General features: G+C 34.7%; 3 protein-coding genes and 3 pseudogenes across 3 annotated transcripts; 4 read left to right on the forward strand and 2 right to left on the reverse strand.

Annotated features, from left to right (window-relative positions):
- Positions 1–904: 904 nt before the first annotated feature.
- LOC118029618 (WAT1-related protein At1g43650-like) lies at positions 905–4,619 on the reverse strand (annotated as a pseudogene).
- Positions 4,620–16,680: 12,061 nt separating this feature from the next.
- LOC118029617 (receptor-like protein 42) lies at positions 16,681–19,837 on the forward strand. Its single transcript, XM_073412906.1, has 2 exons — positions 16,681–19,555; positions 19,664–19,837. Exon 1 carries the CDS (start codon positions 16,733–16,735, stop codon positions 19,124–19,126), a length of 2,394 nt encoding a protein of 797 aa, XP_073269007.1. The 5' UTR covers positions 16,681–16,732; the 3' UTR covers positions 19,127–19,555; positions 19,664–19,837.
- Positions 19,838–35,464: 15,627 nt separating this feature from the next.
- LOC118029620 (receptor-like protein 9DC3) lies at positions 35,465–36,745 on the forward strand (annotated as a pseudogene).
- A 1,277-nt stretch (positions 36,746–38,022) lies between these two features.
- On the forward strand, positions 38,023–44,120 carry LOC118029616 (uncharacterized; annotated as a pseudogene).
- Positions 44,121–57,669: 13,549 nt separating this feature from the next.
- On the reverse strand, positions 57,670–59,984 carry LOC118029623 (receptor-like protein 32). The gene has a single exon (XM_035033521.2). It carries the CDS (start codon positions 59,647–59,649, stop codon positions 57,670–57,672), a length of 1,980 nt encoding a protein of 659 aa, XP_034889412.2. The 5' UTR covers positions 59,650–59,984.
- A 30,939-nt stretch (positions 59,985–90,923) lies between these two features.
- Positions 90,924–92,735, forward strand: LOC118029624 (receptor-like protein 9DC3). Its single transcript, XM_073412816.1, has 2 exons — positions 90,924–92,454; positions 92,563–92,735. Exon 1 carries the CDS (start codon positions 91,335–91,337, stop codon positions 92,430–92,432), a length of 1,098 nt encoding a protein of 365 aa, XP_073268917.1. The 5' UTR covers positions 90,924–91,334; the 3' UTR covers positions 92,433–92,454; positions 92,563–92,735.
- The last annotated feature ends 8,715 nt before the right edge of the window (positions 92,736–101,450 follow it).

Raw genomic sequence — 101,450 nt, forward strand, 5'->3', positions numbered from 1 at the left:
AATACTGAACATAGCAGCCATCAGCGTTCACATAGTATCATTTTCAAAAAAGGTGGACTCACATAAATGGAACTAATCATGTGCCATTAGTTTATGATATAGCAGAGACTCAAATCCACTCCATATGATGGATATTTTCATATATTCAGTTGACATTAGAAACTGAGTATTTGTTGCTTGGTAGCAGCCAACAAAGTATAGACAGCCTAGAAAACAAATGGCAAGTTTGAAGACACCAGGAAATATTATAATGCACTTTATATTCCATCATCTGGAGAATGTTGAAAGGCATGATGAAGACCAGTACATGAGGTTTTGATGATCTTCAAGTTTTTTTTTTTTTTTATTTATGAAAAAAGTCTTTTTTGTTTTGTTTTGGAAAACTAAACTTATTGTCTGAGATTAAGTTGTTCATGAAGGGACAAATTCAAAATCCAATACCCATATTATCATTCATGAACTTGAATTTCTAATAACTCAATTAACAAAACATACATAGAATCATAACTCTAAGATGAGAAAAAAATTCTTTCCAGAAGAATAGAATTCTTTCTACTAAGAAGTTAATTTATACATTAAAGTGGTGGTGAAACTATATTATATTATAATGATGGATTCATGAGCTCATGTAAATCGACTTGATCTAAGCTTTTTAGGAGTGCGAACATTGCCTTCCAAATAAAATCCACCGAGTTGTTTCTAAATTTGTAATCAAAGGATTTATTCTCAAATTGGGATTCCAAAGAAAAGGCAAAGATAGACGTTCTGTTCACTCTTCAAGGATTTACAATGCATCCTTAATAAAACCATTGAGTTGTTTCTAAACTTTTAATCAAAGGATTTATTCTCAAATTAATTTAGATCCTAACGAAATGCAGAGATCTATGTACATTGTGTTCATTCTTCAAGGATTTACAACATCCTTGACAGAACCAGATTCTTTGTCTTCATTAGTGGTAGTAAGAGGAGAAGCTGGCTTCACTGAATCCATTGGCTGAACCTTTGTAGATTCTAATGTCGAGGCAGCTTCTCCAGCTTCTATGTTCGACTTGGGCATGTTTTTCATCTCCTTGGTTTTTCCCAGCAAAAAGGAGTACAAACCGATTATTATCAAAACCATGCCCAGCAATCTGCAATCATAATAATTTCCATTTAATTAGCAATAAAATGTGAGGATGGATTTTGGAAACAATAAATTAATTGTTAAAAAAGAAAGAAAGGAAAGAACATACTGGCCAGCAGTGATTTCCGCACCAATTATGAGAGATTCCAAAACTGCCACAAAAATTAGTGTCAACGGGTTGAACATAGGAGGATAAGAAGGGCCTCTTCTAACAACAGCCCAACTAATCAAGCAAAATGTTGCAGCTGAGGCTAAGGATCCCTGCAAAGATTAAATCCCATGTGTTAACTTGTGAGAAACATCATTGACGATACATGTCCATATCCATAATTATAATATGACTGGTTCCTTGACAGATACGCTATCCCACCTGTAACTAGCTTAGAACTCTGTGATGGGTTAGTCTTGTAAAAATATTTATCGAGGAGAGACTTGATACCTTGAGATTATAAGTACTTTCCTAGTGGAACATCAGATATCATCTTCATAATTACTTATCTCCAAGAATTAATTTCTGGGTATAGACTTACTGAGTAGATGATGGTAAGTAGCTGCAGATTCCACTCTATCTTCCAAGCAGCGTTACTTCTATCAATACATAGACCTATTGCTGCTGATTGGATGGAAGCCAAGATACAAGTGATCATGGTTGTATGCTATTTGAATGGGAAAACCTTGAGCAATTTGGCCTATCAAAGACACAAGCAAGCAGCGCTCTGAATCACTTAGCCATTCAAAATGACTTGATCATGGCTGATTAAGGATAGATATTGAAAGTGCTAATAATACATTGGTACAAACCTGCAATATATACCATGAAGAATAAGACAAGCAACTGCCTATGAGCAAGATCGTACCACGAGTCTTATGAAGCACAGATGACTTGACTTGAACATGATGTTGAAGAGTTTTATGAATAAGGTGGAATGTTTCTCCCTTGTAAAGACAAGCTATCATAGCTCCTGAAACGCATAATATGGCTCCTGATATCTTGATTTTCCCCGCTCGAGTACCCAGTCCTAATTTCTCAAGTCTAACCACTTGGTTAGTTTTAATTTTCGGATTTATATAAAGCTATCAAAATGTATGATACATGTATTTGAATCTATGTAGTGAATTTGGGATTAAAATAAATCAAAGTACCTCAAGATGATGGAGAAAACAAAGGTTACTATAGGGACCAAGTTGAGGAAGTTGACAGCATATGTAGCTGAGGTATCTTTGAGACCGTAATAGAACAATCCCATAGCAAACAATATCCTGCGTCATATGCTTACATTTGTGTTATATATATCTTCTTACAACTTAGACACGTATGATGCATCTTCTTCCATTTGTATATATCAAGATTTGAATCGCCAATCTTGAGTCACAAGATACAATTTCAAAATTTTAATTAATTCATGAATTTGCTTGAAGTATAAAAAGTAATTGAATCGAGTCATTTGCATATTTTTTGTAGTTGTTTAATCACATTAAAAAGGGGCCAAATTTTAAATCAATTCTAATTCTTACAATACCTTTTAAGATGTGTTAAGAAAGGTTAAATAAATATTATTTTTATATGATTTTATACATCAAATACTACAAATAAAGGTTCAATAAACATTCATATATCACTAATTTTACTCACGATATCAGCATTCTTTTGAAAATAGCATTAAATAAAATACTTTGTTAACACTATATATTCTACCTAAGTCAAGACAACAAGACTAGGTTGTTTAGTCTGAAATGCATGCAATTAATTGTGATTCAATTGCAGTCATACGCATTTAAATGATGACTCCACAAATGGTAAAATAATTAACATTAATGAGGAAATAATAAATGTGATGCAATGTGAATTTTTTTCCCCGTAGTATAATTAAAGTAATATGCAAGAAATATAAGAAAAAATTTCAAGAAAAAAAATATTTTCTTAATTGTATAATAAAACACACAAATGCCAGTAAATGATATTGTTGTATGATATAAAAATCTCTTTTTTTTTTTCTGTGTTTAATTCCTTATTCTCTTGATAATTTGTTAAATCAATCGTTTTCCTTTTAAACGGGCTATGTTTTTCTCTTTTGAAATTTATTGATTAATTCAAATATGATTAGATTTAGTTCTATCCAGTCCAATAAGTGTGAATTTAAATTAATTTGAATGCGATATCATTCAAAACACAGCAAAAATGTTCATACTAGAAAGGAAAATTACTTACCCACACAAGGAATTAACAAAAAGCCAGAAAAAAACAGACCAGTTCATCTTACTTTTGATCATGCCTCTGCAACCACAGCAGTAATAAAAAGAAACTGAGAAAAACGGTGTCAAAGACAGAGACGAAATTGATTGATGACAAGATGACATACCTTTCAAAGTAGAAAGCAAAGGGAGCCATGCAAACGGCAGCAACTATATGCCTATAGGTCATAAGTGCAAGCACAAATGTTCCATTATTCAATATGATTTTGGAAAGCAATTGCATTCCTGTTGCCATCACTTGAACCATCAACATGCCCATCACTGCTTGTGATGAGACAATACATTTCTTTACCCTCCCTCCATCTATTCTCTAGCTCTGCCTCTGCCTCTCCTCTCTTTGTTAGATTTAGAGTAGAGAGGATTGGTTAAATCCCTTTTGTTTTTGTTTTAGATTCTATATATGTGGAACTGTTTTTATTTTTTTTGCATCAAATCCTTTTGAGATGGTGAAGGAAAAAAAGAAGGCTAAATAAAGGGCTTGATTAATTGCATTAGGGCATTATAAGGAAAGCTGGTGAAGAGGGCTGAGAAAACATGACATGTACAGGTGCCGGCGGAAGTCATAAAACTATCTGCCCGTGGAAGATGGTCACCGTGGCATCCACGCATGTTGGCTGGCCTTGTTTTTTGGCTAATTAAGCTAGGGAAAGTGTTTTAGTTTAACTAGCTTACCATCACTAATAAAATTATTATTTTTGTAAATCACACTAAACAAATGACGGCATCACACAGTAGTAGACCGAAAAATCGAGTGCTTCATGGTTCTTGCATTGTATATATAGCTAGGGAAAGTGTTTTAGTTTTACTAGGCTTCTATCATTAATAAAATTATTTTTTTTTTTCCATCATACTAAAAAAATGAAGGACATAGCTACCCATTAAAAAAAAAAAAAAATGAAGGAACTAGATATCGAATTGAAAAAATCTATATACAATAGGCAGATTCCTGAGTTGCTCTTTACCCCAGCAGCAGTGCCAACGCTGCTCCTTTCAAGTGAAGGTAATGAATTTTTAGGCTGCAAAATCAGCAACATCAAATTTGGAGACAAGCAAAGAAAAGCCAAGATGGTTGGTTACTTGTATCAGTATTGTTCTTCAATCTAACTGAAGAACACCAGCCACACAAGATCTTCATCGTTGACCTTTCCCTTCTCCGCAGCGTTGAATAACAGAGTATCAACTTCTCTTCTTTAAATACACTTCCAGATTGCTCCCACATCACAAATACAAACAATAGCCACATTGCTTTCCTTACTTCAAAAGCAATTGAAAAAGGTCACTTTGCTTCAAACAGCTTAGTGAGTTAACCTGCAGCAGTGATTGGGTCATAGATCCAAGAAATACTAAATGCCTTCATCTATTATTGCTTGCAGTCAAGTGAAGAGACCGAAGGATGCTTTCTGTTTGACGGATAGCAGCGGCAAGTTGTAGTAGAATAAAATAAAGATGGAGAATAAAGGGAGTAGGCCGATTTTTTCAATCATTCTCTACCAAAACAGAGGAGGATGACTGGAATGATGCATGGGAATCGACATTGCTGTAGGTGGATCTGATGGTTAAGAACAGAGCTTCATGGGAAACGGATGTGAATTTTTCTTCATCCACGGGGATGGAGAACGCTGAGACCAAGGCTTTTGTAGAGGAAATGATTGATAAGTGGATCGAGCGGCGGAAAATCCAGCCACAGCCACAAGGTGATAGAAATAAAAATGGAGGTGATTCACTTTATAGTTTGCAGATTATGGAAAAGGATTACAAATTGAAGAAGCAAAGAATTTATCGTGGATGATGGACCATGGAGATTGAGAAGCAGCAGGAGGAGGCTATGAATGCTATGTTGGAGAATTCTTCTCCTGATGAGAACGATTGAAGCAATAAAAATAGCATTATGAATGGAGGTGATTCATAATAAAAATGGAGGTGATTCACTTTATCATTATGAAGCAATAATGCTACCTTTCTTCTACATTAAAGAATCCAACAAAGCTCCCTAAAAGCTGTTTTGAATTTGTATGGACTAAGAATTCAGGTGCGTTTTGTTTGTGGTCAGTGTGATACAATGTTTTCTGCTAGCTTATTCAGGTAGTCTCATGATATAGGTCCTCTATGAAGTGTAAAAAATTAGAAGATAAATAACGAAGCAATGAATATACTATCCAGCCTAGTCATCATGTCTTTCGACTCTTTCCAGTTAAACTAGCAATTTTCTTTGACTACTTGCAGATAGCTAGCTTTATCAAGACTCGCATTGTAACGTTTTGAATTAATGAGTTGGAAAATACAATAAAGCTCTTGAAGGTTTAAAAGTTAGAATAAATGAATAAGGGGTATAGTGGTAATTCAACAAAACTTGATAAATATAAATAGAAAATAAGAAAAAGAAAAAGAAAAAGAAAAAAAAAGAGAGAGATCAGAAATTTAGAGAGCAAATCGGCAGGAGATAAAGGGAGGAAGAAGAAGAAGAAGAGAAAAGAGGGAAATTATAAGGGAAATAGAAAGGAGTTGAAGGAAATAAGTTTAAAGGTAAGATTATGTATAAATATGTGTTAATTAAGCTTTAATTTCGGTTTTAATAAATGTTAGGGTTATGAAGTTTGTGTTTTGGGTTTGATTGATGATTTAATTTGAATGTTATAGAGTTAATTGTTGTGGATATTTGATTATTTGGATGATTTTGAGAGATTGAATTGAAAGATGATGATTTTGAGTTATGGTTTTGTTTGAATGGTGAATTTGTGTTAGAAATTTGGAGAGAACAGTGGGGTTTCTGTTAAAATTCTGGGTTGGAGGTTGAAGATGAAGAAAATTCAATTTGGTCCCTCAATTTGCGAAAATTACATTTTAGTCCCCCAAACTTTGGAAAATTGAAAATTGGTCCCTGGAGCATATTCCGAGATTCTGAACAGAATAACATATGAATTATGGGCAGAATTACTGTATAGTTATGAAATTTTAAAACTTTCAATTTGGTCCTCCAATTTGACAAAAATTACCATTTGACCCTAAAAATTTGGTAAAATTCCAAAATGGTCCCTGGAGCATAATGAGATATTCTGGACAGAACTGAGGATTAATTATGGTCAGAATTTCAGTATATTCATGGATTTATGACAAATTTTAGTTTGGTCCTCCATTTGACAAAAAATACAATTTGACCCTAAAAATTTGGAAAAATTCCAGAATGGTCCTTGGAGCATAATTAGAGGTTCTGGACAGAAATGAGGATGAATTATGGACATAATTCCACTATAGTCATGAATTTATGATATGTTTAGTTTGGTCCTCCAATTAGACGAAAATTACAATTTGGCCCTAAAAATATGATAAATTCCAGATTAATCCCTAGCTGTAATATTAGCTTTTGCAGATTAGTTTGATGAATAATTAAGGGTTATTTAGTAAATTATTATCAAGTCTTATTATTTGTTTTATTATGGATTAGATTTAGAGAAAACTGTTAATTTTTAGGTTTTTAGGAAAATAACTAGTTTAATCTAAAAACATACAGGGTTACGGAATATACACTTAGATAAGTGCATTAAATAGGTTATATATTCTTTCGAGTCATTTTTGAATATGTCTCATTTGTATTCAGATAATCCTGATATTCTACCGACAGGACGTCAGTAGGATTTTCTTCGGTGTCTGCTTTTGGCTTCTGTTTGCTTTTGAGTCAGGTGAATGGATAATTTTCCATATGCATGAGAAATATTATAAATATTTGAGTTATTAATATGAATTGGATCATGCTTCTTGATAATATATATGTTGACTATAATCCTTGTTATGATAAAGCATGATCATTTGTTGAATCTGAATTCTTGATATGAACTAGTATATATTTTGAATTGACTTCTGAATTGATAGCTCCTCATTTGATTGATGTCATGAGTTGAGCCTTGAGATATGTATATGTTCGTTTGATTATGATTATGAACCTATGGTATGTCAGTCAGAATACCCATGCTAACAGGGTAGTGTTAGTCTTTGTGCACATCGTATCTGAACCCTAGTTGGTCGGGGGAGTCACCAACTTGTGTGGACTGATCATCCCACAGTACGGAGCCTCATGCTCATTGAATTTTGATTTTCTGACGAGTTCTACCATATGATATTCTTGTTATGGCCTATTTGAGAAACCTTTCTCTAAGAACCTAGAGCCATACTTGTATATATATTTCTCATTGCTGTATTACCTCGTGTGTGTATATTGAATGTTATCTACTCACTGAGTTGTTGAACTCACCCTCTCATTATTTATCCTTTTCAGGCTTATAACTTGATAGCATGTCACTTTTGTTAAACCTTCCGAACCTGCTTTTTGGTTGTAATTTGTACCTTCCTTTTATGTCAAGTTAGTGCTCCAAAACTATGAATTTATATGAAGTCTTGTATTAAGACAATCGAATTATGTTATAAAGTTAGTTTTGTTGTTACTGCTATGTTGAACTCTGATTGAGTTGTTTAAAGGATAAGTTTTGTATGTAAGTTTGGGTTCGCATAGGTATGAAACCTTGGAGGGGAACCTTGTCTATGTGCCGGTTATGGATCCGGGATTCGGGTCGTGACACGTATATTTAGATCAAATGCCAAGAAAGGGAAGGATATTGTTTCAAGAACACCCAGTCTATCTGATCCATCTACACAACCATTCTAGGAGGACAGGAAACCGATTTCCTATAGAGTTCCTGACTCTGCTGAACTTTCCTTTCATTGTTTCTGGCCATTGATGTTTCCCAAGGTATCGAACACAGGTCAAATAGCATTCCTATTTTTTTAAGAGCTCTTTCTCGAAATCCAGAGGTGGGATTAATCAGTTGAGGGAAATGCCTGCTTCTATGATTCACACCTCATCCATTAATGATCGTTTTCTTCTGATCTTGTGCTCCATGGAATCTAGTGCAACTTTTGAGCACTGTATGTGTTTTATTTTTTCCTTCACAAGTTCTCTTAACTTTAACCAGCTAATTTTTTCATTACCTAGACGAGATGTTTCTTCTATATAAAAAAACCACTGTGTTTCCATTGAGGAAGTGAGTTGTCGAAACTCTAGAAGTGGTGTTACAAGTAACTTGAAGGGAGTGGAAAACATTCCTGATTGCATTTCTCAAAATTTTTTGTTGTTGCCGGAATTTTCTTTTATTAATGAATTGTTTTTGTTGTTGCCGGAATTATGGCTCGGAGTGCCCAATGCTTGATAGAATATTAAGTCTAGATAACATATGTCTAGCTTGTTTTCAGGCTCAACGCCCTTCAGCATGGTTAAGAGTAAAGCCCAAGTGGACATGGGTTTAACAAGCTTCTAGACAGACATGGGTCTGGAGAGTTGTCAAACCTAATATCACGACCCGAATCCCGGATCCATGACCGGCATATAGGCAAGGTTCCATACCTATGCGAACCCAAACTTACATACAAACTTATCCTTCAAAACTCAATCAGAGTTGTTCAACGCAACAGTAACAACAAAACTAACTTTATAACATAATGTGATTGTCTTAATACAAGAGTTAATATAATTTCATAGTTTTGGAGCACTAAGTTGACATAAAAGGAAGGTACAAATTACAACCAAAAAGCAGGTTCGGAAGATTCAACAAAAGTGACCTGCTATAAAGCTATAAGCCTGAAAATGATAAATAATAAGGGGGTGAGTTCAACAACTCAGTGAGTAGATAATATTCAATACACACACACGAGGTAATAACAATGAGAATTATATACAATTATGGCTATAGGTTCTTATATGAAGGTTTCTCAAATAAGCCATAACAAGAAGATCAAATGGTAAAGCTCGTCAGAAAATCAAAATGCAATGAGCATGAGGCTCTGTACTGTGGGATGATGAGTCCACACAGGTTGGTGACTCCCCCGACCAACTAGGGTTCAGATACGATGTGCACAAAGACTAACACTACCCTGTTAGCATGGGTATTCTGACTGATATACCATAGGTTCATAATCGTAATCAAACAAACATATTCATATTTCAAAGCTCAACTCATGACATCAATCAAATGAGGAGCTATCAATTCAGAAGTCAATTCAAAATATATGTTGGTTCATATCAAGAATTTAGATTCAATAATTGATCATGCTTTATCATAACAAGGATAATAATCAACATATATATATATATATATATATATATATATATTATATATATATATATATTATCAAGAAGCATGATCCAATTTATATTAACAAAATCAAATATTTATAATTTTCTCATGCATATGGAACATTAACCACTCACCTGACTCAAAAGCAAATAGAAGCCAAAAGCAGACACCGAAGAAAATCCTACTGACGTCCTGCCGGTAGAATATCAGGATTATCTGAATATAAATGAGACATATTCAAGAACGACTCAAAAGAACAAATAACCTATTTAATACACTTAACTAAGTGTGTATTCCGTAATCCTATATGTTTTTGAACTAACTAGTCAATTCTCTTAAAAACCCAAAATCTAACGGTTTTCCCGATATCTAATCCATAATAAAAACAACTAATAAAACTTGATAATAATTCACTAAATAACCCTTAATTATTCATCAAACTAATCTGCAAAAGCTAATATTACAGCTAGGGACTAATCTGGAATTTATCATATTTTTTAGGGCCAAATTGTAACTTTTATCAAATGGAGGACCAAACTAAAATTTGTCATAAATTCATGAATATACTGAAATTATGACCTCAATTAATCCTCAATTCTGTCCAGGATGTATCATTATGCTCCAGGGACCATTCTGGAATTTTACCAAATTTTTAGGGTTAAATTGTAATTTTTGTTAAATTGGAGGACCAAATTGAAAGTGTTAAATTCTCTTATCTATACAGTAATTCTACCCATAATTCATATGTTATTCTATTCAGAATCTCGGAATATGCTCCAGGGACCAATTTGTAATTTTCCAAAGTTCGGGGACTAAACTGTAATTTCACAAATTGAGGGACCAAATTGAATTTTTGTCATCTTCAACCTCCATTCCAGAATTTTTAACAGGAACCCCACTGTTCTCTCCAAAATTTGTAACACAATTTCACCATTCAAACAAAAATCACAACTCAAAATCATCATCTTTCAATTCAATCTCTCAAAAATCTACCAAATAATCAATTACCCACAATAATCAACCCCCATCATTCAATTTAATTCATCAATTTAAACCAAAAGAAAAATTCTCAAAATCCTAACATTCATCAAAACTGAAATTAAAGCTTAATTAACATATTATACACATTAAACAACCTAAATCTTACCTTTAAACTTATTTCCTCCCAATCTCTTCCTTTTTCCTTAATTTTCCCTTCTTTTCTCTACTTCTTCTTCTTCCTCCCTTCTCTCTCATGGTTTGTTCTTTAAATTTTCAGATCCTTCTTTTTTTTCTTTTTTTTTTTATATATATCAACTATTTATCCAATTACTACTATACCTTTATTTATTTATACTCTCTCTTTAAGCCTCCAAGGGCTTTGTTGTAATATCCTATCTTATTAAATTCAAAACATTACACCTAATGTTCTTGGGCTCAGCTACACGATGAGCCCAAGCAAAAATAAATATGGCGATCTGCCAGACTTAACGTTCTTCGTTCAACTATGCACTGAACCCAAACAAACATGGATTTGGCAAGCTGCTAAACTCAATATCATTGAGTTAAGCTATGTGTTGAGCCTATATTAACATGGATCTTACAAGCTATGAGTTCCAACATCCTTAGATTCAACTACGTGCTTAGTCCAAATACACATAAGTTTGGTAAGCTTTCAAACCCAATATTCTTGGATTTAGGTACTCGATGAGCCCAAGTGGACGTGGGTCTAGCGAGCTGCTAGACCCAACACTCTCGAGTTCAGCTGCTTGTTGAGCCTCTGGCGAGTTGTCTGACCCCACACTCTTGGATTCACCTACTTGCAGAGCCCAAATGAATATGGATCTAGCAAGCTGCCAGATCCACCCCTCGTGGACTAGGCATTGTGCCAAGCCAAAGTGGGTTTGGGCATGACGATCATTATAGGCCCCATGTTAGGCTAAAAGGTTTCGTTTGTCCATTCTTTTGACTTTTAATATAAATTTTAAAGTTAAGGATATTCATCTTCCTATATCTCTAGATATATAAAAGTTTTCTAAAGGCCTATCATATTTTTATTGCCATTAATATTTTGTAATGGATATTTATCCCTCAATAATTTTGTGCAAGGGGTATTTGTTCATCACTTAATGTTTTGTAAGAAATATTTATCTTTTATTAATTAATGCTATAAGAAAGAAATGACTTTCCACCCCTTAACTCCATCAAAATAACAAGGTTCATGGGTTATAAATACTTTCTGAACCATACAGGTAAAGGTTTTATAATCTTTATTTTTTATTGTATACATATTTTTTTAATTATTTGTTTACATAATCTGATTGTTAAATTATTTTTTATTTAAAATAGATAAAGGAAAAATCAAAGTATATAAATTGAAAAATTGATAAGCAAGAAAAGTGTTTTTGTAAAAAAAATATTATTGAATTAAGCATGATCAAAATTTGTCAAATAACAATTTAATTACTTTTAATACTAAAAGGATTAGTTAATTTAAGAAAAATTAGCAACCCCTGAAACACTATTTAATTCAATTAGGAAATCAATATTGTCGTGTTTCTATTTTTAGAGCATGTTAATGCGGTAGAGGTTATTTTTTATAGTATTTTTTGTTTGAAAATATATTAAAAAAATATTTTGTATTTTGTATTTTATAAAACTTATTTTTGACAAGAAATCAATATTATCGTGTTCCTAGTATGTTTATATATCTGTTTAATATATTGATATCAGTTTTTACATATTATGCTCTTGTATAGTAATCAACTAAGGGAGCTCTCCTTGCGTGGAGATATTTGCAAATGAATAACTCAACCCTCTGAGAAAACAAGCTACAAAGGAAGTTCTAATTAGCAGATAGACTTGCTGCACATCACTCACTTGGACTTGATGTCGACAAAAATGTTAATTTCGGAAATTAATTAATATTTCCGTGTTTCCAACACTCAGTACATCTTTTTGCACGATATATAAGTGCAAAGTCATTAGTGCTTGGCGTAATTATTCCTTTAATTAGTCTAGCAACAACTACTTAGTGGGGGCACGATTTTGCACAATTTTGAGTCAACAAGGAAAGTTGATAGGAACCTCACCTTCCGTAAATAGTAATGGCTATTTTTTTGAGCATTTATAATTTTTATATAATTCATATAATAATTAACAACAATGCTAATTTCCAGCGCTCATACTCTTTTTTCCTGTTGTTGTCTTGGTGTCCTTTAAAGCATGTTTGGAAATGTAGTTATGATTATTATTTTTTTCACTCATAAATAATATTAAAATAATATTTTTTTATTTAAAAAAAAATTATAATTTTTGAAATTAATATTTCCGTATTTCCAATATTCTTGCATAGGCAACAATGGAAATATATTTGCAACTGATCAATAATTCAATCTGGAGTTCCATATTCAGAACCACTCACTGGGTTGCGAAGACTTGGAGGTCAAGGAGGAAATGAACAGACCAAGTGACGATTGATTTTCTCTTGTTGATGCTGAGAAAGAAAGATCTTTTAGGCGTCCACTAACTTGGAAATTAAAATTGCCGTGTTTCCAACATTCTTGCAGAGTCAACAAAGGGACCTAATTGTATGGAAATATTTGCAATTGAATAATTCAACCTGCAGTTCCATATTCATAACTACTTACTTGGAGGTCAAGGAGGAAAAGGACAGACCAGATGAAGATTGGTTTTCCCTTGTAGATGCTGGAAAAGAAAAATAATCATTTTAGTCGTAATGAGTCTTTTTTATTTTTATTTGACGGTTATTTGTTTTTTAGCACTATCAAGTTTCTTTCATTCTAAAATTTTAACCTGATTTTTATTCAATATTTTTTAAGGCTCCACACACAATTTTAGTATTTTCTGATAACCCGATCAAGAATTATGAATTTATATAATAAATAGTACTGTATAATAAATAAAAGAAGGAAAAACAAAAAATAATCTAGCATGATGGGGATACGGTTTTTGACTTTGACTCTCTTAACTAAAAAAAATTTAGATTTTAATTTAAAAAGTAGCTGATTTGATGGAGAAAAATATAATTTTTTACTAATTTAATTAAATATAAACTTATTTAATATTAATATAAAAAAATATTGATAAAATCTTGACCTGGACTATAACCCACCTAAGCCTTCAACTTGCCTCCTCCCCTGGCTGCTCTGTTTACCAATAATGGTTCAGTAATGTTATTCCTAAACATTCACTAAATAGTTTCTTTAATTTGCAAGATGAAATTCCTTTAAGTCTAACTTGTAAAATAATAGTCTTTTAAAGATCTACTATATTTTTATCACCATTAATATTTTATAACAAATATTTATCCCTCATTAATATTATGCAATAAATATTTGTTCCCCGTTTAATGTTGTCTAAGAGATATTTATTCTTTTATTATTGCTATAAAAAAGAAATGACTCTTTAGACTCTCTACTCCAACAAAATAACAAGGTTCAAAGGTTATAAATACTCCTTGAACCATCTAGGTAAATGGTTTATAATCTTCATTCTTTACTGCATACATATTTTTTTTAATTATTTGTTTACATAATCTCATAGTTAAATTATTATTTTTATTTAAAATAGAAAAAGGAAAAATAAAAAAATCAAAGCATATAAATTGAAAGGTTGATAAGAAAGAAAAGTGTTTTTTTAAAAGAATATTACTGAAATAAGCAGTGTTTTTCATTTTTATTTTTTAAGATTAATTTTTGACAAAAAATCAACATTCTTGCATTGCTAACATATTTTTACATTGTTTTAATACATTGATGTCAAGAACACAGTTAACGCTAGACGAGCTACAAAGGAAGTTCTAATTAGCACATAGATTTGCTGCATATCATTCACATAGACTTGATTTCAAGAAAAATGTTAATTTTGGAAATTAATTAATATTGCCGTGTTTCCAACACTCAGTGCTCCTGTTTAGTCACCAATCCTTGCGAGGAAATATTCGCAATTGAATAATTCAACCCTCAGTTACATATTCAGCACCACATGAAGATCAGAAAATATCTAAATATCCGAAGACTTTTCTGGACCGTTGCCTATTGCTTTCTGACCTTGATATAAAATTGACACTTCACGAGAGTCCCAAATTTACTGCAAGATCGGCTAGTACACTACAACAGCTAAGCACTGCACTCCTTCAGATTTTTCTTCGTACTAACACAAAAAACAAAACGAAGGTGGATGTTGCATGTGACCGCAGATTTATCCAGCAAAAATCTGTACCTATAGGGTTGCATTGTTGGCACACAAAAAGTAAGATCCATAAGACGAGCTGCAAAGGAAGAGCACAAACTGTATCTATTAGCATATATATATTCATTGCTATTTTCTAAACTATGAATGCTTCTTCTTCTTCTGGGAAACACATAAATTGCTTAACCCTTCAAGTACTCAGTCACCTGTTCTTGTTAATAATAGCAATAATAATCTATCAGTGCATGCGAAGGGGTGTCCAATTAGTATTAAGTTTATAAGCCAGCAAGGAATAATAGCGGGGTAGATCGATGTCCCCGAGAACAGCTGCCATCAGACGAGCTGCAAAGGAAGTTCTAATTAGAGCATGAACTATATCTGTTAGCTCAAATACTTGCGGCCAAAATGTCAATTTTGGAAATTAGAACTCCCGTGTTTCCAACGCTTACTCTTGTGTGGAAATATTTGCAAGTGAACCTTCAGTTCCATATATATTCAGCACCACATAAAGAGTGGACAATATCTATACATCCAAGTTCCGAAGAGTTGGAGGTCAAGGACAGAACAAATAAAGATTGGTTCTTCCTTGTTGATGCTGAAAGAGAAAGACCTTCGAGGACGAGTGGTAGAAGTCCCTTAATATGTTTTTGAAAATAAAAAAATATCCTTTGATGTTTTGTAGAATACAATTCATCTATAATTAAATCTGAATTGATATTGTAACAACTCATCAACCGAGATAAAATAACAATTTCATGTCAACTGAAAAACAAAATAATTAAATTTTTTTCCTTTTTCAATTCCTCCTTCCTTCACTTGATTCTTCCTTATATTAGTACTTTATAAGTTGGACTTTGTAAGTTTACAAGGTTATTCTTTTATTTTTCTTATTTGTTTTTAGATTTTTTTTTATGTTTTCCTCTTACTTTTGTCTCTTTCTCTCTTTCCTTTTCTTTTCTTTCTTTTCCTGTTCTGCTTCTGTCCGATTGTCAACATATAAAAAGAAAGGAAGCCTGATTTGTTTTTTTTTTTTTAATGACAAATAACCATTTTACCCTTAATTAGTCGTTTTACTTTTATTTGATGGTTTTTTTTTGTTAGCACTACCGAACTCTGTTCATTCTAAAATTTTAACTAGATTTTATTCAATATATTTTAAGATCTCTCGTAAACTTTCAGTTCAATCTGATAGTCGGATTGAAAATTACACCCAATAAAGTAAAACTGGTCAAATTATGATTTTTTATCGAATTTCTGAATTTCTTCAAAAATTATGAAATTTTAACCCAAGCTAAAGCATCATATTAGACGACTCCACGTAAATTTTTAGAATTTTTTAATACCTCAATCGAGAATTATAAATTTTTTTATATAAAACTAGTCAAATAATATTGATAAAATCTTCACCTGAGTTAGAATCTACCCGAGTCTTTACATGCCTCCGCAGTTATCTGTGAGCCCAAAGACTTGCTGCAAAAATGTCACTTTTGGAAATAAGTACGTACTAATAATAACAAAAAAAATTCAAGATAACAAAAAAAAACTAAAATGTATATAAAAAACGTGTTGACTGTAGACTGGATTGAAGTGGACATAAGAAGGTGAGGATGACTCTTTAACTCTGCATCCCCACTTGCTTAAGCTGTGAGTAAAACTACGATCGTAAATTATTAACAAGTTTTCTTCCTATATATTGAGGACGTTGTGGATTGAATTTCTTGGAAATTATATTTTAAATTATTTTTTATTTAAAATAGAAAGGGGAAAAATCAAAGTATATCAATTGAAGGAATGGAAAGATTTTTTTTAAAAACAAAATATTACTAATAATGTTTTGACTCAAGTCTCGCTCTTGTTTTATTCTTACTTTTTTATTATTATTATTAAATCCTGGAAAAAGGTATTATTCATATTATGTGACTTTGATTTCGTCAGTATACAATCTAGGACTGTAGCGTTTGTCTATAAATACTACTAATAATGCCTTTCTTTACTTCTCATCTTTCCCAGTTAGTTATACTTTAAATCCTGAAAGGCAGCCATGGGGTTTTCACTTTGCCTCTCTCAATCTCTCTCTTTCTTTCTGTTTCTCTTCCATTTCCACTCAACAATTTCATCTCCACTCTCCTCAAATTACACCTCTTCGTCTTCTCACTTGTGTGCTCATCACCAATCTCTTTCTCTCCTTCAATTCAAACAATCCTTTTCCATTTATAGTTCTGCTTCATCGGAGTACTATTGTCAATATCCTTTTCCAAAAACAGAGTTATGGAAAGAGGGCACAGACTGCTGCTTGTGGGATGGAGTCACTTGTGACCTGAAAACCGGGCATGTCACTGGACTGGACCTCTCCTGCAGCATGCTTTACGGCACCCTCCGTCCCAATAATTCTCTCTTCTCTCTCCATAATCTTCAGCAGCTCGACCTCTCTTTCAATGATTTCAACACCTCCCATATTTCTTCTCGATTTGGCCACTTCTCCAGTCTAACACATCTTAACCTAAGTGGTTCAGATCTTGCAGGCCAAGTTCCATTAGAAGTCTCTCACCTCTCTAAATTGGTTTCACTTGATCTCTCTAGCAACTACGGTCTAAGTTTAGAACCAATTTGTTTTGACAAGCTTGTTCGAAACCTAACCAAGCTTAGAGAACTCTATCTGAGTTGGGTAAACATGTCACTAGTTGTTCCTGATTCCTTGATGAATCTGTCTTCTTCTCTATCATCACTCAAACTCAAAGACTGTAGATTGCAAGGAAAATTCCCATCCTCAATGGGAAGATTTAAGAACCTCCGGTACTTGGATCTTGGAGGGAACAGTCTTACTGGTTCAATTCCATATGATTTTGAGCAGCTCACTGAGTTGGTATCACTTTGTCTCTCAGAAAATTTCTATCTAAGTCTAGAGCCAATTTCTTTTGACAAGATTGTTCAAAACCTAACCAAGCTAAGAGAAGTCAATTTAGCTTTTGTAAATATGTCTTTGGTTGCATCTAATTCCTTGACGAATCTGTCCTCTTCTTTGTCATCTCTCTCCCTCAGTAACTGTGGATTGCAAGGGAAATTCCCGGGTAACATCTTTCTCCTACCAAACCTTGAATCACTCTATTTGTCATACAACAAAGGCCTCACTGGCTCTTTTCCTTCGTCCAATTTGAGTAATGTCCTCTCTCTGTTAGGTCTTTCTAATACAAGAATTTCAATTTATTTAGAAAACGACTTAATCAGTCATCTAAAGTCATTAAAATATATGTCTCTTAGTAATTGTAACATTATAAGGTCAGATCTAGCCCTGCTTGGTAATCTTACACAACTTACATATTTAGATCTCTCAAGTAATAATTTTATAGGTGAAATCCCATTGTCAATTAGAAATAATACCCTTTCAAATTTAAAATATCTATTATTATATGATAACTTGTTCAATGGAACAATACCATCCTTTTTGTTTGCTCTTCCTTCTTTAAAATCTCTTAACCTTCATAACAATAATCTCATAGGCAATATAAGTGAATTCCAACATGATTCATTGGTATACCTTGATTTGAGCAATAACTACTTGCATGGTACAATCCCAAGTTCAATTTTCAAACAAGAGAACTTGGAAGCCGTCATTCTTGTGTCCAATAGTAAATTGACTGGTGAGATTTCTTCTTCTATTTGCAAGCTAAGATTACTTGAGGTCTTGGACTTGTCTAACAACAACTTGAGTGGTTCTGTACCATTATGTTTGGGGAACTTCAGCAGCAAGCTCTCAGTATTGCATCTAGGTATGAACAATCTTCAGGGCACTATCCCTTCAACATTTTCAAAGGGTAATAGCTTGGAATATCTCGACCTCAATGGAAATGAATTAGAAGGGGAAATATCACCATCTATCATCAACTGCACAATGTTGGAAGTTCTTGATCTTGGCAACAATAAGATTGAGGATACATTTCCCTACTTTCTAGAAATGCTTCCAAAGCTCCAAATTCTTGTCCTAAAATCCAATAAACTCCAAGGTTTTGTGAAGGGTCCGATTGCATATAATTCCTTCTTTAAATTATGGATTTTTGACATCTCCAGCAATAATTTTAGTGGGTCGTTGCCAACAAGGTATTTTAATACTCTTGAAGCAATGATGACCTCAGATAAAAACATGATTTACCTTAACACGACAAATCACATTGTCTGTGTCCATTCCATAGAAATGACATGGAAAGGTGTAGAAATTGAGTTTCCGAAGATCCGAAGTACCATCAGAGTACTAGATTTGTCAAGTAACAGTTTTACCGGAGAGATTCCAAAGGTGATCGGGAAGCTTAAAGCACTACAACAACTCAACCTCTCTCATAATTTCCTTACAGGTCATATCCAATCATCATTGGGAAATTTGACCAATTTGGAATCATTAGACCTATCTTCAAATTTGCTTACAGGAAGGATTCCAATGTAGATGGCATATCTAACATTTCTTGAAATCCTAAACCTTTCACATAACCAGCTGGAGGGGCCCATACCAAGTGGAAAGCAATTCAACACCTTTGATGCAAGATCATTTGAAGGAAACTCGGGTTTATGTGGCTTTCAAGTACTAAAAGAATGCTACAGTGAGGAGGCACCATCATTGCTGCCATCAAGCTTTAATGAAGGAGATGATTCAACATTGTTTGGAGAAGGATTTGGATGGAAAGCTGTGACAATGGGGTATGGATGCGGGTTTGTGTTTGGAGTTGCAACGGGATACGTTGTGTTTAGAAAAAAAAGCCTTCATGGTTTCTTAGGATTGTTGAAGATAAATGGAATCTCAAGACCAGAAAAACAAAGAAGAATGCTGGCAGATATGGTGCTAGAAGAAACTAAATAATGCAATTGATATTTTCAAGTAAGTTTTGCAAGCATTTGAGTTTTCAAATTTTATGTTCACAATTTATGTTAGTCTATCTTTTCTCTACTCTTTCGTTTGATCAGTCTTACCTTTCTAATTTTGCAGTACAAACAAGATATCAAGTGGATTTGACATTGAAACAACAGTAGGGTGGCATATTCCCTTTACTTTTTTCTCTCTGTTTTTTTTTTAAGTTTCAAGGTTAATTGGGTGTTACTTTAATGAAAAAGAATCCATGTATGTAATAGGTCAAGCATGCAAAGTTATAAAGTTATGAACAGATTGCTTACAAACTTACGAGTGTGCAAGCAAATTTATAAGAATTAAAACAATTCTTATAAATTTTAAAGAACAAAATTTGATTGATCGATTTTGTTCTCACAACAACAACAATATTTACAAGCAAAATAGAGTAATTCTGATAACTTGTAAGTCATGAATGACTATTAAAAAGAGTAACAAACCCATCTCAAAAGGTACAAACAATGTTCCACAACTCTTACACAGATCCAAAATCATCAACAAAATCAGTCAACATTTTTTATTGACAAGTTTATATCTAAAGCAAAAGAAAGCAAGATAGGTATTAATACCACGTTAAGAGCTCTATGCTACAACAAATCTACAATTCTGAGTCGCCTAAAAACAACATATTCTACTTAGAACATTTCAGAATTGGAAAAAATTAAAATAATTTAAAATACAATTTCTCTTGGCCTCATATTAAGAAAAAAAAACAAATGAATATTTCAAGGGTCCTGATTATCCAACTGAAGATTCAAGATTTGAGATACTACGAGTTTATAGAGTCCATTACTTGTGGCTTGAACCTGATAGTCATCTAACTGCCTTGGCCACCTAGGTGAATGAGAGCTTGACCTAGTCTTAATTGGTGTGCCATGAACTCTCTGCAAGTCTGTCTAGCACAATGGCCTTGGATAGAGCACTGTTAGGATACGGGTATGCAAACTCGACAAGATAAAAGACAAGGGATATGATAAAATGAGAAATGAGACACAAGAATTTACGTGGTTCACCCAATTAGGCTACGTCCACAGACAAGTATAAAAGGATTTTACTAAGGCCATGTTTGTTTCCCGGAAAGTAGTTTCCGGGAAACCATTTTCCAAACTTTCCTGTGTTTGTTTGTCATTAGGAAAGTTGGTTAACGGAAAACACTTTCTAGTCAACCGGAAAACACTTTCTGGTCAACAGAAAACACTTTCCGGTCAACGGAAAATATTTCAGTCAAAGAAAAAGTTGGCTTGGTTTTCAAGAAAGTGTTTTCCCTTAGCTGTGTTTGTTTTTCGGAAAGTGATTTCCGGGAAATCACTTTCCAAACTTTCTTGTGTTTGTTTGCCATTAGAAAAGTTGGTCAACGAAAAACACTTTCTAGTAAAAGGAAAATTTGGCTTAGTTTTCAGGAAAGTGTTTTCCTGAAAATTTTGGGCGGAAAACACTTTTCGGAAGTTGTGAAAAATTTAGAAATGTCATTATTTGCTGATTATATCAAATTTGATCCTCAAACTTTTAATTGCTATATATATTTTTGTTTTGAATATTTATTTTTCAATTTCATCTCTTAAAATTTTATTTTTATATTAACTTTGGTCCTTATTTTTATAATTGTTATTTGCTTTTTTCTTATCATTTTTTTATTGAAATTTTTTATCTATCAAATTTGGTCCTTATTCTTTTATTGTTACTTATTTTATTTGAAATAATTTATGAAATGTTGATTATTATTATTTTAATTTCTTCATCTTTTTTTTTTTTAGATTTGATCTCTATTATTTTGATCATTATTTATTTTATTTGAGATAATTTATGAAATTATATTTTTTTTTCAATTTCATTCTCATTTAACTTTTTAATTTGTAAGATTTGTTCCTCATTATTTTAATAAACTTGAGAAAAATAAAATATTAATAAGTTATTTTCCAGCTCATTTTTCATGACATAACCAAACACTGGAAAGTGTTTTCCAACTTATTTTCCATTATACTACAAAACATCGGAAAATATTTTCTCGGAATTCATTTTCTCGGAATTCACTTTCCAAAAGAAAATTACTTTCTAGCAAACAAACGGGGCTTAGTAATGTGAGAATTACAACCTCTCTCAAATAATAGGAGAACAACTAAGAATCTCTCCATTACTAGGAGAAAACACATCACTTACTTTCTCACAAATACCTCACAACTTTGTGGGATTACTCTGTATTCACTCTCCTCTTCTTCTCTCTATCTTGGTGTGCATTTAAGGCTTGGATGCATTGCCTATTTATAGGCAAGAGTTAGGGGACAAAGACCAAAGGTCATGACACCAATTATACCATAAATTATGCTAACAACTCATCTCCACTCATACTCCATGAATTATACCAACAACTCATCTCCCACTTATTTTTGTCTAACAACTCATTTTCCACCAATTATGTGGATTTAATTAAATAAAATTAAGTGGCTTCACAAGCACAATAGGCAACAATTACCAAAACTTTTCCATGACACCCTCATGTATGCATGGGATTTCTATGCAAATATTACAAATCAATAAAAATACCTTGAAGAATTAGCTGAGAATATAACAAATCACAGATGAGAACTATATTGTTCAATATACTATAAAATAACTGATGGAAGCATGGAACAACACGATGATAAATATATACTTACACTAGATTTTTCCCTTTTGTTCTCCTCATCCAATAGGTCCCTAATAGGAAAATAAGCTGCTTTCTTTCAAGGTTCAGGAAGATCTGAACCAGTGGAGCCCTCACACAAAATTGCTATACAGTCAAAGTCAATTTTGCTTTTGATTTTCTCCCCTTTCAAAACAACCTTCAAGATCTCAGCCCTCTCTCTTTGATCAGGTATCCCAATTTCTAATTCGAGCTTCCAACGCCGCCATTTTATCTTGACCAATGCCATCAGATGACTTGGTCTTGTGAGACTCATTGGCAAATGGATCTATGACTACAGGGGCTGGTGCTGATGGCGTTGAGTGCACAAATGCTGGATTGTGTGGAGGTTCTTGACCATGTTCACTCATTGTTTCTTCGGGTTGAGCCATAGTAGGTCGATTGGAAGGACCTTCAACAGAGGCATTTCTAAGTGTATGCTCGAGTAAGCTAGTGAGGCGAGCCACACTTGCTTTCAGAGACTCTAACTCTTCTTGGAAATGGGCATCACGGTCAGCACGCTCTTCACCTTCCATGTTTCTTGCTCGGAGTCGAGTGTTGTAGACTCTTTGGGGACCTATATTTCAACCTGGCGCATGTATGTTATTTACAATGGATGGATGTATGTGTGTGGATGCAAATGTATGCACATTTGGTATGAATGGAAAAAACTCATGCAAAATGAATAACAAGAGAGTTCATGCTCTAAAGGAAGGTTCTAGGTCATTACATGATGGGTAGGCATTCTACCTGGTCTTGAAAAGGTCTATGAACTGCCCAGTGACCACCTCACATGAAGGCAGTGTAGGGGTTTACAAGGAATGGTTGGGGCACAATGTGACCGCCATTACCAAGTAAACACTCAGCTCATAGTTGGATGTTTCACGAATCTGAACCCCGACTGAAAGTCATGAGGCAGACCGCTACTCCCCACCTAACCTAGAATAGGGTTTATTCGCAAAATTAAAATGCATGCTAAAGCAGTAAAAATGCGAGCTAAAATTAAAGACCAATAAAAGGAAAACAATCAAACAATCAATGCTTAGTCCGACCACACATGGTTGTCCCCAGTGGAGTCGCCATTCTGTCGCACGTCGGAAAATCCCCCACGCGCGCGGCATCGGCTGGCGATTTTATGTCTCGTTGTTGTATTACTTGAATTGGTTCGTTAGGAATCGCCACCTAGTATTATGGTTACTAGGAAACCCTGGTGGACTGGTCATGGTCAGAGATTCACGGGTAAGGAACTGATTGTGGTTAGGGAAGGTGTTAGCACCCCTCACGCACCCTACCTAAGGTAAGCTGCTCTGTGGACTTGATGTGTTAGAGAAGTTTTAAAAATTTTGTCTTTTCATCGGATTTTAGAAATACAACTTTCGTACAAGTTTGTACTTCTACACCTTTGATCCGATCAAAATATTAAATCCTTCTTTATTCCTGCAATTTTATCATAAAAAAGAATTCACAAACAAAATACAAACATCACATTCATGCTTTGTGGGCTTGATGTAAATTTTAAAAATGAAATTTTTAGCCCAATTCTAAGACTTTGACAAATCCCTTATTAATTCCTAAAGTATATGAAAAAAAAAAACAGGTTCTTATATTTTCATGAAAAATACAACATGACTTTATCTATCCCTAGATATTTGTGCATGTAAAATTGTGCATGCAAAATTAAACACTTGCTTCTTTTTGTCCTTTTTTATTTTTAAAATTCATTAACATAAAATAAAATAAAAAAAGAACACCAGAACACACACACTCTTTTTTATTATTATTTGTTTTTTTTTTTTTTTTACATCACATTCACATATTACAAATAGCAAAAATTCAAAAAATACACAAACAAGGCCTTAACAGTTTCAAAATTACAGAAAAGACCCCCCCAAAACACAGAATTGCAGGAGAGCCTTCTGGGTCACTTTGACACGTGGCGGCGCGTTGACCTAACGCGCCACCGTCACTGGCGGTGGCGTGGGTTCACGCGCCGCAGCCAATGAAGACCAGCAACCTGGTGGATCGGGATCGTCTCCTTCTTCTCTTCCTGTCCGTACCGGCGGTGTATCTCCCAGTCACCTGCACAAGAAGCAAAAACACAAACACAACAAATGGCAGTCAATTTTAATCTTTTTCTTCCTTGCAGATCTGTTCTCGGGTCTGTTTTTTTTTATCTGCTTTGCTGCAGATCGGTTTGCTTGTTCGTCATCTTCTCCTCTATTCCATGTATTGGCGACGAGTGCTGGAGGCCGGAGCAGCGGGTTGCGCCGCTGGGGAAAGGAGCTGCTGCGGTTGGCTTCGGTGGGCGCTGGATTTTGTCTTTTCCTCCTCTGCTTCGGGTGGCCGGTGGTGGAGAGATGAAGAAGACCGTGGCTGAGGGGAGAAAGGGAAACGAAATGGCCGGGGATGAAGGTGCCAAAAATGGCAGAGGGGACGCCGGCTGACTTCTGTCGCCTGGGAGCTGGGTTTCTTTGGAGATGGTTTTGGGAATGAAACCAGAGGAAGATGAGGGCGGCCGGTTCTGACTTTTTTTGGAAGAGAAGGCTGCGGAGTCTTGGAAAAATGGGGAACCTTTTCTGTGAGTTGGAGGATGGGATCGATGAGGATGGAGAAACGGTTCAGTTCGCAGGCCAAGGGAGAAGGAAATAAATCGGAAGGGGGTCGCCGGCTTGTTGGCTACTGAGGGAGAAGAAGATTAAAACTGGGGAGCGGCTCAGGGAACCCAAAAATCAAAACCAGCAGGGGGGCGGCGGCTGGTGTCAGTAGAGAAGAAGAAAAGTTTAGTTTTTTAGGGTTCTCACTTTCCTTCTAAAATTACAAAATGAACCCCCCCTATTTTGAGTTAAAAACTGCTATTTATAGGCAAAACATTTTTTTGGGTTTCCAAATTGGTCCCTCAATTTTTGTGTTCAATTCACTTGGTAAAAATTAAATTTGATCTTAAAATTTCAATCTTTTCAATTCAGTCCAAACTAAGCTCCCAAACTTAATTTTTCACCAATTAAGCCCCCAAATTAATTTGACCCCAAATTAATTTGACCCATTTAAAGTATAATTAAGTCCTTGCACTTAATTAAATCCTTCAATTGGACCTAAATTAATTCTTAAACATAATTAAAATTTAATTTGGCCCATGATTAAATCAAATTGGCCCAATAAAAATTTAATTATGTCATTGGACTTAATTTTTATGCAAATTCATCCAATAATCATTTAATTTGACCTTCGAATTTGCATTTAATTTGACCTTCGATTTTTGCCTATTTTTGCGGTTCTTTTTTATCAGCTTTCTCCACATTGCCGGCCTTTATTTTATTTTTTTTATTTTTTATTTTCAAAAAAGTGAAATTTGGGGAATAACCCAAAATTGGGTTATGACAGTTGCCCCCTGGATCAACTCTATTTGGATAAGCGGTGTGCTCTCCAGATGCTTCATGGACGTGTCCTAACCCCAACACGGTGAAGTAGAGAATGAAGAATCCTAGTTGGTAGAGAATGGACGGATGAATAATCATTTGAGGGGAGGCTCGGTGGTCCTTTGTTCGAGGGGAGGATTGTTGGGTATACGACCAAAGTCCCACATTGGTTAGAAATGGGGAGGATCATGGGTATATAAGGATGGACAAATATCTCCATTGGTATGAGGCCTTTTGGGGTATAGCCCAAGAGCAAATCCTGGTTTCGAGTTCGAATCTCATCATCTCCATTTATTTGATAAAAATTAAGCACAAAAGTAATGTGGGCCTGTACAAGTTTCAAGCCCAAAGAGCTTTCACTTGAGGAGGTGTGTTAGAGAATAATATAAATCATATCCTGAGACCTCACCAAATAGCTTAAGCTTTTGGGTTGAGATGATTCTTTGATAGTAACATCTCTTGTGCGTTCTCTGTAAAAAATAGTATCACTGAGTCCACTCAGGCCAGGCCCATGAATAAATCACACTTCCACAAATCTTACATAAAAACACATTCTAGCAAGTTACTGCATAAAAAGACTACACAAATGCAGCACTTGTTTCAAGAGTAGGAACTCACGATCTGTAGCAAACCCATCCCATAATGCCATGAACTCAGTCTTCATGTTGTTACAAAGCATTTGCAATCAGAAGGTTTCATAATTGAAAAGTTGGTTTTTGAATCCTAATTTCATCATAATAACCCAATTACAATTGATTTGATGTATTCAAAGTAATTTAATAATATTTTTTAATATTAATCTCAAAATTTGAATATATTAAACAACTTTATTATACTTAATCTATCTCTGACAAACTCCCTCTGGCGTTAACAAACCTAACCTTATACTTTTTCCTCCAAGAAACAATTCCTAATGATACTTGAGAACGATCTTGTTTCCCTCATGTTTATATCAGATAATGCACTTCATATTCCATCATCTTGAGAATGGCCTCCTAACGTTGAGAAGAATAGAGAAGTAACGAATTATTCTCACAATATTACTCTGTTTTACATGGATTTCCAATGCCAGAAGAATGTAGCAATGGCGAGGCACCACCATTACCGCCATCAAACTTTATTGCGGGAGATGATTCAACATTGTTTGAAGAAGGGTTTGGATGGAAAGATGTGGCAATTGGGTATGGATGTCGGTTTATGTTTGGAGTCATAATGGGATATGTTGTGTTTAAAACAAGAAGACCTGCATGGTTTCTGAAAATGGTTGAAGATCAATGGAGTCTTAATGCCAGCAGAACAAAGAAGAATGCTAGTAGAATTGGTGCAAGAAGAAACTAAACACTAAATACAATTTGGAAAAACATCTCTGAACATTCAATTACCGAGCGCACACAAAGTCATTGCTTTGCGTAATTATTACTTGGCCAAGAAAAAACAATTCAGTTTGCGCAATTTGAAGTCAACAAGGAATCTTGTTTTAATATACTACTAAGTGGCCGTTTGGCACTGCGGCTACGGCTGCGGTTTACAATAAAAGCAGGACTTTGATGTTTGGTAATTTCAAACTGCATTTTTATTTGACATGGGCCCCACGCAAAAACTGAGGTCAGACCTCAGATATTGAAAAGCAACTCACACCTGCTTTTCACTCCGTGCCTTCTCTTATTGACATTTTTTTTCTTGTAACTAAAAGCTTTCCTTGCCTTAGCTAACAGCTCTGTTCCTTTCCCCCGTGTTAAACTTGATATTGACGAACAAACACTCCAGCACTCAAGGTTTACAATGGCCATCATGCTAAAAATTCTTCTATGGTGGCTCCACTGTTGCAACAGTGCGAGTGAATTAATTCACTCGCACTGTTACAGTTTTAGTTTTTTTTTTTTGAAAAAAAACATTGCAAGAAGTTTAGTTTTTTTTTTCTTGAAAAATTAATGCAATTAATTGATTTTACTCGTATTGTTCACGTGAACATGAACAATATTATTTTTTAAACAAATTAGTTTAAGATGAATTAAATTTACTCGTATTGTAATCTCAATTTTATTCCTGATAATATTTTACTTAATTTTATTGCACGCTCAAAAAATTATTTTTTCTGTAGTTCTTGTCGAATGAATTTTGTACACAATAAAATTGTAAATTTTTCTAAAAAAATGTGTTTTACTTGAAAAACTAGTATTTAATATTATTTAATAACACTACATAAAAAGAAATTCAGTTTTTATTTTTATTTTAATTGTGTTTTATTCAAAAACTTAAAAGGAGATCGCTTAATGACGTAACAAAAAATTCAGTTTTTATTGTTGCGTGCTTAAGCAACCATGAAAAAAAATAGTCCTTGTTGGATAGATTTCGTATGTAATGACATTGCACATAATTTAATGGAAGAATAAAAAATATTTGATATCAATATTATTTATTTCATGATATAATAACAGTGGTAAATCTAAAATATTTAAATTAAAAATCATTAATATATATATATATATATATATATTTTTTTTTTAATTATTTTATAACCTCAATTTGAAAAGCATTTTTTTTACCAAACACAGTAAACTACTTTTTGTTCAACCTCAATTTCAACCACAGTTTTAACCAAACATATATTTTTTCAAATCAACCTTAACTAAAAGTATTTTTTATAAAACAACTTTTTTAAAACCACAACCACAACAATAACCTCAATATCAAACAGACCCTAAGAAGTCAACAAGGAATCGCGTTTCCAACACTCACTCACTTGTTGTTTCTTGAGATTTGATTTCGTCTTTACATGTTTTACACATCTAAGATTAGTTTGTCTATAAATACTACTAAGAATGTCTTTCTTCATTCCTCATCTCTCCCAAATATACTTTGAATCCTGAAGGCCAGCCAAACATGGGGTTTCCACCTATTTCATCTCTCTCTTTCATTCTGTTTCTCTTCCATTTCCATTCAACTATTTCTTCTTCTCATTTCTGTGCTCCTGACCAAAGCCTTTCTTTGCTCCAATTCAAAGAATCCTTTTCCATTAATAGCTCTGCTTCAGGGCGTTGCCACCATCCCAAGACAGAGTCGTGGAAAGAGGGTACAGACTGCTGCTTGTGGGATGGCGTCACCTGTGACATGAAAACAGGGCATGTCACTGGACTGGACCTTGCTTGCAGCATGCTTTATGGCACCCTCCATACCAATAGCACCCTCTTCTCCCTGAATCACCTTCAAAAGCTCGACCTCTCTGATAATCATTTCAACTTCTCCCATATTTCTTCTCGATTTTGTTGAATAAACTCAATCTAGAAGCACCTAGATGGTCAAGGAAGGCAACCACCCACCAGCCGCAGCCGCTAGCTGCCAGCCGCCTTCACACCGCCGGTCAACAGCCGCCTTCACACCTGGAACAATAGATTTTCGTATTCTGAATTTATGTATAAATAGGGTGCTCAGTTATGTTATTTTGTGTGGAAAAGAATAGAGAGAAACACTTGAAAGAGAAAGAGAGAGAGAGAGGGCGTGTATTAAGTTTTTATTTTGTGTTATTTGTAAGCTTCGGATTTTGTAATAAAACCAGTGTGTTTTATCCCCTCTGAGTGTTTCAAAGCCACCACCAGTGGTTTCTCCCACCAACAATTGGTATCAGAGCCCTGTTCGCCGGAAAACAGAAGAGTTTTGGGGTATATCCGAATTTTCAAAATTGTCCAAAACAAGTTTTGATCATTCCACAGTGTAGAGCTCATCAAGACGAACTCACTTTCGCAAGAATCAACCTGATCGGAAACCTCGGTGATCCACACGCGCCGCCTGAAGATTCCGCGCAGAAGACCACGCGCAGCCCACGCGCCCCGAGGTTGAAGACGACTGAGCCACACGCGCGCCATATTTGAGCCGCGCCGAGCCGTATACGCCGAGTCCTAGCCGAGCCACAAGCCGAGCCGACCCCCTGAGCCGAGCTGAGCCGCTTCCAGCCAAAGTCGAGCGAGAGAATATTCCCCCGAATATTCTCCGAATATTCCCGGTTCACCCAGCGAACCGCCCCCCGTACAGAATTGGTTTTTTGACCGGTTCACCCATTTTCTGACCAGATTTCAACAAAGTCAGACCGGTTCCCTACTATTTGGACCATTCCGGATCGATCTACAGTGTCTGTTTGTCCAAATTCGGCTCCCAAAGAGGTGATATAGTCATTCCAAGAACAAAATGACTACATAAGGTACACATACACTCATCCCGAAGCTGACCAAAGACAACTATGATAGTTGGTGCATCAGATTGAAGGCATTTCTTGGGTCACAAGAGTGTTTGGATATTGTACAAACTGGTTATGATGAACCAGAGTCCAAAGAAAGAGAAGATGCTTTACAAGAGGCACAGAAGCAAGTCCTTAAAGTCAACAGAAAGAAGGACAACAAAGCAAAGACCATCATCTATCAAGGTCTTGATGAAGATACATTCGAGATAATAGCTTCCGCTGAAACATCACATGATATATGGGAGGCTCTCCAACAGAAATACAAAGGTGCTGACAGAATCAAGAAGATTCGTCTTCAATCTTTGAGAGGAGAATTCGAATTATTACGAATGAAGTCCTCAGAATCTATTTCTGATTATCATACAAGGATTATGGTGATAGTCAATCAGATGAGGAGAAATGGAGAAGCCATCATAGATACTCGAATTATTGAGAAAATTTTGAGATCCATAGATCCAAAATTTGATCATGTTGTTGTCGCAATTGAAGAGTCCAAGGAAGTGGACAAGTTGACAGTGGATGAGCTTATGAGTTCTTTGCAAGCTCATGAGCAGAAGATTGTAATGCGAAATGAAGATAAGGCCATTGAGCATGCCTTACAAGCAAAGCTGTCTTTCAAGGACAGATATGAGCAAGGGGAGACTTCAACAGGTGGCTACACCACTCAAGCAGGAAGTCAACAATCCAGAGGAGGATTTCATAGATTCCAAGGAAGAGGAAGAGGATCTTGGAATACAAGCTTCAGAGGAAGAGGTGGCAGAAACACCACCAGAGGAGGCCGAGACCAACAAGCATTCACTCCTAGAGGAAGAGGAGGCGGTTACAATAACCGTGACAAAAGGAATATCAAATGTTATAGCTGCAATCAATTTGGGCACTATAGCACTGAATGCAGATGGAAAGCTCCGTTGGAAACACGTGAGCAAGCCAATTATGTAGACAAGCATGATGGAGAAGCATCTGCATTTCTTGTCCAACAAGAACTTGGTGAGAAACAGGAGAACATATGGTATCTAGATACTGGAGCCAGCAATCACATGTGCGGCTACCGAGAGTTATTTGGTGATCTAGATGAGACCAAGCAAGGTCTAGTTACTTTTGGAGATACCACAAAGGTTCCATTCAAAGGTAAAGGCAGCATCCCAGTCAAGATGAAGAATGGCGATTCCAGCTACATCGCCGATGTCTATTATGTCCCAGCCATAAAACAGAACCTAATCAGCTTAGGTCAACTTTTGGAGAGAGGCTATACTTTTTACTCAGAGAATTGTCATCTGGCAATTAGAGACAACAATTGGAGATTAATGGCCTACGTGAAAATGTCCAAGAATAGGATGTTTCCTTTGAACATCCAGTATGATGCAACAAGGTGTTTGAGTGCCATCACCAACAGTGAAGAATGGCTTTGGCACCTGAGGCTTGGACATCTGAATTTCACGAGTATGAAGATGCTAGCAAGCAAGAAGATGGTCAAAGGTTTGCCTCGCATTGATCATTCAGATGAAGTCTGTGAGAGTTGTGTCCTCAGCAAACATCACAGATCCAGTTTTGCCAAATAAGTCAACTGGAGAGCAAAGAGGCCACTAGAGTTAGTACACACAGATGTGTGTGGTCCAATCACGCCTATGTCGACTGGACAAAATAGGTACTTCCTCACTTTTACTGATGATTTTAGTAGAAAGACGTGGATATACTTTCTGAAGAGGAAGTCAGAAGTATTCAATTGTTTTAAAGATTTTAAAGCAATTGTGGAGAAGCAAACTGGTTACACGATCAGAACCGTAAGATCTGATCAAGGTGGAGAATATACAGCAAATGACTTTGAAGCCTATTGTACACAACAAGGCATCAAACATCAGACGACGCCAGTTTATACACCACAGCTGAATGGTGTAGCAGAAAGGAAGAATCGCACGATTCTTGACATGGCAAGAAGTCTGCTCAAAGCAAAGAAGCTGCCCAAGCAATACTGGGCTGAAGCTGTATCATGTGCAGTGTATCTGTTGAATCGCTGCCCGACCAGAAGTTTGCAAGGTGTTACTCCAGAAGAAGCATGGAGTGGTCACAAACCAAGTGTTACTCATCTACGAGTCTTTGGTTGTGTGGCATATGCAAAGATCCCAGATGCAAGAAGGAGAAAGCTCGATGATAAGAGCGAGAAATGCATCTTTGTCGGATATGGTGAAAGAAGGATGGGATACAGGCTGTATAATCCCATCACGAAGAAGGTGATTACGAGTAGAGATGTTATCTTTGAAGAAGATAAATCTTGGGCATGGAATGGTGATCAAGAAGCAATCAAATGGATCAATCTTGATTTGATCCTTGAAGGTGAAGAAGTACCAACAGTACTTGTCGAAGAACCTATTGTGCCAGCAGCTGAACCACAAAGTCCGGCACACAGTTTCCCTGTATTCAACAGGAGGAACACACCAGGAGCATCATCATCAACACCACCATCAGCATCCTCGTCAGAAGGACCAAGAAGGATGCGAAACCTTGAAGAGTTGTACGATACCACTCAGGTTATGGAAGATACAACTCTGTTTTGTTTCTTTGCATATAGTGACCCATTAAACTTCAATGAAGCTGTCACAGAAGAGAAATGGATAGAAGCAATGGATGAAGAAATACATGCCATTGAGAAGAATGATACCTGGAAGCTGACTTATCTACCAGAAAACAAGAAAGCAATAGGTGTCAAATGGGTCTACAAGACAAAAAAGAACGCCAAAGGAGAAGTGCAAAGATACAAAGCCAGATTAGTGGCTAAAGGCTACAAACAGAGAGAAGGCATTGACTATGGAGAAGTATTTGCTCCAATAGCCCGGCTAGAAACAATCAGACTGATGATCTCACTAGCTGCACAACATAGATGGAAGATCTATCAACTCGATGTGAAGTCAGCATTTCTGAATGGCTTCCTAGAAAAAGAGATCTATGTTGAACAACCACTTGGATACATTGATGCTGAAAATGAAGGCAAAGTATACAAGTTGAAGAAGGCTCTCTATGGTTTGAAGCAAGCTCCGCGTGCTTGGAATACTAGAATTGACAGGTATTTTCAAGATAATGGATTTGAGAAATGTCCATATGAACACGCCATATATGTGAAGAAAGGAGCAGATGGCAGCATCTTATTTGCGTGCCTATATGTTGATGACTTGATATTCACCGGCAACAACCCTACCATGTTTGAAGACTTCAAACGAAGCATGGTACAGGAGTTTGAAATGACTGACATTGGTCTAATGTCACATTTTCTTGGCTTAGAAGTAACGCAGAAGGAAGAAGGGATTTTTGTATCCCAAAGCGGTTACGCCAAAGATATTCTTGAAAGGTTCAAGATGGAAAGCTACAATCCGGTATCAACTCCAGTTGAGAATGGAGTGGAATTGAGGAAGAGTAAGGTTGGAAATGTTGATCCAACTTACTTCAAAAGCTTAGTAGGAAGCTTAAGGTACTTGACATGTACCAGACCAGATATACTCTACGGAGTCGGACTCGTCAGCAGATACATGGAGACACCAGACCAATCTCATTTGAATGCAGCCAAGAGAATTCTTCGCTACATCAAAGGCACAATGAATGAAGGTATGTTTTATACCTCAAGTAAATACTTTAATCTTGTAGGCTACTCGGATAGTGATTGGGGTAGAGATCTGGATGAAAGGAAAAGCACAACAGGGTTTGTTTTTTTCATGGGAGACACATCTTTCACATGGTCATCCAAGAAGCAATCGATTGTCACATTATCAAGCTGTGAAGCTGAGTATGTTGCTGCCAACTCAGCCGTATGCCATTCAATATGGTTAAGGAATATGCTGAAGTTTTTGGGATTTCCTCAAGAAAGTCCTACGGAGATTTATATCGACAATCGATCAGCAATCGCATTAGCAAAGAATCCAGTGTATCATGAGAGGAGCAAACACATTGATACACGTCATCACTTTATCCGGGAACATGTGAAGAATGAAGAAGTCCAACTGATATCTTGCAACACAAATGATCAAGTTGCTGACATCTTCACAAAGCCATTGAAAGGAGAAGTATTCATCCGATTAAAGTTCATGCTTGGCATGACATCCCTCGATTGAGTTTAAAGGGGAGATTTGTTGAATAAACTCAATCTAGAAGCACCTAGATGGTCAAGGAAGGCAACCACCCACCAGCCGCCAGCCGCCTTCACACCGCCGGTCAACAGCCGCCTTCACACCGCCGGTCAACAGCCGCCTTCACACCTGGAACAGTAGATTTTCGTATTCTGAATTTATGTATAAATAGGGTGCTCAGTTATGTTATTTTATGTGGAAAAGAATAGAGAGAAACACTTGAAAGAGAAAGAGAGAGAGAGAGGGCGTGTATTAAGTTTTTATTTTGTGTTATTTGTAAGCTTCGGATTTTGTAATAAAACCAGTGTGTTTTATCCCCTCTGAGTGTTTCAAAGCCACCACCAGTGGTTTCTCCCACCAACAGATTTGGCCAGTTCTCCAATCTGACACTTCTTAACCTAAATTACTCAGTCTTTGCAGGACAAGTTCCGTCTGAAATAACTCATCTCTCCAAATTGGTTTCACTTGATCTATCTGACAATGACGATCTGAGTCTAGAACCAATTTCTTTTGACAAGATTGTTCGAAACCTAACCAATCTTAGAGAACTCGATTTGAGTCAGGTAAACATATCACTAGTTGTACCTAGTTCCTTGATGAATCTATCCTCTTCCTTTTCATCTCTTTCCCTTCAGGATTGTGGATTGCAAGGGAAATTCCCGGGTAACATCTTTCTCCTCCCAAACCTTGAATCACTGGATCTGTCATACAACGAAGGCCTTACTGGCTCTTTTCCTTCGTCCAATTTGAGTAATGTCCTCTCTCTGTTGCGTCTTTCTAATACAAAAATTTCTATTTATCTAGAGAATGACTTAATCAGTAATCTAGAGTCATTAGAATATATATCTCTTCGTAATTGTAACATCAGATCTAGCCCCGCTTGGTAATCTCACACAGCTCATCTTTTTAGACCTCTCAAATAATAATTTTAGCAGTCAGATCCCATCATCACTAGGAAACCTTGTACAACTTCGTTACTTGAATCTCTTTTCCAATAAATTTATGGGTCAAGTTCCAGATTCTTTAGGTAGCCTAGTCAATCTTTCAGATTTAGATTTATCAAATAATCAACTAGTAGGCCCTATCCATTCTCAATTAAATACCCTTTCAAATCTAAAGAGTCTATATTTATCCAATAACTTGTTCAATGAAACAATACTATCCTTTTTGTTTGCTCTTCCTTCTTTATATTATCTTAACCTTCATAACAATAATTTCATAGGTGATATAAGTGAATTCCAACACTATTCATTGGAATTCCTTGATTTTAGCAATAACCACTTGCGAGGTCCAATCCCAAGTTCGATTTTCAAACAAGAGAACTTGACAACCCTTATTCTTGCATCCAATAATAATTTGATAGGTGAGATTTCTTCTTCTATTTGCAAGCTGAGATTCCTTCTGGTCCTGGACTTGTCCACCAACAGCTTGAGTGGTTCTATGCCACAATGTTTAGGGAACTTCAGCAGCATGCTCTCAGTATTGCATCTAGGCATGAACAATCTTCAAGGCACTATCCCTTCAACATTTTCAAAGGATAATAGCTTGGAATATCTCAACCTCAATGGAAATGAATTAGAAGGGAAAATACCACAGTCTATCATCAACTGCACAATGTTGCAAGTTCTTGATCTTGGCAACAATAAGATTGAAGATACATTTCCCTACTTTCTAGAAACGCTTCCAAAGCTCCAAATTCTTGTTCTAAAATCCAATAAACTCCAAGGTTTTGTGAAGGGTCCGACTGCATATAATTCCTTCTCTAAATTACGGATTTTTGACATCTCTGACAACAATTTTAATGGGTCATTGCCAACTGGGTATTTCAATAGTCTTGAAGCAATGATGGTCTCGGATCAAAACATGATTTACATGGGGACAAATTACACCGCCTATGTCTATTCCATAGAAATGACATGGAAAGGTGTAGAAATTGAGTTTACGAAGATCCGAAGTACTATCAGAGTACTTGATTTGTCAAATAACAATTTCACCAAAGAGATTCCAAAAGTGATAGGCAAGCTTAAAGCACTCCAACAGCTCAACCTTTCTCATAATTCCCTTACAGGTCATATCCAATCATCATTAGAAAATTTGAAAAATTTGGAATCATTAGATCTATCTTCAAATTTGCTTACTGGAAGGATTCCAACGCAGCTGGGGGGTCTAACATTTCTTGCAATCCTAAACCTTTCACGTAACCAACTCGAGGGGCCCATACCAAGCGGAGAGCAATTCAACACCTTTGATGCAAGCTCATTTGAAGGAAACTTGGGTTTATGTGGATCTCAAGTACTAAAAAAATGTTGCGGTGATGAGGCACCATCATTACTGCCATCAAGCTTTGATGAAGGAGATGATACTACATTGCTTGGAGAAGGATTTGGATGGAAAGATGTGACAATGGGGTATGGATGCGGGTTTGTGTTTGGAGTTGCAACGGGATACATTGTGTTTAGAACAAAAAAGCCTTCATGGTTTCTTAAGATGGTTGAAGATAAATGGAATCTCAAGAACAGAAAAAAAAAAAAAAGAATGTTGGCAAACATGGTGCTAGAAGAAACTAAATAATGCAATTGATATTTTCAAGTAAGTTTTGCAAGCATTTGAGTTTTCAAATTTTATGTTCACAGTTTATGTTAGGCTATCTTTTCTTTACTATTTCATTTGATCAGTCTTACCTTTCTAATTTTGCAGTACAAACAAGATATCAAGTGGATCAACAATAGGGTGGCAAATTCATAGTATTGGATTTTCTTTTGTAGTTTGCATAATACTTTTATGAAAAAGAAATAATGCATGTAACAAGTTTGTGTTAAATATAAAATCACTTAAATAAATCTCTGTCTCTGGGAGTATTTTGAAAGTTATAGAGTTATAAACGGATTGAAGCAATTCTTGTAAAGTTAATAGAGCATCCAACAAAATCTTGCTGCTAATAAAGATCCTTCAATAAGGACAAGTTAGGAATGTTTAATCTTGCTTTCATTATCAGAGTGAAACTAAATTTCACTCAACATAATCGGTGGGTGACAGCAAGTTTTAGAATAACAATGCAATAATTTTAAACCATCATTGTTTTGCTAATGCAAGACAAAGCTCAAGCACAAGAGAGGCAATTCATCTTCTACAGAGCAATTGCAGCCAGAAGGTTTCATAATTGAAAAGTTGGTTTTCGAATCCAAATTTCATCAGGCATACAAAGACTAATATCTATATTTTCCAGTTATAGCAATCATATTGGTTCAAGGCCAAGTCTTCAAATTTAATTCCTTCCAACTATGAACCCCTCCCAGTCAGTCACGCAAGAGGCTAATACTGAACATAGCAGCCATCAGCGTTCACATAGTATCATTTTCAAAAAAGGTGGACTCACATAAATGGAACTAATCATGTGCCATTAGAATTCAGAAAATTTGTAGAAAAGGTGTCTCGCTCTTACTGCACACCTGACACTTTCTTTCGTGTGATTAGGATTAAACTACCCTGCATCTAACTTTATCTATAGCTCAGATTAAGGAGCTGACAACATGGTTTAAGATTTGGCAAAAACTCAAGAACTCATGAGAGACTGAAAGAAGCTGCAAGAGATATTGAGCTGAGATGGTTACCATGATAATCTGTGAGCAAATGAGTGACTAAATCGAACCCCCAGCAATCAAAAATCTTAAAAAACAAATCAGTAGCTCCCTAAACTGTTCATTTGCTAAAACTACGTTTTTCAGGATAAAAAAACTCATGTTTATATCAGATAATGCACTTTATATTCCATCATCTAGAGCATGTTGAAAGGCATGATGAAGACCAGTACATGAGGTCTCATGGCTGTGGTTGTGTCAACAAGAGGTTCAACAATGGATAAACACCACTGGGGCAGGATTTTACTAATACAATTAATAATGATCATGCTCCATGTTCAATCAATCAAGGGTTAGAATCAGGGTTTGAGCTGGTAATTGGGATCTTGAATTCCAAACACCAAATTCTGTTACCTCTTTCCAAAGGGGAGTAAGTGACAAATGAATTCAGGTGCTGGAGGCATTCTAGACAAATGTAAAGGATTTGGTCTTGCAGACAACTTGCAGCTATCCATTCAGGAGTTTAGAACAAATCCATTTTTGGTAATATTCTTCCCACTTTTGTTGCTACTATTATAAGAATAACAGATGGGCCACTCTTTTTAGATTTCTCGGGTGATCTGGAAAAATGAAACCAGCAACGCATTCAGAGAGAGAAAAATGCATCTCTCATGTGAATTCAAGCATCGAGCAAATTGAGAATTTATGAGAAGCAGCACAAGGCTTGCAAGTGTACTTGCCTCGTTTTGGGAACTTGGCTAAGATCCTCTGGCATTTGTTTCTGAACCTCTTCCCTTCTCCCATCCTCTTGTTTCTGAACATACACAAGGAACCGATATGGTATTCGCAATATTTTGATGTAAGATTAGACATGAATAGAATTCCACTTTGTATATATTGAGTTGCGTCTCTAGCAATTAATAAATAAAGATTCGTTGATTTTTTTTCATAAAATTTAGGTCTGATATCTTATCTTAGACCTAGAGCTAAGCTAACCCAAAAACATTTAGCCTAGTATATTGTCATACTTTCTTGAGTTTGGTTTTTTTAAAATTTTTATGTACATAGGTTATTTATTTCTGGACCCATATATACTTTTAAAGTGAGTGGATTTAGCACATGTTATGAAACATTTGGTTTAGCATATTATTTATTTATTTACTTAATTATATTTTTAAAATTTTAATTAATTAAGAATTGAGTTTTATAATTTATTTTAATATTTTTTTATAAGATTATCTCAGTTACTCGAATTTGACAATAAACCTTTGTTGAATTGCTTTATTTCTTTAATTGAATTTTATATTTAATTTTAAATTAAATTTAATATATATATATATATATATCTTAAAAAGACTCCAGATATTTCTTTAAAGTGGCCCCCACTTTAAAGACTCCAGGCATGTAAATTAAAGGGTAAACCTCATTTTGGACCTTAAACTATATATATATCTTAATCAAGACCCTGAGCAATGTATTTTATCAGTTAGATCCAAAAAACGCCATATATTTCTCAACTGGGTATTTTTCTCAATTTGTATTTTAAATTATTTCCATATAATTATGTTTTATGCAATGAAATGAAGGAAAACTTAACATTAAAATTGAGAGAAAATGGATGGAAGGATCCAATTGAGAAACCTCTGGAATACTTTGGACATAATTGATGAAATTATTTGTTCTTAAACTTAATTTGTAATTATCTTATACATTTGTGGCTACTGTCTTATGTTTCCCACAAATTCAATGTGGACTTGGCAGATAAAGATTCATCCCGCATAAAGTGGGGCCCAACTGAATCAATTAGCTGACGTGTCCTTGTCCATTTGTCTTGTTAATAGATACCTCTTTAAAAACCCCATTATTTTCCTTCATTTTCCAGCAATCCTCATAAGAATTGCCATTGGCTTCTCTCTAGGGTTCGTTGCAAACAAGCCATTATCATCAACAACTCCTACTACTTCACTAGCTTCTTCTTTGGTGAATTCCACAAAGATCCACACCCCGAAAGTGTCGCTAAAGTCCAGTTTTTTAATGCAAAAAACGTGAAAATTATTGAAACTTGAAGGAAAACAAAGATCCCTTCGATCCATGGTGGATACTCAGTGAAGATGTCATGGGATGTTCCTCCTCCCTCTGTCAAATTAATCATTAATTATTGTAACAAATGTTTCGATGTAAAAGTTGACTGATACAGTTATAGAGCATGTGGGGTACAAAGTAGGACAGGCAATTCAGAAACGTTGTCATCTTGTACGGGCAGTTGATGTAAGGTTGTGTTTTAGAGGTGCAGGGATGGGGAAAGGCCCAAGGATTAGAAAGGTACCCTTCAAATTATGAATTGAATTTTAGATTTTTTTGTGATTTTGGGTTACTGTGTTTACTAAAACTCATGGGGTGGTGAGGGCAGAGGAAGATGCTGAGAAATCTAAGCAAGTATTGATTTGGTGTCGTCAATTATTCAACAAATTGAGGAAAATTAAGGACAAGGAATCCGATCATGGTAGACACATGAAAGGATTTAATATAATTTGCATATAATTTTTTAGCATCATAACTTGTGAACTATTGCGAATACCATATCGGTTCTCTTAGATAGATATTTATGGACTGTTGCAAAAGGAAACCGCATTACCATATTCATCTTCCCAAATCATGGCTTGGCACTCAAAATTCTTCTCTACATCTGGGTGTCAGTGTAAAAGATATTTTCCATTACCTTCAAGTTTGATGCATGTTTTTGGCTAGGTAAACCTTTGCCCACCTGGACATATTATTCTTGTCTGCCATAGACTCATTATCTACACCATTTTCAGGCTGTTCACACAAAGTACTTTGACATGCCACCTCTGACTGTCGATGAAGCAATTGGGCTGCTGGGAAATGTGGATCATGCCTTCTATGGTTTCAGGCATGCTGAAAGGACAAGATACAGAATTTGAGATCAAGTGAACTCAAACTAATGAGATGTACATGTATTAAGATGCCTGTATGAGTTCTTAGTTTATGGAAAATCAGAGCCACTATTATGTTGGCGTCCAAACTTACAGGGATGAGAAAAAAGAAATTTGTAATCACTATTCAGTTTATATTAGATCGAAACTTCTGTATTGACCCGTTCCCATTTCCCTTGGATTTTAGCTGTGTTTTCTGTTTAGAAATCCCGCTGTTTTTCCTCTTATGATGCCATTCTTTTTTCCTGCTTTTTCCCCTCTTATGAGATCATGTTCTGCTTATTCTGTCATGTTAGGTTTTTCAAATTTCTTGCAACTTCTCTTGTTCAATTCTGAAATTCAAGCGCTAGGTTCTGCAATCTCAGTCCAATTTCTTGCAACTGGGCCAGTCAGTCTTCCCAACTGTATTTACTTGGGTTGAAGACCAGTACATGAGGTCTTATGGCTATGGTTGTGTCAACAAGAGGTTCAACAATGGATAAACACCACTGGGGCAGGGTGTTTCAGTCTCGGGACTGCCATGAACTGAAGATTCACATCTAGAATAGAAGGCTCTAACAGTGGGTTGGGTATTCAATGAATGGTATGCTGACGAGAGGGCAGGGTATATTGCACAAGGGTTTTTTTCTTGTTCCTGAGTTTTTTTTACTCTGCATTATTAGTTAGTTTCTGAAAGATTGTTAGCGTCTGCATCTTTTGGAAAAGATTTATCAATAAATGGATGTATCTAACCTACATGACAGGCAAAAATAGCCCCTGCTCCAAAATTAATACAAAGAGGTAGCCAGCCAATATTTGTTTCTCTGTAATTGTAATCACTTTTATACAGTTTTCTATCAACGGCTCCTAAGAAGCACTTCTTCATCCTGAGATCCTGTTTGTTTTTTTATTTAAAAAATATTTTAAAAAAAAAAATTAAATTTTTTTATTTTTTTCTTTGCTGTAAATTAATATTTTTTTTAATGTTTTTATATTAATTTAATGCGCTGAGGTTAAAAATAAATTTTAAAAATAAAAAATATATATTATTTTGATACATTTCGACCAGAACGTTTGCATAAATTTCTTTTTTATTTGACTTAATTATAACTTAATCCTAGCTAGTACGTAGTTTTGCAAACTATGCATTAAATCTCTATAATTTTGCACTTGAGGTCTTGGCCTAGTGGTGGAAGGGGCTTGTTCCTTTCCACCCCACCAGGGTTCAAACCTCACCGTGCACGCCTGTCACCCCCGCGGTGCCTTACATGCTCACTGGGTTTGCAGGATGTTCAGTGGGCCGTGAGATTAGTCGTAGTGCGCGCAAGCTGGCCCGGACACCCACGTAAATCAAAAAAAAAGAAATCTCTATAATTTTAACTCTATTTATGACTTAATTATTGTCGATTATTTTTACTCTGATCAACACTTGTCAAATGACTATATATATAATTATTTTTAATATGATTAATTAATTTTCTTCATAATAAGAAACACCAATTAACTATGATGTAAATCAATACAGTGGTGTTCCCATTAATTCCTAGTCAATGAAGACTTTTGGATAATGAAAATATAGATATAATAGGCAAAGTCATTATTGCTGCATTATTTTGCAGACATACAATCTGTGGTCTTGCTGAGTTTTGAGTCAAGAAAGCTAAGTCTACGAACTACTTTATTTTTTATTCACTCAATTTCTCATTTCCATTATGTTTCCTTGCACTTCAATCCAACAATAAAGGATCGGAAACCATGAATTTCTAACTACTACAGTCTACATCAAACATGTTCTTTTACAAATTACCCTCCCTCCCTCCATCTATTCTCTAGCTCTGCCTCTGCCTCTGCCTCTCCTCTCTAAGTTAGATTTAGAGTAGAGAGGATTGGTTAAATCCCTTTTGTTTTTGTTTCAGATTCTATATATATGGCACTGTTTTTGTTTTTATTTTTATTTTTGCATCAAATCCTTTTGAGATGGTGTAGAAAAAAGAAGGCTAAATAAAGGGCTTGATTAATTGCATTAGGGCATTATAAGGAAAGTTGGTGAAGAGGGCTGAGAAAACATGACATGTACAGGTGCCGGCGGAAGTCATAAAACTATCTGCCCGTGGAAGATGGTCACTGTGGCATCCACGCATGCTGGCTGGCCTTGTTTTTTGGCTAATTAAGCTAGGGAAAGTGTTTTAGTTTAACTAGGTTACCATCACTAATAAAATTATTATTTTTGTAAATCACACTAAACAAATGACGGCATCACACAGTAGTAGACCGAAAAATCGAGTGCTTCATGGTTCTTGCATTGTATATATAGCTAGGGAAAGTGTTATAGTTTTACTAGGCTTCTATCATTAATAAAATTATTATTTTTTTCCATCATACTAAAAAAATGAAGGACCTACCCATAAAAAAAAATGAAGGAACTAAAAATCCATATACAATAGGCAGATTCCTGAGTTGCTCTTTACCCCAGCAGCAGTGCCACCGCTGGTCTTTGAACTGGCTATTCATGTGCTCCTTTCAAGTGAAACTAATGAATACTTAGGCTGCAAAATCAGCAACATCAAATTTGTAGACAAGCAAAGAAAAGCCAAGATGGTTGGTTACTTGTATCAGTATTGTTCTTCAATCTAACTGAAGAACACCAGCCAAACAAGATCTTCATCGTTGACCTTTCCCTTATCCGCAGCGTTGAATAACAGAGTATCAACTTTTCTTTTTTAAATACACTTCCAGATTGCTACCATATCACAAATATATATTGCTCTTCAATCTAACTGAAGAACACAACACCACACCTTTATGATCCCTCAGTACCCCACCAATTCTAGTTCTACCAGGTTTGACAAAGGCTGAACAATCCACTTTCCATTTTAGTTCTTCAATGGCAGGCATGAACCACATAATGTTTATTCTAGCTTTTCTGTGATTAGTCCAATTAACTAATCCCTTAGCAGATACTAACAAGTCTAAAGCATTATAAGGGAACTCAAGATCATCTGCAAGGATGCTAGCTTTGGTTCGTGCACTGTGCTCCTAATTTATTTTCAGTTGGAACATTGCTTTCCTTACTTCAAAATCAATTGAAAAAGGCCAATTTCCTTCAAACAGCTTAGTGAGTTAACCTGCAGCAGTGATTGGGTCATAGATCCAAGAAATACTAAATGCCTTTATCTATTATTGCTTGCAGTCAAGTGAAGAGACCAAAGGATGCTTTCTGTTCGACTGATAGCAGCGGCACGTTGTAGTGGAATAAAATAAAGATGGAGACTAAAGGGAGTAGGCCCATTTTTTCAATAATTCTCTACCAAAACAGAGGAGGATGAATGGAATGATGCATGGGAATCGGCATTGCTGTAGGTGGATCTGATGGTTAAGAACAGAGCTTCATGGGAAACGGATGTGAATTTTTCTTCATCCACAGGGATGGAGATCGCTGAGACCAAGGCTTTTGTAGAGGAAATGATTGATAAGTGGATCGAGCGGCAGGAAATCCAGCCACATACACAAGGTGATAGAAATAAAAATGGAGGTGATTCACTTTATAGTTTGGAGAATATGGAAAAGGATTACAAATTGAAGAAGCAAAGAATTCATCGTGGATGATGGACCATGGAGATTGAGAAGCAGCTGGAGGATGCTATGAATGCTATGTTGGGGAATTCTTCTCCTGATGAGAACGATTGAAGCAATAAAAATAGCATTATGAATGGAGGTGATTCTTGTCCTGGTGATAGAAATAAAAATGGAAGTGATTCACTCTATCATTATGAAGCAATAATGCTACGTTTCTTCTACATTAAAGAATCCAACAAATCTCCCTAAAAGCTGTTTTGAATTTGTATGGACTAAGAATTCAGGTGCGTTTTGTTTGTAGTCAGTGTGATACAATGTTTTCTGCTAGCTTATTCAGGTAGTCTCATGTTATAGGTCCTCTCTATGAAGTGTAAAAAATTAGAAGATAAACAATGAAGCAATGAATATACTATCCAGCCTAGTCATCATTGTTGGTTGGAGAAGCCACTAGGGGTGGCTTTGAAACACTCAGAGGGGATAAAACACATTGTTTTATTTCAACAACAATAAGCTTACAAACTAAACAAAAGCTTTTAATACATACCCTCTCTTTCTCTCTAGTGTTTCTCTCTAATCTCTCCACACATAATAACATAAACTTAGCTATCTATTTATACACAAATCGAAAGTAAGAAAAATCAAATTTCAAGTGTGAAGGTGGCTGGCGGCATACAGCTGGTGGCTGGCGGTTTGAGAAGTCACTGACGGTGACTATAGGTGGTGACTTGGTGGCCATGGTTGGTGGTTGCCTTCCTTGACCTTCTAAATTGAGTGTAATGCAACAAATCTCCCTTTTAAACTCAATCGAGAGATGTCATGACAAGCATGAACTTTAATCTGATAAATATTTCTCCCTTCAATAGCTTTGTAAAGATATCTACAATTTGATCATTTGTCTTGCATGATATTAGTTCAACTTCTTTGTTCTTCACAAGTTCTCGGATGAAGTGATGACGTGTATCAATGTGTTTACTTCTCTCATGATACACCGAGTTCTTTGCTAATGCAATCGCTGATCGATTATCAATATAAATCTTTGTTGGATTTTCTTGAGGAAACCCCAAATGCTTCAGCATGTTCCTTAACCATATTAAATGACATACAGCTGAGTTGGCAGCAACATACTCAACTTCACAACTTGATAACGTTACTATCGATTACTTCTTGGATGACCATGTGAAAGATGTATCTCCCGTGAAAGATGTATCTCCCATGAAAAAGAAAAATCTTGTTGTGCTTTTCCTTTCATCCAGATCTCTACCCCAATCACTATACGAGTAGCCAACAAGATTGAAGTTTGTACTTGAGGTATAAAACATACCTTTATTTATTGTTCCTTTGATGTAGCGAAGAATTCTCTTGGCTGCATTCAAGTGAGACTAGTTTGGTGTCTCCATATATCTGCTGACAAGTCCAACTCCATAGAGTATATCCGGTTTGGTACATGTCAAGTACCATAAGCTTCTTACTAAGCTTTTGAAGTAAGTTGGATCAACATTTCCAACTTTACTCTTCCTCAATTCCACTTCATTCTCAACTAGAGTTGATACCGGATTGTAGCTTTCCATCTTGAACCGTTCAAGAATATCTTTGGCATAACTGCTTTGGGATACAAAAATCCTTTTTTCTTTCTGCACCACTTCTAAGTGATTACTACTTAAAAGTGCATATTTATCAAGGTCTTATATCATCATTTTGCACTTAAAGTATCAATAACTCCTTAACTAAAGCATGTTTTATAATAACAAGTCTAATACTATAAAATGCCCTAATATATGGTAAATGTTCATCTTAAATGCAGGCCTATCACATAAATCAAAGGATTGATTGATGAATTCAACTACTGAAATTTGTGAAGATAAAGAGAGGGTGAAACTTAGAAAAGAGATGTTGGTGCAGTCCAAACTAGAACACTGTTCGGTATTTGGGTCATATCTCAAGTTCTAGATGTCCAAATGATCTAAACTTTTTACACAAACTTGGTGAGACATAGGCCTACAACTTTCATGTGAACATAAAAATCTAACAAGGCCGTTTTCAAGTCCAAATCATAGCAACAACGGAGAAGTCCGAATCTGTCCTACAGCCCAAACACTGTTCAGTGTTTGGCCCACATCTGGAGTTCTAGAAGTCCAAATCACCTCTATTTTTTTTTTCAAGAAAGCTGAGTCAATTTCCTACAATGTTCATGTTTTCCAGAGGACACAGTTCGGATGGTAGCATTTTTGTTTTATTCCAACAAGAAGATAAGGATTTTCACTAAGTCAAAAGTTGGCCACCCACTCAACAATTAGTCATCAAATCAATAATTCCGAATTTTGGCCTATAAAAGGAGGCATTTGCCATGTATTTTAGGGTTGGTTGTTCAGATCAAGTTCATGCTCTTTATTTCTCTCTTTATATTTTTTGTAATTCTTAAGTTTTGCTTTCATTAATTTCTTGTTTATGCTTTTCATTTCCTTTCCTTTTCTTAGTTAACTTGTATCTTATTTGTGTTCTTGTTTTGTTTATTTATGTTTCTCTTCTTCATTATGTTTAGCTAAGTTTATTATGTCAAGGTGAAAAGGTTACACTAATGGTGTAAGAACAAGTATGGTGTAAACTCAATATGGATCTTAATGTTTAATATTAACATGTCTTATCTTTTTATCTTACTAATTCTTAATACCTTGCTTGTTAAATGGTTAATCTAGATTTGTGTTGTATAACATTTGGTACAGCAAATGCTTGGCACTCTCATAGCCCAACAGTATGGTATTATCTACACCTGGGCTATGAAAATATCCACCGTTTCAAGCACACCATAATTTCCAAAATTCTCATGGATATGCACCTCCTTATGCTCCACCTCCTAGAAAAAATTTTGAGGAAACATTGCATGCATTCATTGAAAAGCAGGAGACAATCAACACTCAACTTGCTCAAAGCATGACCGATTTTAAAGATGCTCTTGCAAAATTAACATCTGCTCTCAGTTTCCAAGAGAAAGGTAAGTTTCCATCCCAACCACAACAAAATCCAAAAGGGCAATACAATGCAAATGCCAGTAGTTCTGGAAGCCAACACATGGATCAAGTCAAATCAGTCATCACTCTTCGTAGTGGTAAGGTTATTGAAAAACCCATTCTTGAACCTTGTGAGAAAGATGATGAGTCTATCTCTGAGGGTAAGGAAGGGGTTGAACCTGAACATTGCAAAGAAAAGGCTGATTCCCCGCCAGCACTTCCATTTCCTCATGCCATGACCAAACAAAGGAAAGTCAATCATAACTCTGAAATCTTTGAAATTTTCAAACAGGTAAGGATCAATATACCTTTGTTGGATGCTATTAAACAGGTTCCTTCCTATGCTAAATTTTTGAAAGATTTGTGCACTGTGAAGAGAAAACTGAATGTGAAAAAGAAAGCCTTTTTAGCCGAACAAGTAAGTGCCATTCTTCAAAACAATAATGCTTTGAAATATAAAGACCCTGGTTGTCCTACAATTTCTTGCTTTATTGGAGAACATAAAATTGAAAGAGCCTTACTTGATCTTGGAGCTAGTGTGAATTTACTTCCATATTCAGTTTTTCAAAGTCTCAATCTAGGTGAGTTAAAACCAACTTCTGTAACTCTTTTACTCGCCGATAGATCTGTAAAAGTGCCTAGAGGAATAATTGAAGATGTGTTAGTACAAGTCGATAAATTCATTTATCCTGTGGATTTTATTGTCTTGGACACGCAACCTGTTGAAGCATGTAATTCATTTCCTATTATTTTAGGACGTCCGTTTCTTGCAACTTCTAATGCATTGATTAATTGTAGGAATGGACTCATGAAGTTATCTTTTGGAAACATGACATTAGAGATGAATATTTTCAACGTTTGCAAGCAGCCTGGAGATGATAATGATTTACAAGAAGTAGATCATATTGAAGAATTAGTTCATGATCAACTTGAATCTACTTTGAGTAAAATTGAGTTGGATGAATATGAAGATTTGCAAATGATTTATTCTCAGGAAGAAATCACGGATGAAAAAGGCACCGAAAATATTGATGCCGATCTTTTGTCAAGAGTGACAATAGATTTGATATCTGACATCACACCAATCGATGATTACTTTCCTGAAGAATCCTTACTTTCTCTCAGTTCAATGCCTTGGTTTGCTAAAAATATCAATTTTCTTGCAACAGGAGATTTGCCAGCTCACTGGAGTACCGAAGACAAAGGAAAGTTTTTGAACGAAGTGAAGAACTTTTACTTAGATGACCCTTACTTATTCAAAAATTGTCCTGATCAAATATTTCAAAAATGCATTCCCGACAATGAGGTAAGTAATGTCATTAAACTTTGTCATTCTGAAGCATGTGGGAGTCAATTCTCATCAAGAGAGACGACTGCAAAAATCTTACAAAATGGATTTTATTGGCCCACCATGTTCAAGGACACACATGCATTCTGCAAAACTTGTGAAAATTGTCAAAAAGTTGATACTGGTAAAAAAGTTTTGCTTTATAATTCTCAACTCCATTTATTTCCTGAAAAACTAAGATCAAGATGGAGCGGTCCATTTATTTTGAAACATGTGTATCCTTATGGGGCCCTTGATATTGAGAATCCAAAGAATGACAATGTTTTGAAGGTAAATGAACATCGTTTAAAAGCTTACTTTGATGAGTTTCCTAGTGAAAATGAATCCATTGGTTTGAATAATCTTATTGATAAAGGTTGATTATTTTGTTTTTCTCACATTTTTTTTTGTTGCTTTTTAGTGTGACTTTTGTTTTGCTAGTCTCTCACCCCGGTCAAATGGCGGATAACGGTACTCCGTGACTCTTAAGTCGGTTCTTTCAGTTTCCCAAATAACTGATATTTGTATATATTTGTACAATTCTCTGCTCTTTCTCCCTTCTTTGAATATTTTCCCCAATTCTAATTTTAAAATGGACACCACTCTTGAAAAGTTGAAAAGGTATTTTCCCGCTCTGCCTCAGAATGCGATTACAAAAATTTACCGTGCTAGGTGTGCAAGATTGAGGTTGTTAATGAATCATGGAATTCCTGAAGATATTCGCTGGCTAATTGAAGCAAAGGTCCGATTATCAGGTGAGTCCTCCAATTCTTTCATTTCACACATGCCTGGAACAGGTAAAAGCACTTTTGCAAAGAAACGTCGTGCAAAACGACTGAAAGTCTGTCATCGATGTGCCAGATGGACTTGTAATGCGACATGTCGTTCTTTAGGAATGGTATCTGTAAACCGTGAAGATAAAATACAATTCATTAAGGATGGCCTGAGTAAGGGGTCTTTAGATAATCTTTTGTTGACCCTTGAGACGCATCCTAGTGGAGATGTGCATCGTGTAATTCATGATTTATGGCCACAATTCCATAAAGAACATGATCGACTTAGTCTTGGGAATCTGACTAAAAAAGACCCTGTTTGCCAGTTTTTAAGAAAACTGGATGGGAAGCCTATCCCCGACCCATAGAGGGCGTTTAAGCCGTTCTTGGACGTAAAACCAAGGGAAGATGTGAGCCACAATCACAACTACCTGTACATACACATGCTTTTTCAAAATAAATAATTAATAAAGAGAGAGAGAGTTTGTGAGACTACAGCTGGCCTACATATAGGTGGTATGATTGCATTTTCAATTTTCATCTATAAATTCTTCTCTTCCTTCCCTTCATTTCTACTCATCCCATACATTCATCAAATATAGAAGTGTGTAGAAATGGCAGGTTCCTCAAGTCATCACATAAAAAATATTTGTGTTTTCGGTGGATCCAGTCCTGGGAAAGAAAAAGAGTTTTTAGAATCAGCAAATCATCTTGGTCGGGTACTAGCTGAGAGAAAGATTCATTTAGTGTATGGGGGAGGTAGCCTTGGGTTAATGGGAGGTGTGTCAATGGCTGTATTTTTGGGAGGCAGTCAAGTTTTGGGGGTTGTCCCCAAAGCTTTAGCAACTGGGGACATCATTGGAAAAACAATTGGAGAAGAACTACAGGTCCCAACAATGTCTGATCGACTGAATACCATGTTTAACCATGCTGATGCCTTCATTGCCTTACCAGGTGGTCTGGGCACATTGGAAGAGATCTTTCATATTTCATCTTGGGCCCAACTGCACATTCACCATAAACCTATAGGTTTGTTAAATGTTAATGGTTTTTATGATAATTTGCTGTCTTTCCTTGATCAAGCTGTGGAACAGGAATTTCTAACATCTTCGGCACGACAAATCATAATCTCTGCTGCTACTGCTGAACAATTGATCGACCAACTACAATCTTTCATCCCTATCATTGATCCCTGCATGAGTCGCCTAGATTGGTCAACTAAGGAAAGCCGTAAAAAGCTTAGATTAGATTTGAGCCTTCATCTGTGAAACCTTGTGTCTTTTGGATTTATTAATAGCATATTATTTTGTTTTGTTACTTCTTATGTTTGTTTAAGTGTATTTCAGGTTTGTCATTGTTCGTTGTTTCAGGTGATGTCTTCTATACTCTATCTTTCTACCTTCGAACATTGAGGACAATGTCTCGTTTTGGTTGGGGGGAGAGGGTAGCACTTCAAAAAAAAAAAAAAAAAAAAAAAAAAAAACTAACTTGCTAACTGTTTTTGCTATTATTAAAACCATTTGACAAAATTGTTATTAGGATGACAGAGTATGGAATCAATTTTATTGACTCTAGAGACGCATCTTAGTAAGTTTCATTACCAAGGTCTATCATAATACTTCTTGAAATATTCAGGTTTACAAACTCTCACATTGTTATCACTTGATTCTGCTCATATACTCATTTAACAAGTATTATTAAACCTTCATTTTCACACACACACTTTAACATATGATTGTGGGTTGCACATTGGATTATTACAGTAATTATGTTCTTTTGTTGAAGGTAACAACTAAGGGTAAAGGATAGTATATAATTTGCAAAAAAAAAAAAAAGAAAAAAAAAAGAAAAAAAAAAAGAAGATAGTATTGATGATAATAAAACGTGGATAAGTTTGGTTTCGTAGCCTCCATAACCTAAGCAATTAAGCCCGAAGGGGTGTTTTAACACCTAATACCCTAAAGTCAACTGACTTGGGAGCTATTGGCCCAAAGCTTGTTACATGGGTTAAGGAGAAAAGCTTAAGGGAATCAAACATTGCACTATCTACGTATTAGTATCTGCAACCCGAGTTGTTAAGCTCGTAGGGGTGTCTCAACACCTAATGCCCTAAGACCAACTGGTCTGGGAGTCATTAGCCTAAAACTCGTTACATGGGTTAAAGATACATTGTGTTTTAAGTTGTATGTGTATATAAATAAAAAGAAAAAAAAAATAATCCCAACCCAAGGAAGTTCACCTTAAACATTTGAACATAATATTGTTTTCTTCCAACAAAAGCCCCATCATCTATGTTTTCATTGAGCACACAAAAGAAGGTTTATTAATATCTTGTTTAAGAAGTATGAAGCAGGAATATAAATTTAATGAGAGTTTGTTTATCTGGATAGATTAATGGAAGTTGAATGATGAATGCCTTGCTTTGTGGAACTTGCAAATTATTTCTCTATTTTAACGCTTTAGATTACTAGGGACTAGTAATAAGCTGGTTGGGGGTGTGATTAGTACTTAAAAGTGCATGTTTATCAAGGTTTTATATCATCATTTTGCACTTGAAGTATCAATAACTCCTTAACTAAAGTATGTTTTATAATAACAAGTTTGATATTATAAGATACCTTAATTTATGGTAAATGCTCATTTTAAATGCAGGACTATCACATAAATAAAAGGATTGATTGATGAGTTTAAGCATTGAAAGTTAAAGGACAAAGAGATGGCCAAACTTAGAAAAGAGATTTCGGTGCAGTCCAAACCGGAACAGTGCTCGGTAATTGGATCATATCTGGAGCTCTAGATCTCGGATTTAGGTCCATTTTATATGGATGGAAAGGTAAAACATAGGCCTACAACTTTCATTTGGACACCAAGATCTAAGAAGGCCGTTTTCAAGTCCAAAATATAGGAACAACGAAGAAGTCCGAAGCTGTCCTGCAGCCCAGACACTATTTAGTGTTCAGCCCATATCTTGAGTTCTAGAAGTCCAAATGACCTTATCTTTTTTTTGTTGGAAAGCTGAGACAATTTCCTAGAACATTCTTAAGGATTCTGGGCAAATTATGATGTTAGCAATGACATCTTGTTCAAACAAGAAGATAAGGATTGTTATCAAGTCAAGATATGGCCACCCACTCATCAATTAGTCAACAAATCAATAGTTCCAAATTTTGGCCTATAAAAGGAGGCACTTACCATGTATTGAGGCATCTTGGTTTCCAGATCAAGATCATGCTCTTGCTTTCTCTCTTTGTATTGCTTATGTCTTGCTTTCATTCATATCAAGTTTATGCACTTCATTTCCTTTCCTTTACTTAGTTAACTTCTTTCTCATTTATGTTCTTATCTTGTTCATCTATGTTTCTTTCTTTCATTATGTTTAGCTAAGTTAATTATGTCAAGGTGAAAAGGGTACACTAATGGTGTAAGAATAAGTATAATATAAACTTAACATGGACCTTAACGTTGGATACTAACATGTTTTATATTTGTTATCTTGTTCACTTTAATACTTTGCTTGTTAAATGGTTAATCTAGATTTATGTTTTGTAACATTTGGTACAACAAATACTTGGCACTTTCATAGCCCATACTGTATGGTTTAACCGACACCTGAGCTATGAAAGGAACTTGATTTGTTGTTAACATAAGTTATAATCATGAATGCCTGCCAACATTTACAAGTATTAGCTTTATTCGAATAAGATAATTAATGTAATCATGTTAACAATTTATAATCTGATTGGAACCTCCTTTATGTGTGGTTTCCAATTGAGTAATAAGAGTTTATATTATACTTGTTTGAAGTACCATAAGTGGATCCTCTAACCTTGACATTTGTTTTTATCATTGTTTAATCCTTACGTTAATCTTTTATCTCAAAGTTCTCATTAATTTCTTCATCTTCTGTTATTATTATTATTATCATTGTTATTATTATTATTATTTACATTCTGTTTATATTATATAATATATATCTTTGATCTTTTCATAAAGTCAGTATATAGGCTGGAAACCTGTGACCCGATCTTTAGATCATTCTCAGGTATAACAACGCCACGTACTGAGTATTATTATTGTTGTTGTTGTTGTTGTTGTCTTGTTATTAATAATTTATACAATTAACCTCTCTGTGGTTCGACCCCGGTCTTGCCGGGTTATTTATTACTTCGACACTCCTGCACTTGGGAAGAGACATCAAGCTTTTGGTCGTGTCAGGTTACATCTTGTAACTCCCCGCGGTTCTTTTTCTGTTTTTCTTGTAAAAACATGCTGTGAGATGCATGAATCACGAGCAGTTTTGAATAGAGCTATTGCATGGGATTTTTTTACATTTTTTATGGGTGAGAGCAACTTTTGCTAGTGCTAGTGTGATTCGAAGAGAGTTGTAGATAGAATAGTATTGATCAGAAGTTTCATGGGTTCAGATTTAGTTGATGAACTGAGAATTTGTGTTTCTCTGTCACCATCATGGTATAGAATAGTAAATACTACTATGATTTCAATCAATAATTTCCCTTACTTTATTGATAGATATTTTGTGTTATACACAGTGGCAGAGAAGTTAATTTAGGAAACATGTAAACGGTAATGCTAAAACTATGCTGCTATTACAAAGTATAGCTATAGAATTCAAATTTAGAATCAGCTCTAAATATAGAGTTATTGATTGCTTTGTTTAGCATTGTTAACTTTAATATGTATCGATTTATCTTGATTGCTTTGATCTGTATTATTGGTTTTTTTATCTGTATTATTAACTATCAATCTGTTTTATCTTGATTGCTTTGTTTGGCTATCAATCTATTTTTTGTTGTATTAATTTTGGGCTGCTGGCAATATGTTCATGACTTCATTCTGTTTTATTCTAGCAATAAATTCATTATGTTCAATGTTCATGTATGATCTGTTAAATGTTTAGTCCTGCTAAGTGCTAATAATTATATAATAGAGAGATTGAGTAAGCTAATGGAACCGAGGCCTTGATTGAGTAAAATGTGTTGGATCAACATGTGTAAATGCCACGGACTTTCAGGGTTTTGCTTGCTCTTTCCTTCATTTTTAGAATAGAAATTAGTCCATTTTAGACTTTTTGCAATTGAAATTGGTCCATTACAGACTTTCAGGTCCATTGCATGTGTAATTTACAGTATGCAGGTTTTTTAGAATAAAGAGGTGATAGATGCCTTTTTGCAATTATATGAACCTAACATGATGCTCAACTTCTGCTTGATTCTCAATTGTAGTCAGATGTTGATTCATGTTGTTTTTTTTTTAATTTCAGATGGATAATGGGGAAAATCCTACATCGAATGAGTCAAATCCTTCAAGTTCAGAACCAAATTCTTTGCCTATTCCAGTTCCAGTTACTACCTCCAGCACAAACAACAACACTGAAGAAGGTAATCCACCTTCTAGATGTAATAAAAGAAAAACATCCCAAATTTGGGATCACTTTAAAAAACTAGATGGTAATGCTAAAACTCCTAGGGCTGCATGTAAGTATTGTGGAAAAGACTATGCATGTCATACTATACTTAATGGGACTAGTAACATGTGGAGTCATCTAGGTGTATGCAAAAAATTTCCTTTTGTCATTGATCGAAAACAAAAAATTTTAGAACCTAAGCCTAAAATAGAGGGGGTGATAATAGAGAGGAAAATTTGGTGACTATTAAGGCAGTGGGTTATAATTATGAAGAGTGTAGGAAAGACCTTGGAAAAATAGTTATTCTTGATGAGCTACCTTTTAACTTTATAGAAAACCAAGGATTTAAATCATTTTGTAAAGTAATGCAGCCTAGATTTGATGTTCCTTCTTGTTTGACGATTTGGAGAGATTGTTTGAAAATTTATTTAGTTGAGAAGGAGAAATTAAAGAAAGCTCTTAAGGATCAACGTTTATGTTTAACAACTAATACTTGGACATCAATTCAAAATAGTAATTATATGTGTTTGACTGTCGATTGGATTGATGAAGGTTGGAACTTGAATAAAAGAATTCTAAATTTTTATCAAGTTTCTAATCATAAAGCTGAAACCATTGGCCAAGCGATTGAGAGTTGTTTATTGAAATGGGGAATTGATAAGATTTTAACAGTTACTATAGACAATGCAAGTTCAAATAATTTGACAATAAAATATCTAAAAATAGTAACAATTGGGTGGGCAACTAATATATTGTCAAATGACTTCATGCATGTTAGATGTTTTGCACATATTGTTAATCTTATTGTATGTGCGGGGTTGAAAGATATTGATGATTCGGTGGTTAAAATTAGGAATGTAGTAAGGTTTGTTAGATCTTCTCCTTCTAGACAACTTGTTTTTAATCAATGTGCGGAAAGGTTGAAAATTGGGAGTAAAAAATCTGTTTTCTTGGATGTTGCAACTAGATGGAACTCTATATATATGATGCTAGATGCAGTTGTTAAATTTTATGTGGTTTTTATGAGGTTAGAAGAAACCGATCCTAGGTATTTGAGTTACTTTGAGGTTGATTCACAAGGGAAACAAAAAAACTTAGGTCCTCCTGCTTTAGAAGATTGGGAAAAGGCTAGATCTTTTGTCAAGTTCTTGAAATTATTTTACACAGTTACATTGAAATTTTCTGGCTCGTTGTAGGTGACATCTAATTCTTTCTTCCATGAATTGATTTCTATGCACACAAGCATATCTCAACTTTGTAGAAGTGAAGATGTTTATGTAAGTAAAATGGCGAAGAATATGATGGCAAAGTATAAAAAATATTGGGGGGATCAAGATGCACAAAAATTTTTGTTGTATGTGGCTGTTGTGTTAGATCCATGTTTCAAATTGAAGTATGTGAGATTTTGTTTTGGAAGATTGTATGATGTTGAAGAGGCTGGAAATTTCACAATTAAGGTTAAAGATACTTTGCTAAGGTTGTTTGAGCATTACATGAATGTTGATGAGAATGTTGAGGTTGTTCATAGTGTTGGCACAAGTATAAATGAAAATGTTAATGTTGATTTAATATAATTGTTTTGGGTAATTAATTTACTTTACCTTGTTCATTTCCCTTAAAATTTTGCATACTTAATTCTTTCAATAGTTGAACTCTAATATGTTGCTAATTTGCTAGTGTTTTTTTATAGTATTATCCTTGCTGGAATTTTTGGATGTTGGTGTTGTTGGGTTTTTTTCTTCAAAGTTCAAATTATGCCGGATATTTATGATAATTTATTGTTGGTTGCTAATGTATTCGCTTGTTAATGTTAACTTTTCTGGTGCGAACAGACTTTTAATTTGAGGTTTTAAAATTTGATCATGCATCTTGCATATTGCATTAATTTAGCACTTTGGAAAGTATATTAAAAGTCAGCTAATTTGCATATATGTGGGATTTTAATTAATGTTTAAATTCTTGTCCAGATTTTAATTCATATTGAAAGTTAGTCAATTCATATTAAAATTTAGCCATGTGAATTAGCTTAACATTATAAATGTTTAAAACCGAACATCAGTTTGCTTTAAATTTAAAATCTTAATTTAATGTAAAGAAAAATCCTTTTCTTTGAAGTGAATTCCTGCCTTTTGGGATATTTTGTAATGAATGAAAGACTAAATCTTCCCAAACCGTAAGCCAATTTAAAAAAAAAAAAAAAAAACAAAAAAAACACAAGGGATTAGGTTTCCCGGTTTTTCCCTTAAAAAACCGGATATAACCGAACCGGACCAGTCCGCTTTGAACCGGTTTTCGGTCCGGTTCGGTTAAATTTTTACAACAATACTATAATTCGATTCGGTTGGTTTTTTGGGTCTAAACCGAACCGAACCGTGAACACCCCTAGTTCATGGCACACCAACAAAGACTAGGGTTGCTGAAATGAGTACAGTAGGTCATGTTGACATTCACCTGGGTGGCCAAGGCAGTCAGATGACAATCAGGTTCAAGCCACAACTAATGAGCTCTCTAAACTCGTAGTATCTCAAATCTTGAATCTTGAGTCGTGTTTTTTCTTAATATCAGGCCAAGAGAAATTGTATTTTAAATTATTTTAATGTTGAGAAATTGTATTTTAAATTATTTTAATGTTTTTCCTATTCTGTAATGTTATAAGTAGAATATGTTGTTTTTAGGCGACTCAGAATTGCAGAATCTATCAGTCAAGTGTTGTTCTTTTAAATTTATGGGGATTGTTTTATTTCTCTACTATTTTAATTCCTATTACATACATGGATTATTTTTCATAGAAGTAACACCCAATTAACCTTGAAAGTTAAAAAAGAAAAGAAAAGAAAAAAAAACGAAGGGAATCTAATACCATGAATCTGCCACCCTGGTGTTGTTTCAATGTCAAATCCACTCGAAATCTTGTTTGTACTGCAAAATTGAAAAGGAAAGACTGATCAAATGAAATAGTAGAGAAAAGATAGCCTAATATAAACTGTGAACATAAAATTTAAAAACTCAAATGATTGCAAAGCTTACTTGAAAATATCAATTGAATTATTTAGTTTCCTCTAGCACCATATCTACCAACATTCTTCTTTGTTTTTTTGCTCTTGAGATTCCATTTATCTTCAACCATCCTAAGAAACCATGAAGGTTTTTTTGTTCTAAACACAACGTATCCCGTTGCAGCTCCAAACACAAACCCGCATCCATACCCAATTGTCACAACTTTCCATCCAAATCCATCTCCAACCAATGTTGAATCATCTCCTTCATCAAAGCTTGATGGAGGCAATGATGGTGCCTCGTCACCGTAGCATTCTTTCAGTACTTGAAATCCACATAAACCCAAGTTTCCTTCAAATGAGCTTGCATTAAAGGTGTTGAATTGCTTTCCACTTGGTATGGGTCCCTCGAGTTGGTTATGTGAAACGTTTAAGATTGCAAGAAATGTAAGAGCCCCCAGCTGCATTGGAATCCTTCCGGTAAGCAAATTTGAAGATAGATCTAATGATTCCAAATTGGTCAAAATTCCTAATGATGATTGGATATAACCTGTAAGGGAATTATAAGAGAGATTGAGTTGTTGGAGTGCTTTAAGCTTTCCGATCACCTTTGGAATCTCTTCGGTGAAATTGTTATTTGACAAATCGAGTACTCTGATGGTACTTTGTATCTTCGGAAACTCAATTTCCACACCTTTCCATGTCATTTCTATGGAATAGACATAACGAGAGTAATTTGTTGCATTCATGTAAATCATGTTTTGATCTGAGGCCATCATTGCTTCAAGACCATTTAAAAACCCTGTTGGCAATGGCCCACTAAAATCATTGTCAGAGATGTCAAAAATCTGTAATTTAGAAAAGGAATTATATGTAGTCCGACCCTTTACAAAACCTTGGAGTTTATTGGATTTTAGAATTAGAATTTGCAGATGTGGAAGCGTTTCTAGAAAATAGGGAAATGTATCCTCAATCTTATTGTTGCCAAGATCAAGAACTTCCAACATTGTGCAGTTGATGATAGACGATGATATTTTCCCTTCTAATTCATTTCCATTGAGGTTGAGATATTCCAAGCTATTTTCCTTTGAAAATGTTGAAGGGATAGTGCCTTGAAGATTGTTCATGCCTAGATGCAATACTGAGAGGATGTTGCTGAAGTTCCCCAAACATGGTGGCGTAGAACCACTCAAGCTGTTGTTGGACAAGTCCAAGACTTGAAGGAATCTCAGCTTGCAAATAGAAGAAGAAATCTCACCTGTCAATTTACTATTGGATGCAAGAATGAGGGCTTCCAAGTTCTCTTGTTTGAAAATCGAACTTGGGATTGTACCATGCAAGTGGTTATTGCTCAAATCAAGGTAAGTCAATGAATTGTGTTGGAATTCACTTATATTACCTATGAGATTATTGTTATGAAGGTCAAGATAATATAAAGAAGGAAGATCATATAAAAAGGATGGTATTGTTACATTGAACAAGTTATCAGATAAACCTAGACTCTCTAGTTTTGAAAGGGTATTTATTTGAGAATGGACAGAGCCTACTAGCTGATTATCAGATAAATCTAAATCTAAAAGATTGATTAGACCACCCCAAGAATCTGGAACTTGACCCACAAATTTATTGGAATAGAGATACAAGGAACGAAGCTGTATAAGGTTTCCAAATGATGATGGGATCTCACCGTTAAAATTGTTACCTGAGAGGTCTAAATAAGTAAGCTGTGTGAGATTACCAAGCAGGGCTAGATCTGACCTTATAATGTTACTTTCACTAAGAGACATATATTCTAATGACTTTAGATTACTGATTAAGTCGTTTTCTAAATAAACTGAAATTCTTGTATTAGAAAGATCCAACCGCGAGAGGACATTACTCAAATTAGACGAAGGAAAAGAGCCAGTGAGGCCGTCATTGAATATCAGATCAAGTGATTCAAGGTTTGGGAGGAGAAAGATGTTACCTGGGAATTTCCCTTGCAATCCACAATCCCTGAGGGAAAGAGATGACAAAGAAGAGGACAAATTCATCAAGGAATTAGGTTCAACCAAAGAAATATTTACACTGCCCAAATCAAGTTGTCTAAGCTTGGTTAGGTTTCGAACAAGCTTGTCAAAAGAAATTTGTTTTAGACTTGGATAGGAGTTTTTGGAGAGATCAAGTGAAACCAATTTGGAGAGATAAGAGATTTCTGACGGAACTTGTCCTGTAAAGTCTGAGTCATTTAGGTTAAGAAGTGTCAGATTGGAGAACTGGCCAAATCGAGAAGAAATATGGGAGCTATTGAAATCATTGTCAGAGAGGTCAAGCTTTTGAAGATGATGGAGAGAGAAGAGGGTGCTATTGGAATGGAGGGTGCCATAAAGCATGCTGCAAGAGAGGTCCAGTCCGGTGACATGCCCGGTTTCCAGGTCACAAGAGACCCCATCCCACAAGCAGCAGTCTGTACCCTCTTTCCATGACTCTGTCTTGGGATGGTGGCAAAGCTCTGAAGCAGAACTACTAATGGAAAAGGATTCTTTGAATTGGAGCAAAGAAAGACTTTGGTCAGGAGCACAGAAATGAGATGATGAAATTGTTGAATGGAAATGGAAGAGAAACAGAATGAAAGAGAGCGACGGTGGTGAAAACCCCATGTTTGGCCTTACAGGATTTAGTAGTATATTTGGGAGAGATGAGGGATGAAGAAAGGCATTGTTAGCAGTATTTATAGACAAACCAATCTTAGATTGTATACTGACAGAATGTGTAAAGCATCTAAAGACGAAATCAAAGTTTCCTTAGCTGGGTGCTGACGGACCATATCTCAAGAACAAGAGTGAGTGAGTGTTGGAAACGCGGTAAAATTTGTTCATGAGCACATAATTGTTAGTATTAAAAACGCAACAGAAACGTCATAATATGAATAATAAAAAAATAAAGTAAAAATAAAATTGTGCAAAATAAAAAATAAAGTAAAAATAAAATTGTGCAAAATAATGTCCCACTAAATTGTTGTCTCTGGAGCGATGAAAACCAAGGCAAAATTGTGCAAAGTCACGCCAAGCACTAATGACTTTGCACTTATATATCGTTTTTCACCACCCAAAAAAGAGAACTGAGTGTTGGAAACACGGCAAGATTGAGTAAAATATGTATTTTTTCAGGATTTAAAATAAAATAAAATAAAGTAGTAGTAATAATAATAGCTGGGTGCTGACCGACCATATCTCAAGAACAAGAGTGAGTGAGTGTTGGAAACGCGGTAAAATTTGTTCATGAGCACATAATTGTTAGTATTAAAAACGCAACAAAAACGTCATAATATGAATAATAAAAAAATAAAGTAAAAATAAAATTGTGCAAAATAAAAAATAAAGTAAAAATAAAATTGTGCAAAATAATGTCCCACTAAATTTTTGTTTCTGGAGCGATGAAAACCAAGGCAAAGTAATAATTACGCCAAGCACTAATGACTTTGCACTTATATATCGTTTTTCACCACCCAAAAAAGGGAACTGATTGTTGGAAACACGGCAAGATTGAGTAAAATATGTATTTTTTCAGGATTTAAAATAAAATAAAATAAAGTAGTAATAATAATAATAATAAATGTCACTACCAGAAAATCAACGAAAACCAACGGAATTACCGACGAGCATTTTACGTCGGTAATTTTTATCAATGGAAATAATTCCATCTCTGATTCTGTCAGTATATACCAACGGACTAATTTTGTCAACGATACGGTCGGTATATACCGATAGACTAATTCCGTTGGTATATACTGACGGTGTGATGACATGGATTTTTTTTTCAGACGGTTTTACCGACAGAATGATCAAGGGATTCAAACTGGGATCTCCGTACAGCGACGTCGCATAGTCACCACTGGACTCATCGACAGGTATACCGATGGAAACATTCTGTCGGTGATTCCATCGGTAACAACCTATATATAATTATATACCCACTCTGTTGACAGTACTATCTTCCTCTATTTCTCCTTCTTTGTCCCCTTCTTCTTCCCCATCCCAACTCTCCCCTCTCAAACTGCAGCCAACCACCCATCCCAGCTCTCTTCCTTGACAGCCTGCCACTTGCGACCTGATTCTGCCGCGAGATCAACATACTGTGCAATAACCTTTTCAACGATTTCCATAGCTAATTCAAGTCGATCCTGAACTGAACGATCTTCATCATCAAGAACATCCCCTATCCAGCCCTCTAGACGAAGCAATCTTTCCTGAATATTCTTCATACCGTTAGCTTGTTTTAATTAAGTTTTGATTTTGACAATGTAATAAGTATTATGGATTATTGTTTTTGTTTTTAATTACTGATGAGGAGTTTTGAACTATCTTTTGGTTTCATCAGTATTTAATAATATAGTATTTCTAAAGATTATGAAATGCTGCGTATTTTTGAATAACTTGTTCTTTTGATATGTCTGTTCTGAGGCTTAGCGTAGGTGGGGTGTCCTTTTGACACCGCTCCTGTGTTGCTGGTCATGGACCCGGGATTCGGGTTGTGACAAAGGTGGTATCAGAGCCTGGTTTTGTTAAAACCTCGTAACCTTATTTTTGTTAAAACCTTATAGCCTGGTTTTGTTAAAATCTTGTAATTTGTTTTTGTTAAAACCCTGTAATTTGGTTTTGTTAAAACCCCTGTAATATGTGGAGCTTAGGATTCTTCTCGTCTTGTTGTGATTCCTCTTTGTTGTTTTTTTTAACTCTTTTTATTGTTGTGTTGATATACATGTGAGGAAATATATATGTATGTGAATATTGACATAAACATCATCGGATATATTATATATAATGTTGCACGTCACCCGCGCGGCTTTCACTGGCGATTTTTGTTATCGTTTTGCTTGGTTCATTGGGAGTCACCACCTAATATTTAATTGAGGGCTACTAGGAAACCCGGATGTACTGGTCTTGTCAAAGATTCGCGGGTAAGGGACTGGTTGTGGTTAGGGAAGGTATCAGCACTCCTAACACATCCTACCTGAGGTAAGTTGCTTCGTGGCTTTGACGTGTTAAAGAAGTTTTAAAAATTTTGTATTTTCATCGGATATCAGAAATACAACTTACGTATAAGTTAATAATTCTTGACCGTGATCCAATCAAAATATTAAATTCTTCTTTAATCTTTGCAATTTTATCATAATAAAAAAAAATCCATAAAATAAATACAAACACACGCTTTCACTTTTCCTATATTTTTTCTTTCTCTCTTTTCTTTTCTTTTCCTTTTCTTTTATATCCACATTTACAAAGTACAAATTACAAAAACCCAAAAATAAACAAATATTACATTAAACAAACTTTAAGGAAAAGAAAAGAAAAGAAAAGAAAGAAAAAATATAGGAAAAGTGAAAGCATGTGTTTGTATTTATTTTATGGATGTTTTTTTTATTATTATGATAAAATTGCAAAGATTAAAGAAGAATTTAATATTTTGATTGGATCACGGTCAAGAATTATTAACTTATATGTAAGTTGTATTTCTAATATCCTATGAAAAGATAAAATTTTAAAACTTCTTTAACACGTCAAAGCCACGAAGCAGCTTACCTCAGGTAGGGTGCGTTAGGGGTTCTAATACCTTTCCTAACCACAACCAGTCCCTTATCCGTGAATCTCTGACAAGACTAGTATACCCGGGTTTCCTAGTAGCCCTCAATTAAATACTAGGTAGCGACTCCAACGAACCAATCAAAGCAACACAATAACAAAAAAATCACCAGCCAATGCCGCGCGGATTTTGACGTGTGACATAATAGCGACTCCACTGGGGAAGGTACTGTTTCTGACAATATTGGACTAAGCTTTGTATATTTGATGTGTTTAAGTTGTTCCTTTTTTGTCTATTTTTTGTTATTGTATTTTCCATGCATTTTATAGAAATTGTTTCATGCATCACCTGTTCTTATTTTTGAAAGCACACACAAGCTTCTAGGTTAGGTGCGAAACTAACGATCTGCCCTAAGACTATTTGTCAGGGTTCAGATGCGTGAAACACCCAACTCATATCTGAGTGCCTGCTTGGTAATGGTGGGCATACGTGCCTTAACTATTCCTCGCAATTCCCCTATATTGTCTTTACGAAGAACGTCACTGGGCAAATATGAGACCCTTTTGATACCAGATAGAAAACCTACCCATGTTCACACAATAAATAGAACATGTCCTTAGGTTGTATGTGCTATCGTTATTTGCATTAGGGCAAACCCTTCTTGAAGCATCTTGAACTCAAGACTTAGGGGTGACACAATGGCCGTCACTTAGAAAATTTTCATTGTAGAGTTTGGGAAAAAATCACGATTCTTGTTCCATCATATAAGAGTTACGACCATATTGTCACCCCTCGAAGGGCGAGTTCATCATATAGATTACATGTTCATACATTTTTCATGCATGCACCAGTATGAAAAGTAGGTCCCCTACGAGTCTACAACATTAGACTTTGAACAAAAAACACGGAAGATGAAGAGTGTGCTTGCCGAAAAGTCCATTTTTAAGAAGAGTTGGAGTTTTTAAAGACAAGTATGACTCGCCTCTAGCTTACTCGAGAAAATACAGAAAAATAGCTCTAGCAAAGTTCCTTCCAACTGACCTATCATCTTTGTTCAAAACCTAACAACGACTTAGCCCGAAGAAATTGGGTCAAACATGGTCAAGATGACTCAACACAATCTAGCATTTCTACAAAAAGCTTTTGTGGAAAGGTTGATCAAATGAGAATTGCACCACCGGTGCAGAATGGAGCCTGTTCTTGTTCGTAAAATAAAAAAACTACCTTATTTTGATCATGCCTAGAAAACTTCTTGATTTTGTTTCAACTTGTTCCAGTTTTGTTGGTAATTTGGCTCAAAATTTCATAAAAACATTCCTTGTCAAATTAGCCTTTCTTGTTAATAAGATCATGTGTTTTCCTGTGTTCTTAACATACCTTCATTTTTGTTGCTGTTTCATACAAAGAACATATTGAGCATAACTATTAAGCATGAAACCATTACACCAAGAATCCTAAGGTATGTTTCCCCTTTCATCCAAAACTATGCATGATCGCACATGAGAATTTTTGGGAATTCAAAGTTTAGTACAAAAACAGAAATCATGTTGATGTTTGTCGAAAAACAAATGAGTTCCGGAAATTTAGGTGATTTCTTAGAAAGGTAACCATACACCTAGAAAATATATAAAAAAAACACAAAACACAAAAAAAAACACATCATGAAGTGACTCCAAAAGTTGAGTTTTATTTGAATGAATAATGAGAAATCACGTTGCATACTCGCATGAAAACAAAGCTTACTGATCCTAAGTGCATGAGTTTGAAATGAGGAAAGGCCATTTTTTTCAATCAATTCACGAGGCTAAAATATATCATTTGTAGTCCCTTTTTGAGCCTAATGCTTTTCTTTAGATAAATAATCTTAGCTAGGATCACGCCCCACATTGGGGGCAAGTGCGATGACATAGAAAAAACCTCAATGACAGAAAATGCCCAAGCAACACTAGGGGGCATAAAAGAAAACTCTCAATCATCAAAGGTGCCCAAACAAAGCTTGGGGGCATGAAGAAAAATCCAAAGGATCCAAAACTCTTGAGCATAAAAAATAATAAAAAAAAAACCAATATGATGATGCTCAAAACCAAATGAAAAAAACAAAAATAAAGAGAAAGAGTCCAAGCCCAACAATGGAGGGCACGATAGACCATTTTGAAACAACAATTCAAAAGATAAAAGGTCAAGAAACACGCACAAGTGATCCTTAGTCTTGAAATTCCTTAAACACCTTTTGAGCCTACAAATATCATTTTCTTCATAACCAAGAGTGATTAGTACTTAAAAGTGCATGTTTATCAAGGTTTTATATCATCATTTTGCACTTGAAGTATCAATAACTCCTTAACTAAAGCATGTTTTATAATAACAAGTTTGATATTATAAGATACCTTAATTTATGGTAAATGCTCATTTTAAATGCAGGACTATCACATAAATAAAAGGATTGATTGATGAGTTTAAGCATTGAAAGTTAAAGGACAAAGAGATGGCCAAACTTAGAAAAGAGATGTCGGTGCAGTCCAAACCGGAACATTGCTCGGTAATTGGATCATATCTGGAGCTCTAGATTTCGGATTTAGGTCCACTTTATATGGATGGAAAGGTAAGACAAAAGCCTACAACTTTCATGAGGAGCCCAAGATTTGAAAAGGTCGTTTTGAAGTCCAAATTGAAGGAACAACGAAGAAGTCCGAAGCTGTCCTGCAGCCCAAACACTATTTAGTGTTCAGCCCATATCTTGAGTTCTAGAAGTCCAAATGACCTCATCTTTTTTTTGTTGGAAAGCTGAGACAATTTCCTAGAACATTCTTGAGGATTCTGGGCAAATTATGATGTTAGCAATGATGTCTTGATCAGACAAGAAGATAAGGATTGTTATCTAGTCAAGATGTGGCCACCCACTCATCAATTAGTCAACAAATCAATAGTTCCAAATTTTGCCATGTATTGAGGCATCTTGGTTTCCAGATCAAGATCATGCTCTTGCTTTCTCTCTTTGTATTGTTTATGTCTTGCTTTCATTAATATCAAGTTTATGCACTTCATTTCCTTTCTTTTACTTAGTTAACTTCTTTCTCATTTATGTTCTTATCTTGTTTATTTATGTTTCTTTCTTTCATTATGTTTAGTTAAGTTAATTATGTCAAGGTGAAAAGGGTACACTAATGGTGTAAGAATAAGTATAATATAAACTTAATATGGACCTTAACGTTGGATACTAACATGTTTTATATTTGTTATCTTGTTCACTTTTAATACTTTGCTTGTTAAATGGTTAATCTAGATTTATGTTGTATAACACTTGGTACAACAAATACTTGGTACTTTCATAGCCCATACTGTATGGTATAACCGACACCTGAGCTATGAAAGAGACTTGATTTGTTGTTAACATAAGTTATAATCATGAATGCCTGCCAACATTTACAAGTATTAGCTTTATTCGAATAAGATAACTAATGTAATCATGTTAACAATTTATAATCTGATTGGAACCTCCTTTATGTGTGGTTTCCAATTGAGTAATAAGAGTTTATATTATACTTGTTTGAAGTACCATTAGTGGATCCTCTAACCTTGACATTTGTTTTTATCATTGTTTAATCCTTACGTTAATCTTTCATCTCAAAGTTCTCATTAATTTCTTCATCTTCTGCTTTTATTATTGTTATTATTGTTATTATTATTATTATTATTATTTACATTCTGTAATATATCCTCTTGATCTTTTCATAAACTTAGTATATAGGCTGGAAACCTGTGACCCGATCTTTTGGATCATTCTCAGGTGTAACAACGCCACGTACTGAGTGTTATTGTTGTTATTGTTATTGTTGTTGTTGTTTTGTTGTCTTGTTATTTATAATTTATACAATTAACCTCTCTGTGGTTCGACCCCGGTCTTGCCGGGTTATTTATTACTTCGACACTCCTGCACTTGGGAAAAGACATCAAGCTTTTGGTCGTGTCAAGTTTTTGGCGCCGTTGCCGGGGAGGTAAATTCTTGTATAAATTATAATATTTAATTTATTTTCTCTTTTCACTTTTCATTTTATCTATTTTTGTTTCCTTTGTTTTGTTTTGTTTCTTTTTCTTCTATTTTCTTTTCTTGCTTTTATTCTCTTCTTACACGTGCATGAGAGTTTGGTCACGTACATTAAGTGGTAGACTTTGTAGGGTATCCTCATCATTTTCAGAAAATATGGCCGAAGAAGATAATCAATCACTTCATAATGAGAATAATGAGAATAACCGTATGAGAACACTTAGAGACCACATGAATCCCACAAGAACAAGTGCACCCTCATGCATAGTTTTCCCTCCTGATGCATCTCATTTTAATTTTAAGCCAGGCATTATTCAACTCCTACCTTCTTTTCATGGTTTAGACTTAGAAAATCCATACTTGCATTTAAGGGAATTTGAGGAGGTCTGTAATACCTATAATGACTCAAATTGTAGCGTGAACACCATTCGATTAAAGCTTTTTCCTTTTTCATTAAAAGATAAAGCTAAAACATGGCTACAAAATTTGAGACCAGGATCCATTCGTGCTTGGGATGATATGCAACAACAATTTTTAAAGAAGTTTTTTCCATCTCACAGAACAAACTCTTTCAAAAGACAAATCATCACTTTCACTCAAAAGCCAGGAGAAACATTTTACCAATGTTGGGATAGGTATCGAGATTTGCTTAATACTTGCCCACATCATGGTTTTGAAACATGGAGATTGGTTTCACATTTTTATGAAGGTTTAACACCTAGAGATAGGCAAATGGTTGAATTGATGTGCAATGGAACCTTTGAAGATAAAGACCCTAATGAAGCAATGGAGTACCTAGACTTGCTAGCCGAAAATGCTCAAAATTGGGACACCACAGGTACTTATGAGGCACCAAGTAAAACTCAACCTCATACATCTAGTGGGGGTATGCACAACCTTAGGGAAGATCATGACCTCCAAGCCAAGTTTGCATCTTTAGCTAGAAAAGTCGAGGCACTAGAATTAAAAAAGAGTGGTCAATTAAAATCTGTTCAAGACATTGTGTGTCAAATCTGTGAAACAATTGAGCATGCAACCAATGATTGTCCAACTTTGCCTTCTTTCAAAGAATGCCTCCATGAACAAGCCCATGCTTTAAACAGTTTCCAAAGACCCAACCATAACCCATACTCACAAACATATAACCCTGGTTGGAGAAATCACCCAAATTTTAGTTGGAAGAGTGATAGCAACAATGCACAAACTTCACATCCACCGTTTCAAGCACACCATAATTTCCAAAATTCTCATGGATATGCACCTCCTTATGCTCCACCTCCTAGAAGAAATTTTGAGGAAACATTGCATGCATTCATTGAAAAGCAGGAGACAATCAACACTCAACTTGCTCAAAGCATGACCGATTTTAAAGATGCTCTTGCAAAATTAACATCTGCTCTCAGTTTCCAAGAGAAAGGTAAGTTTCCTTCTCAACCACAGCAAAATCCAAAGGGGCAATACAATGCAAATGCAAGTAGTTCTAGAAGCCAACACATGGATCAAGTCAAATCAGTCATCACTCTTCGTAGTGGTAAGGTTATTGAAAAACCTATTCTTGAACCTTGTGAGAAAGATGATGAGTCTATCTCTGAGGGTAAGGAAGGGGTTGAACCTGAACATTGCAAAGAAAAGGCTGATTCCCCGCCAGCACTTCCATTTCCTCATGCCATGATCAAACAAAGGAAAGTTAGTCACAACTCTGAAATCTTTGAAATTTTCAAACAGGTAAGGATCAATATACCTTTGTTGGATGCTATTAAACAGGTTCCTTCCTATGCTAAATTTTTGAAAGATCTGTGCACTGTGAAGAGAAAATTGAATGTGAAAAAGAAAGCATTTTTAGCCGAACAAGTAAGTGCCATTCTTCAGAACAATAATGCTTTGAAATATAAAGACCCTGGTTGTCCTACAATTTCTTGCTTTATTGGAGAACATAAAATTGAAAGAGCCTTACTTGATCTTGGAGCTAGTGTGAATTTACTTCCATATTCAGTTTTTCAGAGTCTCAATCTAGGTGAGTTAAAACCAACCTCTGTAACTCTTTTACTCGCCGATAGATCTGTAAAAGTGCCTAGAGGAATAATTGAAGATGTGTTGGTACAAGTTGATAAATTCATTTATCCTGTGGATTTTGTTGTCTTGGACACGCAACCTATTGAAGCATGTAATTCAATTCCTGTCATTTTAGGACGTCCATTTCTTGCCACTTCTAATGCATTGATTAATTGTAGGAATGGACTGATGAAGCTATCATTTGGAAACATGACATTGGAGATGAATATTTTCAACATTTACAAGCAACCTGAAGATGATAATGATTTACAGGAAGTGGACTTTATTGAAAAATTAGTTCATGATCAATTTCAAACCACTTCCAGTGAAACTGAGATTGATGAATCTGATGATTTGCAAATGGTCTACTTTCAGGAATCAAAGGCATGCAATTGGAGACCACAAATTGAAGAATTGCCACCACGATCAATTGAGCCCATACCTTCAAGTGTTCAACCACCAAAACCTGAATTGAAGCCGTTACCATTTAATCTCAAATACTCATTTTGGGAGAAAATGAAACTTTTCCGGTAATAATCTCTTCCAAACTTAATGCGCATCAAGAAGGTAAGTTATTACAGACTCTGAAAATGCACAAAAATGCATTAGGATGGACCATAGTTGACATAAAAGGAATTAGCCCTTTGATTTGCACACACAGGATTTATTTGGAGGAAAATGCTAAACCCTCTAGAGAAATGCAACGAAGGCTTAATCCTAATATGAAAGAAGTAGTGAAAAATGAAGTCATTAAGCTTCTAGATAATGGAATCATTTATCCTATTTCTGATAGCAAATGGGTAAGTCCTACCCAAGTTGTACCCAAAAAGTCTGGAGTCACTGTGATAACAAATGAGAAAAATGAGTTAATTCCAACTAGGACTGTTACGGGTTGGCGCATGTGCATTGACTATAGGAAACTTAATTCAATGACTAGAAAAGATCATTTCCCTTTACCTTTCATGGACCAAATCCTAGAAAGAGTTGCAGGTCATGAATTTTATTGTTTCCTAGATGGTTATTCAGGTTACAATCAAATTGAAATTGCATTGGAAGATCAAGAGAAGACTACTTTCACATGTCCATTTGGTACTTTTGCATATCGAAGGATGCCTTTTGGATTATGTAATGCACCAGCCACGTTTCAAAGATGCATGCTTAGCATATTCAGTGATATGGTTGAACGTTTTCTTGAAATTTTTATGGATGATTTTTCTGTTTTTGGTGATTCATTTGATGATTGTTTGACTAACTTAGAAAAGGTTTTGAGCAGGTGTGAAGAGAAGAATCTTGTACTGAATTGGGAAAAATGTCACTTTATGGTAACAAACGGCATCGTACTTGGTCACATTGTTTCATCGGAAGGAATTGAGGTTGACAAATCTAAAATCGAGTTAATTGCCAACTTACCAACACCAAAATCTGTTAAAGATGTTAGATCATTCTTAGGACATGCTGGTTTTTACAGAAGGTTCATCAAAGATTTTAGTGTAATATCTAAGCCATTGAGTAACCTTCTAACAAAGGATAATATTTTTGAATGGACTGAACATTGTGAGGAAGCCTTTGTTAAACTTAAAAACTTGCTTACTTCTGCTCCTGTCATTCAACCTCCTGATTGGTCATTACCTTTTGAAATAATGTGTGATGCTAGTGATTATGCCGTGGGTGCTGTCTTGGGACAAAGAAAAGATAAGAAACCTTATGTGATTTACTATGCAAGTAAAACTTTAAATAGTGCTCAAATGAATTACACTACCACTGAAAAAGAATTACTTGTAGTAGTATTTGCATGTGAAAAATTCAGATCTTATCTTGTTGGCTCACCTGTTGTTGTTTTTAGTGATCATGCAGCATTGAAATATCTTCTCTCTAAGAAAGATTCTAAGGCTAGATTGGTGCGGTGGATTTTGTTACTTCAAGAATTTGATATCACAATCAAAGACAAGAAAGGCACCGAAAATGTTGTCGCAGATCATTTGTCAAGATTGACAACCGATTCGAGATCTGACATTACACCAATCGATGACTACTTTCCTGATGAATCTTTATTTTCTGTCTCTACGATGCCTTGGTTTGCTAATATTGTTAATTTTCTTGTTTCAGGACAATTGCCAGCTCATTGGAGTACCCAAGACAAAAGAAAGTTCTTGAACGAAGTGAAGAACTTTTATTGGGATGACCCTTATTTATTCAAATATTGTCCTGATCAAATATTTCGAAGATGCATTCCTGACAATGAGGTAAGTAGTGTCATTAAATTTTGTCATTCTGAGGCATGTGGGGGTCATTTCTCATCAAGAAAGACAACTGCAAAAATCTTACAAAGTGGATTTTACTGGCCCACCATGTTCAAAGACTCACATGCATTCTGTAAGATTTGTGAAAATTGTCAAAAGTTGGGATCTATTTCGAAACGTCACATGATGCCTTTAAATCCTATTCTTGTCATTGAGATCTTTGACTGTTGGGGTATAGATTTCATGGGTCCATTCCCTCCATCATTTGGTTTCTTGTACATATTGGTCGCAGTAGATTATGTTTCAAAATGGATAGAGGCAATTCCAAGTCGAACCAATGATCACAAAACGGTGATAAAGTTTTTGAAAGAAAACATTTTAAGTCGATTTGGAATCCCTCGAGCCATGATAAGTGACGGTGGAACACACTTTTGCAACAAGCCATTTGAGTCTTTAATGAAAAAATATGGAATCACACATAAAGTTGCCACCCCTTATCACCCTCAGACAAGTGGACAAGTAGAGCTTGCTAATAGGGAGATCAAACAAATCTTGGAGAAAACAGTGAACCCTAATAGGAAAGACTGGTCTTTAAGACTTAATGATGCACTTTGGGCTTACCGAACTGCTTATAAAACATCATTAGGTATGTCACCTTATAGACTAGTCTATGGAAAACCTTGTCACTTGCCTGTGGAAATTGAACATAAAGCTTATTGGGCTATTAAAGCTTTCAATTCAAACCTTGATGATGCTAGTCAGCTGCGAAAATTGCAAATAAATGAGCTTGAGGAAATAAGAAATGATGCATATGACAATTCAAAAATTCATAAAGCAAGAATCAAAGACTTTCATGACAAGAAAATATTGAGAAAAACATTCAATGTTGGTGAAAAAGTCTTGCTTTATAATTCTCGACTCCATTTATTTCCTGGAAAATTAAGATCAAGATGGAGCGGTCCTTTCATTGTGAAACATGTGTATCCATATGGGGCCTATGATATTGAGGATCCAAAGAATGGCAATGTTTTCAAGGTAAATGGGCATCGTTTGAAAGTTTATTTTGATAATTTTTCGGTTGAAAATGACTCTATTAAATTGAGTGATCCTGTATATAAAGATTGATTCTTTTTCTCACATTGTTTTGTGTTTTGTTGTTTTGCTAGTCTCTCTTTCACCCCGGTCAAATGGCGGATAACGGTACTCCGTGACTTAAGTCGGTTCTTTCAGTTTCCCAAATAACTGATATCTGTATATGTTTGTGTGCAAGATTGAGGTTGTTAATGAATCATGGAATTCCTGAAGATATCCGTTGGTTAATTGAAGCAAAGGTTCGATTATCAGGTGAGTCATCCAATTCTTTCATTTCACACATGCCTGGAACAGGTAAAAGCACTTTTGCAAAGAAACGTCGTGCAAAACGACTGAAAGTCTGTCATCGACGTGCCAGATGGACTTGTAATATGACATGTCGTTCTTTAGGAATGGTATCTGTAAACCGTGAAGATAAGATACAATTCATTAAGGATGGCCTGAGTAAGGGGTCTTTAGATAATCTTTTGTTGACCCTTGAGACGCATCCTAGTGGAGATGTGCATCGTGTAATTCATGATTTATGGCCACAATTCCATAAAGAACATGATCGACTTAGTCTTGGGAATCTGACTAAAAAAGACCCTGTTTGCCAGTTTTTAAGAAAACTGGATGGGAAGCCTATCCCCGACCCATAGAGGGCGTTTAAGCCGTTCTTGGACGTAAAACCAAGGGAAGATGTGAGCCACAATCACAACTACCTGTACATACATGCTTTTTCAAAATAAATAATTAATAAAGAGAGAGAGTTTGTGAGACTACAGTTGGCCTACATATAGGTGGTATGATTGCATTTTCACTTTTTTCATCTATAAATTCTTCTCTTCCTTCCCTTCATTTCTACTCATCCCATATATTCATCAAATATAGAAGTGTGTAGAAATGGCAGGTTCCTCAAGTCATCATATAAGAAATATTTGTGTTTTCGGTGGATCCAGTTCTGGGAAAGAAAAAGAGTTTTTAGAATCAGCAAATCATCTTGGTCAGGTACTAGCTGAGAGAAAGATTCATTTAGTGTATGGGGGAGGTAGCCTTGGGTTAATGGGAGGTGTGTCAATGGCTGCATTTTTGGGAGGCAGTCAAGTTTTGGGGGTTGTCCCCAAAGCTTTAGTAACTGGGGACATCATTGGAAAAACAATTGGAGAGGAACTACAGGTCCCAACAATGTCTGACCGACTGAATACCATGTTTAACCATGCTGATGCCTTCATTGCCTTACCAGGTGGTCTGGGCACATTGGAAGAGATCTTTCATATTTCATCTTGGGCACAACTGCACATTCACCATAAACCTATAGGTTTGTTAAACGTTAATGGTTTTTATGATAAGTTGCTGTCTTTCCTTGATCAAGCTGTGGAACAGGAATTTCTAACATCTTCGGCACGACAAATCATAATCTCTGCTGCTACTGCTGAACAATTGATTGACCAACTACAATCTTTCATCCCTATCATTGATCCCTGCATGAGTCGCCTAGATTGGTCAACTAAGGAAAGTCGTAAAAAGCTTAGATTAGATTTGGGCCTTCATCTATGAAAACTTGTGTCTTTTGGTTTTATTAATAGCATATTATTTTGTTTTGTTACTTCTTATGTTTGTTTAAGTGTATTTCAGGTTTGTCATTATTCGCTGTTTCAGGTGATGTCTTCTAAACTCTATCTTTCTACCTTACGACATTGAGGACAATGTCTCGTTTTGGTTGGGGGGAGAGGGTAGTACTTCAAAAAAAAAAAAAAAAAAAAACTAACTTGCTAACTGTTTTTGCTATTATTAAAACCATTTGACAAAATTGTTATTAGGATGGCAGAGTATGGAATCAATTTTATTGACTCTAGAGACGCATCTTAGTAAGTTTCATTACCAAGGTCTATCATAATACTTCTTGAAATATTCAGGTTTACAAACTCTCACATTGTTATCACTTGATTCTGCTCCTATACTCATTTAACAAGTATTATTAAACCTTCATTTTCACACACACACTTTAACATATGATTGTGGGTTGCACATTGGATTATTACATTAATTATGTTCTTTTGTTGAAGGTAACAACTAAGGGAAAAGGATAGTATATAATTTGCAAAGAAAAAAAAAAAGATAGTATTGATGATAATAAAACGTGGATAAGTTTGGTTTCGTAGCCTCCCTAACCTAAGCAATTAAGCCCAAAGGGGTGTTTTAACACCTAATACCCTAAAGTCAACTGACTTGGGAGCTATTGGCCCAAAGCTTGTTACATGGGTTAAGGAGAAAAGCTTAAGGGAATCAAACATTGCACTATCTACGTATCAGTATCTGCAACCCGAGTTGTTAAGCTCGTAGGGGTGTCTCAACACCTAATGCCCTAAGACCAACTGGTCTGGGAGTCATTAGCCTAAAACTCGTTACATGGGTTAAAGATACATTGTGTTTTAAGTTGTATGTGTATATAAATAAAAAGAAAATAAAAAGAAAAAAAAAAGAGAAAAAAAAAAAAGAAGAAAAAATCCCAACCCAAGGAAGTTCACCTTAAACATTTGAATATAATATTGTTTTCTTCCAACAAAAGCCCCATCATCTATGTTTTCATTGAGCACACAAAAAGAAGGTTATTAATATCTTGTTTACGAAGTATGAAGCAGGAATATAAATTTAATGAGAGTTTGTTTATCTGGATAGATTAATGGAAGTTGAATGATGAATGCCTTGCTTTGTGGAACTTGCAAATTGTTTCTCTATTTTAACGCTTTAGATTACTAGGGACTAGTAATAAGCTGGTTGGGGGGTGTGATTAGTACTTAAAAGTGCATGTTTATCAAGGTTTTATATCATCATTTTGCACTTGAAGTATCAATAACTCCTTAACTAAAGCATGTTTTATAATAACAAGTTTGATATTATAAGATACCTTAATTTATGGTAAATGCTCATTTTAAATGCAGGACTATCACATAAATAAAAGGATTGATTGATGAGTTTAAGCATTGAAAGTTAAAGGACAAAGAGATGGCCAAACTTAGAAAAGAGATGTCGGTGCAGTCCAAACCGGAACATTGCTCGGTAATTGGATCATATCTGGAGCTCTAGATTTCGGATTTAGGTCCACTTTATATGGATGGAAAGGTAAGACAAAAGCCTACAACTTTCAATGAGGAGCCCAAGATTTGAAAAGGTCGTTTTGAAGTCCAAATTGAAGGAACAACGAAGAAGTCCGAAGCTGTCCTGCAGCCCAAACACTATTTAGTGTTCAGCCCATATCTTGAGTTCTAGAAGTCCAAATGACCTCATCTTTTTTTTGTTGGAAAGCTGAGACAATTTCCTAGAACATTCTTGAGGATTCTGGGCAAATTATGATGTTAGCAATGATGTCTTGATCAGACAAGAAGATAAGGATTGTTATCTAGTCAAGATGTGGCCACCCACTCATCAATTAGTCAACAAATCAATAGTTCCAAATTTTGCCATGTATTGAGGCATCTTGGTTTCCAGATCAAGATCATGCTCTTGCTTTCTCTCTTTGTATTGTTTATGTCTTGCTTTCATTAATATCAAGTTTATGCACTTCATTTCCTTTCTTTTACTTAGTTAACTTCTTTCTCATTTATGTTCTTATCTTGTTTATTTATGTTTCTTTCTTTCATTATGTTTAGTTAAGTTAATTATGTCAAGGTGAAAAGGGTACACTAATGGTGTAAGAATAAGTATAATATAAACTTAATATGGACCTTAACGTTGGATACTAACATGTTTTATATTTGTTATCTTGTTCACTTTTAATACTTTGCTTGTTAAATGGTTAATCTAGATTTATGTTGTATAACACTTGGTACAACAAATACTTGGTACTTTCATAGCCCATACTGTATGGTATAACCGACACCTGAGCTATGAAAGGGACATGATTTGTTGTTAACATAAGTTATAATCATGAATGCCTGCCAACATTTACAAGTATTAGCTTTATTCGAATAAGATAACTAATGTAATCATGTTAACAATTTATAATCTGATTGGAACCTCCTTTATGTGTGGTTTCCAATTGAGTAATAAGAGTTTATATTATACTTGTTTGAAGTACCATTAGTGGATCCTCTAACCTTGACATTTGTTTTTATCATTGTTTAATCCTTACGTTAATCTTTCATCTCAAAGTTCTCATTAATTTCTTCATCTTCTGCTTTTATTATTGTTATTATTGTTATTATTATTATTATTATTATTTACATTCTGTAATATATCCTCTTGATCTTTTCATAAACTTAGTATATAGGCTGGAAACCTGTGACCCGATCTTTTGGATCATTCTCAGGTGTAACAACGCCACGTACTGAGTGTTATTGTTGTTATTGTTATTGTTGTTGTTGTTTTGTTGTCTTGTTATTTATAATTTATACAATTAACCTCTCTGTGGTTCGACCCCGGTCTTGCCGGGTTATTTATTACTTCGACACTCCTGCACTTGGGAAAAGACATCAAGCTTTTGGTCGTGTCAAAGAGCCCAAGCCTACATTACATGCCTAATCAAGCCCTTTTTTATCAAAGGCAAGCAATTTGGATCGGTAGGCAGTGCTTTCTCATGTGAACCAAATTATTATTCATGCAAATAAAATGAATGCTTTCAAGACTAGTTCTTCGAAACTCTCATATTAAATCTTGAACCATTTCGACCAGCCAAATGTCACTTCATATTTTTCACCAAAAGCAAAACAAAAGGTTTTCATCACTTCTGATAACCTCTCCATAGGAATCACTTGAATTTCTTCATAATGAGTTCGTTTTGAATCGATGTCAAAAGGATTTATGTGTCTGGAATGGCTTTGAAATTCCAAAAATTTCTGCATGAAAACAACTCCTTGTCAAACCTTCCTTCGCATAGCCTCATCCCCAAACCCGAATTGAACACTTGGGGGCATGATCAAGTTGGGGGGTAATAAAGAAACATTTGGTAGGGCTGGCTCCATGATTCCTTTTCTAATAAACTACCGAGCAAAATTGACAACCCTTGAGATAAAGGATGGAGGACAAAGAAGTATGATGATATCAAGTCTTTCCTAGGGGTCAAGATCATAAGAGATGACTCGACTAAGCAAGAGCGAAAAAGCCATCAAAGTTCACTGCCAACACTCCAACTTTTGAGAAAAGAAAGACACCATGAAGAAATGGGGACCTATATTTCTCAGGTACGTGTACATGCATATTGATCATAATGCATTGTTTTTAGCATTGTCAGATTGGTGTTTCATCATCACCTTTTGGGTAGTGCATTTTCTAACCCTACCTCATTCCGAGTGCGCCTTTGAGCCCTCACTTCCTTTTTATGCGCCTTTGAGCCATCATTTTTCAGGTAGTGCTTTTTCTAACCCTACCTCATTTCGAGTGCGCCTTTGAGCCCGCACTTCTTAGGTAGTGCGTTTTCTAACCCTACCTCATTTCGAGTGCGCCTTTGAGCCACCAACTCTTGGGTAGTGCGTTTTCTAACCCTACCTCATTTCAAGTGCACCTTTAAGCCACCATCTTTTGGGTAGTGTATTTTCTAACCCTACCTCCTTTTGAGCGCACCTTTGAGCCCTCACTTTTTAGGTAGTGCGTTTTCTAACCCTACCTCCTTTCGAGTGTGCCTTTGAGCCATCGTCAACATTTTTCTGGGTAGGTCACCCATTACAACGCGATTAATTCTCCATGTTTTTTTTACCTGGGTAGGTCACCCATTACAATAAGGCCATTCTTCCACTTGGGTAGGTCACCCATTACAATGAGACCACTCTTTCCTTTTTCTCTGGGTAGGTCACCCATTACAATGAGATCGTACTTCACATTGTTTCCATCTAGGAAGGTCACCCATCATAATGAGACCATTTTTCATATTTTTTTCATCTGGGTAGGTCACCCATTACAATGAGACCGCACTTCACATTGTTTCCATTTGGGTAGGTCACCCATCATAATGAGACCGTTTTTCACATTCTTTCCATCTAGGTAGGTCACCCATTACAATGAGACCGCACTTCACATTCTTTCCACCTGGGTAGGTCACCCATCATAATAAGACCGTTTTTCACATTCTTTCCACCTAGGTAGGTCACCCACTACAATAGACTACTTTTTACACATTTTTTGATTTTGGTTTAATGAGGTCGCCAGATGGGATCTCATGTAGCTTTGGTTAAAGGAAATCACCAGATAGGATTTCAGGTTGACCGAGCTGCATATATTTTTTGGTTTTGGTTTAATGAGGTCGCTAGATAGGATCTCATGTAGCTTTGGTTAAAGGGAATCGCCAGATGGGATTTTAGGTTGACCGAGCTGCATACATTTTTTTTAGTTCCAGTTGAATGAGGTTGCCAGATGGGATCTCAAGTGGCTTTGGTTAAAGGGAATCGCCAAATGGAATTTCAGGTTGACTGAGCTGCACATATTTTTTTGGTTTTGGTTTAATGAGGTCGCCAGATGGGATCTCATGTAGCTTTGGTTAAAGGAAATCGCCAGATGGGATTTCAGGTTGACCGAGCTGCACACATTTTTTGGTTTTGGTTTAATAAGGTCGTCAGATAGGATCTTATGTAGCTTTGGTTAAAGGGAATCGCTAGATGGAATTTCAGGTTGACCGAGCTGCACATATTTTTTTAGTTCCAGTTGAATCATGAGGTTGCTAGATGGGATCTCAAGTGGCTTTGGTTAAAGGGAATCGCCAGATGGGATTTCAAGTTGACCGAGACACATATATTTTTTTAGTTCTAGTTGAATGAGTTCGCCAAATGGGATCTCAGGTGGTTTTGGTTAAAGGGAATCGCCAGATGGGATTTCAGGTTGACCAAGCTGCACATATTTTTTTGTTCTAGTTGAATAAGGTCGCTAGATGGGATCTCATGTAGCATTGGTTAAAGGGAATCTCCATATGAGATTTTAGGTTGACGAGTTACACACATTCTTTGGTTTTGGTTACAGGAGGTCGCCAGATAGGATCTCAGGTTTTTTTAAATAAAAAAAAACAGAGAGAAAGAAACATAAAAAAAAAAAAAAAAAAGAGTAAGGTCTTTAGCTGAATGGATTCAACAAGTTAGGAAGACAAGAAGATATGTTTTTCTTTACAGAGCTTACTATGCAAAACATTGAGGAGTTTTACTTCGTAAGCATTGTAAAGAGGGGGCATTTGTTGCTACCCAATTTTTGACCAATATTTTGATAAATTTTCAGAAAAATCCAAAAATAGCAAAAAAATCCAAAATCCAAAAAATACATTTTTTTTATATATTTACATTGTTTTTAGTATTTTCATCGTCGTCTAAAAAGAATTTAAATTTTCAAAGGTCTTTCGAACGTGTTCAACTTTTCACGCGTCATTTTTAAAATTATTGATTTTCCTCATTGAGTCGATGTTGATATTGCTCGTTTTCAAAAAAATACAAAAACAAATTAAGAAAAATCAAATTTACAAAAAGAAAGAAGTTGAGGGACCAGGTTTGGAAACCTAGCAACATTTTTGCCTATAAATACTAGTACTTAACACACAAAAAGAGAGGGGGGGCAATTTTGCACATTTAGAGGGGAACACAAACAAAAACCCTAACCCTAACCCTAACCCATCTTTTTTCAAGCAAAGAAAACAAGAAAACACTGCCCCCCCTCCCCCCCGCTTGAATTTTTTCTCCGACAGACCGGGCCAAAAAACCTCTTCAGCCGACCACAGCACCACCTTTCTCAGCGTTGCCCCTCTTCTCTCTCCCTGCCATTTCGGGTCTCCAGCATCTCCCCTGTATAAGCAGCAATAACCCACACCGCCTCTTCATCTTCCCCGATCTCCTCACTTCACAAACCGAAAGAAACCCCCCTGTCAGCACCGAAGGCTTCCCCTCAGCGGCGTCTTCTTCCCCCTTCGATCTCCATCAACGCCGGCCTCCATTAAGAAACATAGCAGCAGCTGATCCCCTCCACCACCAGTTTGGGAGACGCCATCCTCACCTTCCTAGCAAGAGTCCCCTTCACGGGCTCCTCCCACTGAAGAGCCCAGCAGCGGCTGACAACAGCAGCACCAATAGACGTCGTCCCCTTCTTCATCCACCAGCTCTCATTTGCAGAGGAGAAGAAGAAGAAAAACATAACAAACTGATTTGTAGAGAGAATCAAATCCAAAACAGAGAAGAAGAGAAGAAGAAGCAAATCTGATCTGATCTGACAAAAAAGGAAAAAACCGAAAACTGTTTGTGTTTGTTGGGTTGCCTTGAGGTGGCTGGGAAATCCACCGCTGGTATGAGGGGGAAGAGAAGAAGGAGGTGATGCCGATCCACCAGCTTGCTGCTCTTTGCCGGTGACAACGCGTGGATCCGCACGTCGCCAGTGGTGGTGGTGCGTGAGGTCCATGCGCCGCCACTGTTTTCTGTGGCCCAGAAGTTTTCCAGCACTATTACACTGTTCCTGATTCTATTTGAGGGGTTGTTTTTTGTAACTTTTAAGTTTGTTTAATGTAATATTTGTTTATTTTTTAGCTTTTATAATTTGTACTTTGTAAATGTGGATGTAAAAGAAAAGGAAAAGAAAAAATATAGAAAAAGTGAAAGCGTGTGTTTGTATTTATTTTATGGATGTTTTTTTTATTATTATGATAAAATTGCAAAGATTAAAGAAGAATTTAATATTTTGATTGCATCACGGTCAAGAATTATTAACTTATATATAAGTTGTATTTCTAATATCCGATGAAAAGATAAAATTTTAAAACTTCTTTAACACGTCAAAGCCACGAAGCAGCTTACCTCAGGTAGGGTGCGTTAGGGGTGTTAATACCTTCCCTAACCACAACCAATCCCTTACTCGCGAATCTCTGACAAGACCAGTATACCCGGGTTTCCTAGTAGCCCTCAATTAAATACTAGGTGGCGACTCCAACGAACCAATCAAAGCAACGCAATAACAAAAACATCGCCAGTCGATGCCGCGCGGATTTTGACGTGCGACATACATCACCCATCTTTTTCTCCTTTTTTGTTATATTTTAGTTGATAATTGATGCACTTTGATTAATCTCAAGATATTAATAAATTAGAATTTTGTTTTATTGTGTTGTTTGATCAAATATCTATAATTTAAGAATATTATGCTTTCATAGTGGTATCATTGTCAACACTGATAATTGTATCACTTGTAATAGAAGAAGTCATGATGTAACATCCTCAAATTATAATATCATGAAATATCAAATATTTCTTTACTAATGTCAAGTATTGAATAATATGTCTAAGATTATGAGATTTAAAAAAAAAAAAAAACAATTCGGCAGAGTTTCCTCTATTTTTGTTGGTACCAAGTTATCAACAACACTTCTATTATTTGTCATTCCAACTTTCATCTTGATCCAATCATTCTGGATCACATCTCATTCATCAAACAATATCTCAATATTTATACTTACAAATATATTCAAATCTCATAATATAAATTAATAAGTCAACATAAAAGTATTACTAAAACAATCCGAAAGATAAAAAAATTCTTCACTAAAAAGTAATAAATGCTAACTAACTACGTATATGCATTTAGGCTACATGAATATAATATTAAGATTAAGAGTTATATTTTATTAAAACATCTAATGTATTCTACTACTACATTGTTAAAAAAGGATTGTAATCCTTTTAAATAATGTAGAGTAAATTATTAGTAATAAAACATGATTATTGCTCTTGTTTTAGACCGTTTTATAAATTATGTCTTCCATTATCTTCAAATTCTAATTTGATTAGATTCATCCATGTCAATTTCTCTAAATACACCAGACCAATACGGGTTTTGCATCTTCATATCATCCAAAGACGAGACTTAATCTCGATTAATGCATTTAATTCTTCTAAAATACCAATCCACCATTTCTCACTCCTCCTTTTCCTCTTTTAATTCACTTTTTCTTCTAAAATCTCAATATTTTGTTTCTCTGTAATTGTAATCACTTTTATACAGTTTTCTATCAACGGGTCCCAAGAAGCACTTCTTTATCCTTGAGGTACTATTTGTTTTTTATGTTTAAAAAATATTTTTAAAAAAATTTTAAAAAATTTTATTTTTTTTGTTGCAAATTAATATATATTTTTTTTATGTTTTTAGATTATTTTTGATGCGCTAATGTCAAAAAAAAAATTATTTTATTTTGATACATTTCGGACCAGAGCCTTTGCATAAATTTCTTTTTTATTTGAGTTAATTATAACTTAATCCTAGTAAGTCGTTTTGCAAACTATACATTAAATCTCTATAATTTTAATCGTATTTATGACATAATTATTCTCGATTATTTCTACTCTGATCAACACTTGTCAATTGACTATATAATTATTTTTAATATGATTAATTAATTTTCTTCATAATAAGAAACACCAATTAACTATGATGTAAATCAATACTGTGGTGTTCCCATTCCTAGTCAATGAAGACTTTTGGATCATGAAAATATAGATATAATAGGCAAAGTCATTAGTGCTGCATTATTTTGCAGACATACAATCTGTGGTCTTGCTGAGTTTTGAGTCAAGAAAGCTAAGTCTACGAACTACTTTATTTTTTTATTCATTATCCCTCACTCAAATATTTCTCATTTCCATTATGTTTCCCTTGCACTTTAATCCAACAATCTAATCATCGATCCTTCTCCTCAAATTTCTCCTCTTCAACTCAATTATGAGCTCATGAACAAAGTCTTTCGCTGCTCCAATTCAAACGTCGAGGAAAAGGCTGTTTTTCTTTAATTCTTTTTGACCAAATTACAGCCGGTCATTATACGAAAACTAAAGTTCAATTATTGGAGATTTTTTGTTTCTTGACACATTAAAGTAAAGGGTAAAGTAACACGGCTAAAAAAATAATTAAAAAACTAGCCTCCACTCATTTTGAAATTACTTTTATATAAGGAATATTTGTTCATCATTTAATATTTTGTCAGAAAATATTTATCTTTTATTAATACTATAAAAATAAAATGTCTTTCAAGTCCATTAAAATAACAAGATTTAGAGGTTATAAATACTCCCTGAACCATACAAATAAAGGGTTTACAATCTTTATTTTTTATTATATACATATTTTTTAATTATTTGTTTACATAATCTCATTGTTAAATTAGTTTTTATTTAAAATAGGTAAAGGAAAAATCAAAGTATATAAATTGAAAGATTGACAAGCAAGAAAAAGTGTTTTTTTTAAAACAATTATTATTGAATTAAGCGTGATCAAAATTTGCCAAATGAACTATTTAATTACGTACTTTTAATACTAAAAGGATTAGTTAATTTAAGAAAAAATTAGCGTGATAAATTTTTTGTCATGTTTCTCATTTATTTTTATATTATTTTTAATGTGATAATGTAAAAAAAATATAGTTAAATAAAACAAGCTACAAAGGAAGTTTGAATTAGCACACAGACTTGCTACACATTACTCACATAGACTTGATCTCAACAAAAATATTAATTTCAGAAATTAATTAATATTACCGTGTTTCCTACGCTCAGTACTCTTTTTTCGGTCGTAAAAAACGATATATAAGTGCAAAGTCACTAGTGCTTGGCGTAATTAGTGGGGGCATCATTTTGCACAATTTTGAGTCAACAAGGAAAGTTGATAGGAACCTTACCTTCAGTAAATAGTGATTGCTATTTTTTTAGCATTCTTATTTTTTTTTTCTTACTGATATATTATATTAATTTTTTTCAACAATTTTTTTATTTGACGTTTTTTTGGAAAAAAAAATAACATAAGTGCAAAGTCATTAGTGCTTGGTGTAACTATTACTTTGCCTTGATGTCCTTAAATCATGTTTAGGGATATGTGGTTACGATTATTTTTTAAAATGATTTTTATTTTAAAATATATTAAAATAATATTTTTTTTATTTTTAAAAAAATAATTTTTAACATCAGCACATTAAAATGACATGAAAACATTAAAAGAAATTAATTTGAAAACAAAATAAATTTAAATATTTTTAAAAAATACTTTTAAAAACAAGACCTTAATCTAGCAACAACTACTTAGGCGGCATGATTTTGCACAATTTTGTGTCAATAAGGAATACATATTGCTTTTTTGTTTTAATTTTTAAATCCTGAAAAAGGTATTATTCTTACTCAATTAATCATGGTTCGACCTAGTGCGTAGTTTTGCAAACTATACATTTAATCTCTATAATTTTAATTGTATTTATGACTTAATTAATTATTATTTGCATTATGATCAACACTCGTCAAGTGAGTGGATTTAGCCCATGTTATGATTGAACCGTCAATACCAAACTTTAGATTTTCTATATTTTGATGGAGGTTACATGACATTACGTAATATTTTGCAAACTATACAATTAATATTATTTTAAAAAACATGACATGGCATATGATCCACTTAAAAATATTTCTTACAATGTAGAGAAATCTAATGAAAGATAAAATAAATTGTAAGGAAAACCAAACTTCAGATGCAATGAAACCAAGAAAAACCAGGCATAGAGGGGTAGAAGTCTCCAAGAACAGTTGTTATAATTAGAGCACAAATTGCACGCACGTAGACTTGCTGGAAAAATGACAATTTTGGAAATTAAAATTGCCGTGTTTCCACATTCTTGCATAGTCAACAAAGGGACCTAATTGTATGGAAATATTTGCATTTGATCAATAATTCAACCTGCAGTTCCATATTGAATAATTGTATGGTTGCGAAGACTTAGAGGTCAAGGAGGAAAAGGACAGAGCAGATGAAGATTGGTTTTCCCTTGTTGATGCTGGAAAAGAAAATCTTTTAGTACGCAAGAACCTTGAAACTCCAATCTTGAGGGCTCTGTTTTCCGGTAATGGTTCAGTAATGTTATTCCTAAACTTTCACTAAATATTTTCTTTAATTTCCGATACGCTGCTCTGAAATTCATTCAAGTCTAACTTGGAAAATAATAGATATACTATATTTCTGGCACCATTAATATTTTATAATAGATATTTATTTTTTTATTATTATTATATAATAAACATTTGTTTCTCATTTAATATTGGGTAAGAAATATTTTATTTTTTATTATTGCTATAAAAAAAAAAATGACTCTGCAGACCCTCCACTTCAACAAAATACTCGTTTATAATTTTCATCATTTACTGCATATATATTTTTTAATTATTTGTTTACATAATCTAATAGTTAAATTATTTTTTATTTAAAATAGAAAAAGGAAAAAGAAAAAAAGAAAAAAATCAAAGCATATAAATTGAAAGATTGATATAAAAAGAAAAGTATTTTAAAAAAATATTACTGAAATAAGCATGATTAAAATTGGTCAAATAACTTTTTAATTACTAAAAGGATTAGTTAATTAAAGAAAAAATAGCAACCCCTAAAACACTATTTAATCCTTTTAGAAAATTAATATTGTTGTGTTTTTATTCTTAAAGTATGCTGGTACGGTAAAAATATTTTTTAAAATATTTTTTTATTTAAAAATATATTAAAATAAAATTGCACAATATCCATACATCCAAGTTTGGATCGACGACTTGGAGGCAACGGACAGATCACAAAATAAAGTGTCGACGACCAATCCCACAGCATCTAATTGAGTGGGTTGACTGTTCAACAAAGCTATTGCCAGAACGTACGTGTTGACTGTAGACTGGAGTGAAGTGGACATAAGAAGGTGAGGATGACTCTTTAACTCTGCAGCAAGGCCCCTTGCTTAAACTGTGAGTAAACTACGATCGTAAATTATTAAGAAGTTTTCTTCCGATTTTGTGGCATGAATTTCTTGGAAATTATATTTTAGTGATAATTATAGCAATCTTCGCATAAATCTTATTGCTAAATACAATTAGGAAAAACATCTCTGAACATTCAAATTAAGCTGTCACGATTTATAATTTTTTTTTATCTTACTATTAAAATTTCACAATTAACTACCTTATTTATTAGAACTATGGTTCCTAAATAGGTTTTGGTGCTTAAAACTCTGCATGTCCACATGCTGGAAAAGTAAAGACCCGATGAAGATTGGTTGATGCTGAGAAAGAAACTCCAATCTTCTTAATTTGTCTGTTTAATTTCCAGTAGTAATTCCATTGCAATATATTCACTGAACGAATTTATCGGTTACTTAATCTTGTTTTTTTTATCTAAAAAAATATTAAATTAATTTTTTTAAATGATTTTTTATAATAATGATGTGTTAATGTAAAAAATATATATATTATTTTAATATATTTATAATAAAAAAATATTTTAAAAAAATACACTCATCATTCACATGACCAACCAAGTAGACAGGAAAAGTTGATAGGAACTTTTGCATAATTAAAAAAGACTTTTTGGGTCGTGAAAAACAATATATACGTGTGCAAAGTCATTAGTGCTCCATTGCTTGGCGTAATTATTACTCTGCCTTGGTTTCCATCCAAGTTCCGATCGAAGACTTGGAGGTAAAGGACAGAACAAATGAAGAGTGGTTCTCCCTTGTTGATGCTGAGATAAAGAGAAAGACCTTTTAGGACGACCAATCCCACAACATCTAACTGAGTGCAAGAAACTTCAAACTCCATTAATTCTCCATTGTTTGTCTGTTCTTTTCTAGCAACTGTTCAATATAAAGCTATTGCCAAAACGTGTTGACTGGAGACTGGATTGAAGTGGACATAAGAAGGTGAGGATGGCTCTTTAACTCTGCATGCCCACTTGCTTAAGCTGTGAGTAAACTACGATCGTAAATTATTAAGTTTTCTTCCGATTTTGTGGCTTGAATTTCTTGGAAATTATATTTTAGTGCAAATTATAGCAATCTTCGCATAAATCTTATTGCTAAATACAATTTGGAAAAACATCTCTGAACATTCAAATTAAGCTGTCACGATTTTTAATTTTTTTTATCTTACTATAAAAATTTCACAATTAACTACCTTATTTATTATAATTAGCACTTGTGTTAGTGAATTAAGGGACTTCTTCTCGTGTGGAAATATTCGCTGAATGAATTTATTGGTTACTTAATCTTGTTGTACAGCTGCGGATTGGACATAAGAAGGTGAAGATGACTTTGTTTATCATTTATTTTTTCAATTATGTATACATAATCCCATAGTTTAAATTATTTATTATTTAGAATAGAAAAAAGGAAAAATCAAAGTATATTAATTCAAGGAGTGATAAGCAAGAAAAGTGTTTTTAAAAAAAAACAAAATATTACTAATCAAGATTTGTCAAATAACTATTTAGTTATTTTAAAACTAAAAGGATTAATTAATTTAAGAAATATTAGCAACCTCTAAAACACTATTTAATCTATTTAGAAAATTAATATTAGTTTTTTTAATATTTTTTATGATTTTAATAAATTAATATTAAAAAATTAAAAATAAATTTTAAAGATCATCACATTAATATATTTTTAATTAAAAAACATCGCTTTACATTATCAGGCGCGCACTCATTAGTTGCCCCCATTGCTTTGCGTAATTATTACTTTGCCAATAAACAATTTAGTTTGCGCAATTTGAAGTCAATTTGATAGAACCTTACATATTTCAATGGGTTTTACTCTTACGAGAGAGAGAATATTTGAGATTTGAGATTTGCTATAGTTCGGATGCTAGTATGGTGAGTTGGTGCACTTGATGCTTGTAACCCTCTTGATTACTTCTGAATTGATCATCCAACTACGGTTGGCTTGACCTAAAAGTTAATCGGACAGTCCTGATGGACATATATTAGCTTCAGTGTGATACAGTGAACTGGATTTTTGGTACATCTAGTGACATGGTAAAATAAAATTGAAGTGTATATTTTTAAAAAACTTGAGATAGATTTGGGTTTTCATAGAATATGGTAAGTCATATCAGATTAGATCCAATCAAGGATCCAGAACTAAAATACTATTAGATACTAAAATACCAAAGTCTTTCTCTCCTTCGAATTTTCCATTAGTAGTTCTGCTTTCAACATAAAAAATAAAAAATAATAGAATAACATGCATATTAAACATATATTTAAATTTACAATTGATATAAAATCAAAAAACCTATCATGCAAACTAATATTAAAATTAACTATGCTTAAATTAAAACAAGTATATAAATTGAAAGAATGACAAGCAAGAAAATTATTTTTTAAAAAACAACATGTTACTAAATTAAGCATAGTTAGGAAATCAATATTAATTTTTTTTAAGTTTATTTTTTTTATTTTATCCATTAATATTTTTATTATTTTTTTGTATTTCTTCTTTGTGAAATTTTTCTATGGTTTTGAAAGTGACAAAGATTAACTCACACTTTTTTATTTCGATCTTCATTGAATCTTACTTTTAAAAATAATTGTTTTAATTAAATTAAATTAATTACATGAGAGGAAGCAAATTTTATTCAAACAAGTTATTGCCAGAACGTGGACATAAGAAGGTTATTAAGAAGTTTTCATCCGATTTTGTGGCTTTGAATTTATTGGAAATTACATTTTAGTGGGCAAAGCAATATTCTCATAAATATCATTGCTAAATACAATTTGGAAAAACATCTCTGAACAAAGTCATTGCTTTGCGTAATTAATACTTTGCCAAGTCAATAAGGAATCTTGTTTTAATATACTTTGCCGCGTTTCCATTAATTAATTAATATTGCCGCGTTTCCAACACGCACTCACTCACTCTTGTACTTGAGATTTGATTTCGTCTTTACATGTTTTACACATCCTATGTCAGTCAGTATACAATCTAAGATTAGTTTGTCTATAAATACTACTAAGAATGTCTTTCTTCATTCCTCATCTCTCCCAAATATACTTTGAATCCTGCAAGGCCAGCCAAACATGGGGTTTCCACCTATTTCATCTCTCTCTTTCATTTTGTTTCTCTTCCATTTCCATTCAACTATTTCTTCTTCTCATTTCTGTGCTCCTCACCAAAGCCTTTCTTTGCTCCAATTCAAAGAATCCTTTTCCATTAATAGCTCTGCTTCATGGAATTGCCAGCATCCCAAGACAGAGTCGTGGAAAGAGGGTACAGACTGCTGCTTGTGGGATGGCGTCACCTGTGACATGAAAACAGGGCATGTCACTGGACTGGACCTTGCTTGCAGCATGCTTTATGGCACCCTCCATTCCAATAGCACCCTCTTCTCCCTGCATCATCTTCAAAAGCTCGACCTCTCTGACAATCATTTCAAAAGCTCCCGTATTTCTTCTCGATTTGGCCAGTTCTCCAATCTGACACTTCTTAACCTAAATTTCTCAGTCTTTATAGGACAAGTTCCGTCGGAAATAACTCACCTCTCCAAATTGGTTTCACTTGATCTATCTGACAATGACAATCTGAGTCTAGAACCAATTTCTTTTGACAAGCTTGTTCGAAACCTAACCAAGCTTAGAGAACTCGAATTGAGTTGGGTAGACATGTCACTACTTGTTCCCGATTCCTTAATGAATCTGTCCTCTTCTCTGTCATCTCTCTCCCTCAGTAATTGTGGATTGCAGGGTAAACTCCTATTCTTAATGGGGAAATTTAAGCACCTGCAGTACTTGGATCTTGGAGGGAACAATATTACTGGTCCAATTCCATATGATTTTGATCAACTCACTGAGTTGGTTTCACTTGATCTCTCTAACAATTACTATCTGAGTCTAGAACCAATTTCTTTTGACAAGCTTGTTCGAAACCTAACCAAGCTTAGAGAACTCGATTTGAGTCGGGTAAACATATCACTAGTTGTACCCAGTTCCTTGACGAATCTATCCTCGTCCTTCTCATCTCTTTCCCTCAGTAATTGTGGATTGCAGGGGAAATTTCCGGGTAACATCTTTCTCCTCCCAAACCTTGAATCACTGGATCTGTCATACAATGAAGGCCTCACTGGATCTTTTCCTTCGTCCAATTTGAGTAATGTCCTCTCTCATTTGCGTCTTTCTAGTACAAGAATTTCATGTTTATTTAGAAAACAACTTAATCAATAATCTAAAGTCATTAGAATATATGTCTCTTAGTAATAGTAACATTATAATGTTAGATCTAGCTCTGCTCGGTAATCTTACAGAGCTCATCTTTTTAGATCTTTCAAGTAACAATTTTAGTAGTCAGATCCCATCATCACTTGGTAATCTCACACAACTCACCTCTTTAGACCTCTAAAGTAATAATTTTAGCGGTCAAATCCCATCATCACTTGGTAATCTCATACAACTCACCTCTTTATACCTCTCAAGTAACAATTTTAGCGGTCAGATCCCATCATCACTTGGAAACCTTGTACAGCTTCATTCTTTGTATCTCAATTCCAATAAATTGATGGGTCAAGTTCCAAATTCTTTCGGTAGCCTTTTCAATCTTTCATATGTAAGTTTATCAAATAATCAACTAGTAGGCTCTATCCATTCTCAATTAAATACCCTTTCAAATCTACAATATCTATTTTTATATGGTAACTTGTTCAATGGAACAATACCATCCTTTTTGTTTGCTCTTCCTTCTTTACAATATCTTGACCTTCATAACAATAATTTCATAGGTAATATAAGTGAACTCCAACATGATTCTTTGAGATTCCTTGATTTGAGCAATAACCACTTGCGTGGTCCAGTCCCAAGTTCGATTTTCAAACTAGAGAACTTGAGAACCCTTATTCTTGCATCCAATAGTAATTTGACAGGTGAGATTTCTTCTTTTATTTGCAAGCTAACATACCTTCAGGTCCTGGACTTGTCCAACAACAACTTGAGTGGTTCTGTGCCACAATGTTTGGGGAACTTCAGTAGCATGCTCTCGGTATTGCATATAGGCATGAACAATCTTCAAGGCACTATCCCTTCAACATTTTCAAAGGATAATAGCTTGGAATATCTCAACCTCAATGGAAATGAAATAGAAGGGAAAATATCATCGTCTATCATCAACTGCACAATGTTGCAAGTTGTTGATCTTGGCAACAATAAGATTGAGGATACATTTCCCTACTTTCTAGAAACGCTTCCAAAGCTCCAAATTCTTGTCCTAAAATCCAATAAACTCCAAGGTTTTGTGAAGGGTTCGACTGCATATAAATCCTTCTCTAAATTACGGATTTTTGACATCTCTCACAACAATTTTAGTGGGCCATTACCAACTGAGTATTTCAATAGTCTTGAAGCAATGATGACCTCGGATCAGAACATGATTTACATGAGTGCAACAAATTACACTGGCTATGTCTATTGCATAGAAATGACATGGAAAGGTGTAGAAATTGAGTTTACGAAGATCCGAAGTACTATCAGAGTACTTGATTTGTCAAATAACAATTTCACTGGAGAGATTTCAAAAGTGATAGGAAAGCTTAAAGCACTCCAACAGCTCAACCTTTCTCATAATTCCCTTACAGGTCATATCCAATCATCATTAGGAAATTTGACCAATTTGGAATCATTAGATATATCTTCAAATTTGCATACCGGAAGAATTCCAACGCAGCTGGGGGGTCTAACATTTCTTGCAATCCTAAACCTTTCACATAACCATCTCGAGGGGCCTATACCAAGTGGAGAGCAATTCAACACCTTTGATGCAAGCTCATTTGAAGGAAACATGGGTTTATGTGGATCTCAAGTACTAAAAATATGTTACGATGATGAGGCACCATCATTACCGCCATCAAGCTTTGATGAAGGAGATGATTCAACATTGTTTGGAGAAGGATTTGGATGGAAAGCTATGACAATGGGGTATGGATGCGGGTTTGTGTTTGGAGTTGCAACGGGATATGTTGTGTTAAGAACAAAAAAGCCTTCATGGTTTTTTAGGATGGTTGAAGATAAATGGAATTTCCAGAGCAAAAAAACAAAGAAGAATGCTGGCAGATATGGTGCTAGAAGAAACTAAATAATGCAATTCATATTTTCAAGTAAGTTTTGCAAGCATTTGAGTTTTCAAATTTTATGTTCACAGTTTATGTTAGGCTATGTTTTCTTTACTATTTCATTTGATCAGTCTTACCTGTCTAATTTTGCAGAACAATCAAGATATCAAGTGGATCAACAATTGGGTGGCAAATTCATAGTATTGGATTTTATTTTTTTTTTGTAGTTTACATAATTCAAGGTTAAATGTACATTACTTCTATGAAAAAGAATTCATGCATGTAACAAGTTTGTGTTAACTATAAAATCATTATGTTTTGGGTCCTTTTTTTGTCTCCATTTCCTTATTCGTGATCACTTAAATCAATCTCTGTTTCTGGGAGTATTTTGAAAGTTACAGAGTTATGAACAAATTGAAGCAACTCTTGTAAATTTAAAAGAACACTTGACTGACAGATTCTGTTATCACAACAGTAGCAATATTTGCAAGTAAAATATAGTAATTCTGGTAACTTGTAAGACATGAATAACTATTAAAAAGTGTGATAAAACCATCTCAACAGGTACAAACAATGTTCTAAAGCAATTTGGACCCACTCCAAATACTTTTGACTAAGGTGTTTCGTATAATTAGAAATTTTAGTTTCCAAGAAACAAAAAAGCTTCAATATCATTGGAACTAACATACTTTTGCGCAACCCCTCTTCTACAAAGACTGCCTAAATCTCTATAATTCTATGGTAGCATCTGCTTAAGATTAGAACAAAACTCATAAACTGGGCACCAGAGCAAAACTACTAGTGTGAATTGTTGTAACCCAATTTTGGACTCACCAAGATTTTCTTGAATGTTATTTTATTTCTATTATTATTTATAAAAATAAAAAAAATCAATTTCTTTTTCAAAAAATAAAAATTAAAAAAATAAAATAAAGGCTGACAATGTGGAGAAAGGAAATCGGGGAATCAAGCTGCAATTTTGGAGGAAGTTCAAGGCCTAATTGTACCTTATTGTGCCTAAGAAATGAAGAAAAAATACAAATTCAAGGTCAAATTAAATGATTATCGGGATGAATTTGCATAAAAATTAAGTTCAATGACATAATTAAATTTTTAATGGGCCAATTTGATTTAATCATGGGCCGAATTAAATTTTAATTATGTTTAAGAATTAATTTGGGTCCAATTGAAGGATTTGATTAAGTGCAAGGACTTAATTATATTTTAAATGGGTCAAATTAATTTTATTTGGGGCTTAATTGGTGAAAAATTAAGTTTTGGAGTTTAATTTGGGCTTAATTGAGAAAATCCGAATTTTAAAATACCAAATTTAATTTTTACCAAGTTAATTAGGGGGCGAATTGCATTAAATAAAAAGGTTTAGGGTCAATTAGGGCTAAATTGAAAGAGAAAGGACTGAAATGGACTTTGATAAAAAATCACTGTTCATTATCTTCTTTATTTTTTTCTGAAAAAGCTTGTGTGGTTGACTACTTTGCAGCTGCATTTAATGTACCTAACGTCCACCAAATTTGACAAATCTTAGACCAAAATGATCCTCTGCAGTATTTATACAACCCCATGTGATCAAGTTGGGCTAAAAGACAATATATTAGCACTGGTGACAGCCTAAAGAGGCCTACTCAATCAGCTTTTGTCTGCAGATTTTATTTTTTTTTCTCTGAAAAAGCTGGTCTGGTTGACTACTTTGCAGCTGCATTTAATGTAAATAATGTCCACCGAATTTAACAAATCTTATATGAAACGGATCTTATGCATTTTTTCTACAACCCCATGTGATCAAGTTGGGCTAAATGACAATATATTGGCACTGGTGACAGCCTAAAGAGGCCTACTCAATCAGCTTTTGTCTGCAGATTTTCAACTCATGATACCTATTTTGAGCCAATGGTTGGGATCCTTCCCAACTGAATCAAGGGCTTAAATTTTTTCTCAATGTAGACAAGATTGCCCTCTTCCACCGCCTATAAATAGAGGTGGATTTCATGGCCTAGAAAAAGAGAAAATCGGGTCCAAAGTCAGCCAAAAAACCTGTTTTTCTGCCGATTTCTGCAACTTTTTCCTTCTCTCTCCGCCTCTTCTTCAGCACCACCACCACCATCACCGACTTTACCACCATAATTTCCATCAACTCAGATCCTCTCCACTGGCGGAGCAGCCACTGTGACTTTCTCTCTCCTCTCTCTCCTCTCCTCCTTCTCCCCGCTGCAGATTTTCTTCTTCTTCTTTCTTTCTCTGCTGTCAACGTCTCCTCCTCCAACTCCACCGTTTCAACCACCAGCCGAACCACCTCATCATAGCAGCCACGACCCCTTCAGCCAGGTGAGCCTCCCTTCTTTCTTTTTCTTTCTTCTTCTTCTTCTTCCTTTCCTATTGCATGAACAGTAGACGTGAAATATAATTCACGTCCTACTGTTCATGCAGGACGTGAATTATATATATATTTGTGTGTGTGTGTGTGTGTGTGTGTTATAATAATAAAAAATAATAAAATAATAAAACAAAACCAAGGGAGTTCTTGCAGTAGGCATTGATGTCATGTTACTTTGCACACAAAACTGTACCGTAATTTTGTAATATGGGAGAACAAATAACTGCTGCTTTTCCGAGTCCTAAAATTTCTAGCATGTCTCAATCGTTGTGCTGCTTGAATGTAGCATGTTTATTGTACAATATCACACTTTAACAAAATAAAAATAAAAAATAAAACAAAAATAAATATAAAAGGAAAAAATAACGCGGGTCTAACACCCATCCTATCATGTTATCGTTCGTGGGTCCAAAGCCAAAATCTCAAATATGGTTATACCCATTTCTCAACGATATAAAAATAACTTTTATTTTATAAACAAATACTGTTCGTCGACATGTCTCTTTTTCATAAAAGGACCGATGTCAAAAGTTTAAATATCAAATATGGATTATGTCCATATTTTTTTGGTAACTCTGACGTAATTCTCCTTTTTAGGGTTAAACGTCAATATTTTAGACAAGTTTCCTATTTCTAGGAACTGATGTCATTTTTAACGCGTCTCCTACGAATATTTTTTGTTTTGGTCGACACGTCTCTTTTTACAGAAAAGGACCGATGTCAAGGATTTGTACCAAATAAGGGTTATGTCCATTATTTTCTCTTGGTAACTAAGACATAAATCTCCTTTTTAGGGTTAAGTGTCAATATTTTAGACGAGTCTCCTATTTTTAGGGACTGATGTCATTTTTAACGTGTCTCCTATTTTTAGGACCGACGTTAAACTATTTTATAAAAAAAATAAAAATTGCAAATAAGCTCAAAATATAATAGCATTTGAATCAAATATAAAAAACACACGAGTAAGGGTAACCTTTCTTTTGAAAGGATGTTTTAAGGGTGGTGTCTACCTTCCCTTAATCATAACTAACCCAGTACCTGAATCTCTGGACCAGTGTCTAATTTGGGATTTCTAGTTCCCTCAAATTACTAGATGGCGACTCCAATAAAATTTTCATTTCCCCAATAAAAATAAAAAAAATCTTTTTGTTAAATAAACAAAAATGAGCGGAGCCGTCGCCCGACGTCGTGTATCGACATGAATCATCAAGAAGTTTTCTTCCTATGTATTGAGGATTTTGTGGCTTGAATTTTTTGGAAATTACATTTTAGTGGGCAAAGCAATCTTCGCATAAACCTCATTGCTAAATACAATTTGGAAAAACATATCTGAACATTCAAATTAAGCTGTCACGATTTTTAAACTGTTATACATTACCGAGCGCACGCAAAGAGTACTTTTGGGTCACGAGAAACGATATATAAGTGCAAAGTCTTTAGTGCCCCCATTGCTTTGCGCACGTATTACGCACTCTTGTACTTGAGATTTGGTCTGTCAGTGACTTTGATTTCGTCAGTATACAAACAATGCCTTTCTTTATTCCTCATCTCTCCCAACTACTAAATCCTGTAAGGCCAAGCATGGGGTTTTCACCACCGTCCCTCTCTTTCATTCTGTTTCTCTTCCATTTCCTTTCAACAATTTCTTCATCTCATTTTTGTGCTCATGACCAAAGTCTTTCTTTGCTCCAATTCAAAGAATCATTTTCCATTAATAGCTCTGCATCATGGAATTGCCAGCGGCCCAGCATCCCCAGACAGAGTCGTAGAAAGAGGGATTTATGAATTGCAAACCAGAACCTGAGATATGCACCATAGTACTAGCTTGATTTATGTTTGTTCCGTCGCCAATAACAATACTGGTTCGCCGACCAATCGAACGTGATCCATGTAATAATTTTTCAAAAAGAAGTCAGTTTTGGAAAATTTTCCAGAAATCTTATCTTCCATGAAGTCTTGAGAGGAAAACTCATATTCAACCTTTGCGTTTATTCTTTTTCACCATGTTAGAAAGAGTTGTGGATGCTGACCTAAATGCTACTATTCAATAGTACATAATCATCAATGCATTGCAAGATTATTCAGTTTGTAGCTTGGTATGTATTATTCAGTTTGTAGCTTGGTATGTTGCATAAATGCGGCAGTACTATTCAATAGAAAAAACCGAGCCAAATCAGTTTTGATTTATTTTTTTTTAAATCAATTTAATTATTATGTTTTGATAAAAACCAAATCGACCCGAAAATAATTACCTCTGTTTGTACCAATATTAAATAAATATTTTTTCTAAAAAAAAAAAAAAAACCTATTGTTAATATGTTTGTGTCTGAGTTAAAGCAAGTAAAACTATCAATCATGAATGTTTTTGCTTGATCCTTTTACAAATTAAAATTATGGTCAGGACATCAATCATTGATTGGTAGGGTTTCTTTGCTCGATCCATTTACAAATTGAAATTGTGATGAGGACAGAACACTGTAGCGGTCTAACAAGTTTTTTTCATAATCATCATGAACAAACGATTACTAGGGCAGTTAAAAGGAGAAAAAATCAAGAAGTAAATAGCAAAAAAAACTATTGGGTTCTTCTTTGAAACACAGAATATCATTGTAATGATGTTAAGGAAAGGCAGACGAGTGAGACGAACCCATTGTTAATGGGAGCTGGGGGATCCAAAGTCCAAGCACAATCCCTTTCTCTCTCTCACTCTCTTTTTTTCTTTTTATACATAATTTTGATTATGAATTTGAGAATTTGACTATTGAATAGTAGCATTTTAAGAATTAAGATATTTTGATCATTTCATAATCTCATTCATCGGAGTAAGATCCATTAGATAAGCAAGCTACAGTGCCCTGTTTTTTAAAGCTAATAGAGCATTCAAAATAATCTTGCTGGTAATAAAGATCTTCAAAAAGGACAAGTTAGGAATGTTCAATCTTCGTTAAGAATGTTCACAAAGTACTACCTTGCTTCCATTATCAAAGTGAAACTAAATTTCACTCAACATAGTCGGTGGGTGGCAGCAAGTTTTAGAATAACAATGCAATAATTTTAAATCATCATTGTTTTGCTAAATGCAAGACAAAGCTCAAACACATGAGAGGCAATTCAAATGCGATCTATACTCACCGAGCTTTTGTGCATCGCCGAACCACTTGCTCATCAGATCCACTCTTAACTTGCCATACACATGTTATGACTGTAAAGGGAAGGCACTTTCAAGTGAAGTCGCCAGTTCCCAGTTAGCAGTTCCATTTCTTGCTTTTCACTTTTAGCAATTTTATGCTTACGATTGCCCACTTTTCTTCTCTCTATATCTGTACTACAAGGATGAAGAGAGAGTGAAAAGTGGTGGTAATAAGTCAACGAGACGAGGATCAAATTTATGAACCTGACATCTGTTCAAATGTATAGCAGCCATCGTTGGAGTTCTGATGAGTGTTGTACTACAACGCAGCCTTGCCTTGTACTTCTTTGCAGTACATAGAAAATGCTGGTGGGTGGGCTGGTGGTGCTTGAATTTAGTATAAATAAGAAAAACAATTGCTGTATTTTTTTGCCATATAAGAAGCTTGGGTTTTTGTTCTCTTGGCCTGACATTTAATGCTCTTGATGATTGCTTTGGAAGAAGCAATATTTATGGTTTTTGGGTTTTTCTTGAAGGCCTCGAATCAAGTTCGTCTGCTGCCGTCTGTTTTTCTTGGAGAGTTTCCTTAAGTCAACTTAGAGGCTGGCCCTTGCCCATGTGTTGATTTGAATGTTTTGTTGTCTTCTGAAGGAAGCTATATGCTCTTGCATCTACTTGTATTGATTGATGGAGACTTGTTAGTAGTTGACTGAGGAAGTTGGATTCTTCGGGTGCTTTTTGAAGCTGTGGTCGAAAGAAGAAGAGGAGCAAGAAAAAGGAGGAGGCTTATCAGGTAATATAATTCATGACGTTTTGTTTTTATTCAATTTTTTATTCTTTGTAGTTTTATCAGATTTTCTTGACGTGTGTTTAGCTTCTATAAATCATTCTATTGGATTCAAGATGATGAGTTTGGTTTGTTGATTGTATTGGTGAGAAGATTGTGATGAATATGAACATGGAAGAAATGAAAGAGAGTGAGAAGGTTGGGGGAGAGGGCATGGAAGAAGTTAAGAGATGAGCCAGAGGATATCAAGAGGATTGCTCCATGGACTAAACAGATTACAGTTAGGGGAATTGTAACCGCTCCCTTTACCCGACAAGAGAATACCAAAGTTCAAAACTTGTGCTCGTGTGTTTGTTTATATTTTGAACAAGTTTTGCTAATCTTTTTAATACTTGTGTTCTTGCCAAGCGGACTAGCTATTTGATGGAAAAAAGACACAACTTAATCTCGATTAATGCATTATCCTCTCCTAGTTCCGAGGATTAAACTGTTATTGGCATTTAATTCTTCTAAATTACCAATCCACCATTTCTCACTCCTCCACTAAAGTGTTTGTTTACTCTTTTAATTCACTCATTCTTCTAAAATCTTACTCTCTTTTTTTTCTCTGTAATTGTAATCACTTTTATACTGTTTTCTATCAACTGGTCCTAAAAAGCACTTCTTCGTCCTTGAAACCTAGGGAACCCGAGCCTTTGCATAAATTTCTTTTTTATTTGAGTTAATTATAACTTAATCCTAGTACGTAGTTTTGCAAACCATACATTTAATCTCTATAATTTTTAATTGTATTTATGACTTAATTATTTTTTATTATTTGTATTATGCTCAACACATGTCAAATGAGTGGATTTAGCCCATACTACGATTGAACCGTTAATACCAAACTTTAAATTTTCTATATTTTGATGGAGGTTACATGACATTACGTAATATTTAATATGGCTTGCATAGGGATCCTTTCATTAATCTGATTTTTTTCACTTTCATCCATTATGTATTGTACTTGGTTCATCATTAGAGAGCAATGGACTCCAAGCATTTAATTATCATTTATAAATTTTATAATATATACACAATTAATATTATTTTGAAAACATGACATGGCATATGATCCACTTAAAAAATATTTCTTACAATGTAGAGAAATCTAATGAAAGATAAAGTAAATTGTAAGGAAAACCAAACCTCAAAGATGCAACGATACCAAGAAAAACCAGGCATAGAGGGGTAGAAGTCTCCAAGAACAGTTGTCATCAGACGAGACACAAAAGGGAGTTATAATTAGAGCACAAAGTGCACGCACGTAGACTTGCTGGAAAGATGTCAATTTTGGAAATTAAAATTGCCGTGTTTCCAACATTCTTGCATAGTCAACAAAGGGACCTAATTGTATGGAAATATTTGCAATTGAATAATTCAACCTGCAGTTCCATATTGAATAATTGTATGGTTGCGAAGACTTGGAGGTCAAGGAGGAAAAGGACAGACCAGATGAAGATTGGTTTTCCCTTGTTGATGCCTACACTAACTTGTTAATCTTGAGGGCAAGAACCTTGAAACTCCAATCTTTGTCAGTTTTAGGAGGCTGCTCTGTTTTCCGGTAATGGTTCAGTAATGTTATTCCTAAACTTTCACTAAATATTTTCTTTAATTTCCGGTACGCTGCTCTGAAATTCCTTCAAGTCGAACTTGTAAAAATAATAGATATGTTATATTTTTGTCACCATTAATATTTTATAATGGATATTTAATTTTTATTAATATTATGCAATAAATACTTATTTCTCGTTTAATATTATGTAAGAAATATTTATTTTTTATTATTGCTATAAAAAAGAAATAACTTTTCAAGCCCTCCACTTCAACAAAATAACAAAGTTCAAAGGTTATAAATACTCCTTGAAACTATCAAAGTAAATGGTTTATAATTTTCATCATTTATTGCATATATATTTTTAAATTATTTGTTTACATAATCTAATAGTTAAATTATTTTTTTATTTAAAATAGAAAAAGGAAAAGAAAAAAGAAAAAAAATCAAAGCATATAAATTGAAAGATTGATAAGAAAGAAAAGTATTTTAAAAAAATATTACTGAAATAAGCATGATTAAAATTGGTCAAATAACTATTTAATTACTTTTAATACTAAAAGGAGTAGTTAATTAAAGAAAAAATAGCAACCCTAAAACACTATTTAATCCTTTTAGAAAATCAATATTGTTGTGTTTTTATTCTTAAAGTATGCTAGTATGGTGGAAATTATTTTTTAAAGTGTTTTTTTTTATTTGAAAATATATTAAAATAATATTTTTATGTTATTTATTTATTTTTTAAGATTTATTTTTGACAAAAAATCAACATTCTTGTATTGCTAACATATTTTTACATTGTTTTAATACATTGATGTCAATAACACAGTTAACGCTAGTCTAGCTACAAAGAAAGTTCTAATTAGCACGTAGACTTGCTGCGCATCACTCACATAGACTTTATCTCAACAAAAATGTTCATTTTGGAAATTAATTAATATTGCCGTGTTTCCAACACTCAGTGATTCGCAATTGAATAATTCAATCTCTATATCTAAGGTCCGAAGACTTTTCTGGACCATTGCCTCTTGCTTTCTGACCTTGATATAAAATTGACACTTCACGAGAGTCCCAATTTTACTGCAAGATCGGTTAGTACACTACAACAGCTATGCACTGCACTCCTTCAGATTTTTCT

Source organism: Populus alba, chromosome 12 (assembly GCF_005239225.2).
Source record: "Populus alba chromosome 12, ASM523922v2, whole genome shotgun sequence".
NCBI lineage: Eukaryota > Viridiplantae > Streptophyta > Magnoliopsida > Malpighiales > Salicaceae > Populus > Populus alba.

Bases quoted from the DNA above. Each gene is read 5' to 3' on its own strand.
- LOC118029617 (XM_073412906.1), top strand. From the start codon at position 16,733: ATGGGGTTTTCACTTTGCCTCTCTCAATCTCTCTCTTTCTTTCTGTTT.
- LOC118029623 (XM_035033521.2), bottom strand. From the start codon at position 59,649: ATGAATTTGTCCTCTTCTTTGTCATCTCTTTCCCTCAGGGATTGTGGA.
- LOC118029624 (XM_073412816.1), top strand. From the start codon at position 91,335: ATGCTCTCGGTATTGCATATAGGCATGAACAATCTTCAAGGCACTATC.